This window comes from Schistocerca americana, chromosome 4 (assembly GCF_021461395.2).
Source record: "Schistocerca americana isolate TAMUIC-IGC-003095 chromosome 4, iqSchAmer2.1, whole genome shotgun sequence".
In the NCBI taxonomy this organism is placed as follows: Eukaryota; Metazoa; Arthropoda; class Insecta; order Orthoptera; family Acrididae; genus Schistocerca; species Schistocerca americana.
In genome coordinates this window covers 430,635,163-430,779,341 of record NC_060122.1, presented here as the reverse complement: position 1 = coordinate 430,779,341, position 144,179 = coordinate 430,635,163, and the positions used below count along the sequence as shown (strand labels likewise).

The following is a 144,179-nucleotide window of genomic DNA, read 5'->3' as shown; positions in this document are numbered from 1 at the left end:
CATTGGTTGGAAGGGCAGTTGGGAAATGTTCATTCTTGGAATGTTTGCAAAGCCCATCATCGGCAGTGCCTGTTTCCATTCTTACCTTCTTTCTAGTATGCTGAATCAGAAAGTTGGTCAGGTCTCTAAAATTTTATTTTATGGAATGTAAATTATATGGTACATACACATGCCAAATTTCTGTTCATCTTGCTGTTTAAAAAATACAAGAATGTCCTTTGCTTTCATTAGACACAAGAAATGCATTTAAATTTTATGTGAGTGGCTTCCAGGTACATCCAGCTGTTAATTTATATGGGAGCTTTAGCAAATTGACTGCCACGAGGTCATCACCAGCCACAACAGAGCCTCATGCTCGCTGGCAGCTGTGAAACATGCATAACTATATGCGCGGCAATCAGTGTATTAGTGTACAGCTCAGCATATAAAAATGATTGGAGCAGATGAGGCAAAGTATCCATGGATGCATATCTCTAACCATTCCATTGTTGAATGGAAATTACATCTGTTGAAGTAATATACACAAAATTTTAATCAAGTTTGCTGAACATTGATTTTAAGCCTACTATTCCCAAATTTGAGTCCCATTTAGCTGCTTCAGTTTCAAAGTAGGATTGGATTGAATTGAATTGAGAGGAACAGACCAAACAGTGAGGTCATCGGTCTCATTGGATTAGGGAAGGATGGAGAAGGAAGTCGGCCGTGCCCTGTCAAAGGAACCATCCCAGCATTTGCCTGAAGCGATATAGGGAAATAACAGAAAACCTAAATCAGTATGCCGGACGTGGGATTGAACCATCGTCCTCCAGAATGCAAGTCCAGTTGCTAACCTCTACGCCACCTCACTTGCTCCTCAAAGTAGGATTTAGTTCAGTTGCTGCAGTGTTCTATTATAGACATGCAGTCAAAAAGTAATAAAAATCTCTTTGTTGGGATTACAAGTGTTGAGGAGAAGAAGACAAGATTGTATTCTCCAAATACAATAATGTGGAATAACTAAATTCTTGTGATGTTAATTTCTCGATTGTGCTGTCATTATTTAGATATTGCAGGCTACCATTGTGTTTCTACTGTTTGTTACTTTCTGTAGTAAGTTTCCAGTCCTCTCATAATTTAAGGAATATATCAGAAGCACTGATTTCAACCTTTGTTCAATTTTAACTTCACAGTTAAATTGAAGTGTGCGCACGAATAACGCTGTATGGCACATTTTGACATTTTGTAGAACGGTATGGAATAATGTTGTACACAGCAGTCTGCATTGCCTGCTGTAGTAGTTGACCTATTTACCACCAGAGGGCAGCACTAAACGAGGAGAGACATGCAGTTTTTGCACCTCTAAACGAACAATGCCTATGTGCTACAAGAGTGGCAGAGTGCAACAAGGTGATGCTTACCGCAAATGGTTTGAAAGGGCAAATAATGCACAGAGAAAAAAAATTAATGTCATTAATTGGCAGGAAAGAGGAAAAGGCTTCATGGTGCTGGATTGGAACATAAATCACAGATAGGAAAAGTAGTTCCTGCGAAACTGCATCCAGTGCAAGTGAGTGGAATAATGCTGTATGGGTTTTGTAAAAAGGTGCACAGCTATGTCTGTAGAGTAGCTTATGTGTCCTATAAAGTGGCATGTGTGCTCTGTACAGTACATGGCTCTAACAACGTACATTATATGCCTCTTCTGAAAACATTACAGTAAAAATATGTAACACGAATAAAATTAACTATAATTCTCTAGATATCATCAATGAAAAAATATAACAACAATCTGAGCACTGCTATAGTATTAAAAGGGAATGTGAAATTTGATATTCCAATTGAATAGTCAGTAGTAATATTGATTTTTTGCTTGAACAGCATAATGTGTGCAATGCAGAAGTGTGCTCAAAAGGTGGATGCAAGGACGTTAACTTGGATATTAAGTTAAGGCTGTGTGAAGAATATAATGCCATGAAGTATGAAGAGCAGTCCATTTACTTATAAAATCCATGGAAACAGGTGTGCCAACCAGACGAAAGAAAGGTAAGACAGACGATACTTCAAAGAAATGAACTGCTTTTAATTACAAAGTACAGTCAAAAGAAGTGTGCTGGAAACATTGCTTGAAATTCTGCATCACCTGATGACAAATGCAGACTCTTCAATGTAAACTAAAAGATGGAATGACGACTTGTAATGATGGTAGAGGGAAACATTTCAATAGGACACCAGCCGTATCAAATGACAAAAGAGCTCTGATTTGTAAATACATTTCGAGTTTCCCAAAGCAGATGAGCCACTGCAGCAGGAATAAATCCTCAAAAGAATGTTTACAAACCAATCTCAACCTCTGCAGTATGTATGAAGTGTTTACTGAAAAACTTCCTGGAAATCAAGAAGCAGGTCATACTACCAAAGTGTCTTTCACACAGATTTTTGTGTTCCAGAATGCCTAGGTCATATTCTTGCAGACAGTGTGATTTCTTGATTAACAAATCATTTCAGATGAAATAGAACTGCCCAACACTGAACTTGAGTCAGTTGCATCATGCAAAAGAAGACCAAGCATACAGAGTGCTAAAAATATATGGAGTGGCTAAAAGGAATAACAGTCTACAAGGTTTTGTGTGTTGACCTACAACAGATTTTATTTTGTTCTCCATTGACGCATTCTACGGTATTCTTCCAGAGACAGCTGTTGTATAATTTCATGGTTCATGACCTTGGTACTGGAAAAATTAGAGTGAATTTTTGGGATGAATCCTGCGCAAGGAGAGGTTTAGCTGACAGTTTCCTGTCAGCTTAAATTTATGACAAACAGTTACAATGTTCTTGAAGAAGGTATGGAACACGAACTGATTGTATGGTCTGACTGCTACATTGGACAAAACAATAACAGGAGAGTTCGCTTTATTTCCATCTGTTCAGGCCATAGTTTCCTACCTTGTGTCAGGTACTTTGCAGCGATCGAGAAAAGAAAGAAAGCAACAAAAGTCATGGTTCCTTCAGAATGAAATTATGTCATTGCTGAGGCCTTCATCGATCTTTCAAACTGGGCCATTCAGAAGATGATGATGGAAGACTCAAGGATATAGGATCCATTTAGTTTGTTTTAAAAAAAGCCAGCCGCTTTGAAAATTATTGGTGTACTCTGGTTGAAGCTGTATAGTGACGACCCTCGACACATAAGCGTACATCGTAGTCACAATGTGCTTCGCCCATGGGAAAGACTTTGTAGTCTAAAATATGGTCGTGAATATCAAGTAAAAAATTTGCAGCATATCACAAAGTGATCTGGGATAATGCTGTATGTACATTGCTATGTGGTGTTTTTCCAGTTTAATACTTGCTCATCTTCAAAAAAACTATACTTAGCACAATTTTATAAAGTGCAATCAAGTATTATCAACAGTATGTATGCACAAACAGTTCATATGTGCTATTACATTATTATTCTGCAATAATTCTCTGGAATTAACAATTTTTGTCAGTTTCCTAAAAACTGCAAAATGTACCTTACAGCATTATTTGTGCACATGCTTCAATTGTAAAATTCACAAGTAATGTGGTCTCACTTGAGTTTTTACTAATTCTAGCTTATGAACGCCTGTTCCTCCTTTATTACTATTGAAAGTAGTGAAATGGAGTCCATCCCTAAATTAACACTGAGCTGATCTCTAAAACACATGTTCCTCTAATCAACCCTGAATGAGACTACTTTTAACTATGATTACTCATGGACCCCATGTTTTTCATTGTAAATCTTACAAGTATTTTCATAGCTATTAAAAATCCACAGTCTCAAATTTTCATGATTATCTGTATGGGTCTAGAAGAAATTATTTTGTATCTTACAGTCCATTTACAAACTTGGTCTATTAAAATTCATTTTTTTAAACAATTATTTCCTTTTTAATCTTGTATATGTGAAATTTGTCCAATCAATTTCAAAATTGATAAGACTATAGCAGGCACAAGTGGTAAATTTCAGGTTTATTTCAGTGTTTCTTCATCTAAGTCAACCAGTATAACGCTTTCTCCTATGTAGTATTTTGTGAGAAGACAGTGAAAGAAAAACTTAAAGATTCAAGCTTATCAGGCGGCTTACCAATAATTGTTCTTCTCACATACCAGTCACAACAGAAAAAGGTGGAAATGGCAGTGGTACAAAAAGTACCCTCTACCCTACATGAGACAAAACCAGTTAATATTGGATTGTTATCCAGTTCTGAACTGTGTTGAAAGTTTGAAGTCTCTATGTATTTGCTCAACTTACCAAATTCTGCAGCACTGTTCACCACAAAACTACAAGCTATCAGCCAACAAGCAACACCATGATCAAATGTTGGTACCATTCCCTAAAAGCAGCATTGATCTGTCTTGAAATTAATTGGATGACAGCTCTACTGAAGGTCCTACTTGGCCTACAAAACATATACAAGACGGACTTAGATTTCTCATCAGCAGAAATAGTTCTCCGGAGAATTTATTGAAGTGAATTCATTCCAGCTTTCTGACCAAGACCATTCAGACTTTATTCATCAGATGAGAGAACATATAGCATAGATTTATCCTCGCAAAGCTTCAAGACATGGTACCATACTCAGCTACGTGCATCTTAATTTGGACACACACACGCACATAATGCTACATACCGGTCGTGCTAAGCCTTTGGTGCAGCCACTGTGTCTCATGAAGAGGAGCAAAAACACTGGATGTAACAGTAAATGGCAAACCCTCTACACTTTCCATCAACCAAGCCACACCAGTGTACATGTTCCAAGATGCACCACTGAATTAGCCTCATCTACAAGCTGCAGATCACACAAGATACAGATGATGCATGCATTTTCCTGCATGTTTTTTGGATTCTGCCTTCTGCAAGGAGGCTGATGTAAAGAAAAAGATTGCCATCCGCTGCACTTGTGTTGTGTGTATGTTTTAATCATGGCTGTCAAGGTACCTACATGCCGTCCGTCAGAAGTGCTGTGTTTCAGCATCGAAAATTTCTGTTTATTCTGCTACTTTAAAGCAGTGGCAGATACAGAAAACCTAAAGGAGGGGGCGCTAAAGATATCTTGAGCTACCTTTACAGTAATAAAAAACAATCAACTCACAAGCAAAGTTTAAGGAAGTTTTATTTAAACTGATTATACACATATACAAGACAATTCCATCTTCTGATATAACAAAGTTACTCTTGTTTAAATGATGAATACTATGCACCTATTATTCCTGGCAAATTGGTCAGTTACATCATCAAAAGGACAACCAATGTCAGAGTGAATGTTCAACAGAGCTAATCCATTAAGTCGAACCTCCTTCATAACATGTCGAGATCACTAGAATGGCCAAAACTTTTCTCATAGGTATGTGTTAGTTATCTGTGTGCCAGACAGAAATGTATAAAATACAATGACATAGATGTGCATGCTACATAGGAAAGTACAGCTACTCGATTCAGTAGTTGACTGACAAAAGAAATGAACGAATAAGCATGTGGGCTGACTAGCATGGGTGGCAATGTGGGCGGCCAAGATGAAACCTGACAGTCCAAGCACACTTCAAAACCAGTTGTATTTACATGGGAGCAAAAATCGACTGCAGAATTGGAAAGCCAGCAAGCAGAAAGGGATTTCCAGAATTGATTGTGAAGTGTTTACATTACCATCCAGAAACAGTCATTGGGAAATTCGTTTATGAAATTTGGTTTTGGAAGCCCTGTATGAACTGGGTGACATAAAGCTTCTCTTAAGTTGATTTTCGTGACAGGTATTTTCTTTCTATGTTGTGTTGAATAAAATTATTTTTCCACGGCGTGCAAAAATTATATTTCATGTACCAGACTGGCTGAAAACTACAACACGTAAAATTAAGTTGTTTGCTTTTCCAACAAGGGTTTGACATACCACTGGTAACCAGATCATAAAATTGTAGTTGGTGGTGACTGTTAATTTACCCTTGATATGTTGATGGTTCAAATGGCTCTAAGCACTATGGGACTTAACATCTGAGACTATGGGACTTAACATCTGAGATCATCAGTCCCCTAGACTTAGAAACTACTTAAACCTAACTAACCGAAGGCCATCACACACATCCATGCCTGAGGCAGTATTCGAACCTGCGACCATAGCAGCAGCGCGGTTCCAGACTCAGCCACAGCGGCCAGCTGATGTGTTGATGAAAATACATTTTTTAAATCTGGGAGTACACATAAAACATCATCCAAAATTGTGTTAAATGCATTCTCTGAAAATTATTTCGAGCAATTAGTTCACAAGCCCACACAAATAGTAAACGGTTGTGAAAACACACTTGATCTTTTAGTAACAAATAATCTTGAGCTAATAATGAGCCTCAAAACGGATACAGGGACTAGTAAACACAGGGTTTTCAGACCAAGACTGAATATTGTAATCCCCAAACCCTCCAAAAATAAACGAAAAATATACCTATTCAAAAAAGCAGGTAAAAATTCATTTGACGTCTTCCTGAGAGACAATCTCCACTCCTTACAAATGTGTAAATGTAGACCAAATATGGCCTGAATTCAAAGAATTAGTATCAACAGTGACTGGGAGATTTATACCAAACAAATTAGCAAATGACGAAGTTGGTGCTCTATGGTACACAAAACATTGTTGCAGAAACAACAAAAAAAGCATGACAAATTTAAACAAACACAAAATCTCCAAGACTGGCAGTCTTTTACAGAAGCTCAATATTTAGCATGGACTTCAATACAAGATGCTTATAATAGTTTCTATAATGAAACTTTGTCTCAAAATCTGGCAGAAAATCCAAAGAGATTGTGATCGTATGTAAAGTACATGAGCAGCAAGACACAATCAAGCCTTCTCTGCGCAGTAGCAATGGAAATACTATCAATAACAGTTCTGCCAAAGCAGACTTACTAAACACAGCCTTCCGAAATTCCGTCATCAAAAAAGGCAAAATAAATATTCTAGAATTCAAATCAAGAACAGCCACCAACATAAGTAACTTAGAAGTAGATGTCCTCAGAGTAGTGAAGCACTTTGAATCACATAATAAAAGCAAGTCTTCTGGTCCTAACAGTATACCAATTATGTTCCTTTCAGAGTATGTTGGTGCAATAGCACTGCACTAAACAATCATATACAGCCGTTCACTCAACGAAAGATCCGTACACAAAGACTGGAAAGTTACATGTCATACCAATATTCAAGAAAGGTAGTAGGAGTAACCCACTAAATTACAGGTCCATACCATTAACGTTGATATGCAGCAGGATTTTGGAGCACATATTGTGTTGGAACATTACGAATTACTTCAAAGAGAATGGTCTATTGACACAAAGTCAACACGGATTTAGAAAATATTGTTCTTTTAAAACACAACTAGCTTCAACTTTTGTAGTCCTGTCTTCCTCAGTTGCATATAATAATACAGTATATTGATAATTTTAACTTTTTGGGCTGTCTGAGTACAACTGAATGAAACAATTTTTGTGCCATACATGTTTAGCCTTTATTCTCTGCAAGGCATCTTCAGTGGCAGGTTGCATGGACGATTTTCTACATATTATGTCTATGTTCCATTTCTGGTGCCATTCCTCTTCTTATAATTGCCACTTTGGGTTTTTTCCACATTCCACAGCACTAGGAACTGAACACTTGTTTTGATGCAGTGTTTTGGTTTGTGTTGCTGACTCAGCAATTTTGGTTTCGAGCCTCAGTTTGGCACAAATTTTCAGTTGTCACTACATATGCATTACAATGCAGGCCACAATATCCGAATGGTCTGCACTAATATCATTTCATGATATTGCATATTCATTCATTTCAACCCCATCAATCCATTTGTTTCATTTCAGCACATCTAATACTTTATCTACATATATATGTGTGATGTGCAGGAGGCCTATATAGTGAAATGGTCACAAAAATTCAATTTTAGAAACGTAAGTCCTATTTAATTTTAAATTTCAAGCATAAAATACTTTGATCAAACAAGACAAATTGGAAATCAAAATCTGACTTGCTTTTGGGTAAGCTGCAATATCAGTACTAACCATTTCCTCACCACAGAACTGTTGGCATACTATGCAAAGAAATAATCATGTTGCTTGATGAAATTCAATAAGAGGGATGATGAGTTTTTGGTAACGTCAAGCAAATAAGAAGCAGCAAACTGTCTTCTAACAGTAATTAAAATCCTGTAATTTATGTCAGTGACAAAATTATGACCTCATCTGTTAAATTTACAAATGTGAAGAACATCACAAATGCCCTAATAGGTTCTCATGACTGTGAAAACTAATTTTGTGAAACCATATCAGCAAACAGGATTGAGCCAATGTGTAAAGGGGCTTTCACAAGCTCAATATTTAATGCACAATGCTCAGTGTTGATGATTTGTGCAATATATTGAAGAACACTGCAGAGCTTTAGATATATTGATGCTCATTCACATTGTACCATGTAAGGGTAGTACTGCCAAGACTGACAGAAATTCAATTAATTCCAAATGAATTTCTGAGGCGGACTGGAAAAAGTAAGTGATAAAAGATCAGGGAGTGTGCAAGGTAATGTGTATTAGCACCATGAGGTACTTCAAGAAATGAAATGCCTGCCTGTTTAGGAAGTGGCAGATACCTTGTTGACCACTAACTGAAGATCATGGTGTCATGACAGTAAGTAGAAACATTTATTTTACTTGGAGTAGTTTTCAGAATTGGCAAATAAGATCTGGCCAGCTATGCAGTGAGCATAATTTTTTTTCCTTGCAACTGTAGTCACACCATAGAAATAAGATAATGTAAGCTTTCAATGTGCAGTGCAAGTACATGATAAATTGTATAGTTCACTTGTTTAATTTGTAATTAGTAGTAGTTGGGGTTCCCTCAGCTATGCTGCGTGTATGAGCCCCTGGTCAACTGAAATGTCTGCTGGAAGCTTTCCAATTTATTTCATCCATTCTGCATAATTTCTGCTTGTGTTTTGCAAGGCAAGCAATTCAATCGTAATACATACAAGTTCTACATTGTCAAGTGCTGACATGTTCACTATGAAGACAGAGTTCTACATTATGTGTGTCAGGCATAAATATTGGGCAATACATATTGTGCCATTCTTGGCCTCATACTTTTGCACAATATATTGATACCATATTATTGCACAATAAATATTGTGTGTGTGAGGACCCCTTTAGAAATAAAATATCAAGATAAATGGCTGTTAAATTAAACTCCTGGGATCAGTTGAAGATAATTCCAATCTAAAACACAAGAGGATTGAAGTAACATTTGTGATGCCTGAGTAGGCATTGATACTTAATACAATTTTCCTTTATCTTTGCACTTCAGTACAGTTTTCAACCATGGTGCCACAAATAAAACTATAATGTTCCAACTGAATTGAGAGGAGTGCCTTCATCCATCAATGACAATGACTGTTTTCATAAGGTCATTTGAAAATAATTCTTCACATTTAATCAATCCACATTTTCAATATTGATTGGAGAATTTGTTTCAGATTTATAAGTATGTGCTTTCGTATTAATCACTAGGCCTACATCATTATTCTGGCAATTCCAGCACCAAGTATAATAGTTGATGAATCCCATCTCTTTTTATTCCAATTACCAGGTTATAAAAATAACAAAGGCCCACTATATATAATGGAATTCCTAAATATATGAGTCCTTATAAAAGGACCTTGTATAACATATCCAACACAAAGTTGAGAGTTGTTGGTATGATGTGATCTTAGTAGCCGAATCGAAAGATTTTGTAAAACTATCTTAGTTATAAAATTATCTGTATAAATTAAATACAACAGGTAAACAGCACAACAAAAAATACATACCAGCTCAGCTCCTGCAAATATTATGTACAATTGAGAACTTCTTCTCAGGTATGCCACTTATAGTTCTCACTCCCTTCATCAAATATACTTGCCTCTGCAGCCAAGGTCACATTTGTGCAGTAGTGAGTGCTTCACTCAAAAGACAGTGGTTTGAAATTCTAGCAGAGAAAAAAATCCATTATCATATTTGACTGGTCACAGAATATATGCTAGTATAAGATTTATGATAACCAGATGTTCCACAAATATTGTAAGTCAAATTTTAAATTTCTCTACAGTGTACGGGATTGAGGGCATGTGGTTATGTTGATAACTCTTCTGTCAGGTTGGAGCATTAAGCTTGATGGCACTCTTACTGCATTTCATTTCAAGAAAAGTAGATTTTTACTGGGTTCATTATCTGTATAGCATCATCTTAATCAATGTTAACAACAGAAACACAAGTTACAATTAAAGCTCATGGCATGGCAAGCTATCCAAGAGGTATCAACTAGTAATGATCACACCAGACACTGATTTGATTTTGACAAGGAAGCTAAAACAGCTTAGGTCTAACCTACCACTGCCCACACCGAAACCGAGTTTATTGTGCAGTATTGCTCACTGTGTATCTAGTAAAGCCTGGCTGCCTGGCTGTCTGAATAGACGTAGATGCTACAGTCATTGTAGCACCTACACATATTCTCCTCCAAACATGCCCTGATTGCAGTAATTTCAGCTTGGAATACAGAGGCCAGTTTTCCTAGAGAAATGATGCCCTCCAGTCTTGGCTAAACCCTGTACACCCCTGCCCCATTGCCTTGGTCCAATTTCGAACCATCAGTGAACCAAACAATGTCCCCCTTACGGCATCGAACTGTTTTTTCCCACTGCTCCCTGCTTCCAATTATTATACTGTAAGGCTCGTGAAGCAGTTATTATATAGTCAGCAGGCATTTCCCCAGCCATTCCTATATTTACCTCACTCACTATGTTAGTGTGTGATTTTGGATATCCTGATGAGATCCAGTTTTTGCCAGTTTTAAGTCTGTATGCCCCTGCTGCTGCAGCCATCTTGACCCAGAGGTGTAGTGGAGATGTCCAGCATGGCTTCCAATCCAGTGGTTGGTGTGCTGCTAATTCCACATGTTATGGCTAAGCAGGCCAGTCTCTGCACCTTAGCAAGCTCCTTGGCTGCAACCCGCTGTTCTACCTACTTCCATCACACTACGGCTCCATTAGGAAATCCTAGGTCTAACCACCATGGTGTATATCCAATGCATACCTCTGGAGCTTAGGCCCCTGTTTTTAGCACAAGCCCTTCTGGTGCACACTAGAGTACTTTTTGCCTTGGAGCAGATACTCTTAATGTGAGGGGTTCACATTAGTTTCTCATCTAAGGTTACTCCTAGATATTTCACTATCCCCTTCACAGGTAGAGTTTCATCAAAGAGCTTTAGATTCCAAAAAATGGTTCAAATGGCTCTGAGCACTATGGGACTTAACATCTGTGGTCATCAGTCCCCTAGAACTTAGAACTACTTAAACCTAACTAACCTAAGGACATCACACACATCCATGCCTGAGGCACGATTCGAACCTGCGACCGTAGCGGTCACGCGGTTCCAGGCTGAAGCGCCTAGAACCACACGGCCACACCGGCCGGCTTTTAGATTCCAACTCGAGTGTTGGATATGCCTCTTCATAAATGGCACCACAACAGTCTTCTTAGGATTAACCCTCAGATTCTGTTTAATGCACCAAGTCTGCACTATGTCCAGTCCTCCTTGTGCCATATTTCTAACAGTGTCAGTAAATTTGCCAAGTATTACTATGACAAGGTCATCTGCATATCCTTGGCAGAAGAATTGTCTGGAATTTAGTTCCTCAATGAGTTCGTTCACCACTAGATTCCACAATAAAGGGGACAGAACTACTACTTGTGGGCAGCCTCTAGTGGTGTTAATTACCATCTTTTCATTCATCATGGTAGCCTCTACCCTCCTTCCACTAATCATGGCCCTGGTCAACCTACACATAGTAGTCCCTAGGTCATGCACCTCTGCTGACCTTAACATGGAATCAAAGGTCGTGTTATTGAAGGCCCCCTCGATACCCAGGAAGATGCAGAGGGCTATTTCTTGGAAGTAAAGTGCTTTCTCCACCCTCCCAAGGAGTTGGTGAAGAGCTGTCTCGCATGATTTACGTATTGGTTTGAATGTAGAGGGGCCCTAATTAGCCCCTCTCCCCAACGTATACGTTAACCAGTTTTTCGAATGTTTTGAGAATGAAGGAGAACACACTGATTGGTCCCATATCCTTGGCCTTGATATGATCAGTTCTCCCTGGCTTTGGAATGAAGACAACCCTCACTGCCCTCCAAATTCTGGGAATGATTCCTATTGCTAGGTTAACCCTAAATAACCTGCATAGGACTCATGAGATTCTCTCCTGCCCATTGTAGGAGAGCTGGAAAAATTCCATCTGGGCCAGGTAACTTGAATGGTTGGAATATTCCCACCCTCATTGGATTGGATTATATTAAAGTCCACACACTCCTTGGCCGATTCCCAGTCCTCTCTTCAACTGGCTGAGAACCATTGTCTCTCAGGGATCACATTCTGGCCTGTGTTGTCCGGCAGAGCATATTGCAGAAAGCGAGTTTTGAGGAGCAGTACCAGCATCTCATGGGCCATCTTTGTATATTCCCCATCTTCCTTGCTTAACGTACCTCCTGGATTGATTGGTACTCTAGTGAGGATTCTGCGAAGTCTGGGTTGAGCAGTCGTGCTCTCCACTTCCTCACAGAATGCTTTCCAGGGTGTCTTCTTTGCTTGTCTGATTGCAAGGTTGTAGTTGACAAGGGCCTCATGATATTTAGCCCATTGTCCTTTACATCTCGTAATGTTAAACAGTCTTCGTACCTGTTTTCTTTAAATTTCCAAGTTATTATTCCATCAAGGCACACTCCTAGTTGTGCACTTCTTGGTGATATGAGGTCCCTATGGCAGAGGTAACAGCCTCTGCTACTTCCTCAGACTCTACTGGATTCATTATCGAGGTTTTAATTTCCAATAAGCCTAAGTCAAGGTCCCTTCTATATGTATCCCAGTCTGTTTTCTTGGGATTCCTATAGGTCATAGTCTGTCTGATTCCCATTTCAACCTTGACGTGTATATGTGGTCCGATGAGGATGCCTCTAACACCACATGCCATTGTTTGACATAGCTGCCCATCATCATGGAACCAAAAGTTATGTCAATTACTTCTTCCCTTCTGCTATTCCTGCATGTAGATTCATTGCCCCTAGTCAGGACCTCCACGTTGTTAGCTAAAGGAAATTCAAGAAGGCACTCACCTCTACTGTTGGTGTCCCTGCTGCTCCACACTAGGTTGAGGGCACTGGCGTCACATCCCACCAGAAATTGGTCACTTGCCAATGGCAAGCCTCTACCAGTCTCCTCACCTCCAGAGGAGGAGAGCAGTCTTCGTAAGGAAGGTATGCTGAGACCATAATAATTTCCCTCGTGATACCTTCCTCACATTGCTGCATTTTAATGGTCACTAGGTCCCTGGAGCAGAAATCCATCACTGGCATGAAAGAAATTCCATTTATTACATAGATGCATGTTCTGGAGTTTCTTAGATTTCTAGCATAAATCAGCTTACCTCCAGTGCCGCTGAGGCCTGATATGCCCCCTTTATATAAATATGGTTCTTGTATCAGGGCCACGTCCACTTCCTGCCTCCCCAGGCAGCGGCTCAGGGCATCACAGGCCTCTTTACTGTGTTGCAGATTAATCTGCACACCTCCAGTCTCTGTCTTGCTGCCATCATTGCCTTTGAGAACCCTGGCGTTAACCTACAAGAACCCCAAAAATAATTTCAGGTCCTGCTCTCACATTGCCTTGAGGGACTTCTCTCCAACCTCCACCACCAGGGTTCGTCCTTCCAGTACAACCTTCTGGTTGATCACTCTCCAATCTTCTGTTGAGACTTTTGGATTCTGAGCACCTATTTTCTTGAACAGTCTTAGGAGAGACATCCTTAAGGATCTTTGGTACCCATATTGATACCTTTGCGGTCTTAAGAAGTTCTGCTGCTGTCTTGACCAGCAACTTCGCATCTTCCCATGGGTATATCATGGGCACCTTGTCCTTAAGCCATTCCACCGTGTAGACCACCTCACAAACAAAAATGGGGAAATGAGGGCACCATGATCTAGATAGACCCTCCTGAAGTTGGGTCGTGGACCACAACACAGCCAGACCGTTGCCACGGTGACTTGCATAAAAAAACAAATACCGTCCAAACAGGTCTTCAAGGCCCAATGGTACCGACTGGCCGCCCTCTCATCCTCAGTGTTTAGGCATCACCGTATGCAGATAAGGAGAGGCGTATCGTCAGCACACCGCTCTCCTGGCCATTGTCAGTTTTCGTGACCAGTGACCTAAATTACACCATTTCCATGGCTGGGACTACTCGCCACTTCTGGGGCCTACACAATCAGAAATGATAACCTAACATGACAGGGTTGGATTGAGTGGCCATAAGTAGTGTCCACTCTAGCTATGCAGTATCTGTCATCATCCGCAGCTAGCCCTGAGAAGTACTCCACACCAGTCATTGACCTGATGTGGGCCATTCAGCCTTTACTGCTAGACATTGCCTCCACTACCTATGGGTCTCTGGCTCTACCTAGTTCTGAAGCTAATGGGAGGTGAACTGGTGCCTTCCATCTGAAGACCATCTGCTGGCTGACAAACTGAATTTGGGGCATCTACCAGGGGTCTATAGTTTGTAGCCCTGCACCTGACTTGCAGCAGAGCCACCACCTGCCCTGCACGTATGCAATCAGCTACTGCAGACTTGCTCTCCACAGGCCATTGACGTTGGTTTACAGCTGCGCCAAATAGTGTGCCCGACTTAAACCAGAATATGGTGCCACAGGAAGCTGCTGTCTGCCCAGGCCTGACGTAAATCTGCATTCACCAAGGTGCTGAAAACAGTTTCTTCTGCTGACATCAGTCTGGATGGCGGCAGTGCCACTGGCCACCTGCTGCTAACACATGCCAATCCAAGCAAACCCTTCCACCCAGAGCCAGTCTGTACCACTGGGTGTTGACTACAGCAATAGGCTGCCTTCAACTGCTGTACTGATTACGCTCAATTTACTTACTACCATTTTCTCACTGTTTCTATGACTACATGATGGCTGACCACCTGGTCTATGTATCTGATGCCCTGCCAACCATCCTGCAACATCTTCATGCCCTGTAGTGAAGTCAATAAACACTCAAGCTATCATGACCCCATTACAACTGGCATTAGAAGTGGCCAGTGTATTTGAGCAATGTCATTGGTCAATGTACAGCATCATCAGCACAGGCATTCGCAAGGGAAGTTTGTCAGAATCAATGAAGGTGTACATGTGAAACAGTTTAAAGGACATGTAAAAGAAGATCATGCAAGTATGTGTCCACTTAGGTGTATGTAGTGCCATTTATTAAGTCATAGTGCACTCTGTGCAGAATCAGCCCCAGGTAACATGCTTCACATGTAGTACATATGAACATTATGCTGTACGAAAAAAGCATCTGGCTAACAATCCGGAGGAAGGTTGAGTTATATTATGGTAGTGTGAGATTTAAGCATTCTTCTTGTCATCCCATTTTCTTTCTCCTTGTGTTTTTTTATGTATTAAATAAAAGCTTCAGAATGTCTGAGTCAAGGACACAGGCTGTTATCACTCAGGGAGCAGTTCAGTCTTCAGTGGAGCAGCTAGCTGAGCTAAGAGTGGATAATACAGATCTACATGGGTTGTTCAGTGCTTTGAAAAAGGACAGAGCCTCTTCCAGTTTAGCTCTTCCCCTCTGTAGATCAACTACCACTAGCCTCGCTGATCCTTTTTCAGGCATGACAGGAGAGGATATATTAACATTTGTAGATAACCTGTTGACAGCTGCGAGGCTGACCTTGGACAGTTCAACAGTTGCGGTAAATGATCCAGTTAAGTTTGACCGCCTGTTGACAGCTGCGAGGCTGACCTTGGACAGTTCAACAGTTGCGGTAAATGATCCAGTTAAGTTTGACCGGAGACTTGAAACTTAGGTAACTTACCTTGAGAATCTAAGAAATGCACAATCATTCTGTGAACTAAAGAAAGTTCTGGCACAGCATTATAGGAAGCAGAAATGCTGCAGATACTATTGCAAATGGCTGAATGGGGTGTTGCAGAAGCAAAATGAATCTGTCAAGAATTTGGCAGACAGGATACAAAAAAGCAGTGGAAATATCTACCTTCTGTTTGATTGTGAAGAAACAAATAGGTTGTTTTTTTATAAGGAAGCATAAGAGAGGGCACTGGATGCATTCCTACATGGAAAAAATCATTTTCTGTGTCAAGGAAAGTATGTGGAGAATTTTCAAAGCACTTGGCTGACACCAGGGGCTGTGAGGGAAATATATGTGATAATTAGAGTCTGTGATGGAAGGAATGTTTTTTCTACTGATGTAAAGTGCTACTGCTGTGACCATTCAGGCCACATTCTAAGATGTTGTCTGTAAGTAGTGTGTAAGAGGTGTGGAAGATTGGGACACAGAGTGAGAGTATAGAAATAAGGTGCATAATTGGAAGTCACAAAATATGATTAACCAGCCATTAAATGGAAATGGGAACTCCAGGTGCAAGTGGTGCTCCCAGTGAGTTTTAATGCTCCAAAAATGCACCCAAAGACAGAATCTTGCTCAAATGGCAAAGCAACTGGTAAGCAACATAGATTTTTGTTGGATACATGTTGTGGCAAATCTGAACCACATGGCAAAGATGCCCTACACAGTATATGTTAAGTGGATTGCGGGAGGGGAGGGGGGGGGGGGTGGCTAATAAGGTGCAGTTGCTGGATTCGCCAGTGTTTTAAGGGTAAAGCAAAGTGGCACTGGTAAAATATAGAAGTTTTGTCTCTTATGGGTGAAGGATATTGCACAATATTAGAGTTAGATTTCCTGTGCAAATGTTGTGCTAAAACTGACCTTGGAAAAAACAGAGTAGAACCTGGGTGAACACTGACCCATCTGGGGAAAACTATTGTCAGTGACATACTGCGGCAAGATTTGTTTCTCATAAAAGATTAATCAGCAAGATCACTAAGGATTAATTCATGTGATAAAGTATGGAAGGCACAAGAAAACTACTGTGGTTGTACATGGGAATGGGAATGGGATTGGGTTGGGTTGGGTTGGGTTGTTTGGGGGGGGGGGGGGGAAGAGACCAGACAGCAAGGTCATCGGTCTCATCGGATTAGGGAAGGAAGTCGGCCCTGCCCTTTCAAAGGAACCATCCCGGCATTTGCTTGGAGCGATTAAAGGAAATCACAGAAAACCTAAATCAGGATGGCCAGATGCGGGATTGAACCGTCATCCTCCTGAGTGCAAGTCCAGTGTGCTAACCATTGTGCCACCTCGCTTGGTACATGGGAATGGAACTACCTGTAAATGTATTGTGTGGGGTGGAACGATTGGAAGGAAATGATGAGTTAGTTAGAGAATGGGCTTTTGTGTGTAAAAATATTGTACAAATATGAGAAACAGATGGTAAGTGAGTAGCGCCCGTTGGTGTGGATAATTTTGGGACCAAAGATTTAAATTTGACTAATGGATTATTGGTTGCCAGTTTAGATGTTCTACACAAAGATGATCCAGACAAATCAAGTTCAGACCCTAGCCCTGGGCAAGCAAATAGTATAACCAAACTGCATGAAAAATGAATTGAAGGAATAGCTATGGAGATGTTACTGTTAGAATTTGAGGAGTTATTTAATCCCCATGGCCAGTTACCAGCAATCCTGGTGACCCAACACAGGATCCCTACAGAGAATCAATCCTCTGTTTACCAAAAGCCAAATAGGGTGCCCATCATTTACATTCATTAACCAATAATTACGTGATGGTATGACAGAGGAATGTGCCATCACATGGTGCACACTTGTGTTAATAGTTTCAAAAAGTTGAGACAGAACAAAGAAGTATCGATTCTGCTGCGACTTTTAATACCTCAATGGCCATATGATCTCAGATGCATATCCAATACTTATTATAATGGAAATCTTTGATAACTTGCGACAACATAGGTATTACGCCCCTGCAGATCTAAGAAGTGGCTATCATCAACTAGAGGTAGTACCAGAGAAGCAACTGAAAATTGTATTTACATTTCCTTGGGTCGTTACTAGTATCAGTGAATGCCATTTGGTTTGAAAAATGCACTGGCGACATTTCACCAGTTGTTGGACGAAGTTTTGAGGGCATTAAAGATGAAACAGGGTAAGATATGTCTAGATGATACTACTGTGCCAGTGACAGATCTGAAAGAGCATGTACCATGGTTGAGGTAAATTTTTAAGGGATTATGCACAGCATACCTAACTCTTAGCATAGAAAAATTGTCATTCTGCACAATGTGCAGTTAGTCAAGATGGAGTAACGACAGGTCAAAGTTTAGTGAATGCTGTACGGAGTTTTCCAGCACACTGGACAAGCAAGGAATTACAGTTGTTTTTATGGTTAGCATATTACTATAGGAAATTCATAATGGGGTTTGAGGAAATAGCACAACCTCTCTTACACTTATGAACGAAAGGTGCGAAATTCCATTGGACACCAGAGTGTGAAAGTACACTCCTGGAAATGGAAAAAAGAACACATTGACACCGGTGTGTCAGACCCACCATACTTGCTCCGGACACTGCGAGAGGGCTGTGCAAGCAATGATCACACGCACGGCACAGCGGACACACCAGGAACCGCGGTGTTGGCCGTCGAATGGCGCTAGCTGCGCAGCATTTGTGCACCCCCGCCGTCAGTGTCAGCCAGTTTGCCGTGGCATACGGAGCTCCATCGCAGTCTTTAACACTGGTAGCATGCCGCGACAGCGTGGACGTGAACCGTATGTGCAGTTGACGGACTTTGAGCGAGGGCGTATAGTGGGCATGCGGGAGGCCGGGTGGACGTACCGCCGAATTGCTCAACACGTGGGGCGTGAGGTCTCCACAGTACATCGATGTTGTCGCCAGTGGTCGGCGGAAGGTGCACGTGCCCGTCGACCTGGGACCGGACCGCAGCGACGCACGGATGCACACCAAGACCGTAGGATCCTACGCAGTGCCATAGGGGACCGCACCGCCACTTCCCAGCAAATTAGGGACACTGTTGCTCATGGGGTATCGGTGAGGACCATTTGCAACCGTCTCCATGAAGCTGGGCTACAGTCCCACACACTGTTAGGCCGTCTTCCGCTCACGCCCCAACATCGTGCAGCCCGCCTCCAGTGGTGTCGCGACAGGCGTGAATGGAGGGACGAATGGAGACGTGTCGTCTTCAGCGATGAGAGTCGCTTCTGCCTTGGTGCCAATGATGGTCGTATGTGTGTTTGGCGCCGTGCAGGTGAGCGCCACAATCAGGACTGCATACGACCGAGGCACACAGGGCCAACACCCGGCGTCATGGTGTGGGGAGCGATCTCCTACACTGGCCGTACACCACTGGTGATCGTCGAGGGGACACTGAATAGTGCACGGTACATCCAAACCGTCATCGAACCCATTGTTCTACCATTCCTAGACCGGCAAGGGAACTTGCTGTTCCAACAGGACAATGCACCTCCGCATGTATCCCGTGCCACCCAACGTGCTCTAGAAGGTGTAAGTCAACTACCCTGGCCAGCAAGATCTCCGGATCTGTCCCCCATTGAGCATGTTTGGGACTGGATGAAGCGTCGTCTCACGTGGTCTGCACGTCCAGCACGAACGCTGGTCCAACTGAGGCGCCAGGTGGAAATAGCATGGCAAGCCGTTCCACAGGACTACATCCAGCATCTCTACGATCGTCGCCATGGGAGAATAGCAGCCTGCATTGCTGCGAAAGGTGGATATACACTGTACTAGTGCTGACATTGTGCATGCTCTGTTGCCTGTGTCTATGTGCCTGTGGTTCTGTCAGTGTGACCATGTGATATATCTGACCCCAGGAATGTGTCAATAAAGTTTCCCCTTCCTGGGACAATGAATTCACGGTGTTCTTATTTCAATTTCCAGGAGTGTATGTTTGTAAAAATAAAGGAACTACCAACAATTAGTACGGTATTGGTCCTTACAGGTTATGATAAAAGGCTCATTTTATCATGCGAAACTATCAGTCGTGCGTGTAACGGGTTTTGTGTCACGAGAAGAGGTATAGGGTGGCGAACACCCAGTTGCTTACACATCATAATAATTGAATGAAGTGGAGAGGAAATATTATTCTACAACAGAAAATAGGATGTCAAGCTTGATATATGGCATGACATACTTTCACTGCTATTTGTATGGGAGGCAATTTCAGATTACACAGAGTTGAAGTGGTTATTGGGACTGAAACACCCTTTGAGTAAACTTACATGATAAGGACTAAAACTGAGTGAGTGACTTCGAAGTAGTTCTTAAACTCAGTAAGAAGAATGGTAATGTGGATGGTGTTAACAGAAAAATTGCTGAAGCTTGGACAGTAGCTCATAGCATTGCAGAGTGACAAAAGGAACAAGCTTCTGACATGGATTGCAAACCATTTTCAGTGCAATCAGTCTGTAATTCATGACAGTATATTGTGGAAGACAAGACAACTTGGGCTCACAGAATAGTACCTGTCACACTCAGAGAAGTAGTATTGAAACCAAGTTCATGATCGCATGTTGCCAGGCCATAGTGGTAGTAGTAGAATCACAGACTGAAGGGTAGCCAAAAATTATTGGTAGAGAATGCATAGGTAAGAAATAGAGCAGTCTGTTAAAATCTGCATGTCACATGTACAATGTGCAGAATTAAGTCATCAGCATTTGCTGCAACAGATGTTGCTAAACCTTTCAAATTCTTGTCACGGACATTTTAATCAGGTGCCACTACATTCTGAGTATTACAGATCATTTCTCATGCTGTGTGGGGATGTTCAGTATCCCAAATCAACAAGACAACACAATAGTGCACACAATGGTGAATAACTGGTTACTAAAGTTAGGTGTTGCGGAAACAATAATCATGGATCAGGGCATAGATTTGATGAACCTGTTATGCTATGTGTTATGTACTTCCAAGACAAGAACAAGCCCATTACATCTGCAAGCTCATGAAAGAGAAGAGAATAAACACTGAACGATAGGGAAAAAACTAAGCTACTACATGAATTGCTATCACAATGATTGGGATTCCTTAGTACCTGGTAGCAGGGTACAATACTAAAACCCGTGAAAGTACAGGCCTATCACTGTACAATGTTGTGTATGGTGGGAAAATGTGGTCACCATTTGAAATGATAAAACTAAAAGTAGGAAAAGGGATACAATGAGCTAACACCAAGACCCCTGAGCACCAAGAGAATAGAACAACAAAACACTAAACTACCAGAATATCGTGAGAGTCAGTGGAGAATGCTACTAAGTTCATATACCCCAACAAATTTGGCACCCAGTACCAAAATTCGTATCAGTTATTGATATGACTTTGCCCAAAAAGTCAAACTTCAGTTACCAGCACTTATGACTGTCATGCATGTCAGATGCTTACTTCCTTTCAGGAGTGCACCAGATTCATTGCCACCAGTAACAGCAGCCTTTCCTAGCAAGGCAGGAGGAAAAAAAGAAAGAAAAGGAGAAACAAGACACCACACAATGGACCTATTTATAAAATATCGATATTTTTTCTGAAAATTATTGATACATATCAGCGATATTTTCTTCCCTGATTTATCAATATTGAAATACCACTATCAAGTGTCAATATTTTTATTTTATATTATATTTTTTTGCAATTTTCAGTTAATATTTGAAGTTGTTCTTTTGAAATTGTAGTAGAACATAATTTTACTTTTACAGCACTATCAGCTGTCAATATTTTTATTTTATATTATATTTCTTTGCAATTTTCAATTAATATTTGAAGTTGTTCTTTTGAAATTGTAGTAGAACATAATTTTGCTTTCACTGTGTGAAAGAGAGTAGCTACTTTTTGAGCTTTCATCATGTCCAGTCTTTCTCTTTGACTGTGTGAATTAAATATAGGTGGCACAAAGAAGTCCGATTACATGGGGCAGAGGGGTGAATGGAATAACAAGATTTCCGATGTGAAGAGACAGCATATCAGTTGCATTAAGTTTTTAATGCAACTAGTGAGCTATTTCTTCACATCAGCATTCTTCAAAAACAATTGTTGAAAATGATGAACAAAAATCTAAATGACAAGACTGGTCTTTGCGATGGGTACAGACTTGTGTGGGGAAATGCAGATGTAATCGGTGCTCGGTATTACCAAAAGAAACAGCAACATTTAACTTCACCATGCAATTTTGATACTACAGTTGCTAGGTCGCTGGCATTGGCAGAACTGAAAAACAAGGAAGATGACATAAAGTGTTTTGGACAGATCCGATATGTGACAAAACTGAACAATGGACCCATTGGACACCTTTTTGTTGTGCCCCTTAGATGCAATTACCATTGTTAGGACAGTGGTTATTGCCAAGCACGAATGTGCATCGTTGTCCTTTCAATTCTTGCTCTAAGGAGGATAGTCATGCTGCTAGCTTGTTGATGTACAGAATATTTAATAATAAATGAATACTTAAAAATATACAGCTCTAAAATCTGCGATATACTTACAATGTGAAGCCAATATTTTTATAGGTCAGTACATCGATATTTCTTCTGGCAATACATTGATACTTTTTTTTTTTCAATATATCGTGGGCCGGCAATGATATTTTTTTAAATACTGATGCATCAGATTCATGATATTTTTAAAAATATCAACAGTCCTACCACACAAATTGCACACGATTCCATATGCATTAAGACTGCAAAAAAGATAGAAGCCTATTAAGATAGTTATGTTTTTTTAGGTGTATTTATTGTATCATATACTGTGGAAACAAAATGAATGTATTTTGTGCAAAAGGTGCAGGAAGTAATTATGATATTTTAGAAGTTAATTGGGAGGGATAATGTGTGAGGGGAAATAACTGATGGTAAGTTAACGATTAGATGTCATTGTGTGGTGGGGTGATAGTTATTTAATTCTGGGATGCTGTTTTTCTAAGCTGCTTAGAATTGTTATGTAATTAAGGAGTCATTAGGCTACAAAGGACAATCAGATGAGAGGAACAGAATTTTGTACTTGGACTGAGGAAGGGGGAATTATTATCGCTTCCTTCCCCCAGGTAGTATTACCAGCAAGGATGACTATCAGATACAGCACCATTATGGCAGTACTGCACCTCCATAGCTGCAAAGGGTTGAGTGCCTTGCAGAAACAACAACTGGAGGGAGGGGTACTTTTCTCCAGGCAGGACATCACCAGTGGACATTAAAACTAATGTACAGTGTATATATGCTGAAAAAAAATCAAAATTATATTTTTTCTGTGTTAAATGACTATACTTTCTCTTGAAGCTGTTAAACTTATCAATCTTTTCAATGGTACAGGCTTTATACACTGGCGTAGAACTCCCTAGCATTTTAGAGAATGGGATCCAGCAAAAACCAACACTTTTGGAAAGATATTTGATGCATGGCAACATGTACATTGCATATTTTTGTATTAAGAAAGTATAAACAAGAATTCCATCAAGTACAGAACGATAGCTTCTGAAACACTGAAATCACAATTGTGCTGTGCAGTGTGCTTTTGTCAACCAATCACAGCTCATGTCAAGTGATCTCACCAGCCAATGACAGCAAATATTTAGAGCATAGCGCGCAGGATGCAGTCAACAAATAGTCACATCACTATTAAGTAGCTCAATCACACAAACTGGAAAAGTTAAAAGGTTTAAGTTAATATATATACAGTACAACTACAAGAAAAGTTACGCTTTCACATAATATTGGTCATCATCAAATTTTTGCTGGTTTTTTTTTCCAAGGGTGTGGTCAGGCAGCATCCTAAGAGAACAGCTTGAATTGCAGCAGCTGAATATTTCTGACAAGTGCAATTATAAATTTCACTGTTCTGCACTAAATGTTGTGGATTACATGTTCTGTTGAGCACTTTTGATTTTCTCCAGAAAAGCCAATTACACGTGAAATTGCTCAAGAACTCACCTCACATTTTTTAAATGGATGATTATATTTGTTACTATTGTTATTACACAATTTTTAAGAACTAAAATAAATATGAAAACTAACTTTGGAGCTTTTTTAACATGTGTTGACCTTGAAGATACGTCAAACACAAACACACCAGTCAAACATAAATGGCTGGTCTTCTGGGCCTGTAATTTTTGTTAGTGCCTGGTCCTCAAAATAAGTTTTGAATGAGAGTCAAATGTTCCTCAATTTAAGAAAGCCATTGCACAGTCTCAAATGTTAGCTAATTCATCTTGCATAAGGGGAAATTTACTCTAAAACTAATGTTTCTCAAACCACTATTCACAATATTTTCCAACGGCCTATCAGAAATGGATAGTTGTGACGTCACGCTCATTGAAAGCAGTGTTTTGCTGTGGAGTATTGCATAGTCTTCATCTCAAAGCCTCTGACAAATTTTCTGTTACCAGATGCTTGTGTGAGCATTGCGTTTGTTGTTGTAAATGGCACATTTTCTTTGCAACTAAAGTTTTGTTTTGGTGTTATTCTTTCATCTATGTTTTATTGCTGCAGTATTATTCTGTGGCAGCAGGCAAAGCGAAATCCTTTGTTATAGTATCAATTCTTGCCAGTCAAACTCACAAAAATTTAACTGAAAACTAAAACAATGAAAAATTTACCAAATTCTAAAAAATTCCCATTTTTCCCCAGATGAAACATTTCTCTCATTTTCCCCAGATTTCGCAGCTGTCCTGTGACATATACACACTGAATGCATAACGAATGGGAAGTGAGAAAAAAGATACAAAGACTGAAAGGAGTTTTCATGGAACTGCACCTTGAAGCTGAGGAGAAGGGAGTAATAGTGAGATACACTGACAGTCAATGTATCACATTAGTCGGTACTAACGTCTCCAGGACCAACCACAGCAAGCAGTGGACTTGGTGCCCCCTTCATTGAAAAAATGAAAGCGGTGGTGGTTAGACACAGGAGATAGGTCATTTAAAACAATATTCAGGACAAAAGATGCTGACGAACATCCAGAAACTCAATGACATTCTAATGCATGTACAGAGGGAGGGGGTACTAAAGCTCTAATGGAATGGCATATGACAACTAACAAATCTAGACCAATGAGTTCTGAAGAATACCAGACTGCTATGAGCATTAACATGGACTAATGAAGTATGTAAAAATGGCTACCAGTTTGGTGAACCAGGATGCAGGTATAGTACAGACTGGGTTCAACTGACTAGACACAAGGATGACAGCAGAAAGATTCCTACAGATGCTGACAAACAGTTCAGGGGAAACCTAAGCTGAAGTACTGGAATTACATGAAACAATACACCACAAGATGCAAGGGCAATTACCTTCCACCCAGCTGCCACCAAGACAGTTTCTGGACAGCATAAGTAATAAGCAAAAGGAGTAGGCAGCTACACTCAAGCTTACTGCTTCCCCGGAAGAAAAGCCCTACCACTATTTTACCAACTCGCGAGAGTAAACGTTAGCACTGACTGCACTCTCCTCCTTGTGCTAGTCAGCTTCCCAGTATCAAGCACTCATGCCCAGTATGAATTCTATACAACTCATCTTAACCCAGTGAGCTGGGAAACCGAAAACCATGCACGTCAGAATGAAAGAGGTACAAGAGATTTCATAACGAGGAAAAAACCATGTACTAATTGATATCAGCAGACGAATTTCGTTGCTGCTATCGAGAACAAGTCACCATATGCCCATCCCAAGTGATTCAGACAGCCACAGGAGCATGAGAGATAAAATAATTCTTAGGAGGGACAGCAGCAGAATGATTCCTGTGGGACATGCTAGCATTGCAACTTTATTTTCAAAAAGGCGGATCCACACTAAATATTCTATATACGACCCAGTGGGTCTTGTGAGCTACGATAAGCTGGGCAACCTGAGGACACAGAATGGTTGGAGCAGTAAACAGTATGATTTGTGTTATTTCAGGGTCAACTTTCCATCCTGCAGCTACCATAACGGAAGCTAAAATTTTAAACACAACATATCCCATGCTATAGTGGACTGATAAACATTTAGATGCACTATCTGCCCAAAACTTAACCCTTCTAATAGTGTCTCAGAATGCAACCTCTGTAACTCTCTGGATGAGATAATACAAGTGCAGACAGGGTTTATTAGTGTGGAGTGGCCATTCTTAACAAAGGAGTACTTTAATAAACTGAAAATTTTACCATATGTTAAACCAATTTCCAATGCCATATTATCACATATTGATCTCATTAAATCAAAATAATCTTATTTGACACACAATTTTAATTATTCTTAAAAAAATCCAATAGAGACAGCTTTCAAGCATACTAAGAGCTCCCAAAAATTATGTAAATAAATTTCAAAACATAATGGTTTCAAACAACAGCACTTTTGTACAATACACTTCAAACTAAAATTAGACAATTCAATGAACTAAATGTGTTTTCAGCTTAGTCTAGTACCTTCCACTGATACAGAGTGATGCCTTCACATTGAAACAATTTAAACTGGCTTATACAACTTCAAAACATCACAAATTGAAAGTGAGCATAGATAGTGTTGCAGCTGGAAATACATACCCAGCTACCAGTTCGTATAGTCACATAAATTTCATGGCCTTCCTTTTTATTATTATTATTATTATTATTATTATTATTATTATACACAGTCATACATACAAGCCACAAACATACCTCTTAGTAAGTTCTGGTTCTGAATATTCTCCAGCTGGTTTTAAGGTGTGTACACTGCAAGAAATTTGTATGTGTTCCATGTGCTGGAAGTATTCAGTACATGCATGCAAAGTGTTTTGGCAAAAATGGCTTTGATTTAAAACATGTCAAACTGAAAAAAAAAAAATGTTATTTTCTCATAATTGTCACAGCAATTTATGTCCATTTCTTCCTGTTTCGTAACAGATGTGGTGTGTTTATGGCCTACTTGAGGCTCTGATTGAGAACAGGTCATAGAGATAAAAAACAGTTATGTAAGTATGTGTTTATTTGCATTTATAAGTTTAGTTTCAACGAATATTGTATCTACAATCTATTCTTTACTTTCTTTTTTTTTTAAATTAAATAGAGTTTCTACAGAAAAATTTTAGGCTTAATACATTGGTAGGGTAAGCATAATACACTAGTGACATTTAAAGACACCTTACTAAATTGATTTAACGAGTAAAACTGAAGAAAGTGAAGAAAAACATCACCCATCAAAACGACCGGTAATGGTCCTTGCAGGTACTTTGCTAATGCCAGTCCTACTAGAGTTAGAGAGATGTGAGTCAAATTAAAGTAATAATGTCTGCTGCTCTTCTCATTCGGCAGTTTTATGATGATCATAACCTTATTTAATAAGATACAATTTTTTTTAACAAAATGTTGTAAATACACAAGTTCCGAATTGTTATATTCAAATAGTTTTTGATGTTACCAACAGAACTGAAGAAAAAAAAAGAACCACACACACACACAAAACCAATTTTGTTTTAATTTAAGGACATTTCATATAATAATAAAAGTTATGGATAATCAAACAAAGGATCTCCCAGTTGGAATATCAACAAGGTAATGAAAAGACAGATTGCTAATTAGTATAAAGATGACATGTTAAATTGCCTCTCTGCAACGTAACATGTCACCTTCATTGTAAGTAGCAATGTATGTTTTCCTTACATAGTTAAAGTTATGGAAAAGTCCTTTCTTCTTTTCCCACATTCTTCTTGACATTATCACATTACTTTTGTGCGTAAACTGCAAATAATCTGGCCACAATTATTTTATATTCCTGATGGTTGTACTGGGAATCTTGGAAATGATTTTCAAGCCTCTTCAAAATCCAGTTTATATTCCATACCCATGGACTGAGTATACCTCAGAGCCAATATATCTGTAACACATGGATCTCCTACATTATTCTCCAGGCGAACTGATTTATAATACAGAACTTCAGAGAAGTCTTTAAAAAGTGATGAGATACATATTTCATACTGGCACTGCTTGCTACAACTTGTTTTCTTTACTACATGAACATAATTAGCTGTGAAATACAGCACTGTTTCTCTTTCAGCATTTAGTTGTGTAATGCACACTACCTCATTCCATTCTTGTGTGTCCTTCAGGTAAATATTTAATATCATACCACTTGCTATGCTGCTGTTGTAACACATTTGACAGAAGTACATTTTGGTTAAGTTAACACCCATCACTACAAAATATTTTACTTTTGTCAGAATGTTTTAACTGTGTGTCTAAAAAACCTGTAATGAAAGTTGCATCTAGCCTTCCTTCCTATTACTCCATGTAAAATATAACCTTCCACTGCACCATCGGTAAGTTATAAAATTGTAACAGTTTAAAATAAAGACAACTGATGAGGGTTGCAGACACTAATTGCACTGCACTGCTTGTACATCTCCAGCAAACACACAACACTTTCCTGCTACAGCTGCCTTTTTATTCTTTAACTTCTCCTCTCTCTCTCTCTCTCTCTCTTTCTATACTATATAACTTGTAAAGTGGCGGCAGAACACACACACAAAAGACGGTTATAATTAGCAAGCTTTTGGAGTCAGTGGCTCGTTCTTCAGGCAGAAGGGTTGAAGGGGACAGAAGAGGGTTCACACAGTAAGTCTCCCCTCACCTGCAGTTCTGGGTGACTTTCCCGAAATCTATCCCTTTTCCTACACCTCTCCAGTCCTTTTCCCCTCTTCCCTCCCTTTCACCCTTCTGCTGAAGGAACCATTGGCTCCAAAAGCTTGCCACTTACAACCATCTTTTAGGTGTGTGTTCTGCTGCGACTTGTTGAGTAGATTTTTTATCTATCCTATGAAATTATTTTGTCAATAATTGGTTGTTTTTGTTGTTATATATAACTTGTTACTACAACAGATCACAATCATCTTTCTTTGTGACAGAATAAAGCAATGTTACATTCTTTTATTTCTTTTATAAATGAATCTTTTCCAGCAATAGCTTAAATATTATTGCTAAAGCAATCACATTTGAACACACTGTTCAGTTCACAAAATGGCAAAAATCTGTCTCCAAATAAAGCGAGGAAGTTGTGATAGGCAATAATGGGGCGGCATCTTGAAAATTTTATCTAAAAGTTTACAAACATCTTTCAGTGCCTCTACACCTTCAGATTCCTCTTCTGTAGTAGGATTATAGCTTGCACCTGAATCAATAAAATCACTGCCTTGAATCACATTTAATTTAGTAAACACTGCAAACCACTTTGCTCATGAGGGATGCACACTTTCCCGAACATTGTTTGAAATCTAGAGTAAGTGTTGAAATCTTGGAAAAGGAAATACAGAGGTATGGGTATTCCCTTAGACTATGGGATCTTGTTCACTTTACTTTTTGTTGATGACCAAGTGATGGTAGCTGGGGATGATGCTAATTATGTGTTTTGAAATTGAAATAAGAATATAAAAAAATGGTGACCTATTTCAAACAAATCTAAAGAAGAAGAAAATGCTGCTAATGACATTCATTCAAGTGGATGCTGATATTGTTAAAAGGTGTCATAACTTCAAATGCTTGGGAGTGACATTTGTCATCAAACAGTAGACGTATGGCTGACCTAAATAATAAAACAGTTTTTGATATTGCTGAGCAACAGTCATACAATAATTTTTAAATAAGCACTTTGCTATTTGACTGTATTGTTGTTTATTTAATTACAACCCAGGTCTCGGCCTTTTATACCATTTTCAACTGATGTCATTAACATATATTGCAAGACATTAAGCTCAAAATTAGGCAAATTCAGAAAAATATCGACTCCCCATGAAATGCCAGATGTAAAATAATAAAATTGGTCAGGGCATGTTAGCCATAACACATCTAAATTGTATCCATGGAACAACAACATAACGTGCAGAACAAAACATATCATCTATCACCTCACTGTTGGAAGTATCACGATGAATGACGCAGAGTTGTGGGCACTAATTCAATGGCTGCCAAGATGGACTTTTGGAGGAATTGTGGATTTTCCAGGCTTGATCATATTAGAAATGACAAAGTCATGGAGATCATTAACATCTAAAGCACAATCCTAAACTGCACAGAAAGTAAGCACCTACTCTGGTATAGTCACTTACAATGTACGCCACACACAAGATGGCCGAAATGAATACGGCAATGGACTCCACATTAATGAAGAAACCATGGCAGACCTTTGAGATGCTGGAAAGATCATGTCACAGAAGCAATGGCGGCAAGCAGCATTAATGAAGGAGACTGGAATGACAGCAAAGGATGGAGACTGGGATGCAAGAGGCAGCAACAGACGTAGAAAACTTGTTGAGCAATGTACGTAGAATTATGGTGATGGTATGCTTGGAAATTCTGTGCACAAGATGTCATTTAACTATAAGACCATCTAGAATACTTTGCAAAATCATTACAGGCATATAGCAAGATATTACTATCTACATACACAGAGAAGCATCTACAAAATGGAAGTACAATACCATACAATAAGACAGAGAAAAAATCATGTTGTTGTTGTTGTTGTTGTTGTTGTCTTCAGTCCTGAGACTGGTTTGATGCAGCTCTCCATGCTACACTATCCTGTGCAAGCTTCTTCATCTACCAGTACTTACTACAACCTACATCCTTCTGAATCTGCTTAGTGTATTCATCTCTTGGTCTCCCTCTACGATTTTTACCCTCCACACTGCCCTCCAATGCTAAATTGGTGATCCCTTGATGCCTCAGAACATGTCCTACCAACCAGTCCCTTCTTCTTGTCAAGTTGTGCCACAAACTCCTCTTCTCCCCAATTCTATTCAATACCTCCTCATTAGATATGTGATCTACCCATCCAATCTTCAGCATTCTTCTGTAGCACCACATTTCAAAAGCTTCTATTCTCTGCTGGTCCAAACTATTTATCGTCCATGTTTCACTTCCATACATGGCTACGCTCCATACAAATACTTTCAGAAATGACTTCCTGACACTTAAATCTATACTCGATGTTAACAAATTTCTCTTCTTCAGAAACGCTTTCCATGCCATTGCCAGTCTACATTTTATATCCTCTCTACTTCAACCATCATCAGTTATTTTGCTCCCAAATAGCAAAACTCCTTTACTACTTTAAGTGTCTCATTTCCTAACCTAATTCCTGACTTAATTAGACAACATTCCATTATCCTCGTTTTGCTTTTGTTGATGTTCATCTTATATCCTCCTTTCAAGACACTGTCCATTCCGTTCAACTGCTCTTCCAAGTCCTTTGCTGTCTCTGACAGAATTACAATGTCATCGGCGAATCTCAAAGTTTTTATTTCTTCTCCATGGATTTTAATACCTACTCCGAATTTTTCTTTTGCAAAATATACAAACTGAGTAGTCCATGCGCAAGATAGGCAACATCAAGGTTAATAGCGCTCAGAAGTGCCGTGGTCCCGTGGTTAGCGTGAGCAGCTGCGGAACGAGAGGTCCTTGGTTCAAGTCTTCCCTCCAGTCAAACGTTTAATTTCTTTATTTTCGCAAAATTATGATCTGTCTGTTCGTTCATTGAAATCTCTATTCACTGTAATAAGTTTAGTGTCTGTGTTTTGCGACCGCACCGGTAAACCGTGCGATTAGTAGACGAAACGACGTGCCTCTCCAATGGGAACAAAAACATTTGATCGCAAGGTCATAGGTCAACCGATTCCTCCACAGGAAAACGCGTCTGATATATTCTATACAACGCTGGTGACGGCATGTGCGTCACATGACAGGAATATATTCTCGACCCACCTAACTTGTACACTTGGCGAATGGGTAAAAAGATTCTTCTACCTTACCCGATTTTGGTTTTCTTGAGGATGTGATAATCACTCCCAAAAAAGTGATGAAAACATAAGAGTTTGTCACATAACCGGAAACAAAAAATTAAACTTTTCGCTCGAGGGAAGACTTGAACCAAGGACCTCTCATTCTGCAGCTACTCACACTAACCACGGGACCACGGCGCTTCTGAGATTAAATGAGCCTTGATATTGCCTGTCTTCCGCATGGACTACTCGGTTTGTATATTTTGCTTATTTTTTCATAGTTCCACACAACTTCTTCCTGTTTTCTCGATTGATCGGTGTTCAGTTTTTCAAGGTCTATCCACTGTGCCAACTTATAAGTAAATCTGAGGGGGGTGCGATGGGGAGGTTCCCTTGTAAGATAAGTCGTGAGGTCAGTACTGCCTCACGTGTTCCAATATTTCTACGGAATCCAAACTGATCTCCCCCGAGGTCGGCTTCTTCCAGTTTTTCCATTTGTCTGTAAAGAATTCGTGTTAGTATTTTGCAGCTCTGACTTATTAAACTGATAGTTCGGTAATTTTCACATCTGTCAACACCTGCTTTCTTTGGGATTGGAATTATTATATTCTTCTTGAAGTCTGAGGGTATTTCGCCTGTCTCATACATCTTGCTCACCAGATGGTAGAGTTTTGTCAGGACTGGCTCTCCCAAGGCCGTCAGTAGTTCTAATGGAATGGTGTCTACACCCGGGGCCTTGTTTCGACTTAGGTCTTTCAGTGCTCTGTCAAACTCTTCACGTAGTATCGTATCTCCCATTTCATCTTCATCTACCTCCTCTTCCATTTCCATAATATTGCCATGAAGTACATCGCCCTTGTATAGACACTCTATATACTCCTTCCACCTTTCTGCTTTCCCTTCTTTGCTTAGAACTGGATTTCCATCTGAGCTCTTGATATTCATACAAGTGGTTCTCTTTCTCCAAAAGTCTCTTTAATTTTCCTGTAGGCAGTATCTATCTTACCCCTAGTGAGATAAGCCTCTACATCCTTACATTTGTCCTCTAGCCATCCCTGCATAGCCATTTTGCACTTCCTGTTGATCTCATTTTTGAGACGTTTGTATTCCTTTTTGCCTGCTTCATTTACTGCATTTTTATATTTTCTCCTTTCATCAACTAAATTCAATATTTCTTCTGTTGCCCAAGGATTTCTACTAGCCTTCGTCTTTTTATCTACTTGATCCTCTGCTGCCTTCCTTCACTATTTCATCCCTCAAAGCTACCCATTGTTCTTCTACTGTATTTCTTTCCTCCATTCCTGGCAAATGTTCCCTTATGCTCTCCCTGAAACTCTGTACAACCTCTCGTTCTTTCAGTTTATCCAGGTCCCATCTCCTTAAATTCCCACCTTTTTGCAGTTTCTTCGGTTTTAATCTACAGTTCATAACCAATAGATTGTGATCAGAGTCCACATCTGCCCCTGGAAATGTCTTACTATTTAAAACCTGGTTCCTATATCTCTGTCTTAGAATTATATAACCTATCCGATACCTTCTAGTATCTCCAGGATTCTTCCATCTATACAACCTTCTTTCATGATTCTTGAACCAAGTGTTACCTATGATTAAGTTATGCTCTGTGCAAAACTCTACCAGGCGGCTTCCTCTTTCGTTTCTTAGCCCCAATCTATATTCACCTACTATGTTTCCTTCTCTCCCTTTTCCTACCCTCGATTTCCAGTCACCCATGACTATTAAATTTTCATCTCCCTTCACTACCTGAATAATTTCTTTTATCTCATCATACATTTCATCAATTTCTTCATCATCTGCAGAGCTAGTTGGCACATAAACTTTTACTACTGTAGTAGGCGTGGGCTTCGTTTCTATCTTGGCCACAATAATGCGTTCACTATGCTGTTTGTAGTAGCTTACCCGCACTCCTATTTTTTTTTTATTCATTATTAAACCCACTCCTGCATTACCCCTATTTGATTTTGTATTTATAACCCTGTATTCACCTGACCAAAAGTCTTGTTTCTCCTGCCAGCGAACTTCACTAATTCCCACTACATCTAACTTTAACCTATCCATTTCCCTTTTTAAATTTTCTAACCTTCCTGCCCGATTAAGGGATCTGAGATTCCATGCTCCGATCCGTAGAACGCCAGTTTTCTTTCTCCTGATAATGACGTCCTCCTGAGTAGTCCCCGCCCGGAGATCCGAAAGGGGGTTCTATTTTACCTCCGGAAGCTTTGCACCTCGCCTGGGCCCATCAACACCGACATTGGACTGTTGATTACTGGAAACATGTTGCCTGGTCGGACGAGTCTCGTTTCAAATTGTATTGAGCAGATAGACTTGAACAGGTATGGAGACAGCCTCATGAATCCATGTGTGTGTGTGTGTGTGTGTGTGTGTGTGTGTGTGTGTGTGTGTGTGTGTGTGTGTGTGTGTCACCCACAAATATAAGACCTCTACTTGATTGTTACCTTACTAAAAATAGTGTACTTCATTATTTGTGAAGTGCCTGCCATCCCTGGATAGTTTATTTAACCTCCTGTGCACTTTAACAAATCACTTGAACAATTAATAACTTATTGCTTATTAAACATTACACTATGACATCATTAAATTACTCAAAGAACACTATAAATATCGCCAACAAATTCTAAATAGTTATTACAGTGGCGAATCAATGAAATTTGTATGGTGAATTTTGAAGCAGAAACATTCTTATGAGAAACAAAGTTACATGCTTTAAGGATTAACAACAATAATATGGAAATTCAGAAAAGTGGCACAGGCTGTGAAGCAGTCACTGAAGTGAAGCACACTGTATTGAGGAGCATGGTTAGCAACTGGGTGGCCCAGCTGTTTCTCGGCCACAGTTTATTGGTGGCCATTCAAGTGGACAGACAGCTTGTTTATTGTCATGCCCACTTAGAACACAGCCCAATCATTGCAGTTTAGTTTGTAAATCACGTGACTGCTTTTACAGGTAGCCCTTCCTTTTATGGGATAGGGATAGGTAATGACTGTGATCAGAATAGAGTTGGTGGTGGTGGTGGTGGTGGTGGTGGTAGCAGGCTGTATGGGGCAGGTCTCGCATTTAGGTTTATTACAGGTTTATGAGCCATGAGGCTAGGGGTTGGGAGCAAGGGTGGACCAGGGATGGACAAGGATACCACAAGTGGGGTGGATAGTGTTATACCACCGTGGGAGAGAAGGGAGGGATAGTGGGTAGGCTATTCCTCTTTTCAGAGCATGATGAGTTAGTTAATTAGTTGCATGAATGATTCCTTTATTGAAATGATGTGGAACAGGTCAGTTAACAGGATATGCGTACTTGATTACTGTCAACAATAATGAACACATTATTTTATTCCTACTCATGCAACTACTACTATTTAAAAAAACTATTTTTACTGGCTACCAGTTTTTAATTAGACATTCGTCAATGGAATGGAAGAAGTTGTCCATGAGAAATGATATTAAATTAGACCTAAAACTTACTTCACTGCCTGTCAGAGATCTTATGTTATTGGGTAATGATCAAAAATGTTTATTGCTGCTTATTGAAATTTTCTACGAGACAGTGACAGCTTTAACAATGGGTAATAAAGGTCATTTTCCCCTCTAATTGTAGGTATGTACATCACTGTTACTCTCAAATAGTGCTTAATTATTTATGATGAATTTAATTAGTTAAAATGTCCAGTTTCTTGACAAGGTGCCTGCATGACATCCATGGGTGAACACCACTTATTATTTTTACTGCTTGCTTTTGTGCAATCAATACTTTCTAAGTGATGAGTTAATCCAGAAAATTATTCTATATGACATTATTGAGTGAAAATATGTCAGCACATTGATATGTTTGTTTCCCAGATTAGCAATTATTCAGAGAGTGAAAGTACCTTAACTTAATTGTTTGAGAAGCTTAGTAATATACTTCTTCCGGTTCAAGTTTTCATCAATGTATACCCAAAAATTTGGGGCATTCTACCCTTACTAACTCCCGTCCATTTGCTACATCAGTTGTTGGTATGACTCTATATGAGAGGTAGTCGAAACCCTGGCACAGAATGTGATTTAGTTGCTCCTGTCCTGGTGGTAATGAGGGTACCGAATGATGGGAAAGTCGTGGTGGTATGTGACTGGTGAGGTAAGGCATGGGAGCTCTCTTTCTGCACAAGATTGGGAGAGTACTTAAGGTCTGTGGAGGCCTCAGTGAGACCCTAGGTATATTTGGAGAGAGACTGCCCATCACTAGAAATGCGATGGCACTTGTTGGCTAGGCTGTGTGGAAGGGACTTCTTGGTGTGGAACGGGTGGCAGGTGTCAAAGTGGAAGTATTGCAGGTTATGATATGGACAGGGGTGCCGATGTAGCCATCTTTGAGGTGAAGGAGGTTAATTTCTAGGAAGGTGACTTGCTGGATTGAGCAGGACCAGGGAAGCTAATGGGAGAGGTGTTGAGGTTCTGGAAGAATGTGGATAATTTGTCCTTACTTTCAGTATAGATCACAAAGATATCATCAATGAATCTGAACCAGGTGCTTGGGATTTTGGCTGGTTAGGAAGAATTCCTGTAGATGAGTCATGAATAGCTTGGTATAGAATGGTGCCATGCAGGAGCCAGTGCTACATCACAGATTTGTTTGTAGGTGGTGCATTCAAAGGAGACACTATTGTCGATGAGGATACAGTTGGTCATGGTGACAAGGAAGGGGGTTTTAGGTCTGTAGTCAGTCGGGCTTTGTGAAATGCAGCAAAGCCAATGGCATTGGGGATTATGTGTAGAGGGAGGTGGCATCAATAGTGACGAGCAGCATCGCTATGTTCTAAAGCAGGCTCATCCAAGAATTGTGCCCGGCAGGCACGTCCACGCCCCGCGGGCGCAAGGCAGTGTAGTTCAGCGCCCCGTCCGCGACCGTGTGTCGCCATAGGAGCGAGAGAGAGAGAGAGCTGCGGAGGGAGTGAGACCGCACAGTAGTGCTCTGCGGTCGACTGTCCCACAGTCAGATCCAACACAAACAAAATAACAGAGGAAGCGCACCTCTGTAAAAAGAGGCCGATGAGTGGTAAAACAAGCAAACCATTTACCGTTTAGGTAGCAACTATTGTTCGTGTGGCAGAATTACTACGCAAAGCTTTAGACAACAATATCCAAAACAAGAATCGAAGAACATTTTAGTTGTTTTCTGACCCACAGGTTCATTCTATTAGTACTGCAAACGCATACTCGTCATATGTACAATAGACGTCTTCTGAAAATTATATCAGTTTCTTAAATGAACTAGAGTCATAAATATTCTATTTTAGAAATAACTTTATGCAAGGGATATAGTCTCATTCTTACTGTTAGCAGTTACAAGTAAATATTTTTTGTTATACTTCGGGCTACATCTCTCTGAATCCCTTTTCAGAGTTTAGAAATCTGATCCTTAGTTTGCTGTTTTGTACATAAATATTTTAACCGACCAAGTTTGAAAACTTATTAAAAAATAAAATTAAGGTTATAAGGCTCTTTAATTCTTATAGTCAATGCTGTTAAGGAAGACAATTAACATTTTACACTTTTTTCTTTTTCGAGGAAACGGTTTTGTCAATGTTTGGTACAATATTCCCCCCGAGACTGATAACCTCAAAGAATTAGTCAAATTTTTATCGCCAAGTAATGAATGGTTCTTAGAAAAAGCTCTCACAGATATACGTGGAACCAAACACTGAGAGAACTTAAGCCGCGTGCTTATGCAAAAGAGGATATTTCTCTCGTGGAAGACAGCTGTAAAAGTCATCCATAGTTTTACACATGAGAAAGCGGTCCTTCAGGCGGATATCGCACTGCAGGTCAATCAGCTCTAGTGGAAGCACTTGTCAGATGTCCTATGCCGAAGGGAAAACGGGCAAACAAATATATCTAAGGCCGATTGAAGATCACTTATCTCCTAAAATCTGTTTTCAAACCGTTCTTATAATTCGGAAATGATTGCAACATAATCTGAAAACTCCACATCTTCTTTTAACACTGTCTAGTGCAGGAAAGTGTCCACAATTCTTCTCGTGCAATTGTTTTTCGCACAAAATAAGTTTTTCTTTTTTTTAATGCTTGAATCGTCTGCACTAAATTAACGACATAGTGATTTTCGCGTTGGAGTGAAATGTTCAAAGTATTTAAATGACCAGTAAGGTCACTCAAAAAATGTTCAAATGTGTGTGAAATCTTATGGGACTTAACTGTTAAGTTCATCAGTCCTTAAGCTTAGACACTACTTAACCTAAATTATCCTAACGACAAACACACACACCCATGCCTGAGGGAGGACTCGAACCTCTGTCGGGACCAGCCGCACAGTCCAAGACCGCTCGGCTAATCCCGCGCAGCAAGGTCACTCAAAAAAGCCAAATTCGCTACCCACTTAGGATCACAAAGTAATTCTTCTGGACGTCCTTTCTTTTCCAAAAAGGTATTTATTTCGCCCCTCAAGGAGAAAAACCGATGGAGCATCTTTCCTCTGCTCAGCCATCTTACTTCGGTGTGGTAGGGGATGTCCGGGTATTCCTCTTCGATCTCAACCAGAAATTCTTTAAATTGGCGATGTGCGAGTCCATGCGAGCGAAGATAATTAACCGTTCGAAGAACTGTGTCCATAACATTTTTTTTTGTTGGCAATCTTCGCACAAAGTGCCTCCTGGTGTATCAGACAATGGACTGCTGTGCATAAGGAACAGCCAACTTCAGCCATTTTTGACCTCACGTAACTCAGAAATTCAGTGCGTATCCCTCGTAGCATAGGGGCTCCATCACTTGTTACACTGGTCAGGAGTACCCATTTTAAACCCATTGACTCTCTCACGTTTTCCATGGCTAGAAAAATATCCAAACCCGTGGTTGTGTCTTTTAATGGTATAAGATCGAGAAACTCTTCTGTGACATGGATCTTGTCATCGACACCTCGAATGAATATGACGAGCTGAGACAAATCCGTAACGTCCGCGGACTTGTCAAGGGCGATAGAAAGTGAAATGAAGTTTGCCGCTCTCTCCTTTAATTGCTGCTCCATATCTGAGACCAGATCTTAGACTCTGTCAGCAACAGTTTGAGGCGAAAGAGCTATTTTTTAAAATTTTTCCATGAGGTCTGGTGGACAAATACAAGCCGCCGAGTTGACCACGCAATTCTTGATGAGATTCCCAGCAGCAAAGGGTTTCCATGCTTTCCCTATTCTCGTCGATCATTTGTAACTTGCGCACAAACTTTGCCCACCTGTTTCCTGCTCGTATCACGCCAAAAAAGAACATACAATTAATTTTGTACAATCCTGTTTTTGAAACACTTTTATCACTTTAACAATTAATTGTTTCATTCATTGAAACTCAAATAAAATACTAACAAAAAAGATTGATTTTAGATACGTTTTCCCGCAGTTCCGCTGAAATGGACAGCAATGTGTGGTCGCAAAATAAATTTTTATCTATTGCAATATTTGTGTACATCGGCATGGCGAGGCTCGGCGGGCGGTCTGCATGGCCAGCTAAGCGACACTGCTCGGCCACTGCGACAACATCCGAATTAGCCCGGGGCACTGGCTGCGGGCGCTAGTGCCCCAGGGGCGCAGTTTGGACGAACCTGTTGAGGAAATGGTTGGTATCTTTGATACAGGAGGGTAGGTTACAGGTAATAGGCTGAAGGTGTTGGCTCGTGAGAGCAGAGATTCTCTCAGTGGTTGCACAGTACAATGAGGTGTCCTGGGTGGTTGGGTTTATGGATTTTGGGAAGAATGTAGTAGTCTGGGGAGTTGCAGAGGTAAGGAGAGAGACTCAGGGGAAAGGTCTGGGATGAGCCTAAGGATTAGAGGAGAGACTGGAAATCCTATTGTATTTCTGGAATGGGGTCACTGTGGCAGGTTTTATTGGTGGATGAATCTTACAATTAGCGGAGTCCTTCTAACAGGTAATCCCTGTAGTTCAAAATCACAGTGATGGCACCTTTGTTGTCAGGTAGTATTATACGACAGTGGTCTGAAAAGTTCTCAGAACGGAATAGAAAAAAAGTACTTACATCATTGAAACTTTGTTTTAGTTTTCAATGTAGTCTCCTTGTAGATTAATGAACTTAGTTTAACAATGTTCCAGTGCCTTGATCCCATCTAGAAAATGCATTTCCTACAGGCCTGCAAAATAGTTGTCAACTCCAGCTATCAATTCTTCGTTTTAAGTGAATCTTCGCCCACCAAGAAAAATTTTCAGTTCTGGGAAGAGATGGAAGTCTGACTGAGCCATATCAGGTGAATAAGGTGGGTGTGGCAATAATTCATACCTTAGTTCATGTAATTTTTCCAAGGCAATGGCACGTATGTGGGTGTGCATTGTCTTGATGGAAGATGACTTTCTTCCTTGCTAAATACGACCTTTTTTCGCTTATCTTCTGTTGCAATTTGTCCAGGAGGTTAGCATAGTATTCTCCAGTAATTGTTTGCCCAGTGGGGAGATAATCTACAAACATAATCCTCTTTGCATCCCAGAACACCGATGCCATGATCTTTCCCAATGAAGGAATTGTCTTTGCTTTCTTTGGTGTCGGAGAATCAGCAAGTTTCCACTGCTTTTACTGTTGTTTTGTCTCTGGGGTATAGTAGTGCACCCAAATTTCATCTGTGGTCACAAGCCGGTGCAAAAAATCTTGTTCGTTTCTCCTAAAATGGGCCAAATGTTGTTCCGATATGTCCATTCTCATGCGTTTTTGATCCAGTGTCAATAGTCGTGGCACCTATCTATTTTTTCATTTCTAATTCTTCACTTAAAGTATGATATACCCTTTCAGATGGCATCTGGCAAGCAAGAGCAACATCATGCACTACCAACTGATGATCCTGAATGAGTATTTTGTGCACTTTTGCAAAGATTTCTGGAGTACTGACACATCTTGGTCGACCACTGAACGGATCATCATCTACGCTCTCCCAACCAAATTTAACTCATTTGTCCACTTGGCAACAGTTGAATATGAAGGAGTGGAGTCCACCAGTGTATTCTGGAAATTGTCATGAACGTCCTTTGCTTTCATATCTTTCTTTACAAAGTACCTAATCACTGCTCGAATCTTGATTTTTTTCCATCTTCGCAAATCACTATGCGGGAACAACAACAGAACCATGTCACCGCCACAGCTCTCTTCCAAGAGCACTGACGTGGCACATGTTCACAGGCAACAGTCCAAGGAATATCACATGAACAACTCGTTGCGGTAGTGCTGACCTCTCGTGGTGATTCCAAGAACTTTTCAAAACACCCTCCTAAGGTTATGTTAAGTTTTTTAGTTGGTGGATTGCAGTTCTTTCTGTAGAAGTATCATTAGCTTCCATGTTAAGGGATTTCGGGTAAGTCCTTTGGAATACTTCTGTGGGACTAACATCATTTGGAGGAAAGGTTCAGTACTACTTCAGGTCTGTTTAGGGAAGAAAATCAGTCATGCCCTTTCGAAAACAATCTTCCTGGATTTTGCCTTAAGCAATTTTGGCAAACCACGGCAATCCTCAATCTGGATTACTGGACAGTATTTGAAAGGTCTTTCTCTCAAATGACAGCCCAGTGTACTAACCACTGCACCGCATCACTCATCTGGGGTTACGTTAAGGATAAAGTGTTTTCATCAGTTCCTGATGTGCAAATTGTTATGGCACAAATGCTGCTGAAGTGGTGGAGAAGAGATGTTGGCAAAGGCATGAAGAGAAACTGATTACCACCTGAGATGTTAAATGGGCACCAAATGGAGCACAGGTGGAAATGTGGGCTACTGTGTGCAACAAACTGTATAACTGTATCCAATATAGTTTCTCAGAAATAAATTTTTGTAATACAGGAACAAATTTATGCTTACTCTGTATAATACTGCTGAAAGAGCATGAGATTTTCTGTTGTTTCATTGGTAATAATTTTGTTAAAGTTAGTTGGTTGATTGGAAACACCCATAGTGTGGTTGTATATAAACTAACTACAATGACAGATTTCGTGCAAGTCAAAAATTGGTTGGAATTTAGATAAGACCACTGTCTTAAGAATTAAAGTTATCTTCTTTTGGTATCAATGTTACTTTAGATCATGTTCTGTTAGTCGGAGTTATTCCTTTTGGACTGTGTGGCGACAAGTAGTCATGCTATGTCCAACATCTGCACAAGTAAAGCAAAGAGACCTTTGTGCCACACACTGCCCCAAGGAACATCAATGGCCCAAATGTCCAACATAACAATAATGTCTTAACTAAATTTATGGTATTTGTAATGGTATTCATTTTATCTGTTAAAATGTTAGACCAAGACCAAGTCAGAGTCACTGAATATTAAGAGAAGAATATATTGTGCGTTTATCTTCAAGTTGTTGAACTACGCCTTTAACAGAATTGTAAATTAACAAGAAACTCTTGACACACGCTCCTTGTAGATTGTGGAGCATTATCATATATTGAACATGAAAAACTGGGGTTGCCGGTTACGTGTCTATGGTAGTTCAGTATATTGGCAACTACAGGTATCTACAGTCACAGATGAAGCAATTGCTCAGTTAGCTCCATAATGCTGAATGGGAACCATTTAAGAGTTTTTCATGACATAGAAGAAGGAAAATACAGACTGTTTAAGAGCCATGAACTCTTGCATTACACCACATAACTGCAAAGAATATTATGTATCATTCATTTCTTCAGAGGCAACACACAGTATCAAAAGTCTTCACTGCACATAAAACATACAACATTTACTGCCCACAAAATTACAATTTTGAGAACTGACTCCACATATTTCCTTCTTCTATGTTATTAAAAAATTCTTAAATTGTTTCCATTCAGCAGCATGGAGCTAACTGAGCAATCTTTTCATCTGCGACTGGAGGTCACTTGTCACCAATATACTGAACTATCATACACATGTAACTGGCAACCCAGTTTTTCACACTCAATGTATGAAGCTGCTCCACAATCAATAGAAGACAGATGGAAGCTGCTGATCACAGAGGAAGAACAAAATTATTGCTGCCACGTAGTATTACATTTTTACGATTTCTTGATATTTGGCACCAGACAAACAGCACATCAATAATATGCTAAATCTGCATCTTAATATTACAAAAATATAGATGTAAAGGTGTCAATAAAAATCAATACTTTTATTTGTATTTTATGTACAAATATGTCAATACTTTTTAATAAAGTCACCACTTTATTCTGCAAGTTTCACAACCTCCTTGTGAACTATGATGCCTGGAACTTTAGGCAACTTCTTATTGAATTTTACAGTAAGTTTGTCCTCACTTTCTGCACTACAACAACAGTTTTGGTATTCTGCCACAATCTTTTTACGCAGTCGTTTCACTGGTATCTCACCACCTTTAGATCGTACTACTTCCAATATTGCTTCATTCCATTGAAACTTCTGTAAGCCATTAGTGTTCTCAGCTGCAACACACTCAACTGCACATATTTCTTCAACCTGTTCGTCACCTGTAGGGACAACAATAATAAAATTTTATAAGCAGCAGCCATCAAAAACCTAGGTTCTAGTGTACATTTCAAAATACTCTTTTTGGAAAAGTAACTGTCACTATCTATGGTGTCATTCTTATACTGATAATGACTCACTGGCCACTCCATGACAGATGAGTGAGGACATGGTATTGATCAAGGGCATGACTAACACAAAATTAGTTACGCCACTAATTTATTTATTGGTTCCCTAGCATTAGATTAATATGGAATTACATTTTGCTATATAAACATACACTTTTCTCAGTAAACTGCAGAGTACACTGCCTTACACCTGAGCATTTTGATACTTCAATTCTTTTCCTTCCTATTCATCTGACCTTATCAGTGATATTAGGGTGTGCAAATCAGTGAACTGTTCCATTTCATATCTCTGCAATGTGTTATACCCAGGTTTTTGTAGGAGTTGGCCGATTCCAACAGTGACTCATTGATATAGTCATAGGACAGTACTTTTTTCATTTTGTAAAGTGCAAAATTTTACATTTCTGAACATTTAGAGCAAGTTGCAAATATCTCTGCACCAAGTTGAAATCTTATCAATAATGTAAAATCAGATGACAATTGTTTACTTACTGTTAGTGTGAAACACTTTGACAAATGTGGCAGATCATTCTGAACTATGGAGGTTTCCATTTATTTACTGTGATGCTCACAGAATATCCAGTTTAATTTTATATTTCAAAAAATGGAAAATGCAGGATGGAATAACAATATTGCAAAAATCCAACACAATCTCCAGTCTCTCCTCAAATCCTTAGGCCCATCCTATAACCAACCAACCAACCAACCAACCAACCTACCTACCTACCTACCCCCCCCCCCCCTCCATCAGTGCCCACACTCCTATCTTCTACGTGCTTCCTAAAGTCCATAAACCGAACTACCCAGGATGCCCCATTATGGCTGGTTACTGTGCCCCCAATGAGAGATTATCCGCTCCTGCAGATCAATACCATCAGCCTATTACCTGTAACCTACCCCACTCCCTCCAACAAAAAAAACACCAACCATTTCCTTCACTGATTCTCCACAGTTCCTGTCCCTTCACCACACAAACCCCTGCTCATCACTGTCAATGACACCTCCCTCTTTATTAACATCTCCAGTGCCTACAGTCTAGCTCCTATTGACACTGCCTTTCCCATCACCTGACATCAAACCTACAACCTCCTTCGTGGTCACCTCACATTCAATTACTTTTTCTGTGAAGGCATCACCACCTGGCACCACCCTATGCAAACCTATTCACGGTCCATGTAGATGAATCCTTCCTAACCACCCAAATCCCTCACCTGGTTCAGATCTACTGATGACATTTTCATGATCTGGACTGAGAGTGAAGACATCCTATCCATATTCCTCCAGAACATTGACACCTTCTCCATTTGCTTCACCTGCCCCCCCCTCAACTCAACCTCCTTGATGTTACATGTTACCTCTACTTTAAGAGTGTCTTCATCAGTACCTTGATCCACATCAAACCTACCAACCACTAGCAATATCTCCACTTCAACACCTGCCACCCATTCTATACCAGAAGTCCCTCCCATTCAGCCTAGTCACCCACGGCCGTCACATTAGTGAAGATGAGCAGTCCCCCCCAAATATACCAAAAGTCTCACTCAGGCTTCACAAACCAATACTCTCCCAACCTTGTACAGAAACAGATCTCGCATGCATTCTCTAGTGACAAGGAGCACTCCCCTCATGACTCAGCACCACATAGGACTGGAGCAACTGGATCAGATTCTCTGCCAGGGCCCTGAAATGAGGAATATCCATTCCACTCCATCCACAGTGGTACTCCACTGCCCTCTGAACCTACCCAATATTCTTTTTCATCCCTACCCCACCCCTGCTCCCTAAAGCTTGCCTCATGGCTCATATCCCTCCTGTAACTGACCTAGATGCAAGACCAGTCTCATACATCCTCCCACCATGACCTACTCCAGTCCAGTTGCAGACATCACCTATCGCATCAAAGACAGGACTATCTGCCAAAGCAGTCATGTGACCTGCAAACTAAGCTGCAACCACTGTGCTGCTTTCTACATGCGCCTCACAACCAGTTATCAGTATGCCTACATGAACTGCATCAAAAAACTGTGGCTGAGACAGCTGGACCACCGAGGTGCTGAAAATGCTGCTCAACTCAATGTGCTTCACTTCAATGACTGCTTCACACTATAGTCACCTGGACTCATCCAACCAACACCACCTTTTCTGAATCCTACATTCCTGAAGCCCCGTCACCAAAACCTTCTGTAGTCCCTGTTCTACAACCACCTGTTCCCTTCCCTGTACCCACTCCAGCACTACTCAGCCTTCTATTCCACCTGGGCACTCACTAGTCTCTCTCTCTCTCTCTCTCTCTCTCTCTCTCTCTCTCTCTCCTCCCTGCTCCTTTACTTCCCTCTTCAAAACCTTCTCACTGCAGCTAGCAGTCCTACCCTGTGCTAACTGCCACCCTACATCTCCCATAAAGCATCACTATACCTTCTACTACCCTTCCCCTACTATCCCTCCTCCTTGTCCTTTTCTACTTTAGAAGAAAGCCTTTTGGTCGAATGCTCAAATGTACAGCAGCTCAAATGTTGTGGCTCTGCGACTAAACGTCTCCTTTTAATTTTATTTTTAAATTGATATCAGCAGTAGTACTTGTTTAGGAAGGGATGCCATGAAGTACGTCACTGCATCTTCAGACAGAAAGCATGTTTTTAATGAGTAAAACTGGATGTTGCTCTTCCATTAAATTACTTCGTCGTATTTTCTTTTTATTCTAAATCATCTGCAATTATAAAAAGTGAACAGCAGATTGTTGACATAATGAACAACACATATTAACAAAATGAGGATGTCTGCATTTCTACTTGAAGTTTCTGCTACCAATAAATATCTGATTATGCAACAACATTACAATTTATTTTCTGCGACACATTCTAAAATCTACAAGCCTTTATCAATAATGAACTAAAAGTAAAGAATTTTAATTCACAGCCAGCTGCAAACGTTCTGATCCAACATCTCTTCAGCAGCTTGCATGTCAAATTTATGCTTTTTTTCTCACAAGACTGGGTGGACCCTGTCTCTGACTTCCACATGTTGAAAAAAATGGAAGAAAGTTGCCAGGAACCAAATCTTACATTTTCACATCAGCAACCTGTGATGGTAACATCTAGCCTGTGAATCACTGAATAATCTACACCAATTTTTCTATTGAAATCAGTCAGATCAACAGATTTAAACAAAATAGTGTGATTTCCTCCTCAATCTATTACATGATGTGCAGACCTAACAGTTTGCCTCTGCTGGAAACAAAAGGCAAAATCTCCATCTCTGCCTCAGCCCATGGGCATATCTGGCACCCTTGGCGTGCTGTGTAACTGATGTAAAAAGCTTGCTTATTGTCTATTTAACGTGTGACATATGAGAGCGTTATGCTGTTAAAATTTATGTGGATCTAGAAAACAAATAATGCTATGATTATTTAAAATCCAATTGTGACTATGTCTGTGTGGTCACAACAGGGTCCTTATCTGTCTAACCTGTGCAGTGTCAAACACAGAACAGCCACACGGCTTTGTCACACTGAACAGTACTGTTATGGGATAAAAAAGTGGAACAGTTGGTCAGGGCAAAACAAAGTTAACTATCACAAATAACGCAGTGACCAAGATCGACATAATTAACAAAATCTGAGGCTGTTAACTCAGATCAGGATCTAAGACTGGCCCAATGTAAATTGTGAAATTTAGGCAATTTTACATGCAAGAAAATGGAGAACAGATTTGGTTAAAAAACTGTCATGAATTTTTTTCAAATGTTGTGGGTATGATATATATGAGAGCAAAATTTGTTTCAAAATTAAAACTTTGATTCATTATGGATGTGGAACATTGCAACAGTGATGAATAAAGGTTTCCTGAAATACTGCAACCAGTCGCCTTTTTTGCACATAAACACACCCCTCTCTCATATGCCTACATAAATTAACATTTCGTTAAACAAAGACACATGCTAAGCACTGATGTTTAATTTCTAAGCAATAACCAATATTAATTAAGTAAAAAGAAAAGTCAAATGTAATTTCAGTGCTACAATAACATAATATTAGTCTGACAGACTTTCTAAATAGCACATGTCAACTTTCCAATCTGAATACATGTTACTTTTGTAATAATGAATCTAATATAAATCAGTATATATTTACAGTCACCAATATGCAATGTGAGTGCTGAGCAAAGGAAGTCTCTGCCCCAACACATTGTTTGAACATAATTTTAGCCATGCCTTTTGATTTATTTGCATTCTGTAATGCATGTGGGAGTTGCTACGTATTGCAAAGTTTGTGTATTGCTATAGATTTACTTTTACTGGAAAATATACATTTTGTTTTCCAGGGTATGTTTTCCAGAGTAACGTGTATCAGGAATAAACCAATGAATGTTAATAACTGTAAGTCAATCTCATGATATAAATAATTCTTGTAATATTCAGTGTTTGGTGGTTCGTTTTTATATCCTGCCACTGCCACATGACACCCAAAATTCCCAAACATTAGTTATGTGCACCATCTGATGGTGAAACGCTTTGCGATTCAAAATCAGTCTGATAAACAAAAACTGAAGAATAACAGAAGGAAATTGGTTGCAGTTATTTCTGGAAAACTCCGCTCCAAAATTGTTTAACTTCAAACAAAAACAGTGACACATGCATGTTGCTCAGGGGACACTGGATGAAGTCTACAACAGTGCATGCAGAACTACTGAAACTTGTCATAACAGATGATACAATATGTCATATGTTCTCTAAACCAAGGCTCAGTAGTCCTGGTGGATGCATTCTAGGTGCCAAAAATGAAGACTCCTCGCGTATAGTCAAAAGTGAAAGTTTTTCTCATTTGTTTATTCAATTTTAATGGCACAGTGCACAATGAGTTCTTCGCACAAGTGTGAACGATCAGTGTGAGTGCTTACAAGTTCAGTGTCTTTTGTGTGAAGCAATCCAGATGATTAGAAGGGAAATAAAATATTAAAAGAAGACTGAATCTGTGGCAAAACAATTAATGGTTTTTGCACCATAACGCACCTGCTTGCACTCTGTTGCTTGTTTGTGATTTTGTTAAATAATTACTTTCACTACCAGCTCAACAAATGAAGGTGTGATGCATTCCTTCCAATTGGCTGTTTTATGTGTAGTATGAGAGACTACATAACTGAGAACACGGGCTACTTAAGAATTCACCATTGAGAATGGTTGGTAGGTAGGTAGGTAGGTAGGTAGGTAGGTAGGTAGGCAGGCAGGAGTTTAATATCATGTTGATGTCAATGGAAACATACCATTGCTTACAAATGATCAAGCTCATTACAAAGTTTTGCAAAGATTTAAATCAACTGTGAATTGTAGATTGATAGTCTCATTAAAACCCAAAGTTTTAAAATTGTGTCTACATGTCTACAGACAAATTGGCCACTGAATTTTGAAGAAAGCTTATCAGGAGGTTACCAAATTAGCAGAGAATTCTATACTGCTACCATGCAGTCAATTAAATGATTTTAAATATTTCAAGAGGAGTGAGTGTCACATTCAGAAGGCGTCCTAGTTTTGAACCATTCTGTGCACTAACTACTGGGAGCCAATGAGCTGTGGTATTCTCCCAGGCATGTTGCTTTAACATTGAACAATGACAGCTCGTTCAGGTTGTGCTTTGCCCACCTTTCAGTGGCAATACGATTTTACTCATTGTTGCCTGCAGCAACATTCTGCAATGTTTGGTAAAATGGGAGGTGCCCCCACTCCCCAGGCATGCATAGGGAAACATGCTCTCCATACATGCCCCCCTTCTCTCTCTCTCTCTCTCTCTCTCTCTCTCTCTCTCTCAAGCCACCTTTCAACATGACACTCATCATACAGCAAGAATGAGGCTCACAGGTGGAACTGATCAAGTATTTTCCACACAAATACCATATGCTGTAGCAAAGACAGTATTTTTCAAGTGAGTATTGCGTCCTTTAGTGCATAAGTGTACTTGAAAGTAATTGAAATATGAGAAGACGAGGTAACAGAGCAGTATACTGAAGATGCAATACACACACAAAGAAAGTGTCATCTCCTGTTAATTTCCTGAAGGATTCCTTTATAGCAAAAGCCCCACAACTGGAATCTGACCTGAGATACACTCAAATGAAGGCTATTAGAATGTGGTGGTGGTTGTTGGAACGTTTAAGGGGGACTAAACAGTGAAGGTCATCAGTCCCCCATTCCAAAAACAGGTGATCCGAAAATTGTGCGGAGCAGGTAAAAACCAAAGGGGGGAGGAGACTCCCCCCCAGGCACTAAAAGAACACAAAAGCAGAAACAAACACTACAGACAAGAAGAGTACAGATAAAAACCAGACAGAAAGAAACAGAAGAAAAGAAGATGGCCGGAGACTGGTTGACTGACCACGAGAACAAAAAAAAGGGAGAGTCAACCATCCGACTACACACCAAAACAGCAACAAAATTTTGAGGACACAGAAAGGGAAAGGTGCAGGACCTCCCTAAATTGAACCATAAAAAGCAGTACCACGGATAAAATTTAAAACGTCGTCAGCCATGGAGGCATCGTCGCATAAAACCAAAGGCAAAGTGCCCGGGAGATTAAAAGCCTGCTGGAGGGTGCGCAGTCGGGGACACTCCAACAGAATGTGGGCGACCGTCAGCCAGGACCCACACCGACACAGGGGGGGATCATCCTGACGCAAAAGATGGCCGTGCGTCAGGTAGGTATGGCCGATGCGGAGCCGACACAGGATGACAGAGTCCCTGCGAGAAGCCCGCAGGGAGGAGCGCCACACATCGGTCGTCTCCTTGACAGCCCGCAGTTTATTCGGGGATGTCATGCCACGCCACTCAGCAGTATTAGACTGTACATGTTACATTGAGTGAAGTCCAAAAAGAGTAAGTTCCGTATATACATCCCACACAGAACAGAGTGTGCTTCAATTACAACACAAATAACAACGAAACAAGGGAAAATACAGGATGGAATAACAACAATTTAATGAAAAGGATAGAGTACTACTCACCACACGGACGAGGCACTGAATCACAGCCAGGCTCAATGAAAAGTGTGCCTGTCTGTTACTAATAACAATGATAATCATTTACAGGAATATAACGTGCTACAGAAAATGGGAGTTTAACTACATCACTTGCTTACAAGTTGTTGTTGTTGCTGTTGTTGTTGTTTTCAGTCCTGAGACTGGTTTGATGCAGCTCTCCATGCTACTCTATCCTGTGCAAGCATCTTCATCTCCCAGTACTTACTGCAACCTACATCCTTCTGAATCTGCTTAGTGTATTCATCTCTTGGTCTCCCTCTACGATTTTTACCCTCCACGCTGCCCTCCAATGCTAAATTTGTGATCCCTTGATGCCTCAGAACATGTCCCACCAACCGGTCTCATCTTCTTGTCAAGTTACACTTCTCCCCAATTTTATTCAATACCTCCTCATTAGTTATGTGATCTACGCATCTAATCTTCAGCATTCTTCTGTAGCACCACATTTCGAAAGCTTCTATTCTCTTCTTGTCCATACTATTTATCGTCCATGTTTCACTTCCATACATGGCTACACTCCATACAAATACTTTTAGAAACGACTTCCTGACACTTAAATCTATACTCAATGTTAACAAATTTCTCTTCTTCAGAAACGATTTCCTTCCCATTGCCAGTCTACATTTTATATCCTCTCTACTTCGACCATCATCAGTTATTTGACTCCCTAAATAGCAAAACTCCTTTACTACTTTAAGTGTCTCATTTCCTAAACTAATTCCCTCAGCATCACCTGAATTAGTTTGACTACATTCCATTATCCTTGTTTTGCTTTTGTTGATGTTCATCTTATATCCTCCTTTCAAGACACTGTCCATCCAAATTTTTCTTTTGTTTCCTTTACTGCTTGCTCAATACACAGATTGAATAACATCGGGGACAGGCTACAACCCTGTCTCACTCCCTTCCCAACCACTGCTTCCCTTTCATACCCCCTTGACTCTTATAACTGCCATCTGGTTTCTGTACAAATTGTAAATAGCCTTTTGCTCTCTGTATTTTACCCCTGACACCTTTAGAATTTGAGAGAGAGTATTCCAGTCAACATTGTCAAAAGCTTTCTCAAAGTCTACAAATGCTAGAAATGTAGGTTTGCCTTTCCTTAATCTATTTTCTAAGATAAGTCATAGAGTCAGTATTGCCTCACGTGTTCCAACATTTCTGCGGAATCCAAACTGATCTTCCCCGAGGTCGGCTTCTACCAGTTTTTCCATTCGTCTGTAAAGATTTCGCGTTAGTATTTTACAGCTGTGACTTATTAAACTGATAGTTTGGTAATTTTTACATCTGTCAACACCTGCTTTCTTTGGGATTGGAATCATTATATTCTTCTTCAAGTCTGAGGGTATTTCGCCTGTCTCGTACATCTTGCTCACCAGATGGTAGAGTTTTGTCAGGACTGGCTCTCCCAAGTCCGTCAGTAGTTCCAATGGAATGTTGTCTACTCCCGGGGCCTTGTTTTGACTCAGGTCTTTCATGGCTCTGTCAAACTCTTCACGCAGTATCGTATCTCCCATTTCATCTTCATCTACATCCTCTTCCATTTCCATAATATTGTCCTCAAGTACATCGCCTTTGTATAGTGTGACAGAAGACCACAAATAAAGTAGAAGTATGAGGAGCGATCACAGCCAATTTCAGTTGAAAAAACACGGAATTTGTTGTGGGACATCAAGGAATATTCCTGCTTCAGCTCCTATAGTTTCCTGACATTCCAATAGGTGGCAGCACCATACGCAGTCTTCAAAATGACATCTAAAATGGAGACGTGCTCCAAGCAGAAGGTTGTCACTGAGTTTCTTCATGTGGAAATCCAGAGCATCATAGATGTTCATAAACACTTGTAGAATGCCTACAGTGGCCTGGCAGTGAACAAAAGCACAGTGATGTATTGGCTGAGATATGTCACTATCAGAATAAGGTCATACAAACCTGTCCAATCTCCCATGTGTCAGGCATCAGCACATAGCAGTGGCTTCTGCAACGATGGTACGTATGCACACTATTGCGATGCAATCGACAGATCACAATCAAACACCTTGCTGCTCAACTGGGCATTTCTGTCGTTAGTGCTTACACACTTGTCCACCAGTTGGGGTACTCAAAAGGAGTGTGCCCATTGTGTGCCTTGCTGCCTAACAGAAGACCGTAAAAGAGCAAAGGATCATCTGTGCAGAGTAGAGTTGTGTTACAAGTCTGATCATGAAAATATTTTGTTGAACATCAGAAACTGGAAACAAAACAGCAATCCATGGAGTGGTGCCAAGCCATCTCTTCTTTGAAGAAAAAGTTCAAAGCAGACTCTCAGCTAGTGAAGTCATGGCAATGGTCTTCTGAAACTCAGAAGGGGTTATTCTATTCGATGTCCTCGTGATCCAACAATCAGCTGTGTAGTGTCCAGTACTACTCTTAGAAAACTGAAAGAACAACTTCAGTGTATTCATTGCCACTAAAATCAAACCATCCTTTCCTTCTGCATGACATTGCAAGGCCTCACACAAATCTGTGAAATTGGGAGCAGCTCAGAGAAATTCATTGGACTGTTCTTCTTCATCCACCCTAGAATCCACATCTTGCACCTCACAACTTCCATCTGTTCGGCCCAACGAAGGATGAACTCCAAGTTACGCAGTACATGAATGATGGAGAGGTTATTGATGCAGCAAGACGTAGGCTCCGACATCAACAAGTAAATAGGTACCGTGTAGGCATACAGGCCTGCCCAGTAAGGTGGTGTCAGGCCATTGCATTGAACAGAGATTATGTTGAAAAACAGGGTTTTGTAGCCAAAAGAGTGAGGGAAAAATATGGTGTATTGTAATCCTGAATCAAACTAATATGCCTTCAGAAAAAGAATGTTTTGCCTGCCTTACTGAATGCCCTCACAGAACAAAAAGGCCATTCCAATGCCACCATCCAAATTCACCAGGCTGTAAGTGGAGTGTGCTCTACACAAGATTCCATGTCAACCTCATATAGGGCAGTAAAACTTTCAAAGTCCCAGAACAAAGTTATCTTGCCACATTAAGGCAATGTCGACATGAGGCAGCCGCAATGTAAACATGTCGCCGTGAAGATGGGATCAGGATGAGACAGGCAGCAGACTTCAGCAGAACGTATTGGCTCAGAGCAGTGAAACAGGGTCACTTAACTAACCTTCCTTATGTGACAAAATAAAGGCTAGGGCAAAAGCAACGAACAGTACCAAGAGCTTTCACAAACCAAACTACTGATGCCTTCGTAATAGCAAGCCCTATGCAGTCATGACTAATGATGTCAGGTAAAAATTAGCAACTACTTTGCTCCATAAATACTCCAGCAGTTTAGCTCTTAAGATAGTCAAGTCAGATGGATCGATGGCGTACATGACATCTGCACTCGATTTCCTGATTGCAGCAGATTTCCTGCACACTATGGAAAACAACAGTCACCACCAGTTGTAGAGTTCAATATCACAGTCTGTCTCTGTCACAGATGGGACGACCAGGAGGTCTTTCTGTTCCAGGGATCAGGACACCAGCATTCCTGACATTCCAGAGGACTGAATAGGGCCTACCTGGGTGGCAGACCAATACTTTCTAACTTCATGGCAACTGTCATCACAGTATGAAGGATGACGAAAAAAGGTGGTAAGCGGGAGGCAACAGAGTACCTCCCAAGTCAGTGTGTGTAAGTTCAATACACTCACCACCATTACTCAGGGTGTCACAGTGTCCTGCTGCAGCCAGTATCACCGCAAGCAGCGAACTGCCAGTGTCAAAGTCAGCTGGAATGAAGTGTGTAATGTTAGCTGCCTTGAGCGATTCCTCAGTGGGCATTTGCAGACAATGCTAACTTCGAGTCAAGACCATAGCCTTATTTTTATGGAAAATAATAACTAATTGTGACTCTTCTTTCACAGTACCTATCAGTGACCACAGGCCACCACCATCCTTCCAAGAAAAACTGGCAAGGACCGAACTGGGAGAGTGCCTCCTGACACAGAACCAACTCTATTTACACCCTCCTAATAGTTGCGTCTTGCAGTCTCTATATACATAAACGACCTAACAGGCAGGGCGAGCAGCACTCAGACTATTTGCTGATGATGCTGTAGTGTAGGGTAAGATGTTGTCATTGAGTGACTGTAGGTGGATACCAGATGACAGCCAAAATTTCTAGTTGGTGTGATGAATGGCAGCAAGCTCTAATGTAAAAAACTGAGTTAATGCAGATGAATAGAAAAAAGCATTAATAGCGTGCTGCTTGGTACAATCTGCTCAAATACCTAGGTATAATGCAAAGCGACATGAAATAGAATGAGCACATAAGGGTTGTAATAGGGATGGCAAATGGTCAGCTTCAGTTTAATGGAAGAATTTTAGGAAAGTTTGCTTCACTTGTAAAGGAGATCACAAACATAACTAGTGCAATCCATTCTAGTTCGCTGCTCGATCAACATGCAATTATAGATATGCTTCGGAACTCAAACTGGAATTCCTGGAGGGAAGGCGACATTCTTTTTTAGGAACACTACTGAGAAAATTAAGAGAACTGGTATTTGAACAATACAACTACTGTCAAGGTGCTCTTTGCGTAAGGATCACAAAGACTGATAACAGAAATTAGGGCTCATATGGAGGCATATAGACAGTTGTTTTTCCCCTCACTATTTGTAAGTGGAACAGGAAAGGAAATATCAGTAGTGATACAAGCTATCTGCTGCCACTTCCAGACGACAGCTTGAGAAGTATGTATGTAGATGTATCTATAATTACTGTAATCACTGATGAATCTGGAAGGATTAAGGATTATTGCTCTGCCTGTGCCTCAAATTTTCTGAAACTGGTGATGGGCCATATGAGCTCCTGATCTGCACTATGTTTAATAGTTCTGGAGAAAGCGCAGATAAATAAATGTGCCACTTAGTTTGATCATTTCATGCTTCGAAGCTGTTGACTAGCCAAATTTTCAGAAATGAAAAGATGTCTCTATAAGTGGCAGATTGTGACAAAGCGTTTATAGGCTCCAAGAAATATCAATGTGGAGTGATATAACTTTTGAAATTCAAAATATAGCTCAGGGAAACAAAAGCAGTAATAAATAATTTAAAATATCTCAAGATCCAGATGACAAATGTGAGCTAGCATTTAATCTGAATAGAGAAAGGAAATTCAACGGCTAGTGTCAGTAAAGATAGGAATACAAAGTGTAAATTGTAAGAACAACATGAGAGAGAGGAAATCAGACACAGGTGTAGTCCAATTGGGAACAATGGCAGTTCGCACATGTCACGGCACAGACGGGAATGTCATTGTTGACGATTCCAAGTGACAGTTGCGGTACGCGCATGCTTTTCACTTGGAGGAAGTATATATCCTGCAAATTATCACTATCGCTTGCTTATGTATGATTTATCATTTACCACCACCATCAGTGACGACAACTCATAACAAATGAAATAGGAATTTACTAAAAAACTCACTATGATCACATTTAATACTCTCATTAGCTATGGCATTCACAGCAGAGCACTCGGAACACTACTGAACGCTCGTTAGTTGTCATAGTATGCGTGATGTATGTGCGCAAAACAAGCCTAAATTCGACCATCACTGTTCGTGACTCCCAACTATAGCAGTAAAGAGCAGCAGAAATGAGAACAGGAAACAGTTACAGATAAGTCAAAATAACTCGAGCTTTAATTCTTGGAATTTGCTGTTCCAGTGTACAGAAATCTGGACTGGAGATAAACATTTGACTTTTCTCTATTACACCTTTCACATATTTCTTTCCCTTCCTTTTCTTTCACATCATCATTTAATGTCATATACAACAAAATCTCTAATTTTTGTATTAATATTTATGTTCCATCAATCTTTTTCCATTTATCTCTGGACCTTTGAAAATGTACTTTTGATTCGATAGCACAGAACATTCATTTCCCCAACTTAAAAAAAACTCCCTGTATCTAAAACTCACGTAACACTACAAAGTATTGGAACTGCATAAGAAAAATAAGCAAGAATCCAAGCTGTCAGATGACAGACAAGTTGCTCAGCAGATGACAACTATTCATCTGTGTACACATTTTCAGACTGTTTCACAGATATATTTGTATCACAACAAACCTATGTGATGCAGAGAAGCAGGGTTGATTGGTTTGGGGTGTAAAGGTACCAAACTACAGGGTGATCAGTTCCTTTTTCCTGATGCAAGCAACACTCAAGGTACAAAAACACCCATCATACCTAAAGAGAAAACGAATGGAAAAAACAAACATACACCACAAGGAAAAGTAAAGAAGGTATTAAAACCAGAGAGCAGATGGTCTGGGCTGGATGATCACAATAATAAAAGAGGATGAGCCAGCCACTCTGCAACACATTAAAATGTCCACCACAAAAAGAAGGCGAATGAACACATGTAAGGAAAAGAATACCAAGACAAACAAAGGCAAAGAAAGTGCGACAGAGTTAAAATGGAGGGCGGGTGGCGACCTCAGAGAGGAGACTAAATGCCCCCCTTAGATGGTATGATATGCCCCCCCCCCCCCCCCCACACACACACACACACACACAAACGAATAAAACATAAAACTAAATCTGCTGTTGAGGCATTGTCACCCAACACCAAAGGTAGGGCGCAGGGAAGGTAGAAGCCTGTCACAGAGTGGCTAAAAGTGGGCAGATCAGCAAGATGTAGATGACAGTCATATGTGTGCCACAGTGACACAGAGGTGGGTCCTCGCGACGGAGGAGGTAGCTATGTAAGGCCAATGCGGAGCCGGCAGAGAACCACAGAGTCCCTGCGAGAGGCCCGCATAGAGGTCTTCCGCACATTTGTAGTCTCCTTAAGGGCACACAGTTTGTTGTGGGTACTGTGAGATCATGCCATTCCGTCTCCCAAAGCTGAAAAACCTTGTGGAGTAATAACGATTGCAGTTCAGTTACAGGGATGCCGATCTCCAGAAGTGGTTTCCGTGTAGCTTGTTTGGTCAGCCTGTCGGAAAGTTCATTTTCTGTGATTCTGATGTGACCTGGGATCCACGCAAACACCACGGGATGACTGGACCATTCCAGAGCATAGATGGACTCCTGGATGGTCGCAACCAAAGGATGGCGGGGGTAGCACTGGCCGATAGCTTGTAAGCTGCTCAAGGAGTCAGTACAGAGAAGAAACTACTCACTAGGGCATGTGCGGATGTGCTCATTAGCATGGAAAATGGCCACCAGCTCTGCAGTGAAAACACTGCTACCATCTAGCAAAGAGTGCTGTTCAATATCTCCTCCTCATGGAAGCCACACGAAGCCAACGTGACCATCAGCCACTGAGCCATCAGTGTAAACCACTTCATGGTCCCGGTACATGTCAAGAACTGAGAGGAAGTGATAGCAGAGATCTGCAGTGTTAGATGAGTCCTTAGGACCATGTTAAAGGTCCTGGCGAAGTTTCGGCCTAGGTGTATACCATGAAGGAGTACGTGAATGGACCTCGAGTACAGGTGGTAGGCAAGGACTTCACTTCAGACAGAAGAGATCGGATGCGAACCGCAATCGTAAGCCCTGATCTGGGCCTCCGATGCGGAAGATGAACCGCTATGGGTGGGAAAAGGAGACGGTAATTCAGATGCTCAGGAGAACTATGAATGTGTGCAACGTAACTGGCGAGCAGTTGTGCATGCCCAATATTCAATGGACGGACTCCGGCCTCCACCAGGACGCTGGTCACCGGACTTATCCTAAAAGCTCCTGTTGTGTTGCTCAGGCGGTGGAGGGCATTGAGGTGCTGCCAGCACTTCTGCTTCAGTTTACGAAGATGAGGAAGCCACATCAATAAGGCGTCAAAAACCAGTCCTAAAAATCGATATGTCTCCATTACAGTTAGAGGATTGTCATTAAGGTAAAGTTCTGGATCTGGATGAGTGGTACAACACCAACAGAAGAGCCGAAAACTGGAAACTGTGGGCTAGAGCCCATAACTGCGCCTTGTAGATGGCTTCCTGTAGGCGCCACTCAGCAACACCAGTACTGGAGCATCAGTATGAAATGCAGAAGTCATCTGCATACAGAGAAGGTGTAACCGACGGCCTGACAGCTGCTGCTAGACCATTAATGCCACTAAAAACAGAGATACACTCAATACAGAGGCCTGCTGGACCCCATTCTCCTGGATTTGGGGGGAACTATGGGAGGCACCTACTTGGACACAAAGTACGGTGCAATAGGAAATTTTGGATAAAAATCAGGAACGGGCCCCGGAGACCCCACTCACATAATGTGGCAAGGATATGATGTCAACAGGTCGTGTCATAAGCTTTTCGTAAATAAAAAAAGACGGCAACCAGTTGTTGGCGTCTGGAAAAGGTTGTTCATATGGCAGACTCGAGGGAAACTAGATTATCCATGGTAGAGTGACCCTGGCAGAAACTGCCCTGGCATGGAGCCAGTAGGCTACATGACCCCAGGACCCAACACAACCGCCAACTTACCATATGTTCTAACGCTTACAAAGAATGTTAGTGAGGCTGATGGGCTGATAGCTGTCCACATCAAGTGGGTTTTTACTGGGTTTGAGCACTGGAATGATGGTGGTCTCCCACCATTGTGATGGAAAGACACCATCACACCAGATCCGGTTGATGATGACGAGAAGATGTCGCTTGTAGTCAGATGAGAGATGTTTGATTATCTGACTGTGGATCCAATCTGGCCCAGCAGCTGTGTCAGGGTAATGTGCAAGGACACTGAGGAGCTCCCACTATGTAAATGGATCATTATAGGGTTCACTGTGACATTCAGTGAACGAGAGGGCTTTCCTTTTCATCTGCTGTTTGAGGGTGCAAAATGCTGGGGGATAATTCTCTGACGCGTAGGCTCGAGCAAAGTGCTCAAAAATTGCATTTGCATCATTAGATAACATGTCATTGATGTTAATGCAAGTAACACCTGTCAGGGGTCTGGTACCCACAGACACGTCTGATCTTCGTCCAGACTTGGGAAGGTGACGTATGGCACCCAATGGTCTAGATGTACCTCTCCCAACACTCCTGTTTCCATCTTTTTATAAGCTGGCGAACGTGGGCACTGAGCTGTTTGAAAACTAGTAGGTGCTCTAGGGAAGGGTGCCACTAATGTTGCAGTAGAGATCGCTGACGCTCTTTAATGGCCTCAGCAATTTCTGGCGAACACCAAGGTACCGACTTTCAAGGGATTGTGTTTTCTGCCACAGAAACAATTGTTCTAGTGACCTGCTCAACTACCACATCGATGGTACCATGTGGGGGAGACTCAACAGTGACATTAGAGGTGAAAGCTTCCCAGTCTGCCTTGTTTAGTGCCCATCTTGGTAGACGTCCAGGGGAATGGTGCTGGGGGTGTGACAGGAAGATGGGAAAGTGGTCACTACCACACAAGTCGTCATCGGCTCTCCAGTGAACTGGTGGGAGAAGTCCTGGGCTGCACAGGGATAAATTAATGGCCAGGTAAGTGCCATGAACCACACAGAAATGTATGGAGGGCCCATTATTTAAGAGGCAGAGGTTGAGTTGAGACAGGAAAGTTTCGAAATTTCTACCTCAGCCAGTAAGCACAGTGCCACCCCACAAGGGGTTATGGGCGATAAAATCTCCCAAAGGTTTAGGGAGGTGATGAATCAGTGCAGCCAATGCATTTAGGGGTACAGCACCATCTGGAGGAAGATATACGTTGCAGACAGTAATTTCCTGCGTTGTCCTTAACCTGACAGCCACAGCTTCAAGAGGGTTTGATGGGGCACAGGTTCACTGCATACCCAGTTCAGGACATAGACACAAACTCCACCAGACACTCTATTATAGTCACTACAGTTCTTTTAATATCCCCTATAGTCGTGAAAGGTAGGGGTCCGCATTGCCGGGAACCAGGTTTTCTGGAGGGCAATGAAGAAAGCAGGTGTAAAGCTTAACAGTTGCCGTAGCTCAGCCAGTTGGTGGAAAAAACTGCAGCAATTCCACTGGAGAATGATGTTATCATGAGGCTGGGAAGGCATGAAGCTTGCAAGGAGGCAGGTTACGCTTCAGGGTCACCTGCTGCCACTGAGTATTTGTATCCATTCCTATTGTGGACGAGGCATCAGTGACATCCAGGTCCTAAGGGGACGCTGAGATCTCCACCCCATCAGCAGGTGCAGAACTGGTAGGAGTGGTGGTGCCGAGGCCACTGGAAGGTCCTTTTTCTTAACAGACTTCTTTGTTTGCTTGCCCTCTTGCTTCTCTTTAGGGGCATGCTGGGAGGACTCCTCTGAAGTAGCTCCAGGCATGGAGGAAGACCATGAAGCTCTTTGTCCAGCAGCTTTTGACTCCTTTAGCCACTGGCGAGTGTCTGCTGTGGCGTTAGTGGAGACCTTCGAAGAGAGGGTCCCAAGGGACCGCTTCTGCAAGAGAGAAGCTGGAGGAGGCTGTTGCTTCTCCGACTGGGGGGAGGTGACTGATGTCCTGTGTGTTTGGGGGGGGGGGGGGGGGGCGGGGGGCCTTGCTCCCGAAGTAGGTACTTTGGCGCAACGGAAGGAGATTTTCCCTCTACCACCAAGAGGGCGGACATATTCTGGAGGCCCGGAGGGGCCACTGTTTGTGGCACAGAGTGTGGTATGACGTACCTGTGATGGGGATGGTAATGTAGCTACAGCATATGTGGACGTCAACCGAATGCGGTGTAATCATTCAAATTTACGTTTATCCTCTTGGTCAACTGGTCCAGGGTACTCCATAATGTTCCGCTCCTTTTGGAGTACTGTGCAGTCTGGCAAGCAGGGGACTACTGCTCTCAGCAGTTGATACAAGTGGGAGGAGGCGCACAGGGAGTGTCTGGATGCAGTAGATGTCTGCAGTCTCGGCACGTGGCATTGGAAGTACAGTGGGAAGACGTGCCCGAATTTCCAGCACTTAAGGCACCACACAGAGGGAGGGACATATGGTTCAACGTCACAGTGGTAAACTATCACCTTGGCCTTTTCAGGCAATGAATCACCCTCAAAGGCCACGATGAAGGGACCGGTAGCAACCCTGTTGTCTTTGGGTCTCCTGTAAACACGTCAGATGAAATAAACACCCCACCATTCTAGATTGGCACGGAGCTCATAGTCAGACAGCAAGAGGAGGTCGCAATGGAAAATATTCGCCTGGACCATGTTGAGGCTTTCGTGGGGAGTGACAGAAACAGGAATATCACCCATCTGGTCACAAGTGAGTATCACTTGGGATTGGGCTGGAGATGCTGTCTGAATCAAGACTGCACCGCTTCTCATCTTGGACAGTGCTGTCGCTTCCCCAAACTTATCCTCATGATGTTCAACAAAAAACTGAGACTTTACAGGTAGAAACAAGTCCCTGTCCATTCTGCTACAGACTAAATACTGAGGCAAATATGGCTCTCTTCTTTCTACTTTTATGATACATCTTTTATATGAGTCATTAGGGTTCTTTTAGAGAATAAAATGCTGTACCAAAAGAAAGGGAAGTCATTTTACTGCAGGAATGATGTGTGACAACATACTAATAACTTTTAGCCACTACTGCTGATATCTGAATGAAACTGTCCAATTCACTAACTATAATTTTATCAATTGTCAGCAAACTATTATCTTACTGCTACATCTCAAATTAATCAGCATGAACGTGTGCATCATCCCCTACATTATTAGATTTTAGCTGGCATGAATTGTTATTTTGTACTCAAGCAAATTGTCTACAGTTATTTCAGAAAGTCCAGTATGAGTGTGTATAAAGACACAGCCTGAGACTGGAAGGGGATACAACTGTGACCACACAAGACACCAGACCTGTGCAGCAAACCTACCACCCATTTGTTTCACCTTAGGGTATTATTTGCATGTGAGCCCTCTGTGCAGTAGTTGTTCCTCGGACCGTCAATTTTTTTAGCGCAATTCCAAGAACATTTAACATACCAAATTTGAATTTCTTACATTTTAGCCTCAAGGGACCTTGACAAACCATCTGGACTCATCTGCAGATTGAGGATTGGTCGGGACTTTTAACTGCTTGTGTTATCCCCAGGTGTGACTTAAGGAATTATTTTGTGGAACAACAAACAGGACTTTTATTTAGCCTCCAACAGCTCAACATTAGCACTCAGGACGTAGGTACTTTTTAAAATTTTGTCTACACTGTGTGGGGCTCGCAAGTCCGTCTACAGACTTAAATATTTTTGTTTCAAGCAAATTTAGACCAGGACTCTGCTCGGTACTCAGTTCAGGCTCACAGTACACACCACTGAGTACTATTTATGAAACCATTCTAATAAACTTTCAATTCTCTTATTACAAACAGTTCATCTCAATTACAGCAATTTCAGTACTTCACTTGATCACTATCCTAACACTTCCAGAAAATTTATTTATGAAAGTAACAATGTAACCAACCTCTTTGAGAACTAAGAGCCATCAATAATGCAACTGCAATTTTCATTCAGTCAGTAATATCAGAGGTGACTTCAGACGTTATTTTATTAACCCCGGGACGCACATAGTGCTCTAAAATCAGAACCAATAATGCTTAGCACAAATAAAAAGTACACAGCCACAGCAGCAGTTTTTTTAAGGAGGATTATCACAACAATGTTAAAAAAAATAGTTTCTTGTGTCATGGCTATGACTGTGTGCATTCTTGTTTCAAAATCTAAACAACGACTTAAAAATTTCACACTGTAATAAAATTAATAAGGCATGAATTATTTTTTCATAGAATTCTTTAAAAACCTTGGAATATTTTTGCAGCATTATGAACCAAAACATCTTTCAGACAAGTAATGCAAGGTTGAAACACAATTTTAAATTGCACTCTTTCTCATAAAAAATGTTTTTTAAATGCATAGCCATTCAAAAGGAGTTGCTGGTTCTCACGTTTCAAAAAGAAACAAGTTTCAGAACTGTTTCAACAACACTTCTGGAAGTTTATTCATCACTAAAAAACCACAGACTACTTTCTTGTTTACTTTACTGAATGGACTACTTACTATGACTGTAATAAGGCAACTGAAGAGGAGCCTCACTGCACTCATGTCTTCATTTAAGAGAAGAAAATGTGCGGTCTACAAAATTATTACTGATATCACCAGACGAACACTTCATATCAAAGTGGGTACTGTGTTGTCAGATATGCATATACTAGGGCTTTCGTAGAAGTACCTGACCTAACAAAGAACACACAAAAATGTTGGGAAAAACATTTATTTCTCTACATACTCCCTTTTGGCTCGATACACTTTTCCCTGCAATGTTCAATAGCTTTGATAGCGTGATCATGCTGAGAACCATCAAGTTCCACAAAATAGCCTTCAACTGCAGTCTTCACCTCTTTTCTTGGCAAATCTATTGTCACCAAGCTATTTCTTCAAGTTTGGAAATAGAAAATAATCAGTGAGCTAAAATCAGTGAATGGGATCCATGAGGAAGCAATTCCAAAGTTAACTCATTGATTTTGGCCATGGTGATAATGGATTTGTGAACTGGTACAATGTCTTGATTAAATAAAACTTTATTTTTAGCAAAGTCTGTGTTTTTGCTTGAGTTCACCCTGCAGTAATTTGTGTAATACTCACCATGGATAGCTTTTCCTTTCTGAAGGTAATCAATGAAAATTATCCCGTGTGAATAGATAGAAGAAAAAGAAACTGACAGATGGAATTGTCTTTGCCTTCTTTGGAACCAATTCTCCCCTTTCAATCTACTGTTTCTACCTTCGTCTCAGGTGTGAAGTGATGGACCCTTGTTTCACCATGGTTATGAATTGATGCAAAAACTTGGGTTTATTGCAGTGAAAAATCCTCATGAAGCTGATTTTGTTCCACTGTGTCACATGGCACCCATCTTGTGCACAGCTTCCTCATGATGAAATTTTCAGTCAGTATGCGGTGTACGACACTCTTTCACGGGACTGATGACCTCAGCTGTTAAGTCCCATAGTGCTCAGAGCCATTTGAACCAACTCTCCTTCAAATCCTTATGATGCCTGCTAGCTTGCGCACTTTCAGTGGATCTCGCCAAAAACCATTTTATGGATTTTCTTCATAATTTCTGGCATACTCACCTAATTTGGTCACACCAGGGCAGGTTGTACGGGCTCACTTAAACTCTGCCACCCAATATTTTACTTTAGTAAATGAAGGAGCACACTCACGCAGAGAAAAATCTAGCTCAGCTTTAACATTAGCTGGACTAAGACTTTTTAAATGAATGTACTGTATGACATAATAATGACCAGTTTGATTCACATTCACTAATTTGCTGAGAGCGTCCACTGTTGATGGTTGCCAAACAAATACTATACAACGTAAAATCGTCAAACTTCAAATTTAAGCTTTATAAAGGTTGTACTTTCCATCACAGTAATTTGTTTAATACAAGAACCACTATCTATATGTCAGGTCGGCTCCCTGGGACAGTCCTCGTATTCACAGAAGAGAAAAAAAAAGAAAAAAAAACCACACAAACACAAGCTTTTTAAATGGAATTAACTGGAATGGTATCTCACATTACACTCTGTCTAGGTGGAAATATCACTAGCTATATTGTGTGAAATTACTGAATAATTCAAATTCTAGAAATTTTTATTCGATGCAAAAGAGGAACATTTATTTGCCAGTAGTCAAAACCTAAAGAACTGGAGAAGGGCAAGAAGCAAAAACCAACCTCTGCTCTCGCAATTATGATTAGAACTTTCAGCAGGTTTATTTATTTAATCGTGTCTGAGCTACATCTGTAATTAATTAATACGCTATATATACTAAATTACAAATACAAGTAAATGATAGTTATTCATTCATGTATACATTCATGATCTTCCCATATTGTAAGTCGTCATTATTGTCTAAAGCAAGGCTCATATCTCTCTCCAGTGTTCGGCACACTTCACTGCAGCGTCGTTGGCCAACCACAGGTCTTGAAAAGTGCATGGGGCCAGTAAAGATGGACAGGTCAGCAGGTGTGTCATGGTTTGTTTTCCTCCACATTGGCAGGGCTCTTCTTCGGCGTATCCCCACTTGATCAGGTTATCCTGTGATCTTCCCATTTGACATCTAAGTCTATTTAGGCTCTTCCAGACTCTCCATTCCAATTGTGATCCAGCAGGAAGTTTTTCTTTAATGTTCCAACTTTTCAGACTGTCTTTATCCAATTTCTGTTTCCACATTGATTCTCTAGTTGTAGACTAACTTTCGGTTAGTGGGCGTTCAACTTTTATGAAGTCTTTCCTAGATTTAAGTCTTGCCTCCGCTGGCTGATGTGCGTACAGGGGATGTCTTCTATCTTCGCACTGCCTGCCTCGTTCGGCCATCACCAACGTTTGCCGTCTGCTCTGTGGGGGGGCTATTCCAGAACACATATAAAGGAGATCGCGGTTTGTAGGCTTCAGGCATCCCGTGATTAATCGACATGAGGCATTTAGTGCTCCGTCTAGCTTCTGAGCATGTGTCAATCTTCTCCAGACGGGGCATGCATATTCAGCTGGAGCAAAGCACAATGACAGGGATGATGCACGTAGAATTTCAGGGTTTGCTCCCCAGTGTGAGTTGGTAAGTTTACGGATTATGCCGTTCCGTGTGTTGACTTTCGCTCTAGTTTTCTCTACATGTTTCTTGTAAGACAATGTTCGATCTAACGTGACTCCAAGATAAACTGGGTTTGGGCAGTGTTGAAGTTTAACTGAGTTCCAGTCCAATTGTAATTCCCTGTTTGCTTCCTTGTTGTTTAGATGAAATAAACAAGTCTGCGTCTTTGCTAGATTAGGTCGAAGTTGGTTCCCGTTGTAATATTCAGTTAGCTCTTCTAAGGCATCTGTTAGGTTTCTCTCAATCTGTTTGATTAATCTAGATTGGCATGCAATTGCTACATCATCAGCATAGATAAAGCTTCTTGTCGTCGGTCCAACTGGTTGGTCATTTGTATACAGATTAAAAAGTAGGGGGGACAAAACACTACCTTGTGGGAGCCCGTTCTTCTGGTTCCTCCAGCGACTTCCTTGTTCTTGAAATTCCACATAGTATCTTCTGTTGGAGATCAGTGATCTCACAACTTCAGTAAGGTGGTAATTTCCCGTCATTTTGAAAATTTTTCCCAGGAGGATTTTGTGGTTTATCGTATCGTAAGCTGCTGATAAGTTGACAAACACCACGCCAGTTTTTTCTCCCTTCTCAAAACTGTCCTCTATGTATTGTGTTAGGCAGAGGACCTGGCCAGTGCAAGATTTACCTGGTCTGAATCCTGCTTGTTGTGGAATGATTTGCCTTTCTAGTTGTGGTGCTATTTTATTCAAGATAAGATGTTCATATAGCTTGAAAGGGCAGCACAGCAGCGATATTGGACGATAGTTCTTAGCATCATCTCTTGGTTTACCTGGCTTTGGGATAGCTACTATCTTGGCCTTCAACCATAGCTTAGGTATCGTCTTGTTTGACCAGCAGAGATTATAGAGTTCTAAAAGTCATTCCTTAGCTATGGGAAACGAGGTGAAACGAGGAGACAGAAAATGTGAAGTAAGAACAGAAGAAAGTCTGGGACACAATGAATCTAATGAAGTACAGGAAAACACTAACAACAGGACAAAATAGCCAATAGAAAGACTCGTTAATTTTAATGATGTTAAATTTATAGAAGAATTTCAGCAACACTGGAATTTTTCAGAGTGCCTTTATAATAGGATTGACCTCTCAATGATTGAATTGTGTGTCCTCTTTCCCTGGTAGGATTGCAGAGGCATTTAAGGACATACAACCAGCTGATTCCCAGGGCCTATCTAGCCAAACAAATTTACCTTACTATATAAGTAATAAGATGTTCAGTTGCTGTACGAAAGGACATGCGATTTCACATCCTGAATTAGGAAAACATAGAACATGCATTACAGGACTACATTTTCTTCCATCTACCTTCTGCTCTGTCTTACTACCCTCTATTTTTAACATTCACTTTAAGCAAATATTTGAAAGGTAAAGCCCTAGAGTAAACTTGTGTAAAATGATTTTTAAGGTGTACCTTACAGCCCATTCCAGAACTTTCCAATCCAAAATTGGTACGCACTCCCCACGTGGTCTTTTACTCTGCTGCCATAGGTAATATTATTAATAATTTCAGTCTAAACCTGGATCAGATAAGCAATAATGTACAGAAATTTTGATTTACTCAGCATTACTGTAAATAATGAATTAATGATTATACATTTTTTACCTTGTTCTTTTTTCTTCTTCTTCAATGGCTCAGCAAACTGGTCATCTAACTGCCGTTTTTTCTTAGGTTTTATTGGCACTTCTTCAGAATGCACTCCTGTGACAATATTTACATTGTTATCTAATCCATTTACATCTTTATCTTTCTTAGACTTCTTTTTCTTTCTGTTTTGTCCTTCATCATCATCTTCCTCCAGAGGCTGATCATTGAACTGACTATTTTCAATTTCTTTTAGTTCAGCTTCATACTTCTCCCTCTTCTTTTTCTCTTTTTTCTGCTTTTTTGTTAATGTCACATCTTCCTGTTTTCCTTCAAGTTCTTGTGTTTCACCACCTTCTACCACTTCAGTTCCAGTCTCCTTTTTATCCTCTTTCGTTTTCCTTTTTGGCGTAATTTGAGATTCTTCATTGACTTCTATAGGGATGGATTCATTTTGTTTTACTGGAGCTTGAAAATTCCCACTTGCATGACTCTCAATATCATCCATAATTTCACTTCTATTTTCTTTTTTATTCTTTTTCTTCTTTGCTTTCTCCTTTGGTGTAATTTCACTTGTAACTTCCATTGAAGTGTTTTCATTTAGTACTCCTGCAGCTTGTAAATTCCCATTTTCTTGGGTTTCACTATCATCCACAGTTTCTGTTTTGTTCTTTTTCTTCTTCTTTTTACTCTTTGTTGTATCTTCACATTCCTGATCAATGTCCATGGCAGTTCCATTTTGTTTCTCTGCTGCTTGTACACTCTCATCTGCATCTTTCTCAGTAATGTCTATAGCTTCATCTTTTGACTTTCTCTTCCTCTTCTTTGTTTTATCCTTTGGTGTGGCTTCACATTCTTCAACTATTTCCACAGACAAGTCTCCATTTTGTTTGTGGGAATCCTTACCCACATCTGTAGTAGAATCTTCTTTCTTTGTCTCAACAACTTTGTCTGTAGTAGATGTTTCCACATTTTCTTTCACTCGTTTATGCTCCTTCTCCAATAAATCCCAAAGCTGGTCTAAATCATGTGGAGCGAGTTTGATGTGATTGCTTTTTAAGAAGTTCTGAAAAAAATAATAAATAATTTTGAAGAAATTTTGACCATCATTTTATAGTTTTGTATGGAGACATGAAAGAAAGTACACAAATAAGAAAGTACACAAATAAGAAAACTACACAAATAAGAAAAATTTAGATAAAAATGTATTAGAAGCAAAAAATAAAGAAAATCTTATTAGTTTTTCTTAATTCTTGGGCATAATTAACACACATTTATAAAATGATCAACAGACATTTACTAAAAATCCTCCATGATAAAGACACTTCAGCTATCAAGATATTAGCAGTAAATTTTCAGAGTGTTCAGAATAAAGTTCTTGAATTTACTGCCCTCCAGGGAGCATGTGGCGCACAAATTATTCTCGGGACTGAGACTTGGCTGAACCCTGAGATTGAAAGTTCTGAAATATTTAGTGAGGGTTGGAACATGTATCAGAAAGACAGATTAGACACCGTAGGAGGTGGTGTCTTCACTGCAGTTGACAAAAATATTGTGTCTACTGAGGTCGAAGTAGAGTGTGATTGTAAAGTTATTTGGACACGTTTAACAGGGCTAGGGGAAATAAAGTTAATTGTGGGGTGTTATTACCGGCCACCAGGTTCCACCGTGGCAGTTCTAAAATCATTCAAAGGGAGTCCACATTCTGTATCGCAGAAGTACCCGGATCATGCTATATTAGTCGGAGGCAACTTCAACCTACCTAGTATAGACTGGCATGTCTAATGGATTCATTACAGGTGGTACAGACAAGCCGCCGTGTGAATTACTTTTGAACACATTATCCAAAAACTGTCTTGAGCAGCTAAATCGACAGCCAACGTGTAATGGAAATATTTTAGATCTCGTAGCCACAAACAGACCACACCTCATCGACGGTGTCAGTGTTGAGACAGGGATTAGTGATCATGATGGTATCATTACGACTATGGTTACTAAAGTTAAAAAGTCGGCCAAGAAGGCTACGAGAGTATTCTTACTAGAAAGAGCAAATAAGTAGCTGTTAGCATCCCACCTAGAAAATGAATCAACTTCATTTACTTCTGGTACGATGGACGTGGAAGAACTATGGGCAAATTTTAAACACATCGTAAATCATGCATTGGACAAGTATTTGCCGAAAAAGTGGGTTACGGATGGAAAAGACCCACCGCGGTTTCACAGTGCTATTCGGAGAATGCTCAGGAAGCAAAGGCAGTTGCACTCGCGGTGCAAGAAAGATCGGGAGAATGAGGACAGGCAAAAGTTAGTTAGAGATTCGTGCTGCTGTAAGAAAAGCAATGCGCAAAGCGTTCAACCACTACCACCGTCATACCTTAGCAAAAGATCTTGCTGAAAACCCAAGGAAATTCTGGTCTTACGTAAAATCGGTAAGCGGGTCGAAGGCTTCCATCCAGTCACTCACTGACCAGTCTGGCCTAGCAACGGAAGACAGCAAAATGAAAGCCGAAATTTTAAATTTAATATTTGAGAAGTATTTCCCGCAGGAGGATCGTACAAACATACCGCCGTTTGAGTCTCGTATAGATTCCTGCATGGAGGACATAGTGATAAGACATCCCTGGGGTTTTGAAGGAGCTGAATGGGTTGAAAATAAATAAATCGCCAGGACCTGATGGGATTCCAATTCGGTTTTACGGAGAGTACTCTACTGCATTGGCGCCTTACTTAGCTTGCATTTATCGCTAATCTCTTGCCCAACGTAAAGTCCCGAGCGACTGGAAAAAAGTGCAGGTGACGCCTGTATATAAGAAGGGTAGAAGGACGGATCCTCAAAATTACAGACCAATATCCTTAACATCGGTTTGTTGCAGGATTCTCGAACATATTCTCAGTTCCTTGACACAGAGAAGTTGCTGTCCATGCATCATCACGGCTTTCGAAAGCATCTCTCCTGCGAAACGCAACTCGCGCTTTTTTCACATGATATTTTGCGAACCATGGATGAAGGGTATCAGACAGATGCCATGTTCTTTGACTTCCGGAAAGCGTTTGACTTGGTGCCCCACTGCAGACTCCTAACTAAGGTACGAGCATATGGGATTGGTTCCCTAGTATGTGAGTGGCTCAAAGACTTTTTAAGTAATAGAACCCAGTATGTTGTCCTTGATGGTGAGTATTCATCGGAGGTGAGGGTATCATCTGGAGTGCCCCAGGGAAGTGTGGTAGGTCCGCTGTTGTTTTCTATCTACATAAATGATAATTTGGATAGCGTGGATAGCAATGTGCGGCTGTTTGCTGATGATGCTGTGGTGTATGGGAAGGTGTCGTCATTGAGTGACTGTAGGAGGATACAAGATGACTTGGACAGGATTTGTGATTGGTGTGAAGAATGGCAGCTAATTCTAAATATAGATAAATGTAAATTAATGCAGATGAATAGGAAAAAGAATCCTGTAATGTTTGAATACTCCATTAGTGTAGCACTTGACACAGTCACGCCGATTAAATATTTGGGCGTAACATTGTGGAGCGATATTAAGTGGGACAAGCTTGTAATGGCAGTTGTGGGGAAGGCGGATAGTCGTCTTCGGTTCATTGGTAGAATTTTGGGAAGATGTGGTTCATCTGTAAAGGAGACCGCTTATAAAACAGTAATACAACCTATTCTTGAGTACTGCTCGAGCGTTTGGGATCCCTATCAGGTCGGATTGAGGGAGGACATAGAAGAAATTCAGAGGCGGGTTGCTAGATTTGTTACTGGTAGGTTTGATCATCACGCAAGTGTTACGGAAATGCTTCAGGAACTCGGGTGGGAGTCTCTAGAGGAAAGTGAATCGCTACTGAGGAAATTTAGAGAACCAGCATTTGAGGCCGACTGCAGTACAATTTTACTGCCGCCAACTTACATTTCACAGAAAGACCACAAAGATAAGATAAGAGAGATTACGGCTCGTACAGAGGCATATAGGCAGTCATTTTTCCCTCATTCTGTTTGGGAGTGGAACAGGGAGAGAAGATGCTAGTTGTGGTACGAGGTACCCTCTGCCACGCACCGTATGGTGGATTGTGGGTTATGTATGTAGATGTAGAATATCGCTACATGTTGGTAATATAAGACTGAACAGCAACTTTCGTATATACACTAACAATGGTACTTCAACGAAACTCTGACAAAACACAATATCTCAACATAAAAGTTTCATTGTATTCATGTCAACTGAATATGCCCTTACAGCATAAATCATAAAACTGATTGTACAGCTGCAAATATGCTTATATTCAGCAGTTAAATTTCAACCCTTTTGCTGATCTTTCCAAGCTGGGGAAATGTTTGCAATATATTTCAAAAGTTCTTGAATAATAACTGTTTGGCTTATCTTATAAATAATTTATTTAATGACTGATTTCATAGCTCAGAAGCCTCTTCATCAGGTTAAATCTGTTAAGTTACAAAAGGCGTTGTTACAATTGTGGTTGAATTATAGTTAAAAATAAACAGCAAATAAACAGCGCAAATTACTTACATGGTGAATCATGACATTAAAGATGCAATGAGGACAGGACCATGCATTCTTGTTTATGAAAAAAAAAAAAAAAAAAAAAAAAAAAAAAAAAATGGCAAAATAAGCCAATCATCAGGTATGCAGAAAGTATGGGTCCCAAATTCCCCAGGTGTGCCTTTTTTTAAAACTAAGAACCATCAAGGAATATCCTTGCAAATTAATGCAACAAAAAACCAATAAAGGGATAGAACACCCTGTCAAAAATTTAAAAAATTTAACACGAATCCAAATGGATAACAATAAGTCCAACTTAACCAGTTAACCATTGGACACACAGACACCACCCATACAGAGTGCCTAAAAAGTACTGAAAATGTGGGAACTATCAACAAGAACCTAATTAGTAATAAAAACAGTATAAAGGTGACAATTGATAGGGAAATTTGTGTGAAAATGACATACTGTAAACACAGAAGATTGCTGTACATAGAGATGCAGGAGGGAAAGTGGCCAGCATGCCTCAATGATTTTGTACGTTTATATTCTGATAATGTTTTTTGCCAATGTTAATCTCATTATGTGCTTATTTAACATATGACAAACTGATTTTTTTTCCCCTGATATTTCTGTCACCTGTGACTGTTCTATTATGTTATTTGGGGCAGGAGCATAACATTTTTTATCAATGAATGTAACCATGCCATGCAAATTTCTATAGGTCACACTGCCCCACTGCACACGTGCAAAACCGATTTCCACCACTGACGCGGCCTACCACTCTGTCTATAGCTGACCACTTTACCACCAGCACTTCCATGCACTGCAGTCTGCTGTATTTATGGTACGTCATTTTCAAGCAAATTTCCACATCATTTACTGCCTTTATACTGTTTTTATTACTAAGTGGGTTCTTGTTGATATTTCCAGCAATTTCCTTACTTTTTAGGCCTCAGGGTGGATTATGCCCATGTATCCAATGGTTAATCTATTAGGTTTCGTCTACTGTTATCCATTTGGATTTTTAATTGGGTTTCTAGCCCATCACTGGTTTTTTATTGCATTAGTTTGGGAACACATTTCTTGACTGTTCTTACGGTTTATAGAACAATATTTTAAGCACGCTTGAGGAACCATGGATCCCTGCTTTCTGCTTAGCTAACAATCTGTTAATTGCCTCATTTATTCACAGACAAGGAATGACTGGTCCCGTCCATGTTGGAACTTCAATGTAATGATTCATCATGTAAGTAATTTGCTCTAAATCTCACTAGTGATTGTAATTATAATTCGAACACAATTGTAGTGAACGCTTTTTCTAATATAACCTGATAATGTGGCTCCTATGCTATGGAAGCGGTCAATACATAAATTATTTACAAGAGCAGCCAAACCGTTATTATTCAATATGTCTTCTTAAGGTTGCAGTAGTCCCTTGTACAAGACGGGGTGTATTTCAAGAGTTGCTATTGTTATTCTGTGAGCACATATTTTATAACACTGATTCATTTTCTGAGTACCAGGAAACAATTCTGCTAACATTCTCATGGAAAATTAATGCCATCTTTTCTCCACGTTTCTTCCTTACATTAATGTGAAGTGACAATGTCCAGAATACCATGCATAATCTTAAGGTAATCTATATGCACACATTAACATACCTACTATTATAAGAATTTTTCTATTTAATTCCTTTCTTCTTTACATCAAGAAAAACTTAACACTTGTCACAACTTCTGCAGATAACAAGCATGTATACCAGACGAACAAATTAGCAAACTATCCAGGAGACAGCATATTACTATTATATAACAAGAGCTCTAGCCTTGATCAACGGCCTAAATCTGACAGGTATTTTCTTTAGGTATTCCATATCCAAGTAAGCCACTCATCAGTTATTAGATCCCGCAGAGCTATCAAGCTGTGGTTGTGCTAACTAATGTGTTTCTTCACTTGCTGTTCCAAACAGTGTCAGATGCTTTCTACAGTATTAAGATCAGGTAGTTTAGCAGATCGATCAAGCAGCAATAATGTGCCTGAGTGTTCATCAAACAAGGATCCTATGCAATTAGAACTGCAAAGACTTGGGAAGAGGGGTGTGTTAATAATATGCCCATCGTGAAGATGTTTGTCACCGAGTATGTTGAAATAAATATGTTCATGGTAACCTGAATGAGTGGGTCCAGTTCGCTGTACAAAAAAAAAAAAAAACATCCCTAAATAAATCACACAGCCACCTCCAGCCAGATCTACTCTTCACACACTGGGCCATAGGCACACTTGACAAGTTGCACAAACAAGGCAAAACTGCTATTTGTCAGACTATACTGCAGACCTTCAGCTGGCTACTATTCAGTTTGCGTTGTCCGGTCCATTGAAGAGTGTTGCTTTAAGTACTCAGCATGCAATTACCTTTTGCAAGGTACCAGACACCTAATGTCAACTGCTTTCAGTTCCTTTCATAAGGTTTGCTAAGAAACTGGAGGAGATGGATGCGCATTCCTGAGAGCAGCAACTACTGTCAGATTTGAACCCGAGTGTATCAGATAAAGTGCGAAGTTATCCTCTGATCCCCATTCAGTTAAGATTTCTTTACGACTGTTGTTGTTACACCTCGTTACATGGCTGCAAGTGCTACACCACTTCTCGTGGACACACTGGAAAGACTGGGTTGATACACCAACAAATGGGAAACTTCATCCACTGTGTGATCACAGACACATCAGAACACGAGAGATTCTTTCTGTTATCTCTCCTCGGCAATCGATCTTAAGGTGCGTTTACACTGCCATTTGTATCGGCACATGTATGAGATACATGTATATGCGACTTTGCGACATGTATCGCGACTTGTATGAGTTGACAAGTATCAACCTCATACATGTATGAGCGTGCGTTTACACTGGTTGATATGAATCACTGTGCGATAGCTTTCGACGACGATTTGGAAGATTTCACATTTTTATGTGTTGGTACACTTGCTCTTTTGGAAGATGATAGGAAGAAAAGGCGGAGGAAGCGTAGATGGTGGCAGAGAGAGTTTCTCGCGAATTAACGCTAAAGGATGGCGCATATTTTAGAAATTATGTTAGGATGAGTATGGAGGATTTCCGCGGTTTGTTATCACTTGTGGCTCCTCTTGTGTCCAAAACCAACACAAACTTTCGGGAAGCGATTCCACCAGAGGATCAGTTGGCAGTAACACTTTGTTTTTTGGCCACTGGGGATTCCTTTTCGACGTTAATGTATCTGCATAGAATATCAAAAAGTGCCATATATATATAAAATATGATATATATAAAACTTTTACCTTCACTTCTTGGAATAAAACTTGCACAGTAGCCTCGCAAACACGAAGAATAATGTTGCATATGGCACTTTTTGATGTTCTATGCAGATACATTAACGTCGAAACGATAGTCGGCACCTCCAAAACTCAAACAGCCACCAAAGAGCCTGGTACTACGCATGCGCTAATCGTCAAAATAAGCGGCAGGCGACAAGACTACAGGAAATGATGGTACTGCGCATGCGCGAGTTCTTCAAATGTCGCTCATACATGTCGCGATACATGTATCCCAGTGTAAACGTACCTTTAATGCGTTTATTTCATACAACTGACTGTCCCACACTCACCACTTTACTGCCATTACTTACATCAGCAGAAGAGGGTCACATGACCACCTCGTACCAGTTCTACACCACAGACAGCACTCCAAAGTGGCTAGTGTACTTTTTTAAGAGGATTACTACTATTTTGCCTGGTTAGTTATTATTATTATTATTATTATCTTTCCTTTCTCAGACCTTAGGTCTGGTTCGGAATGAAAGTGACGCGGACCTTGATCAAGCGTCACTTCCTTTTAACTGTACGGTATATGTTACATTGCGTTTAGGAACTTTCGGGTAATTGAACATGTATCAATAATTACGGATTTCTGAAGTTGTATATATAAGTTTGGATGTAGCTGTATTGCATTGATGTACTGGTGGATATTGCCTGGTATGACTCCTGTAGTTGAAAGTATAATTGGTATAATGTCAACTTTATCCTGATGCCACATGTCCTTGACTTCCTCAGCCAGTTGGATGTATTTTTCAATTTTTTCTCCTGTTTTCTTCTGTATATTTGCTGTATTGGGTATGGATATTTCAATTAGTTGTGTTAATTTCTTCTTTTTATTGGTGAGTATGATGTCAGGTTTGTTATGTGGCGTTGTTTTATCTGTTATAATGGTTCTGTTCCAGTATAATTTGTATTCATCATTCTCCAGTACATTTTGTGGTGTATACTTGTATGTAGGAACGTGTTGTTTTAAAAGTTTATGTTGTAAGGCAAGCTGTTGATGTATTATTTTTGCGACGTTGTCATGTCTTCTGGGGTATTCTGTATTTGCTAGTATTGTACATCCGCTTGTGATGTGATCTACCGTTTCTATTTGTTGTTTGCAAAGTCTGCATTTATCTGTTGTGGTATTGGGATCTTTAATAATATGCTTGCTGTAATATCTGGTGTTTATTGTTTGATCCTGTATTGCAATCATGAATCCTTCTGTCTCACTGTATATATTGCCTCTTCTTAGCCATGTGTTGGATGCGTCTTGATCGATGTGTGGCTGTGTTAGATGATACGGGTGCTTGCCATGTAGTGTTTTCTTTTTCCAATTTACTTTCTTTGTATCTGTTGATGTTATGTGATCTAAAGGGTTGTAGAGGTGGTTATGAAATTGTAGTGGTGTAGCCGATGTATTTATGTGGGTGATTGCTTTGTGTATTTTGCTAGTTTCTGCTCGTTCTAGAAAGAATTTTCTTAAATTGTCTACCTTTCCATAATGTAGGTTTTTTATGTCGATAAATCCCCTTCCTCCTTCCTTTCTGCTTAATGTGAATCTTTCTGTTGCTGAATGTATGTGATGTATTCCATATTTGTGGCATTGTGATCGTGTAAGTGTATTGAGTGCTTCTAGGTCTGTGTTACTCCATTTCACTACTCCAAATGAGTAGGTCAATATTGGTATAGCATATGTATTTATAGCTTTTGTCTTGTTTCTTGCTGTCAATTCTGTTTTCAGTATTTTTGTTAGTCTTTGTCTATATTTTTCTTTTAGCTCTTCCTTAATATTTCTATCATCTATTCCTATTTTTTGTCTGTATCCTAGATATTTATAGGCATCTGTTTTTTCCATCGCTTCTATGCAGTCGCTGTGGTTATCCAATATGTAATCTTCTTGTTTAGTGTGTTTTCCCTTGACTATGCTATTTTTCTTACATTTGTCTGTTCCAAAAGCCATATTTATATCATTGCTAAATACTTCTGTTATCTTTAGTAATTGGTTGAGTTGTTGATTTGTTGCTGCCAGTAGTTTTAGATCATCCATGTATAGCAAATGTGTGATTTTGTGTGGGTATGTTCCAGTAATATTGTAACCATAATTTGTATTATTTAGCATGTTGGATAGTGGGTTCAGAGCAAGGCAGAACCAGAAAGGACTTAATGAATCTCCTTGGTATATTCCACGCTTAATCTGTATTGGCTGTGATGTGATATTATTTGAATTTGTTTGGATATTAAGTGTGGTTTTCCAGTTTTTCATTACTATGTTTAGGAACTGTATCAATTTAGGATCTACTTTATATATTTCCAATATTTGTAGTAACCATGAGTGGGGTACACTATCAAAAGCTTTTTGGTATTATTATTATTATTATTATTATTATTATTATGTGCGATTGGACCCATACGGATCACGCAAAGCTTTTCCGATTCAATTTTTTAATTCTCCAAACTTCTCTCATTCTTTCCCCAAGGAATTCTCTTTCTTTCCTCTGTCCATTTTGTCCCCTGTCTCTTGCAAACTTCATTCTCGGGTTGTACTTTCCAACTATTGATTTTTTGCCTGTATACATTTCTGTTTATAACATCTGAAGAATTTATTTGTGCATTTGCTAGATCTGTTTTGGTTTCTTGTATCCAGGGTATGGTTTTCAATTTTTCAATGTATATTAAAATTTTGTGGGAGAGTCTGGGTGTTGGGAGTCTGTGGATATGACCGTAAAATTTTAGTCTTCTTTTCCGGATGTCTGCGGCGAGGTTAGATAATTTTTCTGGAGTTTTCCGAGACTGTAACCTGTATCCATCTTCCGTTCTTTTTGGGCCAAGAATCTTTCTGATAATTTTGCGTTCCTCTTTCAGGATGCCTTCCAGGTCACCTTTTCTATGGAGTGTGAGTGTTTCGCTGGCATATAGTGCTTCGGGCTTGACTACTATATTGTAGTGTCGTATTTTTCAGTGAATGGAGAGACACTTTTTATTGTAGATGTTGTGGGTTTTCCAGTATGCTCTTTTCAGTTTTTGCAGTCGAACTTTTTGTGCAGTTTTCTCTCCCCCTGTGGGTTCTAGGACCTCGCCTAAGTATTTAAAGAATGGAACTCTCTCAATTTGTCCATATTTTGTAGTCAGTTTTTGAGTTTCAAATTTTGAGCAGATGAATTTGGTTTTTTGGAAGGAAATTTGTAGCCCAACTTTTTCGGCACATTATTATTATTATTCATTCTTTCTTTACTTTCTCAGACGTTAAGTCTGGTTAAAAATGGAAAGTGACGCGGACCTTGATCAAACGTGACTTCCTTTTAACTGTATGGTATATGTTACATTGCATTTAGGAACTTTCGGGTAATTGAACAAGTGTCAATAATTACAGATTTCTGTAGTTGTATATATAAGTTTGGATGTAGCTGTATTGCATTGATGTACTGGTGGATATTGTGTGGTATGACTCCTGTAGTTGATAGCATAATTGGTATAATGTCAACTTTATCCTGATGCCACATGTCCTTGACTTCCTCAGCCAGTTGGATGTATTTTTCAATTTTTTCTCCTGTTTTCTTTTGTATATTTGTTGTTTTGGGTATGGATATTTCGATTAGTTGTGTTAATTTCTTCTTTTTATTGGTGAGTATGATGTCAGGTTTGTTATGTGGTGTTGTTTTATCTGTTATAATGGTTCTGTTCCAGTATAATTTGTATTCATCATTCTCCAGTAATTTTGTGGTGCATACTTGTATGTGGGAACATGTTGTTTTATAAGTTTATGTTGTAAGGCAAGCTGTTGATGTATTATTTTTGCTACAGTGTCATGTCTTCTGGGGTATTCTGTATTTGCTAGTATTGTACATCCACTTGTGATGTGATCTACTGTTTCTATTTGTTGTTTGCAAAGTCTGCATTTATCTGTTGCGGTATTGGGATCTTTAATTTATTATTATTATTATTATTATTATTATTATTATTATTAACAGTCAAGGGAGCAAGCACATACAAGGTTATCACTCTGTTACTGTACCTCTTAAATTATATTTGGTGAACCTAGAAACAGCTAATCATTATGAACTAGTCAATGAATGGTGCAATCTGAATGGCTCATTAGGGAAGCTCTCTAAGCTCACATTCTACTATTTTCACACTGACTTCTCTTGTCAAAAATGTGTTCAATGCAGCAAGCTAAAAATTAAAGACTATCATGTTAATACAGGGTGGCCCAAAAAGGATGGTCACATTTTAAATAACTATAACTCCATCAGTTTTACAAATTAATTTTATTCAATTACGTAACTAAATGCTCCCAGGCACCCAATTACAAGAACTAACCACAAAAAATCATGTACGGAAAATGACTTCCGGAAGATGGTGTCCTTCCTCGGTGATGCATTCCACAAGTCTTTCCTCGAAATTTTCCATCACTTTCACTACTGTTTCTTCTTGAATTGCCATAATTTCCGCACTGATTGCCTCCTTCAGATCAATTAAGTTTCGGGGCTTCTTTACGTAGACTTTTGACTTTAGGTATCCCCAAAGAAAAAAATCACAGGCTGAGAGGTCAGGTGATCTCGCGGGCCAGTGGACATCTCCAAAACGCGAGATGATGTGGTGGGGGAACATCCGCCTTAAAACACACATGGAGTCATTGGTTGTGTGGGCCGTGGCCCCGTCCTGTTGAAACCAAATTCGATCTCGATTTACATGTAACTCTCGCAGTTTCGGCACCAAAAAGCTACGTAGCATGTTAACGTAACGTTTCGAGTTCACTGTGACTGTAGCGTTGTTCTCCTCAAAAAAATATGGACCAACAATCCCCAATCTTGAAATTCCACACCAGACTGTTACCTTAGCACTATGAAGAGGCTTTTGGTGCAATTCTCTGGGATTATCTGCTGCCCAATACCTGCAGTTTTGTTTATTGACATAGCCGTCTAAATGGAAATGGGCTTCATCTGACATAAGAAGCACAACATCATTATTAGAGTACAAAATGTCAAGCATTGATTCACAAAATCGTCTTCGCTGCTCAAAATCACGATCATACAGCTTTTGCGTGATCATAATTTTGTATGGGTGAAACTGTAACTCACGGCTTAAAATACGCTGCAACGAACTACGGCTGAGGCCTAAAGTTTGAGCACGACGCCTAGTGGAACGACGCGGGCTTTGCAGCACTGACGCTCTAACATCATCAATGTTCTGTGGAGTAACTGCCGTACGTGTACGCCCTGTAGATTTACCACTTTTGACAGACCCTGTTGTCCGGAATGCAGTCACCCAACGTGATATGGATCTGCGATCTGGAATGGGTCCATCACGCGCTACACCAAAACGTTGTCGAAACAATCGTTGCGCAGTAATAAACGATTCATCATTTCTGAAAAACTGTTCCACAGCAAAAATACGATGCTCGACCGTCCACTGCGCCATCTCGTGGCAAACTGGGTGTAATGGCCGACTTGCAGACGGCCGGCAGTGGTCCCCCCTCCTCACCTTTCAATGGTACTACGCAGTTCAAATCCGACCATCCTTTTTGGGCCACCCAGTATAATCAATTACATCCATAAAAATGCTTATCCATCTGACTGTTCATAGAGGAAATCAATCGCTTTACAAAATAGTGACATTAGACAAAGCTTTTCACAGATGATTATGTAGTGTGATAATGAAGACATCAGTGCCTTTTCCATACAACTGAGAACCTAATCAACCAAATTCTGAAAAATTTTCTGATCCTTCAGCTCCATTAATGTTCCAATAATTATTTTTACACACTTCCATCAATTTCTTATGACCTTTGATCTTTGAAATTTTTTTTTTTTTTCACCAAATGCAGTCAATATTCCAGAAACAGTATAATCAAGAATAACTCCACACCACTTGAACAAGCATTGTGAAATACTTCTGCCATAAATAAATTTCACTAAAGAGAACTTCCCAACGTGCCTTCTTAAAAAATCCATGGTAGGAAGATCACCCCTGTTTGAAGGCACTGAAGGCACAAATGAAATCGTGGTACAAGTCATCCGTACAAGATAGTTGTTAACTGAAAACCATACGCTAATAACTCGTGTACTGCACATGCACATACAGTTAGTACATTCTCAACAAGAATTTTGGTCTGATAATTAGTACAAAATCTTCATTGTACAGCTATGTGTAGGTTTCAGACTTTGGTACTCAAGGTTATGTTGAGTTGCACTATGGAACCATCTTCTAGCACATCTTACAGCATATCAACAATTCCACAATCGTGCTGTTATTTGCTTCAGACTCGAGAATATATTCTCAGGCTAGACAGTAGAGACCTTTTCTCAACAGCAGTCGATAATGTTGCAGTTTTTCATTTGTACTCGAGTTCCTTGGGAAATTGAGGACATCACTGAAAGCAATTTTCATCGAAAGATTTTTCATAATATCCTCCGTATCTTCTCTTCAAAGCTTTAAGCAACCCAGATCTGACCAAAGGCTGGCTTGTGCCTTGCAAAATGAAACCTTAATTCTGCCCATTCAATGACTTGTGATGTCTGTGACAGTAAATGGAATTGCTATCTGAAACTAACACTTCATCCTGTGTAGCACACCAACTGACTCATTGATTCTTTCTGTGTTCTAAGTTTTCATGTTTGAAATTGGTTTGCACTGGAAATTTCAAGTGTTTCATAAGCTGTGAGTATCTCATTTGGTGTTATGCCTCTTGAAACTGACACATCTAAAAGGTTGTAATCACAAGTACTAACTGTTAATTTCTGAATCCCTTTAATCAGATGTTTGCTACTGATTTGTCTTTGCAATTTTCTGTTGGTACTGAATGTCACACTTAAAAAGCAACACGTATAACCCTCAAAGTTTCAAGAACCAAGGATGCAGTGAACACTTCAAATATAGTGCAACCGCTACAGCAATTTAGTGGACATTAGCACTTAAACTGACATAAGCACAAATACTGCTACCAAGAACCTAGAACACAAAACATCAAAAACCAACACTCAGCAAAAATCCAGATACAGAGAACACATGAACTGACACTCAGTTTTGCACAGTGTACAAAAGGAAAGGGTATCATCCAGTTTCCCACATAACGTGAAGGGTGTACTAAGGTAGGATTTCAATAAAATGTGCATTTGCTGTAACACTACTCTGTGCTCTATCAAATGATTTTCTGATTATCTTGTAATTTGTAAAGATTATTTATCATGTGAAATAATAAAAGCATGCCATAATGTGATGTTAGTGCAATAAAATTGGATGCAAAACCAAGGGCATAGTATATCATCACTTTTCAAAAAGACTTTGAACGTGAGCAGAAATGGTCATCTTGTTGTAAACAAGACAAAAATATGGTAATGTCAATTACGCAAGTACTTGTTCTGCACATAAATGTGATGTGGATTACAGTCTAACTGCCACACTGAATCAAACAATGAGCTTGAAGGACATACCTGCATATTGGCAAGTGAAACCATCATTACTACTATTGTTTACCACCTTTCCACTGATTATATCAGATAATAATGCCTATAGAGCATGAAACATGCTCAATGCAATTAACTTGAAAAGTGGAGAGACTCAGGAAATGGCATCTAGTAACTGGATATATGCAAAGGTGTAGGGAATAGTTCGGGTACCTACTATTTGATCTGGCATCATGCGAATGCTATTGAAATTCAGCCAAGTCAAGTGGAACCGAAGGAACCTGACAAAGGCTGAGGTTACCTTAGGAGGTAAGTACCTGAAATAAGAATAAGAAAATTATTCTGATACATTATATACTCCTCTTCACATGCAAATATAACTGCTTACAGAGTACACATGAAGATGCTAATATAGAAAGTGGTGTTCAATTCTGCTTCCACTATTAAATCAGTGAGCAATTTTGCGTTTTGGACCTGTTTGCACTACTGGGTAGCAGCATTTTTCACTAATATCCTTCTATATGAAATGCATTAAACCCAATGAAATGAATGGATCAATGAGGATGGAACCAAAGATGCAAAAACATGAAACAGTATCAATGCTAACCATTCAGATAAAATGCCATAAATTTTCAATTGTTACAGTAGATTTAAAACTGTCCTGCTACTGCACCACTTGACGGTATTTATGGTATCTACATTGCTCTGCAGTTATTGTGGAAATAATCTTGCCTGCCTTCTTTACTATATAAAAGACAATCTGAGATATACTCCAATTACTGGAACATCCTGTCAGATTAAAAATATGTGCAGGACTGAGACTCAAACTTGGGACCTCAGCCAGAGCGAGCTGTGCTTGGCATTTAGCACCACCCGGGGAACACATTGTTTACAAAGCACCACTAAAGTATTTTAGTAGTAACCCATCCATAATTACTCTCTTCAAACTGCATTCTGTGTGATTTTACCACATACTATCAGAAACAGTTCAAGTATAATAATGTAGGTCGTTTTTCAGTTGCTTGTTAATTAGTTACCACCTCTAATTAGTGAGAGCTGCACCACAAATATAGTTTTGCTTAATTTTTATAAATATAAAAAGCTTCTCACCAAAAATTTTGGTTTCTTTCTTGGAACATTTTCGAATTTAACAATACTGTCTAACACAGTCTTCAAACATTTTGGTAAGTTTTCTTGCGATTGGACTCCTCTGACGACTTCAAGCCATTCGTGCTGCTTACATTCACCCTTATTAGAGTTTGGCTTTGGTACAAATCCTTTTGCTGAATATTTTTCATCTTCCGTTATGCATTTTGTATGAGCCACATAATCATTACCCCTGTAAATAAAACAAAAAGGCATATAACATACGGTTATCAACTGACAAGTACAGCAACTTTTCAGCATGATGCAATAAAAGTTAAATGGAAGTATATGGCAACAGGAGAAGTGAAGAACAGGGTCTAGACGAGAGTGAAAGCAGGGCCATTATGGGACTGGTGCAGTGACCATTCCAGGCTGCAAAATTATTCAGAAAACTGGGCTTGGAGAAGTGGAGAACAGGATGGGAAAGAGGGAGATGGGAAACGATTAACAGAGGTTGCGAAGCAGTCATTTATGTCAACTACATAAAGCAGTACAAAATACTTTGAGACTGGCTGTCCTTGTGCCCATGTCTATAGTATATTGGTGGCCACGTACCTGGTTGGATAATTTGCTCATGACCATATCCTCACAGATCACTTTCCCTCAACAGCAAGCCAGGAAATTGTTTTTTCTTCTTAAATACGGAACTGAACCACCAAGAACTACCCATCAACATGCAATAATTATACACTAACAAAGTCAAGTTAAAAGCAGTAATTCCACTATTACAAGTTGAAATGCGACAAAAAAGTTTCATGAGGTGATTATCTTCTTGCCAGCGACAGTGATATGTGGTTTGTAAAGATTGTGAATATTTTAACTATTAAGTTTTATTGTTAATTAATGTATTCTTTATCAGTGAATTACAAGTGACTTTTTTTCTGTTTCATAAACAATGCAAAAAGGAGACTGTGACGACAGTCACATTCTCACAATGCCAATTTTTGAGAAATAAAAAAATTAAATTATAAACTGTAAATCTGCTTAGTATTCAAACAGCCTAGATGAGTTTGTATCACGGACTGGAACAGTACAGTTGGATTACATATATGCACACTGTATGACATTATGTTGAAGTTACGTAACAATTATTTGTACAAGAAGATGCAAATAAAATGTTGTGAGCAGTTTTAAAATTTATCTGAAGATTCTTAGGTGTGTTTTTTGGAAGCGTGTGGATTGGATATCTATTTGGATTTTATGAAAGAATGTAATTAACTTCAAGCTTGGATATTTGAATGGAAAGTCAAATGTAACTTCACTTAGTTGGCAACCAATCTCCTTCTTCACTTAGTTGGCAACCCAATCTCCCTCTGATTTTAGAAAAGTATGATGAAGGAGATTGATCTAGTGTGAATTAAGTTGGACTCAGTGAACTAAGCTTGAATTATGCACTTATTTAAAATATCTTGAGGTGAATAATTGACTTTTGGAGCAGATTTTTAACATACTTTCTGAGATCCAACACTGCAACCACATTGAGTTAGCAACCAACTGTAGGATTTGGGGAGTTCTTGTTACAAGAATTTACTACCAAGCCGAGATTAAAATACTGCATGTACATCTCAGGATCCAAACTCATGTTAATACCACCAATTTAAATGATAGAGTGAGTTATTTCTTCAGTTGCATCTACAGATAATTTGAGATTAACTCAACATACAAAAAAGTATTAAGCTTTGTTGTGAATGTGGCATATTAAGATACAGAAGTTAAAAATGATCGCTGGTGGCGATATTATGACAGCAAACTGAATGATATTGAGGATTCATTTATATTTCTGGTTCACATACACTACTCGCTGCCAACTACTAAACCGCAAAGCACCACGCACCTGTTTCCACTGATGAACACCTTCAGATGCAATTTGCTTATGATCTATGTAAGTGTACTGAGCATATATTAAGAGAGATAGTCACACTACATAAATCCCTACTATTGATCTCCTAACACAGTTACCCTAATGAAGAGGGTGGTACAACTGCAAAGTAACCCAAAGAAAACAAAAGGACACATTATGATATAAAATACTGTCGGTAATCTGAACAGTAGAGAACACAATTTTGATTGGAGAAAAAGAGACATCTGTAGCGTTCTTTTCAAAGAAGCCATCAAGGAATTAATATTAAGCATGTCACCATATTAACACTGCTGTCAATTACTATCCTCAACCTGGATATCACACATACTGTACTTCAATTACTCTGTGACTGACATTACAGCAAGTCACGTGGTGGAGTCAGCCACCAACCAATTACAGTTCTTTCTCAAGAATCATATTCAGACAGTTTTGCTGTATCGTACTTATATGTGTAACCTTGTCAAACATGGCTGGCTGCATGAGGCACGGAGATGAGATGCCAAAACTGAAGATTTTGCCGTCTTGCATATCTCAAAAAATATATTTATGTAATCAAAGCAAAGGTGCATCAATTTCTGGATGTTTCTGGGACATTTCTTTTTTTACAGAAAACTGAAAACAAATATTTAAGCATTCAAAAGTTTTCTATCTATACAGCCCTTAGCAACTAATACTAAGGAAGCAACCTGACAATGAGGCAAAGGTCTTTTCTTTATTGTTTTAGTACTATACCTTGAGATTAAGTAACCTATTGCACTTAATTTGGAAAGTTTGTAGTGAAAAATGTGATCTCTCAAACTCTTTGCTTTCAGTATTATGTTGCAGTGTAGAAAATGTAGCCAATATATATAAATAGTTTTAAAAGCTGCATGGATCTGTGAACTACCATCGAAATGACAGCCTGCAAGGGAATGGCGCATCCTGCCACAGTATGTTCCCTACAGGCCTCCTCCATGGCCTTGTTGGCCTCTTCATTTCCCCAAATTTCCATGGGTCCGGTACCCAACAGAAACGATACCTCCATCCCTGCAACTGTACGAAGTACAGCTGGTCGTACGTGAACTGGACCAATTTCTCTACTGGCTACGTGCACTCAAACAACTGTAGGACACTAAGGGAATCAGAGCAGGTGAGAAAGTTGTGTGTCCTGATAACACCTCATCTGCTCCAATGCCTTCAGGAATGCATGGAGCTCTGAGAAAATACGTTATAGCTGTAGGGAAGGCAAATCCTGAAGACACAGTTGGGGAAGATGGAATAGCCAAGGGAGACCCCCTTGTTGGGAGACATCTGTATATGCAACTGTTATGTTACAAAATAGAGATTAAAATGTAAAATTGGGAGTGGTACCTTTCTCAAAATTCATCAAATCTAAAATAATTCCAGGCCTCTATAGACGACAAGGTGTGGATCTGCTCCAACCTTGGTGTAAAACATTAAAACCAGCCACACAAATCTCTAAAAGACAATCCTCTTCATATATCCCACATGGCCAAGCTCCTCTGTGCCAAGAATAAAAGAGTTTTCTATTGGTAGCTGAGCAAGGGTACAATATGCAGGCGAGTATCATATGGTCAGTATTTTATAGACCTGTTGCACCATGAGGATTCGTTGCCGGATGTGAAGTGGTGACTCACCAGCCTCAGCACAGAGGCTCAGTATAGCGGTGCCGCAAAAGGCTCCAGTGGCCAGCCCAAGTCCTTCATGGTGCACCGTCCAGCATTTTTAAATAAGATGTTCGTGCAGATCAGTACAGTGTGCACCCACAATCAGGCCGAAATCGCACAAAGGTCCTATAAAACTGGAGCACAAGTCTGGGCTACTCAGCATGAACTGTGGCTAAGACATTTTAAAATGCTGAGTGCTTTCAGGGAGCATTGTTTAAAGTCTATAAAGTGTGTCAACCATATAAGCTTTGAGTTACATGTGATCTCACCATGTCTAGTTAAATGTGAGGTCCAGTAATCTCACCACGTCTTTAAACTAACAACAGTGTTCCTCACCCACAAATCACGAACATTTACAACTGAAAGGAAATAAAGACACACACACACACACACACACACACACACACACACACAGAGAGAGAGAGAGAGAGAGAGAGAGAGAGAGAGAGAGAGAGAGAGAGAGAGAGAGAGAGAGAGACTTATTAGTTGAGAATTTAAAACCCCTATTCTCCACTCATTCATCCAAATGACGAAGAATCAGTTGCAACTGACATGTTGTTGTAAGGCCTGAAAGGAACAAAAGATACAGAAGTAGTCAACAAATCAAGATCACTAGACAAGGCATTTAACAATGGACATGATATCATTGATAGCTATGGCAAAGATAGTCACACTTACAACACTATCTCCTGCTCAAAATGGCCAGAGAGGATATCAACTCGATTACTAAAATAGTGGGGTGAGAGAGAGGACCATATAAAGATGTGAAGACATATTCAAAAACCGCACTCACGGAGCTGCCAGAGAATAATATGCCGCCAACTATATCATAGACCTTCTCAATATCAAAAAATATACTCAGGAGGTGATGCTGGTGTAGGAAAGTCTGTTGCATGGCAGCTTCAAGGACAGCAAGGTCATCGAAGGTGGACGGATAGCTACTGAAACCATACTGAAAGCAACTAAGCACCTGTCCGGATTCTAAGATCAAGACAAGGCATTGGCTGACCATCTGCTCCAAGGTCTTTCCCACACAACTAGTGAGGGCCAACATTACAATGACTACTTGGACCCGTCTGGTCCGTACCAGGATTTAAAAGTGGAATTAAAATGACCTCTCTCCACAAGTTAGGAAAGTGTCCTGATACCCAAATGAGTTGGAAAGGACAAAGAGGATTTCTTTGCTCCGCCCTGTGAACTACCTTAACATACTGTAATGGAACCTACTGAGACCAGGTGATGTGTCACAAACTGTAACTAATGCAGAATCCGACTCCCACAGACAGAAGGGCAGTTGTATTGTTCAATCAATGATGGAACTTAAAAGCCCTAATTGCCCCTCTCAGTCATCACTCTGCAGCACCGGAAAGGTGAATCCTGACTGGCAGTGGCAGTAACTGTGGAAAAATCGTCACCATTGTCTGCGCAATTTCTCACAGGGTGGTACGGAGACCTACTTTCCCCATTACAGCAGCCACTGGCTGCTCCAAGAAATCCTCCTGATGGCCTCCCATACAACTATACTTCTAGTGGAACAGTTTATGGTGGTCAGGAACTATTGTCACAATCTCTTCTTGCTCTCCCTAATAATTTGCCTACATTTCACCCTTGCTACCAGACAGAGTGCAAGGTTCTTTCCAGCTGGCCGGCACTTGAGAACCTGCACAGAACCGCCCACCTCAATCTGACTGCAGTGTGGCATTTGTCGCTCCACCAAGGGGCAGATTGCCTTTTCATCTGGCCTGAAGACTGTGGGACAGATGCTACAAAGGCACTGTGGATCATTTGAGTAATAAGATTCACCCATGCCTGGATGATGTCACAGTGTTCAGCTTGCCCTTAAGATGCATCCATTGTGTGGCGGATTTCTCTGTCTGGCAGGTGAATCCAGACCAGTAAGCGGTCACTTCAGTGCAAGTCGTCGACCACTTCCCACTGAGCTGTGTGTATGTGCAAGACTGGGGAGCATACCGAGAGATTGACAGCAGTGAGCGACCCTGTTGCAGTGCTGAAGTGTGTGTTCCAACTGTACTGATCCACGTTCAACAAACATGCACTTGAGGTCAAGAGAAGGCTCCCAATTTCTCTACCACTGGGACAGATGGTTGCAGAGAGCCAAAGCATATTATGTGCATTAAAATCAACACACAAGATGAAGAGGTACAGTTCTTATGGAGGACATAGCTCAGAGCATCAGAGAATTTAAAATGCGTCTCTTAAAGACGCGCGCGCGCGCGCGCGCGCGCGCGCGCGCGCGCGCGCGCACACACACACACACACACACACACACACACACACACACACACACACACACACCGGTCGAGATAACAGACATTCCTCCAGATACGTCCTGAAACCATTCTCAAGTTCCGCTTCAGTATTGATGCCATTTCAACGGTAAGTCTTTTTCTTTGTCACTCCTTTGCGGTGGGGAGATTGCATTGGAAGGAGGCAAGAGGGTGGAGGGGTGGGGGGGAGACTTGAGGGACTCGCCAATTTCCTCTTGCAGATATTTACATCCATACCATCACAAGTATGGTCACCATCTGGTCCATCTGACAGGATCAACGCAATGTGGTCTGATGACTTCAGTCCTGGTGGTTTTCGTCCCCAGCTCGGATTCTGGGGACAGTAGCACAGCCATTTTAACAGGAAACATTTGCTAGATATCATCTACTGCCTGCTGTGAGAATCCATTATCCTTCCCGACACTCAGCTCTACAGCCACTACTATTGCTGTGGTGGGTACGTACGGTGGTTGTTTACCGATACAGGCTTACAGCTGCATTTACAGGGACAGGTGGAGGTTCCCTGATCAACTATCAAAGTCATGGTACCAACATCGGTTCTTGGCACAGGCAGCTTCAACCCTGAGGTACACAACTGTACAAAAGTGTGCGTGGCCTTAAGGATCTTTTTTGTGTCTGAGTATGAGAGGTGTTGCGTCACTTTAATCTCCGGATCTTCTTCTTTGCACCACATGGGATGTGGTTGGGAGCAATTGACACAGAACGCAGTGTGACAGTTGCAACCAACAATGATATGAAGAAAGCATTGACACAAAGCAGTATCCATGTCCATAATGAGCCAGCATGTCACAGCTCCTTTACAACAAGCCCAGCTTGGAGCTCACTGTTGACTGGTTATTCTCCAAATAATTTTGCAGTCAGTAACTCGTTTACTTGGTTAGCCTGCAGTGTGTCAATCAGGAGTGTGCTGTTATGAAGCCTCTTCATAGATTTAAGCTACTCTGGAAGATTCTCTAGAGTTTTATGAATGTAAAAAGGCAACAACTTTTAAATGGACCTTCCAAACACTTTACAACAATAAATACATTATTAACCACGGGATGTGGTCCATTATTCAGACTGAATTCATTCAAAGGTGTCTCAGGTCAACTAGCCACACTGCTCAACAGACCACCCAAACCACTGGCAGGATAAGAAAGAGATTTAAGCTTCATAGAAGTTCCATGAGCAGCTACGGAATTAAGTGTCTGTCCAGACATATCCCTTCTTGCCTGGGTAAGCCCTGTACAACAGAGATGCGGTAATCTCCCTGGAGGCTGCCTGCCAACAACTGTTCCAGCTCAACAGCCACAGCTGATTTTGTAGGCAACTGAGGAAACGAATTGTAAACATGACTGGTAAACAAGATTGATAAACATTTGAAACATCACAATTACGCTTGTGGACAATCTGAGACTTGTGGACTTCACAAAGGGCTTCAAAAACTTTGTGGAAAATGAAAAAAAATCAATACTGTCACATCTAGTAAAAATTCTAACCAGACACATTTTACTGGAGAATCTGCAACTGTAACAACAAGCTATCTTGAAGTCAGTTCAATAAAGACTCAGGTAATGCGGTTTGGCCAGTGAGACATATGTTGTGTGTTTCTAAAATTCAGAATAAAAGATGGGAAAAATGGTGTCAGATTTTCAATATTCAAATGTTTGCACACATATCTGGTGAGCAGCTGAGGCGAAGTATGAGAAACTAAATAAGAAACAAGGAAACATTATATCTAGTGAAATGCAACAGGGGTAGCAAACTGGTCCATACATGGAGCATAAGTCACATCTAATGTACAATACCATATGGGGGATAATTAAGCTCCAAGACGTTTCAAGGTAAGGTGCAAGTGAATGAAGCTTTGTAACACGAATGATTATCACAATACTACATAATGCATTGAAACAAAAGTGCCAGCAATAAAACAACGAAATGATCATATGGCATTGTTGGCCAGGAGGTCCCATTTGAGGGAGTTCAGCCGCAGTATTGCAAGTCCTCTTTCGTTGACGCCACTTCAGTGACTTGTGAGTCAATGGTAATGAAAATGACAACACCCGGGCCCCCTGTGTGGTAGGTGGTAACGCTACCGCAACGCTACGGAGGCAGACAGTGCTAGCAACAATTACTTTGTAAAAGGTAGTCTATGTTGTTCACAGCATGCATCATGCAGCATTTTTAGTATGTCCTGCAATATCTGACACAGAGATCATTGAGTAAAACTTATGCCTCACAATTCCAAGGCATTATTCACTGGCTGGGTTGTATTTACTTCATTCAGTGGTTAATTAATGGAAGTAACAATGGTTTGTCTAATGCAAGTAATATTTGTAAACTGCTATACATCTACTTTTCATCTCCTTTTGCCATTATTGTGGATATGCAGGTTCAGTATTTTATCATATGGTAGTTATTAAATGACATCTATGGAGAAGATTAAGAGTTATCAGTATTTGCAATGACCAAGCAAGAGGATCACACGGCAATTTTTGTAATTTTTTATTTGTAGTACATGATTGGGCTGTTAATAAAATACTGATATATCGATATTTTTTCCCCAAAAAGTATTGCTATATATCAGCAATATTTTTTCTTCCAATATATTGATATCAAAACGGCAATTTTGGGTGCCGGTATTTTAATTTTACATTTTTTCACAATTTTTAGAGTACATTTGAAGTTGTTTCCCTGAAATTGTAGTAGGATATAATTTTACTTTCACTGCTTCTCTTTGATTGTGTGAAGCAAGTATATGTGGCACAAAAGAAGAACTCCGATTGCAATGGGGGGGGAGGGTGGCCATTCGTCCTGTTTTTCCCGGGACAGTACCATTTTTTACCAAAATGTCCCGCTGTCCCGAAAGTATTTTTGGGGACACTCAAATGTGCCTTTTTTTTTTTTTTTTTTTTTTAAATTCCGCTTGGCTAGAGTATTTTACCCTACTGGTTGTTTGACTTGCTATTAACTGCTGCGCAATTATTTACGCTAGGAAACTTGTGATGACTTTCAGTATACCCCAAACATCTACCGAACTGTCACAGATCGCAAGTAATTTTAAACGCACTATACGTTACGAATAACAACGAAGATTCTTCTCCTCTAAATCGATCCACTGAATCCGTCCTTCCGGTACAGAGATACTCTACACCACTGATACTTGCTCTCTGGCTTTCGTCACCGCACTGTTAATGTTTTGCACTGTGCAATCACTGTGTCATTATGCCAAAACGAAAGTGTAATTTTAACAGCAATATAAAAAGCGAGTTTCCTTTTATCACTGGTTGGTTGGTTTGGGGAAGGAGACCAGACAGCGTGGTCATCGGTCTCATCGGATTAGGGAAGGATGGGGAAGGAAGGCGGCCGTGCCCTTTCAGAAGAACCATCCCGGCATTTGCCTGGAGTGATTTAGGGAAATCACGGAAAACCTAAATCAGGATGGCCGGACGCGGGATTGAACCGTCGTCCTCCCGAATGCGAGTCCAGTGTCTAACCACTGCGCCACCCCGCTCGGTCTTATCACTGGTAGTGGAGAACCATGGACCTTGCCGTTGGCGGGGAGGCTTGCGTGCCTCAGTGATACAGATGGCTGTACCGTAGGTGCAACCACAACGGAGGGGTATCTGTTGAGAGGCCAGACAAACATGTGGTTCCTGAAGAGGGGCAGCAGCCTTTTCAGTAGTTGCAGGGGCAACAGTCTGGATGATTGACTGATCTGGCCTTGTAACAATAACCAAAACGGCCTTGCTGTTCTGGTACTGCGAACGGCTGAAAGCAAGGGGAAACTACAGCCGTAATTTTTCCCGAGGGCATGCAGCTTTACTGTATGGTTAAATGATGATGGCGTCCTCTTGGGTAAAATATTCCGAAGGTAAAATAGTCCCCCATTCGGATCTCCGGGCGGGGACTACTCAAGAGGACGTCGTTATTAGGAGAAAGAAAACTGGCGTTCTACGGATCGGAGCGTGGAATGTCAGATCCCTTAATCGGGCAGGTAGGTTAGAAAATTTAAAAAAGGAAATGGATAGGTTAAAGTTAGATATAGTGGGAATTAGTGAAGTTTGGTGGCAGGAGGAACAAGACTTTTGGTCAGGTGATTACAGGGTTATAAATACAAAATCAAATAGGGGTAATGCAGGAGTAGGTTTAATAATGAATAAAAAAATAGGAGTGCGGGTTAGCTACTACAAACAGCATAGTGAACGCATTATTGTGGCCGAGATAGACACAAAGCCCATGCCTACTACAGTAGTACAAGTTTATATGCCAACTAGCTCTGCAGATGATGAAGAAATAGATGAAATGTATGATGTGATAAAAGAAATTATTCAGACAGTGAAGGAAGACGAAAATTTAATAGTCATGGGTGACTGGAATTCGTCAGTAGGAAAAGGGAGAGAAGGAAACATAGTAGGTGAATATGGATTGGGGGGAAGGAATGAAAGAGGAAGCCGCCTTGTAGAATTTTGCACAGAGCATAATTTAATCATAGCTAACACTTGGTTCAAGAATCATAAAAGAAGGTTGTATACCTGGAAGAATCCTGGAGATACTAAAAGGTATCAGATAGATTATATAATGGTAAGACAGAGATTTAGGAACCAGGTTTTAAATTGTAAGACATTTCCAGGGGCAGATGTGGATTCTGACCACAGTCTATTGGTTATGAACTGCAGATTGAAACTGAAGAAACTGCAAAAAGGTGGGAAATTAAGGAGATGGGACCTGGATAAACTGAAAGAACCAGAGGTTGTAGAGAGTTTCAGGGAGAGCATAAGGGAACAATTGACAGGAATGGGGGAAAGAAATACAGTAGAAGAAGAATGGGCAGCTCTGAGGGATGAAGTAGTGAAGGCAGCAGACGATCAAGTAGGTAAAAAGACGAGGGCTAATAGAAATCCTTGGGTAACAGAAGAAATATTGAATTTAATTGATGAAAGGAGAAAATATAAAAATGCAGTAAATGAGGCAGGCAAAAAGGAATACTAACGTCTCAAAAATGATATCTACAGGAAGTGCAAAATGGCTAAGCAGGGATGGCTAGAGGACAAATGTAAGGATGTAGAGGCTTGTCTCACTAGGGGTAAGATAGATACTGCCTACAGGAAAATTAAAGAGAACTTTGGAGAGAAGAGAACCACTTGTATGAATATCAAGAGCTCAGATGGCAACCCAGTTCTAAGCAAAGAAGGGAAGGCAGAAAGGTGGAAGGAGTATATAGAGGGTCTATACAAGGGTGACGTACTTGAGGACAATATTATGGAAATGGAAGAGTATGTAGATGAAAATGAAATGGGAGATATGATACTGCGTGAAGAGTTTGACAGAGCACTGAAAGACCTGAGTCGAAACAAGTCCCCGGGAGTAGACAAAATTCCATTAGAACTACTGATGGCCTTGGGAGAGCCATTCATGACAAAACTCTACCATCTGGTGAGGAAGATGTATGAGACAGGCGAAATACCCTCAGACTTCAAGAAGGATATAATAATTCCAATCCCGAAGAAAGCAGGTGTTGATAGATGTGAAAATTACCGAATTATCAGTTTAATAAGTCACAGCTGCAAAATACTAACGCGAATTCTTTACAGACGAATGGAAAAACTGGTAGAAGCGGACCTCGGGGAAGATCAGTTTGGATTCCGTAGAAATGTTGGAACACGTGAGGCAATACTAACCTTACGACTTATCTTAGAAGAAAGATTAAGAAAAGGCAAACCTACGTTTCTAGCATTTGTAGACTTAGAGAAAGCTTTTGACAATGTTAACTGGAATACTCTCTTTCAAATTCTGAAGGTGGCAGGGGTAAAATACAGGGAGCGAAAGGCTATTTACAATTTGTACAGAAACCAGATGGCAGTTATAAGAGTGGAGGGGCATGAAAGGGAAGCAGTGGTTGGGAAAGGAGTGGGACAGGGTTGTAGCCTCTCCCCGATGTTATTCAATCTGTATATTGAGCAAGCAGTAAAGGAAACAAAAGAAAAATTCAGAGTAGGTATTAAAATTCATGGAGAAGAAGTAAAAACTTTGAGGTTCGCCGATGACATTGTAATTCTGTCAGAGACAGCAAAGGACTTGGAAGAGCTGTTGAACGGAATGGACAGTGTCTTGAAAGGAGGATATAAGATGAACATCAACAAAAGCAAAACAAGGATAATGGAATGTAGTCAAACTAATTCAGGTGATGCTGAGGGAATTAGTTTAGGAAATGAGACACTTAAAGTAGTAAAGGAGTTTTGCTATTTAGGGAGCAAAATAACTGATGATGGTCGAAGTAGAGAGGATATAAAATGTAGACTGGCAATGGGAAGGAAAGCGTTTCTGAAGAAGAGAAATTTGTTAACAGTGAGTATAGATTTAAGTGTCAGGAAGTCATTTCTGAAAGTATTTGTATGGAGTGTAGCCATGTATGGAAGTGAAACATGGACGATAACTAGTCTGGACAAGAAGAGAATAGAAGCTTTCGAAATGTGGTGCTACAGAAGAATGCTGAAGACAAGGTGGGTAGATCACGTAACTAATGAGGAGGTATTGAACAGAATTGGGGAGAAGAGAAGTTTGTGGCACAACGTAACTAGAAGAAGGGATCGGTTGGTAGAACATGTTTTGAGGCGTCAAGGGATCACAAATTTAGCATTGGAGGGCAGCGTGGAGGGTAAAAATCGTAGAGGGAGACCAAGAGATGAATACACTAAGCAGATTCAGAAGGATGTAGGTTGCGGTAGGTACTGGGAGATGAAGGAGCTTGCACAGGATAGAGTAGCATGGAGAGCTGCATCAAACCAGTCTCAGGACTGAAGACCACAACAAACAAACAACAGTGGAGAAACTGTAGAATGTACATTGTGCAGATCAAAATTTGCAATTGGTCATGGTGGAAGGTCTGACATTGTGAACCACATGAGTGATCAAACGAATAGAGCAAATAAATGCGTGAGTGAGTACTATGTAAACTGAAAATCAGTAACAGAAATGGATAAGCAGTTGGCAGTACAAGGAGCTACGTTTACATACCACAGTGCAATGCATAACCATAGCTTTAAGTCAATGGACTGTACTACAGCAGTTGTTAAAAAACTTTTCAATCCTAAATTCACATGTGGACACACAAAATGTAATGCAATCATTTCAAATGTTATTGCACCGTATGCAGCTCAGCAGGTTTTAAATGAACTGAAAAGTGCTCGATTCATTTCTGTAATGATTGATACATCGAATCATCTGGATTTGAAGTTGGCTCCTCTCCTTATCAGGTATTTTCACCCTGAAAATGGCATCACGGTGAAAGTGCTCGAATAGGTTAATTTATCTGGAGAAATTTCAGATTTACTTCAGAATTATGTGCTGGAGGTTTTAAAGAAAAATGATCATGAGGGAAAGGTGATTGCAGTTTCTGCAGACAACACTAACACCAATTTTGGTAGTAAGCAGAAAAAAGGAAAAAACAATTTGTTCTATAAACTGCAACAGAACACTGAATAATATAGTAGGTGTTAGCTGTCCAGCACATGTAGTGCACAATTCCTTACAAACTGGCTCAGATTGCCTACCCATCGACTGCCAATTTATTGTAGACAAAGTCTACCAGCATTTCCATATATATACAATAAGGGTTGAATCTCTGAAGTCATTCTGTAAGTTTATTGAAACTGAATACAAAACTGTACTTGGGCACAGCAAGACAAGGTGGCTATCTCTGCTACCAGCATTGGAAAGAATTGTAGAGATATTTCTTGCTTTGAAACCATATTTCATTTCCCTTGATAAGTGTCCTGTTATCCTTAAACAATTCTTTGATAAGCCTGTGTCTATTGTTCTTCTACATTTTCTTGTTAGCCAGCTAAAACCTTCCTCCATGACAAATGTATTGAGAAACAAGAAATCACAATACTGGAAGTTTATCAAGAAATAAACAAATTATTGGGCAAATTACAACGTAGAAAATCTAAAAGATTTCTCACATCCTTTCTACATGAGACTCTAAGAAATGTGGAAGAAGAGGGTGAAATTACTGTAGAACAATTTCATATTTATGCTGACATCTCCTGTGACTCTTGCATTGGGTATATTAAAAATGGTGTTTACCATTTCTCACACCTTTTAAAGCATTTGACTGGGTTAATACTAAAAAGGAGCAGCTACAGTGGAAGGATATTCAGGACTGTTGTGTTTTTGTTAAATGTATTGTACCAAATTTTCATGTGCACAGAACTTCATAAAAAGTGAAGAAGGAGACAAAGAAAGTGTTTACTGGTGTAAAATATTTGCTTATTTCAAAAGCAAAAACATTAACATGAAAAACATGATTGATTTGGTGGAGTTTTGTCTGGCAATTCCTGGGTCAAATGCTGCTGTGGAACGTGTGTTTTCGTTAGTGAATTCTTTGTGGTCAGATGAAAACAACAGAATGAAAGTTGAAACAGTGAGGGCCTTGCTCATTGTCAAAACACTTTAATGGTGTATTGTGTACTGACTTTTATGATACAATTTCAAACGAAAATGCACTTCTTGATAAAGTACATAAAAGTGAAAAGTACAGCGATAGCAGAATAATTGTAAAAAGTGATTTGGGATCATCTGAGTGCACGTTGTAAAGGTAAACTTGTATGTGTATTAAATTTAGTCAATACAATATTTATGTCCCATTTTTTCCTTCATTGTACCAGGTTTTTCTCTAATTTATTTTAAATGTCCCCTTTTTCAATGAAAATGAAATGGACACCCTCGGGGGAGGGGGGGGGGGGGGGGGGGGGGGGGGCAGTGTGAATGGAATAACAAGATTTCCGATATGAAGAACCAGCACACCAGTTAAGATAAAAAACCATTAACGCAACTAGTGTGCTATTTATTCACGTTGACATTCTTCAAAAACAGTTGCTGAAAATAATGAACAAAAATCTAAAAGACAAGACTGGTCGTTGTGGTGGGCGGAGATGTAGGAGGGGAAATGCTGACATAATCGGTGCTTAGCACTAGCAACAGAAACTGCAATGTTTAGTTTCAACACGCAATTTTGACACTACAACTGCTAGATTGCTGGCATTTGCTGGGGGGGGAAAAAAAAAAAAAAAAAAAAAAAAAAAAAAAAAAAAAAAAAAAAAAAAAACCAGGGGAGTCGACATGAAGTGTTCTGGGCAAATCTGATATGTGAAGAAACCGAACGATGGACCCATCACACAGCTTTCAATGTACCACTTACAAGCTGTTACAAAAGCGGTTATCGTCAAGCATGAATGTGCGTCTTTTCGTTTCAATTTTTGCTCCAAGGTGAATAGGCAGGCTGCTGTATCTGAGAGTCAAAAGACAAATAATGTGTCAACAAATAGACTGTTTATAAGCCAATATCAGTAAGCACTATACACCACTGCACTGCTTTTGACCAACATTCAAAAAACATTCTTCAGAATATGGTAAAAGCACTGGCTTTATGCTTCACAAAAACTAACCTGTAACAGTGAAAGTTAATTATGCTACTTGAGAGAGAATTTTTCAGCATTAACAGGACTGTCATCTTAATATCTCTGCTAAATAAACTTAATTGTTCGGAGACTGTTGGTTGTTTACACAACACAAAACATGTAAATGGAGATCCTGGGATAACATTTTCCTCTATGAATTAATGTTGCTGTGCAAACAGTAAAAACAATCCTTGGAATCATCAGAAGATGAAAAATAAAACAACAATCCATAGCACCATCAGGAGACGAAGAATAAATTGAAACCTTGTTGTTCTATCCAATTGCAAGTCTCAAGAAAGGAGCTGTTTCAGTATTGACATGCATATTTTATTTGTGCTTTGTTTTAGCTAAATAAAACACAAATTGCAGCAATGCATAGCAATGAAAATACATTGACATGAAAATGTTCAGAAGAACATTATAATTATATTTTCCCCCGAGACATTTAAGTCTCTTCTTTATCTAAAAATAATGATCAAAGCAGAAGAAATGAATTAAAATTTGTGCTGCGGCTGAGACTCGAACCTGGGTCTTCTTGCTTGCTAGGCAGAAATGCTAACCATTACACCACCACAGCACTATGTCAACATTGCTGCACGAACTACTCAAGTTGAGTGCCTTCCCCAACACAAATTTCAATTCACGTCTTCAGCTTATTTTCCCTTACATTGTCACTATTGCCAGGGCTCTCCGGCATTGGAGACAATGTAATGGAAAATAAGCTGAAGACGTGAATTGAAATTTGTGTTGGGAAGGTCACTCAACTTGAGTACTTCATGCAGCAATGTTGACATAGTGCTGTGGTGGTGTAATGGTTAGCATTTCCGCCTAGCATGCAAGAAGACCCAGGTTCGCGTCTCAGCCGCAGCACAAATTTTAATTAATTTCTTCTGCTTTAATCATTATCTTGTTCAAAAGAAGATAAATTTGTGACTCTTTCTTTGTGAATGGACATACTACCTCTTTGTAAACTACATAAAAATACAAAATATTATTCCCTGGATTCTCTTACATAGTAATGACACGAAATTTTGAAATACCAGTAAGGAAAAAATGTATTCCATTTGATGCATGTAAACAACAGAGCAATGCAATAAAACACAGGGGCACACTCACTTATCAATCTTATTCACTTTCTCATTTATACGATCTAAAAGATTGAATACAGCACCATTCAATGGATGACATCTAGTAACAAGGTCTGAATTTACGTAATCTTATAAATAACTGGACCTTAGTCTTGCTTTCTTCACTTTCTGCACCCTGCCAAACATTTCAGCAAAATTTCCTCCTCACAGTCTAATTACATAGTTACTTCTGAAGTCATCATATTTATTCTCCGGATAATCTCTTTAACCCAGCACCAAATTGCCAGATATGTTATACCAAGTTTATATTCCACTAAGGTGCTACTCTGCAGTGGTACATATTCCCCACACTATTACTAAAATATAAGTTAACTATCCCTTTAGGCGTGTGTCAACTAGTAACTTCTGCAACTGCTTGCTGAGGTGTTTACATTAGAACAAAAACTTGCACGAGTTCACTTTTGCAAGTCAATTGTGCAAATTAATTTCAGGAACTTACTGCAAGTACTTGCAGAAGTGTCTCCACTAGAGTTGCTTCATGCGATAGACAAGTGCAAGTATATAGGGTTATGCTTACAAACCAGAGCAACTGCCACTGTTGTCGGATTATTATTACCACTACTGAAGTAAAACCGTGACGAAAAACAAAAAGTTACAAAAGAAAGAAATTTTTGGGTAAAGTTATGGGTACAGAGGTGCACATATTTAAACTGTCAAAAAACACCAATGAAGGAAATAAAATCAGAGGATTTCATACACATTAAAAACATTCTGAGATTGCTACATGCAATTTTCAAAAACACATTGTCTATTGTACACTAAATTGTTCAAAACCAGGATGCAAAGCAGTACCACCAAGAAATGACCTTTCAGTTATTCCAATTTTTGCACAAAGCATTTATTACTTTTATAAATGTAATGTATTAACATTTGTGTTAATACTGAAAAATCAGCTAAAATTTAAAGATGTGTGTACTGCCATTCTACTTCCCCTTCTGGTGAAACAAAGTAATCAGTAAATTCATTTCACACTGCCTTGGCTTACAGTGGCCAATTATATATGTTTATGGATTCCCTTGGTACATTTGTTTCCGTTCAACTGTCTTGGTGCCACTCTCCTTTTCAATACTGACATTTTCGTACAGTACTGAACGCATGAAACACCAGTTTGGGAAAAACTCTCAGCTACTGGCAAGTTTTCAGAGTACTCACAGCAAGATGCAAGAAATTGTTTCCATTAGCTTCCAGAAGCTACTACTGCAGACTGATGAAAACTTGTGGAAGTCAAATTGCTGCGGCTATTTCCATCTCAAATAACCCACAGAAGCAGCTCATGCGAGTAACTTGCAAAAGTTGCTAGTGGACATGCGCCTTTAATAATGAATGGCCTTCCAGTTGCAACAGTCATAGTTAAAGTATGATGTCATGTACACAAACTGTCTGAATAGGGTAAACTTCATTCTGCATGCTATCATAACTTAACTATTTGTGTTTTGTATTTTCTCGGGGAAGAGATTGGAGACCAGCACAGCAGTGGCCTGAACCAGGACGGAAAAGCATTTGTAAACTCCCTCAGACTGCTCAGCGTTAATCCTACCCTGTGCATGAAACTACATTGTATTCTCAATGCACAATTTTTCCTGGTTTGCTAGGAAATTTGTTACTTTGCAGTATTCATCTTATGGATGTTATTCACCATCAAAGTTGATACTTATGTACACAATGTGGTGACTATAGCCTCTGCTTCTACTGCTGCCACTAATGCCCTCCCCAGATGAATATAGTGACAATGATCTACAAGTACATGTTCATGTTCATAGACCGAATGGCCATGTGTGCTAGGCAGTACCGACCTTCACCCCCATCTATGTCACAAGCAAAGTTATTTTATCCAAGCTACGAATATCAAATAGAGTCGCTCCTCTCAGACAGCAGATTCCTTTGTAAGCTTGTGGCCACAGTATCACATACTCACAGACCAAGGTGCAATGGGGCAGGAGCTGGTGACAGACATCAAGCACAGAGAGCAGCATGTTCCACTGTGCTCATGCCACTCATGAGACTCATTCACACTTAAATGCTGTTGGTAACAGTACACTACACTCTCAGTAATTCGGCCCTCAGTAGTCCAGCCTCTCAGTAATCCGGCACATATCCAAAAACACATAATGAATTGCCCTGCGCAACAATGATTACTTAAACAATGCTTTATATACTGTATTTGAAATTGTAGCTTTCTTTATGTCTTGTAAAGGGAAACACGTCACGCTAGACTTGAAACAGAAACTTGTAATTTTAGACAAGTTAAATCGAGGTTCTTCACAGAAGGCCACTGCTGTAGAGTTCAATGTTGAACGAGCAACTATTTATGACATCAAAAAGAAAGATGCTGTTCGACAGTACTCAACACAAATGGATAGTGAGTTGGGAAAATGGAAGGTTAAGCGAAAGAGTGGAAATGAAGAACTGGACGTAGCTGTTTACAGATGGTTCATACAACAACACAGTAAAGGAATTCCAATCAGTGACCTGATTATAAAGGAAAAAGCAACTGCATTTAACAAATGACTTGGTGGTAGTTACTTGTTTGCAGTGAGTGAAGGTTGGCTATGAAACTGGAAAAAACGACATGGCATTTGGCAGCTGCCAGTCACTGGGGAAAGTGGCTCAGCTAACGATAAGGATGCTGATGAGTTTGTAAGCAAGATACGGAAGATAATGGAGGAAGAAGATTTAACTGCTGATGCCTCGTATAATGCTGATGAAACGGGATTCTTTTACAAGATGCTTCTTTCAAAAACATTAGCGGCCAACAACAAGAAGGAAGCTCGTGGTTACAAGTAATAGAAACAGCGTGTAACATTAATGGTGTGTTGTAACGCAAATGGGAGTCATAAACTGCCACTTATGATGATTGGAAAATCCCAACATCCATATTGTTTTCAACACAATGACATAAATACTCTACCAGTGCAGTATTGCACTCCGAAGAAAGCACGGATGGGCAGACAAATATTCTCTGTGGTTCTAAGAAATGTTTGTACCAGCATTGAGAAAAGAGCTGAAGAAGAAAAAGCTTCCATTGAAAGCTATCCTTATAATTGGCAAAGCTCCCAGTCATCCAGATGTATCTCTTAAGTCCGATGGTATACAAGCACTCTTTCTCCCACCCAATGTGACAGCCTTAATTCAGCCCATGGACCAGGGCATTTTGGAATTAATTAAAAGTCATTATCGACATTCACTTCTCATCTCCTTGTTGAACAAAAGTGAAAATGACTATTGAGACTATGCTGAAGCGGTGGAAAGCAATTAACATACGTGATATTGTTTTTCAAGCAGCCAAAGCATGACATAAAATGGCGCGCGCTACCGTAATGAAGAGCTGGAGAAAATTGTGGCCATCCATTGATGTCGAGTTAGACCCAGTACCGAGTGACAGCGATGAGCCAGTCAATTCGGAATCATCAATTACTTTGTACACTGACATGTTCTGCAACTTTCCAGGAGGAGAAGAAATTGATAATGCGTTACTAAGTGGCTGAATGAGGAAAACTGTGATACGGACCAAACTTTAACAGGTGAAGAAATAATCAAAAGCACGTAAGAAAGTAGTGATGAAGAAGAGGACACAGGAGGGGAGAGCATGAAGATTTCACACATTGCTGGTGCTGAAGCTGCCGAGGTCTTCCTGGAGTACATCATGCAACAACCAGATACATGCAGTACTGATGAGATGCTTGTAAAGTGGTTGCGTGATAAAGCATGCCACCGTCACGGGGACAGTTAAAAATTAGGGACATGTTTCATAGTGAGTGATACAACTGTGTAATCATGTACAGTATATTGTACACTCAAGGACTAAGTTTTATTTGAAAATTTATATATTTTTGGATTTAATAAAGTATATCCTCTATGTTTTAAAATTGTATCCTTCGGTCTATGTTTTCAAAATAAATGAATAAAATACAGTTCAGACACTCAATAATTCGGCACTTCTGCTAATCTGGCACCCATATGTGCCCGGAACGGCCAGATTAGCAAGAGTCTAGTGTATTATGATGACAAAGAAAGATGTTCTACAGCTATTAGCAGACAAAACTTACTTTCTACTACACAGATGCTGAATAAGTTGGGGAAGTATCAGCTGGGAAAATTTCCAGCTAATCATTTCTAATTTTGTTAGGAATTTGTGCAAGTGAATAACAGATGAATCAGGTACCTAATCCATTGCTTTGGATTTTCCTGCAGTTTTACTTGTTTACTTTTACATCACTTGAAACGAGACTGCATAAGTTTATTTTCAAACCTCTTACAGTTCTGAACAGTGCCATGCTAAAAGTATGAGTAAACATGCATTTCTTTTGCTCATTGTCTTATTTAATTTCCCTCTGTTACATATACAGTTAAAAAGCTAAACTGCAATTGAAGGTTCAGGTATAGAAGATGGAATGTAAAATAAATTCCAGTAACAAATTTAGAAAAAGCTTTCATTCAATTTCACTGGAAAATTTTAATAACTTGTCTTAATTAACAAAGGAGTTGTCCAACTTTCAGCATTTTGTCTTTGCCCTCTAGCTTAATAAAATTTGCTTCACTACTTTAAAGTGGCAAGATAACGAGATAGGGAGCTGTATTTGGCAGAACACGTGTTTCTCAATACTATTCTTAATTTCAAATAGTGACTGAAACCAATACTGTTAGTACAGTGGGTTATGTTCAAGTGCTAAAGAGAAGGATGTGAAGGATTACTCTTATGTCACATATTGAGGAATAGTCAGAGCACAGTCATGACATAGTTTCAGAAAATGAGTATTATTACAGCAGACAAAAGTTTTGCTTCTAGGCACAAGCGGAATGAATGAGAATTGTAGCTGTTTCCAGATACTGTGACATTTGGAAGCAAAAGTGCTACCAAAATATTATGATAATCAAACAAGATATTCATTAAACATGTTCTAATCACACATACCATTTCTACAGCAGGGCAGTCAACATTGACACACTTTGCCAATTTTCCGCCCACTACCAGTATGCTCGAGTCGTCTCATTCATGAGGCCCTGAACTCTAGTAACGAGTTTCTCGCTACTCCATTCCCATGCAGCTACTGATGTCACATGTAATGCGCAAGCTTGATGTTCATACTGCCCACCTCTAGTATCCGACTTCCTTCATTTGAAGAGAAATTGCAAGAATGTCAAAGAGGTATACAAAGAAACTGCATTTTTTCCTGTCAGCAGTTTTTGATAAATTTGCATACAATTCTCTTCATTTTTCCTCTCTCTTCCTGCAATCTATCATTTTCTTACGAATGCACAAGGGTCGAATGTCAAATATTATGACAGTGGATTCTAAATAAGAATTACTTTGTACTTAATGGGAGAATGTTTCTAAGGGGCTAAAACTACTTAAAAGGAACAGAAAGGTCCATTAATCATAACTTATTTCAATTTAATGTTGTCCCTTCGTAACCACATTCAATCAAGTCCACATCCGAAAGCAGGTTCCTCAAGGAATTTAACAAAGTCCAGACAATACAGAACTGCATCCTGGACAGAAAATGCTATTTATACAAACATTGCATATGCCTACATTACAAGCATAAGAAACTTCAAGAATGTTCCAGAAATGATACATACTGAATAATAAATACTTGAAGATGATCAAGTTCGAACTGTTGACTCACAGTAAGCCAGCCAGCAATGCTAACTGCTATTCCACACTGCATGCAGCACAGCGCACGGCAATATGAATACCGCTATTTCTACACAGAGTGCGAAAAAATTTACTACCTGACAGGCACTATATCATATAAATTAAGAACGAAATAATATCTTTAACCATAACAAGGAAAAACATTTGTTGGCTTTAAGAAACTATGTTTGAAAAATAATTTTAATACCCAGAATGAATCTTTCACCCTGCAGCAAAACTATGCACTGTTTTGGAACTTCGTGGCAAATTAAAACTGTGTGCTGGACTGGGGCTCAAAACCAGAATCATATCTTTTGTGGGCCATATTATGACCAATTCTGTTATCCAGGCACAACTCACAACCCAGAGAGGACAAGTGACGAAATTTGTCTGGATGTCGGTAAGAGCTAAGTCCGTGAAAGAGAAGAGTCCAGACTGAAGTCTTGATCTGGAACATAGATTTATCAGGAACTTCAGACATTATGAAACTGCTAGTATATTGTCAGTTATATTAAGAAAATTAAAAAAGTTTCCACTCCTATGGTCTGTTATTATCCAACCAAACATTTAATCTGTTTTGGCATACCTTCATATACTCTTTCAATTACAAACAGTATTTCCCAAGAATATGCTTATGTTTGTGGATTGTCTTTCATCAAATGACTTCTTCCTACAATTTATCACTTCCTACTACAGCACCAGCACTACCAACACATAGTGCATTGGATGGCAATTTCACACTGGTTACCATCTCTCCCGTCTCCTCTGCCCATCCTCCAATTTCCTCACCACCTTGTGGGATAGAACTAGAGGCAAAAGGAGGAAATACCTACCAGTTAACCACATCTCCTGAGGAGCTCTAAGCAACTGGCACTTGAGAATATAAAATTACCATTTAAACAACTTTTGTTTGTACTGAGAATAATGAGAACAAGAACAACAGTTTGAGTTGACTTGATCTACATCATATAACAGTACAAAAGTACAGCAAATGGCCACAAATACACGCATTTAAAAAATAAACGAATACTGAAACTAACAATAATGAAGAAAGAGTAGGGTTTAATTATCCCACTGCCAAAGAGGTCATTACAGACAGCAAAGTATGGAGAAGAAAATCACTTGTGTCCTTTTCAAGGAAACCATCTTGGCATTTGCCTTAAGCAATTTGAAGACACCAAAGAAAACCTTAATTTGAATGGTTTGACAGGGATTTGAATTGCTGTCCTGAAAGCAAAACAAATATCTCACCAATGACAAACTCAAATGGCATGTATTATAGTATAGAACTGCAACTTTCTCTTAGAGAAACTCTAAACAGTCAAGAAAAAAATTGTGCAGATATCTTAACTGACACTACATATGCTGCAAAGTTAAAGTCTTACAGGTATGCCACAATCCCAAATCTGGCAAGATCTGGAGGATAACGATAATTTTGACTCAGGAATTGTTCAAGCATTTTCAAGAAACACTAAAATGCTGTGTTTGTAGCAGACATTTAATAATTGGCTAAGTTGTTTACAAGGCAGCAAAAGTGAACAAGAAAAGTCAGTCACGAAGTACCTATGCTAGAATGACCAAACATACCTTAATGCATTTCCAGCTGAATATTAGTAGCTACAACATTTTCCTCACGGCAACATACCTGAATTCTTTGTGGCAATCCATACAAGACACTTGGGGAGCATTACGACACTGAAGTGCATAATGTTTCTCAACCTTATTTTTCTTTAAGGATGCACCACAGTGGCTGCAGATGAAAAACACCATCCCTGCAATAAACAGCCAGTTAGTACTTTTGACGAATATGTAACAAGCTTCATCAATGACTGACTGTTCGAACAGGCATCATATGATCAACTCAACGAACTTTCACACATGCATCTATATTCTTTGAAGTACATAAAGAACATCACATTCTCTTCATTGACACAAATAAGACAGTAAAAAGAAAATATACACAATGTGAAAAGTAAGACAAGATGAGGTAGTACATTCCATCAGACAGAAAAATCACTCCGGAAGAATTTATGTTCAGGGTTTATCTTTGACAGTTCTAAGGCGGACATGAGCAGAATAAAATGGCTATTGAAATCAACTGGAGAGATCGTTTATGGCTGATGAAATAGAAGCGACCAGGACAGGACTGGCAGACACACAAACAGAAGGGAATGTGATCGCTCATGTTTAGAAATGTTTTCCTTCACCGTGCAATGACAAATGGGAAATATGTATGATTAAGATGGATGGTATTCACTGAATCATAAGAGAGAATAGTTATAGGTGGCCCAACAATGACAATCAGTAACAGAGATATCCAAAAACATAAACAGAACTGCAGTCACTGATTATAGATATGAGAACTAAGAATAGTTAAAAATCACAGGCTGCTAATAGGAGTTAAACAAGAAATCCAAAGAAATGAATGAAGATTACGGCACAAAACTGAGGAGTGTGGTGTATAGGAAATTTCACTTGACATACAGAATTCAAATGAGCCCACGATACCATGAACACTCACAATTCCAACAACCAGTACTGAAAATTTCACTTGATCTATAGAGCTCAAATAAAACACATGATACTACAAAATCGCAGACAACTCGACAAATCTGGTATTTGACATGTCACTTGACTTATATAGCTAAGACAAAGTCTACCATACCATAAAACCAAAACTCACCGATAGCCTATAACCATATCAAAATCCAAACCTCACCGATATAGGTAAAACAAACTCCACGACACCTACCAAACACAACCCAAAATACACTGCCGGGATGAAGGTGGGAATAGTACACCATTTTAAGGTTTCCAATTCAGTCAAGATTTATTGTTGCAGCAGCACATACATGAAATCATACCATTTACAGATCTATAACACAAGCAGTTCATAGATAACAGATATGGATGTTTCAGGACGGGTCGATATTAGTATGTGGTGGCAATGCAGGCACTGACTCTGGCATCTCGCTGATTGTACAAATGGCAAATACTGCTCTGGGATACATTAAACCATGCTCCCTTGACCTGTTCATGTAGTTCTGTAAGAGCTGTTGGTTGACAAGTCACTTCTTATTTCATCAAAACCCACATGTGATCAATTGGAGTATGGAGACTGTGCTGACCAGGGAAGCCACTGCATGTCTTGCAGAGCACGTTGAGCATCATAGGCAGTATGCGGGCAAGCATTTTCTGGTTGCATAAAGACATTACTTTCATGTTGCAAGAAGAAGAGCAAAATAATGGGACAGCAACATTCTGCACGTACTAAGCACCAGTTAATGCCACCTCTAGAAACACAAAACATGAACAACAGTTGTAGCTTGTCACACCCCAAACATGAGGCCAGCGATGAGGGCCAGTGTGCCTTGGACAGATGCACTCTACAAGGCAGCAATCACCAGGTCTATGTTGTGCATGCCAACGACCACCACTTGCATGAATATGGAATCTGCTTTTGTAGCTGAAGACCACAGCATGCCGAACCATCTTCCCAGTGACCGTCTGATGGCACCAATCTAGCCGTGCACGTCTGTACTGTGGCATGAGTGGAAGATGGGCTAGAGGTGAGTAGGCCCGTAGTCACACTGCTAATAATTAGTTCGCAACAATTTGTGTTGACACATCTGGGCTCACATGTCCCCTTATCTATGGTGTGGTAGCTGTACTACCTGTCATTGCTGCCCTTACAACACGATGATCCGAGCGGGTGTCTGTGTTGTGTGGGCGACTGTTTGTGACAATGTCCATGTAACAACCGATACTAGCACTGTTGCACAACTGATTCAGCACATCCAACTTGGATAGCAATTCACCGAAAGGGCCATCCTGCCACTTGGAAGGCCATGATTTGACTCCTTTCAAACTCGCTTACTTGGCTGTAGGATGCATGAGTGCATCTCCGTGGCATGGATGCCTGCTTACTTCACACATCTGCACCAAACTGAGCCTTCTCACAGTGAGCATTCCCTATTAAATGGTAGATACAGATAGCACTCTGGTAGCTATGCCATTATGCTCTGTGTTGGCAGATAATGTTGAAATCATTATCAGTATATCTACCATTGCCCAGGTGGCTGGCATATGCCATCATCGGATCAAAATCAAAGTCATCTTTCCAAGGGTTCCCCCCCCCCCCCCCCCCCCCCCAGCAATGCATTTACCAACAACTAACAACGCAACCTAAAATTATATTAAAAATTGTGTTAACATCAATTTCAACGTACTACAGAAAACATGCAATTATGGGGTTAACCGAAGCGTCCGTCGGCTTTGAACCGTGAGGTAAGGCTCTTGTGGTGTGTGACATCACGACGACACGGAGTTTAGTTTGTGAGAGTGGCGTGTTTGTACGTGTCGTTTTGATATGATCGGTGGTGCTCTGGTGGTGTGTGTATGTGTTAGGTCATGTTTTTGCTTTAGTTTGCATGTTTATAGGTGGCGTATTGTTGTTGTCAGTGGTTCTCTCTGGTGGTGTTTATGGTTAGTGTGTTGTGTGGCGTATGGAGTTCATTTGCGTGGTAGCATTGCATTGTCTGGTATCGGTGGTGACTGTGCTTTCAGCGGAATACTTTTCAGTGAGTTAACGATTTTGGTTTTGTTATGTCGATGTTATTGTAGTTTTTTTTTCTGTTTGTCCTGTGTGAATTTTGGTGAATCGCTTTGTTTATGTCTTTGGTAGGTGTGGATAAGACTGACAAGGCCAACAGTTTTCGGTTGTCGGTGATGATGGGGGGACAGTGCATTGTCTCTAATAAAATTTCTTCAGCTATTCAGCCTGTTGGCTGAAGCCGTGGAGTGTTCAGTGTGTCGTGAAGAAATGAGGCTTACTAAAGTTCCGGTGTCTCGGATCAGGGATGGCTATATGTGGAGATTTCATAAGGATAACAGGTCAAGGGAAGTGTTCGATTCTAATTTTGTTGGTTTGTTGTGTTTTTTGAGGTAGTGATGATTGTGGACGTGGTTGTAGTTTTGGGTTTCATGATTTGGTATTGATAGTTGCTGTTGACCTATACAGGTCAAGGTAAGTGTTCGATTCCAGTGGATACTGTATTTAGTTAATTTTGGGAAGGTTGTGGTCATTTTATTTTATAGTTTTTGTCGTTTGGTTTAGTGGCGTGTGTTTAGTTTGTTCCCACCCAAAAACCTTCAATTTTCCTAGCTTGCTCCCATTAGTTTCATTATATTTTTGGAGGAATATATATTTTATGGTTTTTCGATCTAATTTTGTGTTTGTTTTTCATGTTTACATTATGACTTCATAGCCGCGATATGGGAGTAGTTGTGAATGGTCGTTTCTGCCATATTGGTGACGTCATTGGTCAAAGAAGACACGTGGAACCAGATGTTTCCGTTAACCCCAATTATGCACATCAACACACATATTGTACATTCTACAATAAAAAAGTAAAACCATACAAACATACTTATCAACCAAAATCAGCTGATACATAACCCCATAAACCTCACAACATAAAAAATATAAACACAATCTCTTGAATGGCCAACCTACACTTCTCAAATCAGGAAACCCAACAGAACGCCAAACCCAACAGGACACTGTCGACAACACCACCGGTACCTGGTTCGAGAGGAAGTAACTTTCATCAATCTCACACCTTCTCCACAAAACCTAACACTTCACACACTGAGTAATTAAACCAATTAACTGTAGGAAGTAAATCATGTGCAGCATGTCACCCCCCCCCCCCCCCACCAAATGCAGCATGCAGAGACCTTCTCGTAAACTTCAGTGTCATACACATAACAAAAAATTACATCTCCATTCATAAACAATACTCTGCACTAATAATTCCAAACCCAAAAACGAATCTATTGTCTATAACTACCAACATCAAAATAACAGGTCAACAGAAGCATCTAATTCCACCCGGCAGCTATGACCTGTGACACTAGTGTCATGGTGCATGACGTCACTACAGTGCAGAGTTTTTTTGAGTTGGTTATGTTTGTAGATGCCGTGTTATATTTGATAATGCACTATGGTGGTGGATGTGCTAAGTTTAATGTGTGGTATTGGGTTCATCTGAGTTTTGGTTATCATAGTGCTAATGTGGTTTTCAGTTTCGGTAGTTGGTGAGATAATGTGGGTTGTGGAAGTGTTTTCAGTGGGTTATTAACGTTTTTTGTTTGAGTGTTTGGTATATTTGTTAGGTCTGATTAGCTTGGTGTTTGTTATGCGAAAAGTTGTTAGGTCTGATTGGTTTAGTGTTTGTTGTGCGGAAAGAAGTCTAATCTTTTATTGGGCTTTTTAAGTTAAGTTTGGATATGACAGTGAAGTCCATGAGTGTATCATTACAATCTCAGTTGGGTAATGATATTGCAATACATGTTAGGTGTCACGTTTGTGGTAACAACATGAGGATGGTGAGAGTTCCAGCGGTTCAGATAAGGGATAACCAGTGGTTTTGTTTGCATAGCTGAATGTTGTAATTTAATTTTTTTTAATTATTTCATTTGGGATGGTGTGGTGTTTTTTTTTCTTTTTGTATATTTAGCTTGTTCCAGCCCTATACTCCCAATTTTCCGCGGTTGTCCTGTTAGTTTCATTTTACTTTAGGAGTAGACATTGTGTCAATTTCATTTTTGTTTGCATTCATTGGCACGGGTCAAAGCAGATGGGAGTACCGCAAACTATTGTTGACCTGATTATAGTTTGATGTCCACCCAAAAAAATGACAATTGTGCTGTGTGTGATAACTAGGTGGTGATGTATTTGAAAAGCACATATTGGAGTACACGGTTATGCTTTCTGTGTGGGATGTTTGTTTCTGAATTGCTTAACACTATTCTTTGTACTTCTTGAGTAGTGTTTGTGTAAATAATACTGGAAAAGCTTGTATCTATTTGTTAGCAAGTTATTTTGGAATTACAGAAGTGTCAGATTCCACTCCGCAAGGATATACAAGAAAACTGGCAGTATTTTCTTCAATGAAACAATTATGGCTTTCACCTTAATTGATTTAAGGACACCATGAAAAATCTAAGGGCCCTGCTTATTCCAACTGCATGTCCACTATCATAATTTTGGACCGTAGTCAGTCAAATATAGACAGGGAGGAGAATTAAGCAAGACAGCATTGAAAAGGCAACAAAAACATGACAATGTCTGAATGAGGAACAAAGTGGAAACTACAGATTAAAAGAAAGCTGGATAAGAAATCTGAAGAGAATGTACATTTGATAGATTTTTATATAGTTCAGTAGATCTAAAATTCAAATTCATAGGCAAAATTGAGGTGGACATAGTCAATTCATTGTAGATTCAATGCATTACCTTAACCACATGGCAAATGTCCATCAGAGAGAAACGATGTATGATTTGATAATACTCAAGGCATCGATCAGAAAATATAAAGCAAGTTCCAGTCATTAGGCCTACTATAACAGGATGTACAGAGGCCAAAGAAGTTAAAAATAACTTGAACAAAAAGAGCCTTTGTAGAAAATAAAGCAAGCAACACTAACACTTCTGCAGTATAAGCTCCTTAACTCTGCGGCCTTTTGCAGCAGTTGGATGTGGTCACGTTTTGATCATTGTTTGTTACATATAAACAGTTGGTCTTTCTAAGCTTGTTTAAGTCTGATAATTTACTAACTACATCTTTACAGCCTCTGAGGACATCTCCAGCATACGGCCTATGAGAAGAAATGTTAGGCACAGAGACATGCTCCAGACTGCAACCTAAAGCCTTGTAGCTGAAACCACCATCAAAAGCTACAATGACATGAAGACATAAATAAAAAACAATTATAACCTATTTTGTCACATATTAAAAATGTTAAAACTAAAGTATGACTGAAGCATTTTTTGAATACTATCCAGCTCTGTTGGTGATCAGAGCGGTTTTAGAGGGAACTAGTGGAATGCTATGAAGGATGCTGGGGTTGCCTGGCAACACAAGCCAACGCTTTGTCATAATTGCTGTGTATTTGATTGGTGGATCAGTGCCTAAAAACAAGCGATTTTTACAGAGAGAGTGTCAAGTCTACAGGGAAAGGAGGGGGGGGGGGGGGGGGCAGAAATGATACACCCTTCAGAGAGAAACGGTTATTGCACGAACACCTAACATCACTAAAGATAAATCATTAACTCAGATCTGGAAGAGCCTGAAGAGTAGAGGAAATTGCCAATGGGCTTGTTAAAGGAAAAGTTACAACATTTAACTGTAGTGACTATAATAATCAAATTATTTGATTATGACGTCATAGTCACCATACTACTTGATGGTTGCATTTATCAAAGCTGAGAGCAGGAAGTACGATAATAGTAAATAATAACATCGAAGTTCTGTTTCGTGGCACTGGCCAAATCATTACGTCACAACCTATAATTTATGAGCTGATTATCTATCACTTCGCATAGATAACATTAGTGTCCTGGGAATTTTTTTTCAATTCTTACAAACTCACACTGCCGAATAGCCACCTGAGAAAAAACATACATAAGCGTAATGAAGTCAACTAGCAGTATAGTGATACTTCAATCCCCGAGCACTATGGGACTTGAATCTGAAGTCATCAGCCTCCTAGAACTTAGGGCTACTTAAACCTAACTAACGTAAGGACATCACACACATCCATGCCCAAGGTAGGATTCGAACCTGCGACCGTAACAGTCGCGAGGTTCCAGACTGAAGCACCTAGAACCGCTCGGCCGCCAACCCCGTAAAAATAAGGTACCAATATGTATATACATCTCCGATTTTTGTACGTGTTTTTAGCCTTGAAAACTAATATACTGCAGCGCTCACACTATCGTCGACCCGCGCTTAGCACTTTCACTCAAACAAAAGTTTATGTTCGCTTACTTGGTACAGTACTCGGGGTGAAATTGATTCTTTGTGTGTTAATGACAGAGTTACAGCACCAAATAAATAATCTGCTTAAAAAGCAACTGAAGAACCCTGAGCATAACAACCGTAATCCAGTTCCACTTTGGCCTGAAATTTGATGATGGAAAACGTATCACATAGAAATAAACTTTTCGAAACAATGTAAATTGAGAACTTCTAAAAACTTTCACGGATTTCAAGCAGTACTCACTTTGTCAATGTGTACGGTCTTCCTTCGAACACCACGTGTGTTCACCACAACAAATATTGCGCTTCGCCAAAGCTATCAACGGTGAAAGATAGAATTCAGGCTTTCACCGGATGTATCTATAAACGTGATTACACAGGCATTGGAAACTTGCAAATGAATGCACACAACTCCACACCTTTTATCAAAATTATGAAAGGACCTTACTTATTCACTTTCATACGAGTTAGCGTTACAGAAAAATTAAAAGTAGCTTAACTTAATGACCATCAGCAACCGCCGCTAGATGAGACTACACACATTCGAAGCCTGCACCAAATCTAAGCACTCTAAACCAACGTGAAGGATTTGGCAGGGGCTACTTTCCATTGTACAACGTATTAATGTTTATTCACGTTACATTTAAGAGTGGGGGAAGATTGGTTGACTGAATGCTTCTCAACGCTGTTTGAATCCATACTTTGGTCCAGAGAGGTACCCATTAAACAGAAACACTCATTTTCAATAACGTGTCTGCAGCCACAAAAAATTTAACCACTAATAAAGTTCAGTTTAAGAGGAACCTAAAGGATTTATTGGTTGCCAAATGCTTGTGCTCCACTGATAAATTTATAAGTAGACCCAACTGACGTGCATATATTACTAATATTATTAAATAATATATTAGTTCCACCTGTTTTCTGTACAAATTCAGCGTAGTCTACAGCTACATCAATACTCTACAAACCGCAATGAGGTGCATGGCAGTCGGTGTGATCATTGTACCAGTTATTAGCGTTTCTTCCCGTTCCATTCATGCTTCGAGCAGGGGAAGAATGATTGTTTGAATTCCTCTGTGCATGCAGTAATTATTCTAATCTTATCCTCACGATCCCTATGTGAGTGATACATAGGGGTTTGTAGTATATTCCTAGACTCATCATTTAAAGCCGGTTCTTAGAACAAAGTTGATGGATTTTCTTGGGATAGTTCACCTTTTATCTTCAAGAGTCTTCCAGTTCAGGTCCTTCTGAACCTGTGTGACATTCTCCCACTGATCAAATAAACCTGTGACCATTCATGATGCCCTTTTCTGTATATATTCAATATCCTCTGTTGGTCTTATTTAGTATGGATTCCACACTCTTGAGCAATACTCCATAACCGATCATACAAGTGATTTGTAAGCACTTTCTTTTGTAGACTAATTGCACTTCCCAGTATTCCATCAATAAACCAAAGGCTACCACCTGCTTTACCCACGACTGAGCCTATGTGATCATTCCATTTCATACCGAATATTTATGCAACTTCTTTCAGACAGTACTGCATTATAGGTAACTACATCAGCTGCCAAAAACCTGATGTTGCTCTTAATATTGTCTGCAAGGTCATTAATATACTATATGAATAGCAATCGCCCCACCACACTTCCCTGGGGTGCACCCAAAGTTACTACATCTGATGATGACTCTCCATCCAAGATAACATGCTGCATCCCCCCTACCAAAAAGCCCTCAATCCAGACACAACTTTCACTTAATAATCCATACGATTATACTTTTGACGATAAGCATAGGTGTGGTACCGAGTCAAATATTTTTCCTAAATCAAGAAATATTGTTTCTTCCTGACTGACTTGATCCAAAGCTTTCAGTATATCATATGAGAAAAGTACGAGTTGAGTTTCACACAATCGGCATTTTCGGAATCCGTGATGTTGGCAATGAAGAGGTCCTCCTGTTCAAGATACCTCATTATGTTTCATCTCAGAATTCATTCTAAGATTCTGCAACAAATAGATGTCAAGGATATTGGATGGTAATTTTTGGCTACTACCCTTCCTCTAGAAGGAAGTGACCTGTGCTTTCTTTTTTTTTTCAAGAAATGGGCACTGTTTTCTGTTCGAGGGATCTATGATAGATGAAAGTTAGAAGAGGGGCTAACTTCGCCACAAATTCAATATAGAATCTGATGGGGATAGGACTAATGCGATCTTTGTAAATACGTACTGTAGAATAATTCTCGTATTTGATGATGCCTAAGACCTACCATATGCACCTCAGTATATTAAAGATTTACATGTTTTGTGACGATTTATTTTTATTTTAAACGCAAATATGCTTAAGATTTTTTATGTATTCCTCATCTGTGAGGACTATTTCACTTGATATCCGGGAAAGGTACATTCACATATTATTTGTTTTTCTTTGGAAATACACTCCTGGAAATGGAAAAAAGAACACATCGACACCGGTGTGTCAGACCCACAATACTTGCTCCGGACACTGCGAGAGGGCAATGATCACACGCACGGCACAGCGGACACACCAGGAACCGCGCTGTTGGCCGTCGAATGGCGCTAGCTGCGCAGCATTTGTGCACCGCCACCGTCAGTGTCAGCCAGTTTGCCGTGGCATACGGAGCTCCATCGCAGTCTTTAACACTGATAGCATGCCGCGACAGCGTGGACGTGAACCGTATGTGCAGTTGACGGACTTTGAGCGAGGGCGTATAGTGGGCATGCGGGAGGCCGAGTGGACGTACCGTCGAATTGCTCAACACGTGGGGCGTGAGGTCTCCACAGTACATCGATGTTGTCGCCAGTGGTCGGCGGAAGGTGCACGTGCCCGTCGACCTGGGACCGGACCACAGCGACGCACGGATGCACGCCAAGACCGTAGGATCCTACGCAGTGCCGTAGGGGACCGCACCGCCACTTCCCAGCAAATTAGGGACACTGTTGCTCCTGGGGTATCGGCGAGGACCATTCGCAACCGTCTCCATGAAGTTGGGCTACGATCCCGCACACCGTTAGGCCGTCTTCCGCTCACGCCCCAACATCGTGCAGCCCGCCTCCAGTGGTGTCGCGACAGGCGTGAATGGAGGGACGAATGGAGACGTGTCGTCTTCAGCGATGAGAGTCGCTTCTGCCTTGGTGCCAATGATGGTCGTATGCGTGTTTGGCGCCGAGCAGGTGAGCGCCACAATCAGGACTGCATACGACCGAGGCACACAGGGCCAACACCCGGCATCATGTTGTGGGGAGCGATCTCCTACACTGGCCGTACACCACTGGTGATCGTCGAGGGGACACTGAATAGTGCACGGTACATGCAAACCGTCATCGAACCCATCGTTCTACCATTCCTAGACCGGCAAGGGAACTTGCTGTTCCAACAGGACAATGCACGTCCGCACTGTATAATAAAATATGAGAATTTATATTTACAACTACACTAGAGGGGTATTCATGGTCATTGTCACATCAATGCAAGATAAACCTTAGCACATAAAAGTAAATATTATGTATTTTACAAATGAAGAATAGAATTTCTATTTAAATAAGAAACATCTCAGGAATACAGATAACTGTGTACCTACAGTGCTCAATTATGCTAAAAATTTCATTTTTTTGTATCTGGTGGAAACACTTGCCAAGCTAGATCTGTGACATAGTGCAATTTGTCTAGTTTTGTGCTTTTAAATTACTATTATATGTTGTTCTATCTCATTTCCTATCTTTTCTTATCAAGTAGGCACTCATCTGAGCAAAATATGTCCCTGCTGGCCAGTCATTTTCACTTGTCACTGATGTATAATAAAAAATAAATAAAGATTTGGAGAGCACATTACCTCTTGTTCATTGGCAGTCTTGTAGAGTGGGCATAAATCTAGAGATGTGCCCATTATTTGAAACAAATTTACTATAATTATACTAATAATTTTGTTACCTACATTATTTTGAATATCAACAATCATTCAATGCTGTTACATGCTCAGACAAAAAAGAGTGGAAGGAACAGAATATATATGACTTCTGGTGTTTCGGTGGCAGCGCAAAATAGATATAAAAATGCATGATGACACAGAACTCTCTTATAAAATTATTTATTTACAACTGGTTTCATTCATAAACTAGCTTTATGTAAATGTTCATATGAAGAAATAAAAGAAAAAGTCATGAACACCAAAACAAAATCCAAAGAAATAACACAATAAAAAACTTCAGATATTTACGAAAAAAATTAGATTGTCAACAACACATAAAACTTCCAAGTATGATAAATAATGAGATCAAGTCAAAATGTGAGTAACATTTAACATAGGTGTTCAGTATCAAAACCTTGGCATGATCAACAGTAAGTTGGCAGTCAAAAAGTACAAGTATGTTCCAAGAGGTCACAAAGCTAATCCAAAGAACTTATGGCCAAAGGTAATACAGGCACAAGGTAAGATGTAACTTTTCTATGTAATATATGAGTAACTAATAATCGGAAGCACACCTGAGGTGGTTATGTGATGCATTGCCTTGTATGGTACGATATTTGTCTTGAGTGATGAATTTATGAAATCGTTGTTAAGCATTCGATCGTAGCTAAATATTTGTGACAAGCAAAACTATAAATATGATTGATGCTCATTTCATTCGCCGCAATTTAAGCTGTACTCATAGGTTCCTGCCTAAAGGTGCGTTTACACTGCGATTTGTATCGGCACATGTATGAGATACATGTATATGCGACTTTGCGACATGTATCGCGACTTGTATGAGTTGACAAGCATCAACCTCATTCATGTATGAGCGTGCGTTTACACTGGTTGATTTGTATCACTGTGCGATGGCTTCCGACGACGATTTGGAAGATTTCACATTTTTATGTGCTGGTACACTTGCTCTTTTGGAAGATGATAGGAAGAAAAGGCGGAGCAAGCGTAGATGGTGGCAGAGAGACTTTCTTCGCAAACGCGCTACTCACGGAGCTTACGTATGCTCGTTCAAGAATTAACGCTAGAGGATGGCGCATATTTTAGGAATTATGTTAGGATGAGTATGGAGGATTTCCGCGGTTTGTTATCACTTGTGGCTCCTCTTGTGTCCAAAACCAAAACAAACTTTCGGGAAGCGATTCCACCAGAGGATCAGTTGGCAGTAACACTTTGTTTTTTGGCCACTGGGGATTCCTTTTCGACGTTAATGTATCTGCATAGAATATCAAAAAGTGCCATATGCAACATTATTCTTCGTGTTTGCGAGGCCATTGTGCAAGTTCTGTCCCAAGAAGTGAAGGTAAAAGTTTTATGTATATCAGAGGATGTAATACATTATATAATTTTTTCATGCATCTACCACGTATATAAATTTTTTGCGTGATAATGTTGACAACGGATGCTAATGCCGACAATCGTGTGTGAGACGTTGGCATTAGCAATCGCGCGACAATGCAAATGTTTTGTCATGAAATCTTCGTTTTACGAGGGCAATTACTTTTGACGAGCGGAAGAGGATACTGTCAGCCAGGAACAGCAGCACAAATTTTCTACCGCGTCGTTGATGTTGCCAACATAACCACGTGAGGCTGCTGGGATAAGAACTAAAATTTTAACGGCACATACATTTTGCATCATAAATTTCTCAAATTTTGCTGAAATGGGTTAGCCTTTAGTTCTTTGGAACGACTGACATGCTTCACTCAGTAATACAATATCACAATATCTGACGACACTTTCTGCACAGTAAAGATATCCAACAACATTAATTTGTATTTAGTTTTATTAAGTAGTACTTGACAGCACATTACATGCATATTTCAACATTTATACATGTTTTTAAAGAATCCATAAATTATGATGCATTTGCATCTATTAGTTCATCGTTTGCCTCCTGCAAACATCTGTATATTCCATTCTCAAGTCTTGCCATAATTCAAGTATGGCCATTTTCATAAAGAAATCTGAGCTTATTGGCGACCAAGTCACCCAAGTGGGTAAACTGGTCCCTTTTTCTGCCTGCTAAATTGTCGCCAACTTTTCTTAAGGTCTGTAAAAGACCTTCTCGGTCTTCATCCAGGTCTCTCATGGCTCTCTTCAGTGCACTTGATCTACCACTTCCACTCGGACTTGGAGTGGTACATGGTGACACGGTTGCTGATCCACTTTCATGTGGAGGCACAGAAATGACTGGAGTGGTTTCCACTTCCACAATGTCTTGTGGGGGCGTGGCAGATGTCACCTCCTCCATTTCTGTGACATCGATAGGGAAACTAATGCTTCCTTCTCCTTCTCCTTCTCCTTCACCGTCTCCTTCTGTGGCTGGGGCTTCCATGACCTTTAAAATACATAACACATTTCTAAGGCAAAGTGAGCTATATGTTATACATACTTTATAATCAAAGTATCTTAATGTATTTAGAATTTTTTTGAGTGTCCATGCGTAAATTAAATTAAAAAAGTAATTTTCTTTCCAGCTTCCTGCTACTGAAGAGGAATGGCTGAAAATTGCCAAAGAATATGAAGAAAAATGGAATTTCCCCAGGTGTTTGGGAGCTATAGATGGGAGGCACATTGACATTGTGGCACCACCCAACAGTGGAACAGTTTATTTTAATTATAAAGAGTGCTTCAGCATTATTTTGCTAGCAATTGCTGATGCTAATTATAGAATAATTTACGCTGATGTTGGCACACAGGGGACGATTTCAGATGGTGGTGTCCTTAAAGACACATTTTACAAAACGTTAGAAACCAAAATTCTAAGTATACCACCATCAACTCCTCTTCCTGGTAGGAGCAAGCCTGTTCCATATGTTTTCGTCGCTGACGAAGCCTTTGCCTAAAGGAAAGTATTGTGAAACAATTTCCAGGTCTGCATGAAAAAAATACACTCCTGGAAATGGAAAAAAGAACACATTGACACCGGTGTGTCAGACCCACCATACTTGCTCCGGACACTGCGAGAGGGCTGTACAAGCAATGATCACACGCATGGCACAGCGGACACACCAGGAACCGCGGTGTTGGCCGTCGAATGGCGCTAGCTGCGCAGCATTTGTGCACCGCCGCCGTCAGTGTCAGCCAGTTTGCCGTGGCATACGGAGCTCCATCGCAGTCTTTAACACTGGTAGCATGCCGCGACAGCGTGGACGTGAACCGTATGTGCAGTTGACGGACTTTGAGCGAGGGCGTATAGTGGGCATGCGGGAGGCCGGGTGGACGTACCGCCGAATTGCTCAACACGTGGGGCGTGAGGTCTCCACAGTACATCGATGTTGTCGCCAGTGGTCGGCGGAAGGTGCACGTGCCCGTCGACCTGGGACCGGACCACAGCGACGCACGGATGCACGCCAAGACCGTAGGATCCTACGCAGTGCCGTAGGGGACCGCACCGCCACTTCCCAGCAAATTAGGGACACTGTTGCTCCTGGGGTATCGGCGAGGACCATTCGCAACCGTCTCCATGAAGCTGGGCTACGGTCCCGCACACCGTTAGGCCGTCTTCCGCTCACGCCCCAACAGCGTGCAGCCCGCCTCCAGTGGTGTCGCGACAGGCGTGAATGGAGGGACGAATGGAGACGTGTCGTCTTCAGCGATGAGAGTCGCTTCTGCCTTGGTGCCAATGATGGTCGTATGCGTGTTTGGCGCCGTGCAGGTGAGCGCCACAATCAGGACTGCGTATGACCGAGGCACACAGGGCCAACACCCGGCATCATGGTGTGGGGAGCGATCTCCTACACTGGCCGTACACCACTGGTGATCGTCGAGGGGACACTGAATAGTGCACGGTACATCCAAACCGTCATCGAACCCATCGTTCTACCATTCCTAGACCGGCAAGGGAACTTGCTGTTCCAACAGGACAATGCACGTCCGCATGTATCCCGTGCCACCCAACGTGCTCTAGAAGGTGTAAGTCAACTACCCTGGCCAGCAAGATCTCCGGATCTGTCCCCCATTGAGCATGTTTGGAACTGGATGAAGCGTCGTCTCACGCGGTCTGCACGTCCAGCACGAACGCTGGTCCAACTGAGGCGCCAGGTGGAAATGGCATGGCAAGCCTTTACACAGGACTACATCCAGCATCTCTACGATCGTCTCCATGGGAGAATAGCAGCCTGCATTGCAGCGAAAGGTGGATATACACTGTACTAGTGCCGACATTGTGCATGCTCTGTTGCCTGTGTCTATGTGCCTGTGGTTCTGTCAGTGTGATCATGTGATGTATCTGACCCCAGGAATGAGTCAATAAAGTTTCCCCTTCCTGGGACAATGAATTCACGGTGTTCTTATTTCAATTTCCAGGAGTGTAGTTGGCAACGTATTTTTAACTATAGAGCATGCAGAGCAAGAAGAGTAATAGAAAATGTATTTGGGATTATAAGTGCTGTTTACAGAGTGCTGAGGAAGCAAATGCTTCTCAGTCCAGAAAAGGCAACAGTGGTGGCACTAGCCTGTGTTTATTTACATAATTTTCTTCAAAACAGAATATCTCAAAGTTATTGTCCAGCAGGAACATACGACAGAGAGGGAGATGATGGCAACGTAATACCTGGGTCCTGGAGGGACACCCCTACTGTGCTGGAGCCACTGCCCAGAACTGGCAGAAGAACTTCATTGCTGAATGACAACAGAAGAGAATATGCTGAATACTTCTGCAGTATTCAGGGCTCCATCCCATGGCAGTATGGAAAATAAGTTCCACATCATTGTTAAATGATGACAAAAGGAATATACTCTATTCTTCTGCAGTGTTCAGGACTTCAAACCATAGCAGTATGGAGTATCATGTTTTTCAGTGAAATTGTAAATATTCACATTATGTAAAGCATTAGCACGAAAAAATGTTGCCAAATATACGATCAATAAAATAATATAACAAATTTACTTACTGGTACTACTTCATGTGTGCTCCTATGAAAGAGTGGTTTGTAATTGTCTCTTATGAACTCCATACTTTCAAAAGCATACCATGTACACATTGCTTGTAGCACCTCCAGTTCCTTTGCTGCTCTTCCTTTTCGCTAACTCGCGACTATATTGGCTTTTTAAATTATGCCACTTGTCCTCACATTCCTTCCTTGACACGTTAAATGCCTTGGCAATTTCCTCCCACTCGTCGTACCTTTTCTGAGTGTTCTTATAGTCTCCTAGTTTCACATCCCATATACAGGGATGCCTGCGCACTGCCTCTATAAAATCCGGTGTATTTTGTCTTGACCAAGAAGTCATGGCAAATTTTGAAGTATTACATGCGGACACAACACACGACACAATACACAAATAACTACACAACAAACGACAGTCGGCACCTCCAAAACTCAAACAGCCGCCAAAATAAGCGGCAGGCGACAAGACAACAGGAAATGATAGTACTGCGCATGCGCGGGTTCTTAAAATGTCGCTCATACATGTCGCGTATATGGCCAAAAAGCGATATACAAAATGTATACGCGACATGTATGAGCTCGAGGGTCCGCATACAAGTTCCGTGAATTTTTGTATGAGGTGATGTATCGCGACATGTCAAATTGAAGGTGCGTTTACACTGCCATTTGTATCGGCACATGTATGAGATACATGTATATGCGACTTTGCGACATGTATCGCGACTTGTATGAGTTGACAAGTATAAACCTCATACATGTATGAGCGTGCGTTTACACTGGTTGATATGTATCACTGTGCGATAGCTTTCGACGACGATTTGGAAGATTTCACATTTTTATGTGCTGGAACACTTGCTCTTTTGGAAGATGATAGGAAGAAAAGGCGGAGGAAGCGTAGATGGTGGCAGAGAGAGTGTCTCGCGAATTAACGCTAAAGGATGGCGCATATTTTAGAAATTATGTTAGGATGAGTATGGAGGATTTCCGCGGTTTGTTATCACTTGTGGCTCCTCTTGTGTCCAAAACCAACACAAACTTTCGGGAAGCGATTCCATCAGAGGATCAGTTGGCAGTAACACTCTGTTTTTGGCCACTGGGGATTCCTCTTGAAACGAAGATTTCATTGCAAAACATTTGCATTGTCGCGCGATTGCTAATGCCAACGTCTCACACACGATTGTCGGCATCCGTTGTCAACATTATCACGCGAGGCCGCCGGAATAATAGCAAAAAATTGATATACGTGCCAGATGCATGAAAACATTATAGAATGTATTACATACCCTGATATATATAAAACTTTTACCTTCACTTCTTGGAATAAAACTTGCACAATGGCCTCGCAAACACGAAGAATAATGTTGCATATGGCACTTTTTGATGTTCTATGCAGATACATTAACGTCGAAACGATAGTCGGCACCTCCAAAACTCAAACAGCCGCCAAAGAGCCTGGTACTATGCATGCGCTAATCGTCAAAATAAGCGGCAGGCGACAAGACGACAGGAAATGATAGTACTGCGCATGCGCGAGTTCAAATGTCACTCATACATGTCGCGTATATGGCCAAAAAGCGATATACAAAATGTATACGCGACATGTATGAGCTCGAGGGTCCGCATACAAGTTCCGTGAATTTTTGTATGAGGTGATGTATCGCGACATGTCAAATTGACATGTCGCTCATACATGTCGCGATACATGTATCTCAGTGTAAACGTACCTTGACATGTCGCTCATACATGTCGCGATACATGTATCCCAGTGTAAACGTACCATAACCACATCACCGGAAATCGCTACCTATCCGAAAATAAACAACCAAATATTTATGACAGCCAAGAATATATTTATACATAATTACCGCTCATTTTATGTGCAACAGTTCAGGCTTTACTGTTAGATTTCTGCCTAACCTCATCCTCCGAAATCGCGACATATTCAGAAAAAATGGTCATATATTTATGATGAGAAGAAACATAAATGACACTGCTAGTTGTTTCATTGACAGCAATATCATCTTCCATTTTTTAATCAGAATGAAGCCACAAAATTGAAGGAACTCATTACTGAGAGAGAACAGTCTTATGTATAATTAACATCGAATATTGCAGAATGTACTTCTATTACATGAATAAGAAACATCCAGAATGTGTTACAAATGTAGATGGAGTAAAATGTTAGCACGGACTTGGTATTATACGTACTTTCTTCTGTTCCACAATACCATGTCCCTAACCACACGGCCGGACGAAGTGGCCGTGCGGTTAAAGGCGCTGCAGTCTGGAACCGCAAGACCGCTACGGTCGCAGGTTCGAATCCTGCCTCGGGCATGGATGTTTGTGATGTCCTTCGGTTAGTTAGGTTTACCTAGTTCTAAGTTCTAGGGGACTAATGACCTCAGCAGTTGAGTCCCATAGTGCTCAGAGCCATTTTTGAACCTAACCACACGACCATGAGATACACACGTAAGTTATTGCTTTAGAACTGTTCATAGTTAATTTTATTATGATTTTTTACAGACAATGTCATTAACTGGCATGTAATTGTAACAAATTGCACCTACAGTGATAAATCTTCATTGAGCCTTTGCCATGAAATGGCATACTGTGTTAATACACAAGTTATAATATGAAAATAACTACAATATGAAGAATCCAATATGGCGGCTCGAAATTCGTGTGGAAGGGACGTCACATGAGGGCTTAGGGGGTATAACATTAGTATGTTCCATCCAAGTATCTAACCATGCACCATATATTTACTGGGATAATTGTTAAAATGAGAACTATGAGACTTATCTCATTTATTTTAATTTTCATTGGAAATTATTTTAAAGGTTGTACGTAATACTTACATTGAATTTTTCTGCACAAAAGAAAGATTAATTAAGAATACACAAGGAACACATCTATAGTGCATCCTATTAGTCTAAAGGGTAATAGACAAGAGAGAGCATCAAAGCTCTTCGCTTACTTTCTAATACAATACAAAAATGTATCACAATCGGTTGCAATCAACCATAGGCTGACCACTGCTGTATCTTTGAAATTTTATGAATTAATTTACGTAAGTTATCTAAATTTGAAATAATTTACAGTAAATAAATAGGCAAGTACGCATGTTTGCCCTTTCCATCGCCTTAACAACACCAGATTTACATTAAATTACGTGGGTCTGTCCGTGTAATGCTTCATTGGCCCCCATAAGGCCTGAAGCAATTTCAATTATAAACTGCCTTCAAGGCTTTAGCACATAACATGTAAAATGTTTATATTCTTTCCAGTACAGTTAAAATGAGGTATTTTTGGCTGTACAGTTGTTCATATAACATGTTTGAGCATTTAAAATTGTTTATACACATAAGCTGTTGTTTCAGTACATCCACACAAAAATGCCAATTAAAGAGGTATTTGCATATGCGCATATATAGGTAAATAAAATATTACATGAGTTTTACAGACTGGAATGCAGTAGATCATAGAACATAGGATACATGGTAGAATTATAAAGGTCTTACATAAACTGGTACATTTGATATATTTTTATTCTTTGATTATAATCTCTTTTTGTTGATTTTGGAGATTTCGATGGTTTTTATTTTATGCAATGTTGTGTAGACTCGACCTCATTGGATGGATTTACAAAGTTTTGACGATGTCTTGAAGACCGATGACTGTTGGTGTGGAACTGGAGAATTTCAATGATATGAATTTATACAATGTTATGTTGACTTGTTGATCTGTTGGTAGATGGTATCACAAAGATTTGTTGTTGTCTTGATGTTTGGCAGTTATAGGTATGGAGCAGTAGAATTTCGATGATTTGAATTTATGAAAGGCTATGTAGACTCTTTGTTCTGCTGATAGACGGAATTACAAAGGTTTGTTGTTGTGTTCTGCCGCTCCACAATCCTAAACCTGGGCATGGCGTTAAGGCATGAGAGGCGCCCCACTCTCTTGTGATAGAATGTTTACATCTACATATCGTCAGCGCGTGACTGGCTCAACATTCAGCTTGCTGACATCTGACTCGCTGCAGCCTTGGTGAGAAACAAGCAGCTGCAGTGTCGCCAACAAGTTCACCAGCATCGAAGATTGTGTATAGAAAAGATAAAATAGCAGTATCAAATCTCTGTAGTTGCTACAAAAAGCTCAGCTACAGACACTGTAATTGCTGCCTGACTGTTTATCTGTGTAAAGTATACTCTAAGTGTGGACTCCTATTTAGAAATTTGTGTAAACTTGTGTTGTTCATTTTTTTAAAGATGGTGGAGCATGTATCCTTGGGGACCACTCAGCACAAACCAAAGTTTCTTTGTCACTGCTGTAGGATTTCGTTTTTCACAGTTTACAGACTGCACTAAACTAATATCTACAGTGCACACACGAGTGTCTTGTTATGTGTTAATTTACTCACATGTGTGTGGTAACAATTTTGTTTTTAAAACTCGCACTCAACAGTGCATGCTAACAGTTAGTCTCTGTAGAACTCTACAATGTTCTCGGCAGTAGAACTGAGCAGCGAACGTTTGTGGAAGTACCAAGTTTGCATATGTGTTAACGTTTTATGAATTGTGTCTGTGTTTTCTAGAATTCTGTCGATACCATGGTACTGTGTTTACTGTTTCATCATTTGTCTCTTCGCGTCAGAGCTTGGCAAAGGTGAGTACTTCTCTATGTACACTAGCATCGCTTGTTTCACTTTGGTAGTAGATCGTCACAGTTAAGGGTCTTTGACAGTCTGTTTTGCACTATGAAGGTGCGTTTTTCATGGCTATTCAGTCCGTGCAATTTCACTTGCACAATTATTTGCAGAAAATATAGTCTGGTCCTTGCATTACTTCATGTCGTGAAACGTTGCAATTTTGCAGTGTACAAAACTTACAATTTGTTTGCTCTGGTTTCGACATACTCATGTTATCTTGTGTATGGTTCTATGGCAAGATACCTTTTCTTGCCCCAATATCTTACACATTTGACTAGTTAGAGAGTTAAAGGATAGCACCCAGATTTGTGTAGCACCGCCTATTATATGGCACACGCCTTTTAACTTTACAAGACGGAAATATAGGGGACAAAGGGTTAGGAAAACACGAATGACACAAATTGTCATGGCAAAGAATCAAATCCTAACCACGATTCCATCCTTCATGTAAATATGGCATGGATCATCCCTCCTTAGATACCATGACATACATACAAATGTGAGAAAAATGTAATAAATATACAAAGATAAGCACAATGACATTTTGTTTCTAATACAAATCATAAAAAGGGAAACTAATAATACATTTCTATCCTAAACATAACATCTGCATGCTAGTTTCTAAATCTAACTGCAAAATTCTGTGCATACTTTGCACTGTCATGTAAGCATACTCTATTTTGAATCTGCAATTTTACAGAAGTCTTTGCTTTTGTTTCAGGCATAGCACCTCGTTTTCGTACACCATTGTCACCATTTGAAAAATAATGGGTTTCTGTCTTTAGTCTCAGGTTTGTTTGAAATTCTTTCATCTGATAAGAATAAAATACTTACATCTAGGTCAAAGTTCATGACATGAATAAACTCCTTCATTATCACAGTTGATAATAAAGATTTTCAGTTTTCTGCTGATGAGACACACTTCATCAGCATGACATAGCCATGTAATCTTTTACACATTACAAATAATAGTATCTTATTAATTTATGACATCACAAATTAGTATAAGATGAAAAAATAATAAATTAGAGACATACATACATGACAAAATAATTATAAAAGAACAGGTTATTGACAAGTTTTTCAAAATGTGTAAACATATATCTTTACTCAATAAATATTTTCAAATCACAGTGATGGTACAATCCTTTGATCTCATTTTTGTTTGGACATGCCAGCAAATATGGTTCTTCCTGAGGCGTTTTGACAGTTTGAAATGGAACGTTATACAGTGTTTCTATAACATGCAAGGCAAACATCTTTTATATTTCCTGGTTAACTGCCTCCCCTCTTGATCACAGGATAGAATAAGTTTGATGTGGAAATGTATCACATGGAACAAAATTCATCTTGTAAACCTGTGATCTTATGATTCCAGATTTACAAAAAAACGCATTTACAAAAGATAATAACAAATCATACAGCCCAGTTTCCTGCTTTCCTCTAAGGTAATCTGTCTCAGTAAAGACCTAGTTAGAATCAGGTAAATTATCATTTGATATGGGCTTACCATTTTAATAGTCAACACGGTGATTGTTTTTCCACAATATCTTGCTGCCTATGACATTCAATTTATGGTTCTGGCAATATATACTTCACTGCACCTTAGTGCACAACAAATTCAAAATAAACTAGAATGAGATATTCACTCTGCAGCAGAGGGTGCGCTGATATGAACCTTCCTGGCAGATTAAAACTGTGTGCTGGACCGAGACTCGAACTCGGGACCTTTGCCTTTTGCAGGCAAGTGTTCTACCAACAGAGCTACCCAAGCACCACTCACGTTCCGTCCTCACAGCTTTAGTTCTGCCAGTACCTCGGCTCCTACCTTCCAAACTGTACAGAAGCTCTCCTGCGAACCATGCACAACTAGCACTCCTGAAAGAAAGGATATTGCGGAGACATGGCTTAGCCACAGCCTGGGGGATGTTTCCACAATGAGATTCTCACTCTGCAGCGGAAGTTTGATATCAGTGCACATTTTGCTGCAGAGTGAAAATCTCAATCTGGAAACATCCCTCAGGCTGTGGCTAAGCCATGTCTCCACAATATCCTTTCTTTCAGGAGTGCTAGTTGTGCATGGTTCGCAGGAGAGCTTCTGTAAAGTTTGAAAGGTAGGAGACGAGGTACTGGCAGAAGTAAAGATGTGAGGATGGGGCGTGATTGGTGCTTGGGTATCTCAGTTGGTAAAGCACTTGCCCGCGAAAGGCAAAGATCCCGAGTTCGAGTCTCGGTCGGGCACACAGTTGTAATCTGCCAGGAAGTTTCAAAATAAACTGTTTACTTCCAAAATTTCATCTGGCAAGTTTCACTCTGGATGTCGACCTTTGGATTCCCTGTTTGTAGAAATTCCATACCTATCAGGCAGGCAGCAGACAAAGCCTTAACGATGAAAAACGTGCATTCTACAGCTCTGCTTTCATATAATACTTCAATCTGTGCCAGCGTTTCAATCCTTTACGTCCTTGCGCCAACGGTTCCCGAGACAGCACAGTTCTGCACAGGGAAAGTTGGACCTTTTTGGTCTCACACATCTTATTAAAAAAATTTAAACCAAGTGCATTTAATTTCGTCCCAGTATCTATAATGATGGTAGCTGGTATTCCACCAACTACAACGTTTACTGCTGCATGAACTTGCTGTTCATAACATTCTATACTCGCCATTGGATCCTTATATAATTCTTCTATTCTGTCAGTTCCCTTGCTATAATGAAGCATGTTCATCATAACATTATTGATTTCGCCTCCATTCCATTCTGTGGCCGATATTCGGGGGCAGGATAGGACCACATTTGGTTTGACAGCTGATTTTGTTGGTGAGGTTGCTGAACAGTAACCTCAACTATTTGCGTGGTTGGTTATTATATCTGGCTTGATGCAGCTGGTCTTGACTGCTGGGAGGCGTCTGTGAAAAGTTTGCTGGCGATGGCCCCCTAAAATTAGGCTGCCACTGACTCCAGGTTTGGTTTTGCTCCCAGTATCCCTGATTTTACGAGTTCCTGTAATCCCGATACCTGGGGTGATATTAGTAGTTATTGCTTTTATTTCTACGAACATTTCTGGAATCTTTATGGCTGGTTTTATGCGTGCACAATATCATTCCTGTGCTCGCCAATGGGTGTGGCATCTTTGTCATTCCCAGCATGATTCCTACCATCGTTGTTGTGGTTCACATTATGCTGCTGGCCGTCACTGCGGTTGCCGTTCATGATTTTCACGTCTTCTTGAAATAAACCAACCGAATCCACTACAGCTAGAAAGTTATCCAAAATGTCTTCAGGTGCGTGTATTAGCTTTTCCCGATCTCTGATCGTCAATTTCAGTTTTAAAATTCCTATCACGTCTTTGTTTGAAATGGGATTGTACCAATAAAATGTCTTCGCACTTTCATTTCCGAACGTAATTTCCGAAAACTGCTTTGGTTAGTATTATAAGTCTCCAGGTTGAATAGTTCACGTCTTAGACATGCTTGAATGTGTGGTGACCAATATTTGTTAAAGAATGGCTGTTCAAACTGTTAATACGTCGAACAGGATTCTATAGTTGCCTTGGTCAATAATGTGGATTCGCCCTGTATGTATGAGGTGGCAAACTGAATTTTCTGTCGTTCATTCCACGTCTTTGGCAGTATGCTCTCAAAACTGCGTATGAATGTCGTCTTCAGCGGATGTGGAAACTTTTTTTCTGGAATAAACAGCTGAAGCTGCCTGTCGGCACAAGCTGCACAGACTGTCGGTCGACAGATAGAATGTGTGTGCACTTCACCGGTAGAACCACACTACACAAAAACTCCTTCAAACAATGTTAACGTTAGCTTTATTATCACAGCCACAGTTGATGGCAAAGATTACACAGCTTATTCGCTCGTTCCGAGCTTGCAGTTGAAAATAACTTAACATGCCGGGAACAAAAACATCAGTGTTATCTCGTAACTATGTACGAACGAAACTGCTAGCATGGAAGACACAAAAACAAAATACGCACGTACACTGAAAAGCTAAATAAAGTGATACACCCGCCTAAAATCGTTAGTGCCCCCGCGAGAATGTAGAAGTGCCGCAACATGACGTGGTATGGACTCGATTAATGTCTGAAGTAGTGCTCGAGGATACTGACACCATGAATTCTGCAGGGCTCTCAATAAATCCGTAAGACTACGAGGGGATGGAGATCTCTTCTGAACAGCACGTTGCAAGGTATCCCAGATATGCTGAATAATGTTCATGTCTGGGGAGTTTGGTGGACAGCGGAAGTGTTTAAACTCAGAACAGTGTTTCTGGAGCCACTCTGTAGCAGTTCTGGACGTGTGGGACGTCGCAATGTCCTGCTGGAGTTGCCCAAGTCCATCAGAATGCACAATGGACATGAATGGATGTAGGTGATCAGACAGGATGCTTACATACATGTCACCTGTCACAGTCTTATCTAGACGTATCGGGGGCACCATCTCATTCCAAATGCACACTCCCCGCACCATTACAGAGCCTCCACCAACTTGAACAGTCTCTTGCTGACATGCAAGGTCCATGGATTCATGAGGTTGTCTCCATAACCGCACGCATTCGGTCACTTGATACAATTTGAAACGAGACTCTTCTGACCAGGCAACATGTTTTCAATCATCAACATTCCAATGTCAGTGTTGACAGGCCTAGGCGAGGCATTATGCTTTGTGTTGTGCAGTCATCAAGGGTGAACGACTGGACCTTCAGCTCTGAAAGCCCATATTGATGATGGCTCGTTGAATGGTTCACACGCTGACACTTGTTGATGTCCCAGCATTGAAATCTGCAGCAATTTGCGGATGGGTGCACTTATGTCATGTTCAATGATTCTCTTCTGTCGTCATTGGTCCCGTTCTTGCAGGATCTTTTTCCGGTTGCAGCGATGTAGGAGGTTTGATGATTTACTGGATTCCTGATATTCACTGTACACTCGTGAAATGGTCGTACAGGATAATCCCCACTTCATTGGTACCTCAGAGATGCTGTGTCCCTTCGTGCGCCGACTATAACACCACATTCATACAACTTAAATCTTGATAACCTGCCATTGTAGCAGCAGTAACTGGTCTAACAATTGCGCCAGACACTTGCTGTCTTACATAGTCGTTGCCGAACGCAGCGCCGTTTTGTGCCTGTTTACATATCTCTATATTTGAATACGCATGCCTATACCCGTTTCTTTGGCGCTTCAGAGTGTAAAACAAAGCGCCTCTCGTGGCTAGGGTGCGAAATGTTTGACGGCGCTGTTTCCAAACACACGACACGTGCGGTACAACACTGAGTAACTGTATGATGTCGCCACACCAGCCCACATGGCGGAAGCGGAGCGTTATTCCAAATATCGGGCTGGAAAGTGGAAGCAACGTCCAGTTGCTGAGGTACATGTTGGTAGGTCCGCTTCTGTTGTAATCTGCGCTAGCGGTTGTGAAAGCGGCGGCTGCTGTTGGGTGAGGCTATAGTCTTGGAAGCTCTGGTATTGCTTCTTCTTGGAAGACATAAGCCAGTTTAACCCTTTCTGTTAGTTGAAATATCAATTGTCTTGGCTCCCCTTGCGACTGCACAGTAGGGCCCTGAGTAAGACGGCTGCAATGACAGTTTGAAGCCTTCGTGCGTAACATGACGTGTGAAAAGGTTTTCAAGTCTTGATGCACATGGATGGTAGCTTTGCCGTTTTCAAGTCTTGATGCACAAAGATGGTAGCTTTGCCGTGTCTGTGAGGCTGATGTAGGCGGATTCAGGGAAGGTGCTCACACAGTTGGCGTAGGAATTTTGGTTGATCGTCCCTTGGTTGTGACAGAGCGTTTGTTTCCGAGAAGTCCTCTGGAAGCGTCAAGGTCTTGGCATACACCAATTCCGCCGAAGAAGCGTTAGATATGGTTTGAAAGTGTGTCTGAGGCCGAGTAGTACCATGGGAAGGACCTTGGTCCACTCAGTGTCGTGGCACATTAGTGCTGACTTAAGTTAGCGATGCCATCTCTCGATCATTCGGTTACTGGCTAGGTGATAGCTCGTCATTTTGTGGGTGGTTTGTGCTGCATTACTTAGCGAATTGTCTCAACAGGTCGGATTCAAATTTCTGTCCTCTGTCTGTCGTGATGTATAACGGACAGCCAAAGCGTGACACCCAATACTACATGAAAGCGAGAGCCAGAGTTTTGGCTGTAACGTTGTCCGCTGGTGCGGCTTCAACCAGCAGAAGTAACGGTCTACCACTGTAAGTGTGTAACGTTGGTCGTCGGATGACGGCAATGGACCAACGACGTCGATGTGGACGAGACTGAAACGGGCCGTCATGATCGAAAAGTTCCCTATCGGTGTTTGCATGTGGCGGTGTATCTCGCTGCATTGGCATTTAAGACACTACCTCTCCCACTCACAGCAGTCATTCTGTACACCCTGCCTCATGTAACGATTCGTCATTAGGCGGAAAGTCGATCAAATACCGAGGTGGACACAAGTCGTGGAGCATATTCAAGACGATCCTGCTGAAGGCAATTGGTAGGAACGGCCGCAGTTTCGACGGGGTCTTGTCACAGTGCAGCTTGACATCGCTCCGTGGAATTTCAATAAGTTGCAGATCCAACGCCGATGTTCCTGCCGATAACAGTCCTTGTAGTTCTTGAACTGACTGTTGAGCAGCGGCGAGTTTGGCGTAATAAATCGTGCTAGTAGTGCTTCTGACCCGAGACAAACAGTCGACTGCCACAGTGACGATGTCACAGACGTGCCGGACGTCTGTGCTGAATTGTGAGATGAACATTAGCTGGTTTTGTTGCGTAGGTCAACAGTTCGTTTTGCTTTGGCGAAAAGCGTAAGTTATCACTTTGTGATCGGTGTAGATAACGAAGTCTCTAGCTTCCAGGTGAGGTCTGAAGTATTTGACAGCTTCATGAACAGCCAAAAGTTCTCTGTCGTAGGCGCTGGGAGGGCGATAGTTTGCGGTAGAAAAACTCGAGTGGTTGCCATGTGTCACTGCGTCGTTCTTGCAACATTGCGCTAATCGCGTTCTGGCTAGCGTCGACCGCTAGTGTCAAAGGTGCAGTAGGTCTAGGGGGCGCCAGTAGTTCGCCGTCTGCAAAGCTATTTCTGGCCGCTTCAAACGCCACACACATGTTATCATATTATAGGTGAGTTACCATTGCACTTTGGGCCAGTGAGCGCCGCAGTTAACTGTTCTTGCAATTCGGCGGTGTGTGGCAAGTGACGGCGATTAAAGTTTGACATACCGAGTCGCGTCGACAAGACAGTTCGACGATCTGCTGCGTCAGTAGATCTACCTTGGCCGCCAAGACGTCGTAATCTGCGTGCGAAATAGTTGGCGTCGCACTAGCGCTCTGCACAGTAATTGTGCTGACAGGAGGCGGTGTCATCGCATCCTGGATTTTAACAGCAAGTTCCACTATGACGTCAGACTGTGACGCTCTAATTGCTTTGATAGGCGGCGGCAAACGACTGCTCCATACTGCGTGCAGTAACCTGTCCAGAACGGTTCCCACGTCTTCTTTGCTTCTTAGGTGCCATAAATACTGCGAAGGCTTTCTATCAGTATCTCCCTGAGTGAGAACTCGACGGATTCGCTCTTCCTGCAATGCTGACTCTCGCTAGATCAATTCTGCTTTAAGCCAGTCGTAGGAGTTATCCTCAGGTGGCGACTTAATTGTATGCTCCACTTTTGCGGCGTAGTGGTCATGTAATTGGCTTATTACCAGCGCAAACTGGTTAGCGTCTGCCGAAATTCCAGAACCGAAAAAACTGGCCTCCACTTTGCATAAACATCAAACAGTGTATACAGCAATCTGGACCACCACCTTTGATGGTCTCGCTGTATGGTGGTACAACATGCAATGTGGGGTTATCATAAGCAATAAAAAGGACGGAAATGATGTTTATGTTGATCTCTGTTCCAATTTTCTGTACAAGTTCCGGAACTCTCGGAACTGAGGTGATGCAAAACTTTTTTTGATGTGTGTGTTTATTATTCCCCTCAAAGATTTGAATGTACAATACGAGGTACCGTAGGAAAATGAGCGTGACTGTTGTCGCAGCAACGCAGATCGGTAACATGGACTTTGTTTGCCCACTTTCTGCTGCCGCTCATTCTCATCCCTCCAAGAATGCTCGTATCTTTCCTATGGATACCATTTTCAATTATAGTCAGCAATTTCATGAAAACTACCGCATCCATTCGCGTGAAATTCCTAAATGAAACTGGATCTTGAAACCTACTACATGACAAAATAGTTTACATCAGAGCTACAAAAATCAGTATCAAGAATTTCTTTTCTAAATTACATAATCTAAAACTACAATATATGAAGTGCTTGAAGAATATTCAGTAAACCGTTAAACCGAAAACATGTTTGGAGATTGAAACAGAACTGCGAACAAACTAGCTATGTTTACGTACCTCAGCTCATTGTGGAGCATATGCAAAGCTCCTGTCCCAGCATTGCGTCGTTGAATCCACTCTCTTGTCCACTGTCTCCTTCGCTTTTCTCTCCTGTAGTCATCGATGATTGCTAGTAAAGCTAAAGCAGCCAGTTTACGCTTCTTCATTTCGTAAACACATGACTGTATGCTATTTAGCTCGCGCGCGCCAACGGTAGCCAACAACTGCCGCTGGAGCGCGCTGCCGTTGCATGTGAGCACGCTACGACGCGCGTACCGTATGCACAAGTTGCATCGTTTCTGAGCATTCAGCAGCACGGTCGACTCAACACGCTCAACGCTCAACGTTGGAATGCACGGCCCGAGTGCCGACGGCTTTACACCATCCTACACCATCCTACATGACGGGGGCTATTAAGAGTCGAATGCCAGGCTGCCCGGCTTGTGTTTGACACCGATGTGATTCATCTGCGTAGTACCATTGGGTTTACGAGCGTTTATAGAAGAAAATTAAAACATCACAGACACGAACCTCGGTGCGTCCGTTGTCTCACAACAGGCTGTAAGACTACCACCTTTGTGGTCACACAATCCAGCTTTGATGTTGGCGCAATTGGAGGCCAGTTTTTTCGGTTCTGGAATTTCGGCAGACACTAACCAGTTGGCATTGGTAGTAAGCCAATTACGTGACAAGTACGCCGCAGAAGTGCAGCATACAATTACGTCGCCACCTGAGGCTAACTCCTACGACTGACTTAACGCAGAAATGATCGATCAAGTGTCAGCATTGCAGGAAGAGCGAACACCCAGTAGCACGTCCTCTTGCACAGATGCATGCCTGTATTCGTCGTGGTATACTATCCACAAGTTCATCAAGGCACTGTTGGTCCAGATTGTTCTACCCCTCGATGGTGATTCGGCGTAGATCCCTCAGAGTGATTGGTGGGTCACATTGTCCATGAACAGCCCTTTTCAAGCTATCCCAGGCATGTTTGAAAGGGTTCATGTCTGGAGAACATGCTGGCCACTCTAGTCGAGCAATGTTGTTATCCTGAAGCAAGATGTGCACAATGGGGCTGCGAATTGTCGTCCATGAAGACGAATGCCTCGCTAATATGTTGCCAATATGGTTGCACTATCGGCCGGAGGATGGCATTCACGTATCGTACAGCCGTTACGGCGCCTTCCATGACCATCAGCGGCGTACATCAGCCCCAATTAGTGCCACCCCAAAACAGCAGGGAACCTCCACCTTGCTGCACTCGCTGGACAGTGTGTCTAAGGCGTTCAGCCTGACTAGGTTGCCTCCAAACACGTTTATGACGATTGTCTGGTTGAAGGCATCTGGGACATTCATCGGTGAAGAGAACGTGATGCCAATCCTGAGCGGCTCATTCGGCATGTTGTTGGGCTCATCTGTAATGCTCTGCATGGTGTTGTGGTTGCAAAGATGGACCTCGCTTTGGACGTCGGGAGTGAAGTTGTGCATCATGCAACCTATTACGCACAGTTTGAATCGTAACACGACGTCCTGTGGCTGCGCGAAAGCATTATTCAACATGGTGGCGTTGCTGTCAGGGTTCCTCCGAGCCATAATCCGCAGGTATCGGTCATCCACTGCAGTAGTAGCCCTTGGGCGGCCTGAGCAAGGCATGTCATCGACAGTTTCTGTCTCTCTGTATCTCCTCCATGTCTGCACAACATCGTTTTGGTTCACTCCGAAAGGCCTGGACACTTCCCTTTGTTGAGAGCCCTTCCTGGCCCAGAGTAACAATGCGGACGTGATCGAACCGCGGATCTGACCGTCTAGGCATGGTTGAACTACAGACAACACGAGCTATGTACCTCGTTCCTGGTGGAATGACTGGAACTGATCGGCTGTCGCACCACCTCTGTCTTATAGGCACTGCTCATGCATGGTTGTTTACATCTTTAGGTCGGGTTTAGTGACATCTTTGAACAGTCAAAGGGACTGCGCCTGTGGTACAATATCCACAGTCAACGTCTATCTTCAGGAATTCTGGTAACCAGGGTGATGCAAAACTTTTTTTGATGTGTGTATTAAAACCAATTTCGATCTGTCGCCATGAGAGAGATATTAATTGACCTCTTGACGACGTTGCGCCCACTGCTCCACCGATTTACTCTGTATGACGGTGGGAGGCAAGAACAGCTGACACAGCTTTGTGCAGATGTGGAGCACAATTTTTCTCAAAATGACGATTGTCTAGTGCTGAGGAAGATTTTTGGTCCTGTAAAAGAAGGCGAGATTGGAGAATTAGGAGTAATGAAGAAATAAGGACTCTGTACAAAAAACCTGATTTGGTAACATCAATCAAAATGAGAAGGGAAAGATGTTTGGGACATGTCCAGCATATTACAGAATAAAGGCCCCCAAAGAAGATGATTATGGCACATCCCGATGGTAGATGAAGAGAGAACGACTGAGGGTGAGACGGCTGAAAGAAGTGGAAGTTCACCTGAGAGAGCAGTGGGAGCAAGGAGGTGGCGCAGTCGTGCTGAAGAACGAAACGATTGGAAATCTGTGATTGAGGAGGCAAAGATCCTCAGAGGATTGTAGTGTCATGGAATCAGACAATTGTCTAACGACAAGATCATTGAAACTGCTTGCAATAATTATCATTTATTGCGATTTGAACTGTATTATAAGTAAAAATTTAATACATAACAAAATTAACTTCAAGCACAAACCTAAATCATGATATTTGCTTGACAACTGCTTCTATTCAATAGAATTTTTAAAAATGTGTAAGGTGTACGTGTGTGTGAATGTGTCTGGCTATAGTTAAGTGTAATCACTGCACTCAAAAACGAGTTAGTGGTATAAAAGACTAATGTAAAAGACTATGATAAAAATGGTCAGTAATTTGTCATATTTTTCGCTGTTAATAGGCATTATGAGTGTAAGCAAACTCGTTCAACATTACAACGAGAGATCGCATTTATAATCCATTGAACAGGTAAACATTTAACCACCATCTGTGAATAACTCCAGGGAATGCTAACCGATAACATCGAAAACCACCGATATCTCGACAAGTCACAATTTCTGTCGTTTTACGGTTTTACCCAGTTTGTGCCTTGAAAATGACATGGGTTTACAGGTGGAAATATCAGGCTTCTGACGAATTTATCTAGCTGCACTCTCGCATGTTATTAAAGCATATAACATGGTGAGAGAAGCTTAACTTCTCCATGGGCAATATGTTGAACATTATAGTCTGCATAATTAAAAGGATACAAAGTCCTAATCAAAAAGGTTAGGAAGTTCTCATTATTATGTATGCAACTGACAAGTTGACAAACAATTTTTAAGGGATGAGTCTTTAAAACTCAGAAATTTTATTATGTTGTTCCAAAGTCTACATCATAATACCATCGTCACTTCTATGTGAGTCTGATTCCATACAATCTGATTGGAAATTTATGATGATAGGTTCAAGGGTTATATCCATCATCTCTTCCGCATCAAATTCTTCTTTCTGAAACTTTTCAGCATGTCGCACAGGCTGTGGGAAGTTGTCTATTGCTTTATGCACAAGCAATTCCGTGGATGTTATCTTGACTGTTTTGTTTTTGTCTCCCACATAGCCTTAGCCCTTTGTTCAACTTAGTTCCATGGCGCTACACTGACAGTTACATATGAGTAAATGCAAAACTGTGCAACCCTATTCAAATGCGAGGTAGGCAAGTTTGTACATTCAATTATGTGATTTGTATAAATTAACGAGCCTCAGGAGATTGGCACAAGTCTGGATTATGCTGTGCTTGACACTCTTATTTTTAAACCAGGGAAAAAGTCTGCTTTTCTGGTGTTTGTATTTGGTGTTTTCTCTGTAACAGCTGCATTATAACTGGCAATGACCGACTTTGAAGCAAGGTATGACTAGAATTGTAAATAACGTCATGAAACTGACATTGTTCATTTCCGAATGGTAGTCACTGCTATTTTTCTTACATGTAAATACAAGTTTATTCCCAGAAACAAAACCAGAACAAGAGTCAGCATGAAGAATAATTATCCAAGAACCTACTCCTATGGGAACTTTAAATCCGCCAGTACAATCGCTCATTTTCCAGGAGATCTTCTTGGAATGATTCTAATTAACCCTGTTTCATCAATGTAATACACCGTCGAACTACTTCCCTTTCTTGTATTGTGAATCTTTGTATGCAATGTAGATCGTGTCGCATCTATGTCACTTCTTTGAACTAAAAACTCTCTTCTTAACGTATCTGGAGCCAATGCCTTTTAAAATTCTTTACATTGACGAAGTGCTTACCATTGAAGCCAATTTTCTGTTGCACAACTGCAACACGTTTTTGTGATGTTGGGCATTCATGATTCACATAGAGCACTTTAAAATATCGTTGTTAAAACCATTCATTCATGTCATATGTTCCTTGCTATTTAGATGCTTTCCAGGCGACACGAAACCAACTTTTCTATGCTTCCTACAGCTCTCACACTTTCGTTTAGAATTTTCTTTACAGCTCTCTTGCCAACACCACATGGTTCTGGAGTCCGTTCTTGTGTCTTCAAATATCAGCTGCTTTCAAAGTTAAGTTTGAAATAGTTATAACTGCTGTAAATAATCCCCTTTGCCTGCTTATAAAGATCTTCATATTTAAGCCATCTCATGACATTTTTTTAATCGCACTTAAACATTTACAGGTACACATTCACACCTATACTGCTACAAGAAAAAAAGAAAACAATAAAACTGACAGTTGAATGAGTAATTCGGTCGTCGTGAAGTATGGCAACAGTGCAGCATCTAGGAGCGAGATTCTCGCTGTCTAGCTGTAGCTTGCAGCTAGCCTCTTGGAAAGAGGATGAATATTATTGACTGCCGGTGGCTGGTGGAAGGAGACGCGCAACCAGCTGAAAATTGGGCCGCCTTCCAACGTGACACGGTCTTTAGAATCTGTGCCCACTTCACTGACAGAACCACATTACACAAAAACATCTTCAAACAACATTAATATTAGCTTATTGATCACAGCCACAGGAGACGGGAAAGAATGCATGGCTTGTTCGATGGTTCCTTGCTTATAGTTGAAAATAACTTAACACGCAGTGTTCTCTGGTAACTACGCTAGCATGAAAGAAGCAAAAACAAAAAACACGTATAACGCAACATCTTGCTTAAGAAACTGAATCTGTAGATATTAGGGGCCCAGCCTATGAATGGATAACATCATATCTCCAAAATAGAGAGCAAGTAGTTGAGCTTGCTATCCAAGAAGGGAACAAGATAAAGTCCTACTGCTCAGAAAAGCAGAGCATTAAGTATGGCTTACCACAAGGCTACATTCTAGGACCAATCCTGTTTCTATTCTTTGTAAATGACTTGGAACCGACCAGTCAACGCCATAATTACATAAAATTCGCAGATGACACAAATATGATAACAAAGGGAAGGACAAGAGAACAATTACTGCAAGAAATTAAAAAGTGTACCCCCCACATTACAGACTGTTTTTCTGGAAACAATTTAGTAGTAAACACAGAAAAAACAGTTACAATGCACTTGCGCATAGTGCAAGATAAACGTCCACTAACACCAAACGTAGAGATGTTTACCAGGGCCCTTTAAAATGTAAGCACTACAGAACTTCTTGGAATGTGGATCCAAGAAGATCTTAGATGGATGAAACATACAAAATGCATTACAAATAAATTGCTTACCATTTGTTATATTATCAAAATTATTTCTGGTTGCACATTTAAAGAGACATTTAAAAAATGTGTGCTTCACCCTGCTAGAATCTTTAGTGTGACATGGCATAATCTTTTGGGGAAATGCATCTGCAAGCAAAAGTTGTTTCACATACCAAAGGAGCAGCTCATGGAAGCTATTAATTGAGAAACTTCACATGCATCTTACATCAATAATATTTGTTAGGAAAACCTAGAAAATAGCAGCAATCTTGTGTCAACTAACCAGAGAATCCATCAGTGTAACACAAGGAGAAAGCAGGATATACATATTCAACATGCATACAAAACACTAAAACAGTATTGACCACAGCAAACAGGAAACAGATTATACAATAATCTTTCTAATAACATTAAGACAATAAAAGATACTTCCAAACTTAAAACTGCTGTTCATAAATATTTACTGCATAAGTTTTGTTATGGTATAGATGAATATCTTGAAACATAAACATTTGGTGCCAAATATTTAAAAAGAATGAATGAAACGTTGATCAAAAGCTTTATGTAGAAAAAAACTGATTGAATTACTTGTGTTAAATATCATGTATGAAAGCTGAATTATCAGCTGTGATAATAATAAGCCTAAATTAATGTAAATATTCTTTTGTAATATAAAAATGTGTATTGTAAATCACAATGACTTGTCCAGTATCATATTGTATACCCAGTACAACAAATGATTAAAAGGACCAATAAAAAATGAAATGAAATAAAACAGCACTTCTGGAGGCTCGCGCATGACATGTTTGATGGCGCGATTTCCAAACACACGCAATGACGCGCGTGATACACCACTAGGTGACTGCACGATGTCGCCACACAGCCTGTGTTTAAGAAGGCTTTCTTCCAAAAGCACAGCTGCTAATGTCGGTGCTGCGCCCACAGAATCGTAACTGCATCCTCGCCATGCATCATGATATGCTATTTCGTTTGTATTTGCGGACTGTACATCGGTTTATTCCCTTACGTTTTCAGCATATGGATGGGCGTCTACATTATGTCACGCGACGTGTTAACAACTCTTTTGACCTGTTGTTTGACGTCGGTTGTTTGAGCACTATTGGGTAAATCTTCTGCTAAAATTTTCCGTATTTCGCCAAGTTCTGTGCGAATACTTTCTGCCGCAGTTTCTGGTTCGAACACAATTTCCGCGCCTACGGCTTGCACTGCAGCATGTATGTCTTGTTTGACCTTTTTCGTTAATATGGTATCTTTCTTAGAAACTACTTCTTGAAATGCTTAAATGGTTTGAATTTATTTTCAATGCTTTCAGATTAAGTTTATTTTCCATTCTGTCTGATTGTTGTTTGACAACTTGTGTGAAAATCACATTAATTCGTGCAATCGAATCGTCTAATGGTGAAGCTGACTGTGGTGACGGCATGACCAGTATGCAAATTTGCGATTGTACATCCTTTTCCTCAAACAAGATATTTACATTTTCTGCTCCAGATTCTGATACTTAAGTATCACAATCCGCCAGCTGTTCATTCAGCTCCACTGTTTGTCACCATTGCCTGGAGTTTGGTTTTGTTTTTGCTGATTGGCATCTATGCTTTCAGGCTTTCCAATTTTTGTCAAAATTTTGTAGTCAACCACAGAAGTTAAAATTATTTGCTCAAATCCAAATAATTACACACTTACAAAAG

General features: G+C 40.4%; 1 protein-coding gene across 2 annotated transcripts; it reads right to left on the bottom strand.

Moving 5' to 3' along the window:
* Positions 1 to 42,852: 42,852 nt before the first annotated feature.
* On the bottom strand, positions 42,853 to 115,174 carry LOC124613862 (cell growth-regulating nucleolar protein). 2 transcript variants are annotated; one of them, XR_006979642.1, is made up of 6 exons: positions 115,043 to 115,174; positions 107,619 to 107,745; positions 83,878 to 84,106; positions 67,553 to 68,597; positions 67,361 to 67,466; positions 43,074 to 43,205 (listed from the first exon to the last, which is right to left on the bottom strand). XR_006979642.1 is itself a non-coding variant. In XM_047142588.1 (5 exons), the coding sequence occupies exons 2-5, from the start codon at positions 107,741 to 107,743 to the stop codon at positions 42,925 to 42,927; spliced, it is 1,680 nt and encodes a 559-aa protein (XP_046998544.1). In that variant the 5' UTR covers positions 107,744 to 107,745; positions 115,043 to 115,174; the 3' UTR covers positions 42,853 to 42,924. The 2 variants fall into 2 exon arrangements, 1 of the variants encoding a protein (XP_046998544.1); XM_047142588.1 differs by lacking the exon at positions 67,361 to 67,466 and having other exon boundaries at positions 42,853 to 43,205.
* Between the last annotated feature and the right edge of the window lie 29,005 nt (positions 115,175 to 144,179).

Excerpts from the sequence above, each read along its gene's own strand:
- LOC124613862 (XM_047142588.1), bottom strand. The coding sequence starts at position 107,743 with ATGGTGTTTTTCATCTGCAGCCACTGTGGTGCATCCTTAAAGAAAAAT. Across the intron at positions 84,107-107,618 it reads GATTGCCACAAAGAATTCAG|GGGTAATGATTATGTGGCTC; the intron begins GTATGTTGCCGT and ends TTTTATTTACAG. Across the intron at positions 68,598-83,877 it reads GAAAGAAACCAAAATTTTTG|AACTTCTTAAAAAGCAATCA; the intron begins GTGAGAAGCTTT and ends TATTTTTTTCAG.